Consider the following 122,500-nt stretch of genomic DNA (forward strand, 5'->3'; position numbering starts at 1 on the left):
TCATCAAAAAAGCAGAGGCATTACTTGACAACACATTGAAAATTGTGAATTTGGGGCTCGTAATAATTATGCTGGTAGGTTTGAAGAGTCTCAAGAACGGTTTAAAGATTTTACTTTATTTTATTTTCAATTTCCAAAAGAAAATAGGATCATATTCTGATTTAGGTTCTTATGATCCGTTGGCCCCCAACTTCATTGCTGTGTAAGATGATGGAAAGAGATGATTTATTGTTGGCTGTCATTCTTTCTGGAGAAGAACAATCTTCTTCCTCCATATTAAAGTGGCTTTCAGGCAAATCGATCAACCATAGATCACACCATAAGACTGTCTGCTGATGTTAATAAAGCATTCTGTAATAAGGAGTTTTTATATGTTGTATTTATAGACACTGAAAAACTCTTAACATACTTTAGCTTTAACTGATAGGTGCTGGAAATAAAGCTTGAAGTAGTTAGGTCACCGTGGTTTGAAATTTTGCAGTGCCAAAGGTATATTGCTTTGGTTAAGAAAGGGACCGCACAGAAAGCTAACAAATGCTAATACAATATTGAATATTCAGTACATACAAAAATCAAAAGAGCATTGCCCTGATTTGGAGTGATTTTTATCTGCTGGTGTCTCCAATAATTGTAATGGATCTGACATCCATAGACACAATAAATCTCCATTGAAATGAATGAAGATGCTTGTAAGAATGGGAGAGTTCTCATTCCAAACATAAAGTTACTTTCCTGTGTATGTGTATCTTCAAGTTGCCTTTTGACTTATGGCAACCTCATGGAATACTCAGAGGTAGTTCTGGCATTTTCCTCCTCTGAAATATAGCCTTCAGCCCCTGGTATTCATTGACAGTCTCCCATCCGAGAACTAACCATGGCTGACCTTGCTTAGTTTCCAAGATTAGACAGAATCTGGTGCCTTTAGATATTTAGGCCTCTAAAGTTCCTGACATGTTCTTTTGAGAAAGGGAAAAACAAGCTTAATTTTTTTAAGAAAGAAAAATATCCAGTTGGGCAATACCTTTATTAGGAAGCCATAGACCTGTGCAGATTCTCAACCGCTCCAGAATTCTTCTTTAAGCTAGGCCATATCAAGGACTGGAAAGAGGGTTCTCCTCCTATGTCCCACTTTTTTGGATCACCTAGCCTGGCAGAAGAGTTCTGGAGATTCCAAAAGCTTGCATACTTTTGTAGCATTTGGGGTGAACCTGATACCATGGGTTATTAAAAGGGGATCTAAGAGCTCCTCCAAAAGGCCCAGTAGTTCCAGTAAATGTTGGAAGAGTCTGTTTCAGCACCTTATAATGGTTGTCTCGCATCAAACTGTGCCCTAAATATACTAGGTTTTTGGCCTTTGTTGGTTGCTGGGTGTGAAGGGTGAAGGGAAGAACCACATTTAAAAAGGAGTCTTCTCCTTTTGTTGTTGTTGTTAGCTTCCCTTGAGGCAATCTCAACTTATGGTAACCCTATGGATGAGACATCTCCAGGAAGCTCTGTTCTCCGCTGCTCTGCTTAATTCCTGCAACTCCATAAAACCCATGACCTCCTTAATAGAGTCCATCCATCTGGCATGTGGCCTTCCTCTCTTTCTACTTCCCTCCACCTTTCCCAGCATTATTGTCTTTTCCAGTGAGTCCTTCCTTCTCATGATGTATCTGAAGTACAACAGCCTCAGTTTGGTCATCTTGGCTTCCAGGGAGATATCTGGCCCAACCTGCTCCAGGACTCATTTGTCTTGTTGGCTGTCCCTGGGATCCTTAGCACTCTTCTCCAGCACCACATCTCAAACAAATTGATTTTCTTCCTATCTTCTTTGATAACTGTCCAGCTCTCACATCCATACACGATAACAGGGAAAACAATGGCTTATATGATTCTAACTTTTGTGCTCAGTTGTACATCTTTGCTTTTTAGAATACAGTGTGCCCACGCCATGCGCAAGTGCATTTTACGCAGCTTCCAGCTTATGCAGAAGCCACTTGGGAGGAAAACAATGGTGCACGCGCCCATGACCGCTTTACCACATGCACGAACCCCATTATTTCCTATGGGGCTTGAGTACAGGCAGATTTTCCCTTATGCAGGGGGATCCTGAAGGAATCCCCCGCATAAGGAGAGGGCCCACTGTACTTTCCAGTTCTTTCATAGCCACCCTCCCCATTTGCAATCTTCTTCTGATTTCCTGACTGCAGTCTCCATTACTATCAATGTTTGATCCCAGGTATGGGGGTTCTTTTACTATTTCTATTTCATCCTTTTCTAGGTTGAACTTGTGAAGGTCCTCAGTGGTCATTATTTTGGTTTTCTTTATGTTCAACATTAAGCCTGCCTTGGCACTTTCTTCCTTGATCTTCTTAGCAGTTGTTCCAGGTCTGGGAGATTTTCTACTAATATTATAGTGTCATCCGCATATCTTAGATTGTTGATATTCCTTCCTCCTATTTTCACTCCTCCTTCTTCTGTGTCCAACCTGCTTTTCTTATAATATGCTCTGTTGAACAGACAGGGTGAAAGGTCTTGTCTGACCCCTTTGCCAATTGGGAACCATTCTGCTTTGCTTAGGTCCTGTAAATTCATACTTGTGACCTCCCTGGTTAAATTTATCCATCTAGCTTGTGGTCTTCCCCTCTTCAATATGACATCTTTCCAAATATTTAAGCATGACTATCATATCTCCTCTTAACCTTCTCTTCTCCAGGCTAAACATACCCAGTACAATACACTTTATTTCCATTTCACTCTGTGGCATGTGGAAATCATTCACATGTGTCAATGAGCATTCAGTTCGGTGCACATACATGGGTGAACTAGCCTGTGTTGCATGCACAAATGTGTGTCTTTCCTGAAATTTAAAAGATTGAGCTACTCATATGTGTAAATTTCTGTTAAGGCAGCCAGGCTGCTAGATTACTTATCAGTAACAGTGCTGAGTTATTTGACGTTGTGATGGTACTGAATTAGATTGCTAAAGTGCAACCTTTACAATCTGTCACTTTTCCAGATCTTTTAAGTGCCACTGATATCACCCTGGAAATTTCAATCACCAGAAAGGGCCTGGCTTTGGAAATTATTGATGTCCCTAATATGGTAATATGTCACAGCAACAATGACATTTTTGTATAGATCTCAGCTTGTGCGGGTATTAAAGGAAATGAAATGGGAGATAAAGCAGTCAAGAAGGCTTCCCAAAATAATTCAAAAGATCTAAATACTTCAAAGATTAGAACACACACACACACACACACTTCAGCCAAGAAACAACACACAGGGCTCCTAAGTGAAGTAAAATATGTGAAGGTTAAAAAGGGTAAAGAGATTTGCATTATAGTTCTATGTGACTGTATGACTTACAGTTCATTTCTTAGCCTATGGCCTTCTGCTCAGAAGTAAACCTCATGGAGTTTAATGGGGCATAATCCTAGGAAAGTGTGGACTTGGTTTTTGTATTATTCTCAATTTTACTGTGTTGATAAATGGGGAAAATATGCCTGATTAATGGCTGCAAAAGGTTAATCCATTATAATTACTTTGGAAAAAAAAAATCTCACCTGAAGAGCAAGATTGATTAAATACAAATGTGCTATTATTTGTCAACTGACAGATGGACATGGAACATTTTAAAAGATACGTAAACATTCCCTTTGAATTTCTCTTAGTAGTATCTTTGAGCTTACTTTACTGTTGCAAAGTGGACAGAGGCTGTGTATTACTTCCCCCGCCAATTGTACAAGGTATACTTCAGTTAACAAAGCAGATGTTTTTCTGGGCATAACTGCATTAACAAAAATCGGTACCAAAGGCAGAAACAAGCTTGTTTTCTACTGATCCAGAGATTAGGACCCGGAGCAATGGATGCAAGCTACAGGAAAAGAGATTCCACCTCAAAATTGAGAGAAACTTCCTGACAGTAAGGGCTGTTCGACAGTGGAACAAACTCCTTCCTCCGAGTGTGATGGAGTCTCCCTCCTTAGAGGTCTTTAAGCAGAGGCTGGATGGCCATCTGTCAATGCGGATGCTTTGACTGAGAGTTCCTGCATGGCAGAAAGGAGTTGGACTGGATGGCCCTTGCGGTCTCTTCCAACTCTATGATATTCTATGGAGGAGCTATTGTTAGCATTCCCTACACAACTCTCACTAAATAAGGGTTTCATATTTTCATATTTGATGCCTAGCATCAGGCATGTTTTATGAGAGATCACAATGCACAATGCTAGGATGTTACATGTGTGAGAAGGCAAACTGGAATGAAGTTTGCACATCTGATAACTTTAAAAACAGGATTGGTCTGAAAAATGCAGAAAGATGGAACGAAGAGTACTTGGGATCCATCTCCTTGGAAAATCATTCTCATGGGAGTTGCCTTTAAACATTGCTATCCTTCTGGAAGACAGCATGCTTTTAAGAGACATCAGCCTTTCAAATTTTGTTTTACCTTGCATATCCAAAGTCACCTTGTGGTTGTCTCCCTTTGCCAATTTTGTCCTGTCCAGTCTTATCAATCTTCATCATTTTAAATGGGGTATGAAAATAGCAGCTTGTAACTGCTTCCAACACTATCTGTGAGATTCCATCCTGATTATAATTCAACCAGAGTACATACAACTAAAATAATTATGTGTTTCCACCATTTTTTTAAAAGGATAAAGTGTATTTATTTAAAGCAGTGATTTCCAAAGTGGATGGTACTGCCGCCCTGGAGGCAGTGGAAAAAATGGATGGCACAGAGCCTTCTGTCCAAGTATTGATATGAAAGAAAGACAAGAAGAACCAGCAGCCTTTAGCACCATGGTGGGGATGAGGGTCGCATGAAACATCTTTTCAGGGTACCTTAAAACCACTGCGCAGCCCTGTTGATCACTTCATGGACTGTTATCAACCACTCTTCGCTTGCCAATGTGAGATCACTCCCATGGTGCCATTTTGGGACAAAGTGACTTACTGGAGTGAGGAGCTAGAACATGTGGCAGCAGAAGTGGCAGCAAAAGAGCTTTCAAATTTGTGACCCTGCTTGAACTTCATGAGCTTTGCCAGGACTTGGCTGGCAGGTCGGACAGGCTGAAAGAAAAGGCAGCAGAAGAAACAATCTTTGTGACTTCAATGTATGGGGATGGCAAATTTTTGAGGGAGAAGTATATAGAGTTGATTCTTTGAGTCTGTTGCCTTACTCAGATTGAGAATATTTCCTTGTGAATGAAAAAAATAGGAAGCCAGCTGCACCTAACTCAACCCTGGCAAAGGATTGAGAGTCCTTCCTCACCAGAGAGAAGCTTCTCTCTTTGCACCTGGTCACTTTGGGAGAGGCAACCAAGCAGCTGGTTGAAAAGTGACCGAAAAGTCTCTTGCTCATGCAGGGTTTTGTTTTGTTTTTTGGTTTTTTTTGCTGTTGACCCCTATTCCAACAGTACATATACAGATGCCTTGGTCTTAACCTGTGTACTGACAGACCTGTGCCACAACCACAACTGTGCTTAAGAGGTCCTATGGTCAGTGCATAGGACTAAGACACTGGAAAATCAAATACACATTGAGTCAAATGAGAAATCATCTACCAGGGACAGGGGGAGGTGGTGTATGTATGCTTCATTCATGCAATTTATAGATCTCCAGGGGAAGTGAAAACTTGACCTTTGACATTCTTGGTAATACAGACCAGTTACTAAAGCAATAACTAGATTGTTCATCCCTAGTGCTGAGACTTGTGTTCTTCTTTGTGCAAGTTTAAATCAAATGCCTGTCATTACTGTCACACCCATTCAGGCACCTGATCACTGTTGCAACAACAAAGCACTCCCTTTCTCATTTTGGAGTAGCTGAAGGCCAAAGATCAAAGCCAGACTAGCAATTACAAAGGTGATTTCCCCATCCCATTTTTGTTTCTGCCCTGAAATGAATTCACTGAACACCTTACATATGCCACAGGGTATCTGGACACAAGAAAATTAGGATCTAAATTAAAGAGGGTCAGAGGACTGAGGAACTAAAAGAGACTGTCTAAGATGATGTGAACATACGGTAAACACTTTTTGGACTAATCATTTAAGCCTAAATCAATCCCAGATGTTCCCATTTGCTGAAGGTACCTTATCACCATTCCTGACCAAAACATGTAGCTCAGTATTATAGAACCACCCTTCAAAACAGCAGATCGTCATCATCAACAGAGGCTCTGAGCTACAACCATAGTAGAATAAACTTCTAGTTGGGAAGGAAGACAAGTCCCAACTGTACAATGAAGACAATAGCTTTATGGTATTATATGGTGAAGGCATGCTATCGCTCTGATATCTCTACAATAACTTGTCACTTGTTCTGCTGTTTTCCAATAATCTATAATCTAGTCAGGTTGCCTTTTCTTGGTAGGACCTTCCTGTCCTCATTCTTGGAGGCAACATATCATGCCACAGTAAGAAATGTAAATTTTAATGCTGCAATGCTGGCATGCATATCACACACACACACACACACACACACACACACACACACACACATATATCAATATCAGAGCCTAGGTTGTTAAGATAGGAGATGGCCAGGTCTGCCTTATATGCCATACAAACTTTTTTCATTTGAAAATCAGTGCTGCACACTGAATTTATTGCAATAATTCATAGCATACCATCACCAGTAAGCAAGTTTTTGTAGAGCAGAAGTATCTGACCAGGACCTAACACTTGCCTCCTAAGTGCTAAAAAGTGTGTAACTTTTTAGCACAGTCACATTCTCCATAGTTGGCTTAAAATTGGCAACAGAGATCAAGAAGTATCCTTTGGAGTTGTTTTACCAAGCACTTCTAAAAGAGAAATGGAAAGATCATTTCAATTTAAAATACATCCTTAGACATTTCCTTTGCCTTCTACACCACTCTGTTACAGCAATAGTTGGTTCTCACAACGCTGAAAATGCTGTTAAAAAGTTTGTTGTTGTGTGTCTTCAAGTCATTTCTGACTTATGGCAACCCTAAAGGAAACCTCCCACTGGGTTTTCATGGGAAGATTTCTTCAGAGGGGGCTTGCCATTGCCTTAGGCTGAGAGTATGTGACTTACCCAGTGAATTTCTATGGCTGAGTGGGGATCTGAACCCTGGCCTTCCAGAATCCAGCACTCAAAACACTACACCATGCTTTCTCTATAAGAAAGTATATCTTAACATTAATGTGGTGCTAAACAATTGCTGTGTATTGCAGATCAGTCCAAGCTTCAACCTCAGCAAAAGGAAAATCCATTACTACCTGTCCCAGTATTTGCCAGTGCAATGAAAAACACCAATTACTTTACTGCCACGAAATGTTTGATGTCATCTTTACATTTCATTGTTAACAATACAAGGCATGAACATTTGAAAAAAGATGTTTACAGGCTCTTTCCAACAAATTTGATTATTAAGGACACAACAATTTTACATTCAAGGCTTCTGGAAAATGTAAGGGCCAATAAGTGCATTCTTTTTTTAAAAAAAAAAATCAAAACTTTGCTATTGCAGGCACTGTGTTTCAACAATATCCAGAACCAGGCCACTTTCTTGATGGCAGACAGAACAATCAAAGTGGACCAGGTACAGAAGCTGAACTAGATCCATCCACTCTTTGGCTTCCTTTCACTTTGGCAGATATTATTTGCCACCCCAATACAAGCTCTGGATAGTTTAAAACAACAATTCTTAAAAAGAATTCTTCTTTGTCCTCAGAATATGTTTCTCAGAATATCTCAAGTGTCCATGACAAAAATATTTCTTTGCATAAGCCCTGGGCGCAGATACTTAACCTCCTTGAAAAGGCAGCTTTAACTCAGTAGGCCTCACATTACTGTTGTAAGTAGATTTAACACTCAGTGATGGAGGGCTGGCCAGAAGCAGATGGGAGCCAACAGAGTACACAGCTAGGGAGATATGGGCTGCTGCTGATCTTCTCCAAACAGGCACCACAGAGGCCAATATGAGACTTAAAAACAAAAACAAAGAATAGAAAAAAACACACACAGTGTACTAAGTATCTCAGTACAGACTGGTCTTCTTCATGATCCGCAAGAACTCCTGCTCATTGACTTCCCCATCTCCATCCCTGTCAGCTTCATCAATCATTTCCTGCAAGATGAAAAGGAATCAAAGACAAAGCCGCATGACCTAAAGAAATAGATGCAGAAGCAAAGGAAAAACACACACTTTTCTCATTAACAAGAATCCCAAAAGCAGGAGTTTGGAAATGTTAATTTTTTGGATTGTAATTCCCAGCAGCTCCCAGCTGGTATGGCTAGACAAGAGAGCAACTTTTTCAGGCTCTGTACCCAAGTGGATGAATGTACACTTGTCTTTCAGACCCACCTAGCTCCCAGTGCTCACCCATCTGTATATTGGCATATGGTACATCTATCATATTGTTTCCTAGTTGCTAGCTTGGGGAAATTCTTATGGAGCTCTTTACAACTCATGCAGAATCTGGAATAATTTTATATTGACAAACTGGGGTATGGTAATAAAATGTATCATCCCAAACATTAAAAATGAAGTGTATTGCATCAGCCAAGATCTTTGTAGAATGTTATGGCTCCCCTCACTCCACTTTGCAACATATCCCTTTTTACAGGACTCTCCAAATGTTCTGGAATTCAATTTTCAGAAGGCCCAGCCAGCCTTGTCAATAGTAAGGGACTGTGGGAGATGTAGGCCAATCTGGAGAGGTAAAGATTTCTTACCTCTATTTTGTTCACAAGTTCACAGTCCATAACAAAAGCATTTGTCTTTTGTGTAATGTCTCTGGCTTTAAAAAAAAATAGCAACCTGACAAGTGAAAATTAGAGAGGTGACCCCCGCACTGAGAAAGCAGTTTAACTGGAAGCCATGACATAAAGGATAATCATAGATTTTTCATTTCTTGAGTTGTTACAGAACTAGATATAGAAGATTCAATGCATTTTTAACCACAGTAAGCTTTCAAAATCCTTAAATTCTATAGTTTAACCAGTGGCTCAAGCCTATGTGAACAGGCACACTTTCCAAACCTGCAATTCCTCATCTGTAAGAGTCTCCCCCAGTTCTTTGGCCACACGCTTGAGGTTTTTGAAAGAGATTTTGCCAGTCTCATCATCGTCAAACAGTTTGAAGGCTTTAAGAATCTCCTCTTTTGAATCTTTTTCAGCCTTACCAAAAAAGAAAGAAAGAAAGGATAACATTCACAGACAATTTGCAGTCAGATATTGTCAACAGGGTGAAATGAGAAATTTTTGTTTTTTCTATCCATGTAAGAAACACAACTTTAGTTCTTTATCAGAGTGCATGGCAAGTTGCAGAATTTCATAAACAAAAGAGATACTATCTTTTATGGCAAATTATCCCCTGACTGAATGGCTGGATTAAAGGGGTTGTCTATAAAAGTGTGCCTATGGCTAATCTGTAGACTGCCTCACAACTGGAAAAAAAAAAGTTCCTACTCCTGAAAGCAATGTGGAAGCCTGACATCTAGATTTACAACAGACACAGACCTCTTTAAACGTATACATTCTGCACATTCAATGCAAAAATTATAGTGAGGAAATCAAGATCTCTTTAATCCTTCCCAAAGACATTAGCAAAAGGCCAAGACGATGGCAGCTGCAACAGGCCTACTTACCATTTTCTGGGTCATTACACTTAAGAAATCCCCAAAGGTAATCTTTCCAGTTCCTTCTTTATCAATGTCTAAGATCATTTTCTTGATCTCATCTTTCTTAGGTTCAAACCCAAGGGCCCTCATGGCAACCTGCATACAACAAAAACAGGCTGAAATCTTAGCAGTAAAACAAATGGTAAACATCAGACATACAGTAAGACACAAAACCAATGCACTTGAGAGAAGTGGTCAGGCAACATTCTCATTAGCAGACTCTGAAATGTGTGAGTGTCAGGACAAGAGAAGGAGGTTTTATTGGTGTACTTGGAACAGACCTCCTAAAACCACAGCAAGCTCCATCTAAAAAGGGTGGGAAGGAGTGCACAAGTTTCCAACCCTTCTTCTGATCTTATATTGCTAACAAAAATTACTTTTCCATGAGACTGGAGACAATAAGGATCAACTAGTGATCTTTGATAACAGGAGCAAAACTAGTAACAGGCAGATTCCAGGGTAAGACATTCCTAACTTGGCAGATGGGGTCTTTATGTCTCATGTCTGATCAATAAGCTTAGACTCAGCTCTGCATGGGAAAGCAGATCAAATAAACAACTGCCTTGAAATAAACTAAAGCTCTACTAGAGCTTGGAAAGGCTACACCACACTGCCATGGCAGCCACTGTGAGTGTATGTCAGCGTATGACTCCCTGTAGCTTGAGGGGTTGCTTGGGCATTTTTTTCTACTCCTTTGGGTTTGGAGACGCTTCAAAACAAGGGTTGCAAGTGCTGTAGATATTCAATGTTTCACCTGTCTTTCTGTTAATGTTTGGTAAAAGGCCATCTAAACTTGCTATGAAGTTCCCTTTTCAGCAACGGATGGAGCGTACCCTTTAGTAGACTAGCTACTCCTCCTGTCTCAGAAACATTTGTCACAGGTAAGTCTCTTACTTGTGAAGGAGAGGAGCATCTCCCACTTTCAGGATAAAAAAGCTCCCTTTACAATATGATAGGTTAAACTTCAGAAGAAAAACTACAAATGATACTTTGCAATTATAACACTTACAGGAAGAACAATGTAAATTAACCACCTCCTTACCACAGTAAGGACATAGTTCTTTTGGTGCAATAAAAATAGTTCTTTTGGTGTGAATACGGAATCAAGTGTTACAGAATCCTTATTAAAGTTGCACAACTTTTCTCTGACTGGAAGAGCTCCATACGTTTGGTGGTCATCACCCAGAATGCAAATGTGATGACCACCAAAAACACCACAAGAGATACTCCAAACCAGTTTTTCTTGAAGGTTCAAGAAAAGACCTTTAAGGAGTAGATATACATTCCACAAGGGAAAATGGGGCATTGCAAGAGATTTTAGAGCTATGGCATCCTTTATAAACTCATTCATATGAAGGTGACAAGTAACAGAAACACATCCCAACTTTTGAAAGACAGAGGATACAGCTGCAAACTGATGTTTTAAAATGGTAGGTTTCGAGCCTTTCAAGCCTTTATCAAACCTTGATTGCAAAAAGGATAAAACAGTGTGGATGGTGGCATCCTTACAACATTTTTACTGCAGCAGTGACAGAAAACTTTGTACATCAGCTCACATACATTTAGATCTAAGGCTCCATAAACTGCCAGATTCATGTGAATCACCTTATCTTCATGGCTGTAGATGGCGCTAGACTGCCATCTCTGAAGCCATAAAAGCAGTAAGCTTAGGTAGCTTGTTAAACTTATCAAGTTACCTAGAAGTGGGATATCACCCAACATCTCTTTGGTCCATCTGATGGGGAAAAGGGGCACAGGCATAAAGGGATAGGTAGGGTTTTTTTTTGCTACAACTCCAAGAATCTTCCCAATGATAGCAGGGAGATTCTGGGATATTCAACCCATAAAGTAACTTTCACAAGCTTTGTCTGGAGCAATCGCTTTAGCTTTTATAGTGCCAGGGTTGTTCAGGAACTTCCAATGCAATTTTCTACTCAAAAGTAAACCCCACTGACTTCAATGGGACTTACTCCCAGGTAAGGGTGTAAGTCCTGCAGCTTGCCTTCAGCTCTTTCACATCGATGTTCCCGGTCCCATCGGTATCAAACAGATCAAAGGCCTCCCGAATCTCCTGTTTCTGCTCTTCAGTGAGCTCAGTTTTGGGGGCTGCTTTCTTCCTCTGAGCTGGAGCTCCCAATGACGGCTTTTTGTAGCTGGTGGCCTTAAAACATCAAAGACAGGAGGGGAAAGAATGTTAAAAGACAGCCTTCCTGAGCAGTTCCTTCCTGATTATTCTGAAGATGTTCCCCTTACTTTTCAATCCCACCCCCCCCCCCCTGATGCCTTGTAGAAAATGTCAGGGAGAGGGGAATATAGCTGTCTGATAGTACTAAGTTCTCTACAGACCTTTTACATTTTATAAACTTTTTATATGTAGAAATCTGTTTCTAAAAACCCTAATTGTTTCTTTCTTGCAGAGAAATATGGGTGCAAACATTTTTCGTTACAGAATAGTTCCATGTCAACATCATTGGCTAGAATGTTTTAAAAGGACTGGGTCTTGGAGGAAACCGATCTTTCCGGTTTTGCTTTCCACGGGAGAAATGTCTAAATAAGGATCAGGCAGCATTTCAGCAACAATGCTTCCTGGAGAAAGGGACAGCAAACAGCTGTGTCTGCTTTTTCATTGAGTTATAGTCCTTTGGGGTCTCTAAAGCTGTGGCATCTCTCAAATGCAGACAGCTATTGCAGAGCATGAGACAGTCCTTCAAAGCTACTGGATGGCTTTCAGCTGTAACAAAGGTCCAAAACACACTTCAGAAATAAGTGAGGCCGCTTTACCTGCCCTGGCGCAGTGCTAGAAAATCCTGGGAATTGTAGTTTACTGTGGCACCGGAGCTCTCTGACAGAGAAGGCTCAATGTCCCACAAAACTAGAATTCCCAGAATTCCCTAGTGCTCAGCCAGGGCAGTTAAAGCGGTCTCAAACTGGATTGTTTCTGCGGTGTGTTTTGGACCAATGTGACCTTTGTACAAAAGGCTATGAAGCCATCCTAGTACAGTATCCCTATTTCTGATGGAGAACCTCCTTGGAGAACGTTTGGAAGTTATCCATGCAACGATTAGTACCTGACAGTTTTAAACCACCATTATATTAAACTGGAATTTGGAAAAGCTACTTTTTAAACTACAGCCATTACAATCCTCCTGCCAGCTTGAGGACATGCTGCCTTACTTTGGAGAAAGGCAGTATGTAAATCAAAAACAAATAAACAAACTGACTCAGCATGGGACTGTGAGAGTGGAGACCATGTAAACCCAATGGATGATCCTGAGCAAGTCGCATTCTCTCAGCCTCAGGGAAGGCAATGGCAAACCCTCTCTGAAGAAATTTGCCAAGAAAACCCCATGATAGGTTCGGCTTAAGGTCTCCTTAAGTCGGAAACAACTTGAAGGCACACAACAGCAAAGTAGAGAGGAAGATAGACTCAATTAGGGAGACCATGGTCCTGAATCGACAACAGTTAAGCAGAGCATTGCCTTTTTCACTTGCTGCACTGCGTTCCTCGACCCGTCTCCCTAAATGTCTGCAGACTATCTCTTCTAGCTTCAAATCCTTTCTCCTTCTCTGAAGCATTTGGAACTGAAGTTTAATATAGTTTTAAATGTTTAGCTTTGTCGTATGTATTACCTGTTTGCTTGGTTTGTTTTAGTTTTGTACTATAATTGAATAATTCACTTAATTACTGAAGAGTTTCATACTTTGTGACTTTCAGATCGTATGCCATTGGCAGGTTTTAATGCTGAATTGACGATGTCTGTAAAGTGCCATGTACATGTTATGGTGCTATATACATAAACATTAATAACAGTAACAACAACAGTTTAGGGCAGGAGGGCTTGAACGTGTCTAATCTTCAGGGTTGCTATGAGCTGAGGTTGATGATGGGGCTGTTAACAACAACAACCAAGAGAGAAGGGCTCCATCTCAGCCTCCTCACTGTGCCTTCAAGTCCTTTCTGAGTTATGGAAACTAAGGGCCCAAACAGACAGGCCAAAATAAAGCTGCTTTGGGTCACTTTGGAGGTATGCTGTTTAAATGATGCATGAGGAGGCCAGAAGCCATGCTAAAGCCACTCTCCACTCCTAAGGACCGGAGTGCAGCTTTGGCGCAGCTTCTGGCCTCTTAAGATGCGTGTGTCATTTAAACAGCATACTTCCAAAGTGACCTGAAGCAGCTTTATTCTGCCCTGTCTGTAAGGGCCCTTGGGCAAACTGAGAGCCAGCATGGTGCAGTGGATTGAGTGTTGGACTATGACTCTGGAGACCAGGGTTCGAATCCCAGCTCAGCCATGAAACCCAATGGGTAACACTGAGCAAGGCACATACTCTCAGCCTTAGGGGAAGTCCATGACAAACCCTGTAGAACCATATAGAGCTGAGAGATACCACAAAGGCCATCTAGTCCAACCCCATTCTTCCATGCAGGAACTCTCCATCAAAGCATCCCCAACAAATGGCCATCCAGCCTCTGCTTGAAGATCTTCAAGATGGGAGACTCCACTATACTCTGAGGGAGTTTGTTCCACTCTTAACAGCCCTTACTCTCAGGAAGTTCCTCCTAATGTTCAGGTGGAATCTCTTTTCCTGGAGCTTGCATCCATTGCTCCGGGTCCTGTTCTCTGGAGCAGCAGAAAACAAGCTTGCTCCCTCCTCAATATGATATCCTTTCACATATTTAAACAGGGCTATCATATCACCTCTTAACCTTCTCTTCTCCAGGCTAAACATCCCCAGCTCCCTGAGTCGTTCCTCATAGGGTTTCATGGTTTCCAGACCCTTCACCATTTTAGTCGCCCTCCTTGGGACACATGACTCCAGTTTCTCAACATCCTTTTTAAATCGTGGTGCCCAGAACAGGACACAATATTCCAGGTGGGGCCTGACCAGAGCAGAATAGAGTGGCACTGTTACTTCCCTTGATCTAGACGCTATACTTCTATTGATGCAGCCTAAAATCGCATTGGCCTTTTTCGCTGCTGCATCGCACTGTTGACTCATGTTCAATTTGTGGTCTACTGGGACTCCCAGATCCCTTTCACACTCATAAGTCTCTTGTTCAGCCAGGTGCCGCCCATCCTATAGCTCTATATACCTGCCTTCAGACTGACCAGGAGCTCACAAGATGGACGCCTCATTTGCATAAATTAGCATATGCAAAACATACCCTCCCACCCAGACCCCTGGTTTCCTCCCCTTCCGAGAAAGGAAGGAAGGAAGGAAGGAAGGAAGGAAGGAAGGAAGGGTCCCTTATTGAACAGTAGCCCCGCAATGCCTCAGCCGCACTGACCATCCCAAAGCCGATCCACAACAAGCGTCCGACTCCAACCGTCACCACAGCAGCAACGGCCCCGCGCAAGAAAGAGCCTTCCCATTGGCTCCGCCGCCCCACGCGCCCCTCCTAGATGTAAGCCCTTTCGCCATTGGTCCGCGGAGCCCTCGCGCGCAGAGCGCACCCGGCGCCTATTGGGCGAAAAGCGACCCAAACGTTCTGTAGGCGTGGCCTCCTCAATCGGGTTGGATTGCTTCGCTAAAGGGCGGGAGAGCCAATGGCTGAGCGCGGCGAGGCTCGGCCGAGTATCAGCGGAGGGGGCGTGGCATTGGAGGGGCGTGACTTGGATAAAGCCGGGCGGGGATTGGCTGGAGAGGGGATAGCTCCGCCTCCCGAGTCTGGCAGTGTGGTTCAGTTGGAAGAGGCAGCCTCAGGAGAAGGAGCTCTTCTTGTGGCAGTGAGTTCCGCAGGATTGCGTTCTCTTGGGCAAATGAGTCCCTTCATTTAGGTTATTGTCTCCGTAATGTGTGTATTTGTCATCAGTGTGAATGTAGTGATTTATTGTTTATTTGGACTGTTTATACCCCACTCTTCAGGAACAAAGGCTCTATAGTCTTTAATATTTAAGATATATATACACACACACATACATATATATATATATATATATATAACATATATTTATTATATCTTAGGTCTTTCTATAAGTGGTAAAGTAAATAAAAAGTAAGTGTGTGTATATCTTACTGTAGGTATTACTATAGGTTTTATAAGTACTAAATAAATAATGTAATATAGGTGTGTATATATATTATATCTTACTACAGGTCTTACTATAAGTACTAAAGTAAATAAATAAAATAAAATAGGTGTATGTGTATACGTGTGTGTGTGTATATATATCGTACTTTGAGTCTTACTATATATCTTACTCTAAGTGCTAAAGTAAATAAATAAAATAACATAAGTGTGTGTGTGTTTTATATATATACATACACACACATATATATATACATATGTCTATGTTATATTTTACTGTAGGTCATCCTATATGTCTTACTACAAGCCTTACTATAAGTGCTAAAGTAAAGAAATAAAATACTACAAGTGTGTATGTATCTATATATCTATATGTTATATCTTATATCTTACTGTGGGTCATGCTATATATCTTACAACAGGATTTAATGTAAGTAAATAAATAACATAAGTGTGTGTGTGTGTGTGTGTATTACATAATATATATGTTATATCTTACTTATTTCTACCCCTCTCTTTAGCCACAAAGGCTCTCAGAGTGATTATATAGTCATATATATGTATGTATATATATGTGTGTGTGTGTGTGTGTGTATATTTTACACATAAGATCCTGCTTAGCTTCCAAGATCTGATGGGTTCTGGTGCCTTTAGACTATTTAAGGCCATCCCAAGACTGTCTAATGCCCATGTATTTTACTGGGGCCTCAAAGGCTTTTCTGTTTTACTCTCCACACCTGTCGACATGGCTTACTACTACTGTTTTTGTTGTTGTTGTTCTTGTGTGCCTGCAAGTGGTTTCCGATTTTAGGCGACAATCTCCCAGCGTTTCCTTGGCAAGATTTCTTCAGAGGGGATTTGCTTTTGACTTCCTCTGAAGCTGAGAAAGCATGACTTGCCTAAGGTTATCTACGAGTTTCCAAGCCTGGGCTAGAAAGTGGTAGACCTATGCTCAAACCACTACACTCTTTGCTTCACTACTACTAATAGTACAGAAAGTGTGTTTTAATCTTGAGAGAAGAAGAACAGATACATCGCTAAACTGTATGTGGAGAAAGCAGACTCCTAGACATGTATTAATTACAGTAGATGGTACTATTTATGGTTGAGGGAGTTGATGGACTCTCAGCTTACTTACTTCATGTATGTGTTTAAACCTAGGACAGAAAGAGTCAGAGTTGTGGTGTCTCCCTAACAAGCCTATGCCACACAGTCATCAGGATGGCCACCAGAGTGAGACAGGTAAGATGCTTTATTGATCTGGGTCTATTTATCTATTTACATCTTGAACAGATACTTGCCTCTTCCCTTCGGTTGCTTTTGTGTATTGTTATTTTGTTTGTTTATTTTATTTGTGTATTGCTTTTCTCCCAAATTGGGACCCAATGTGACTCCTAAAGAAAGGTCTGCACATGTCTATCTCTTATTACTCTTCTTCACAGGCCAGTAAGAAATGCACCGTAATAGGCGGCTCAGGGTTCTTGGGTCAGCACTTGGTGGAGCGCCTGCTGGAGAGAGGTTACACCGTCAATGTATTCGATATCCGCAAGGGCTTTGAAAACAACAAGGTCCAGTTTTTCCTGGGTGATCTCTGTCGCAAAGAGGTATGGGCCAGTTAATCTGTAGAGTGCGGAAACAGAAACATACTAGCTGGTTGCCACATCTTGTGAGTGATCATGTTGGCATACTGTATATATGCGACTATAAGTATATAAATCAAGGGCAGATTTTGGGGCCACAATTATAGATTTTGATATGACCCATGGATAAGTCGAAGGTAATACCTAGAGAGGCATGTAACAAAGATTTAAGCAAAGGAAAGCAATGCCAAAGAATGTACAAAATTTCAGCAGACATAACTGCTCACATTAAAAGTTGGATGGATGACAGAATAGAAGAGAATCAGTGCTTCCAGGACAGATTATGCTCTTGCTTTTCACCAGGGGATTTCCCCCCCTTTTTAATAAGAGTTAAAGTACAGGACTTACCTTGACCCATGAATTAGTCGATCCAGGTTTTTGGGGTCAATTTGTTGACTAAAATCTCTAGACGTACATATGAGTATATCCAGTAGTTCATTGCCATACTTAGTGCTTATTCACAGAACGTCAATTCTCTGCAGAAGCCATATGCATAAGAATAAAATTTATTCTTAGGGTTGATGAAGTAAAATCTTTTGTGTCTTTTGTTAGCAATGTGATTGGTGCTTTTGTAATGGCTGAGTAGTAAAGTAGCTTGAGAATCCTGTCTTACTGTTTCAGATTTTTTGTAAACTTTGATTTGTGTGTCTGTGTGTGTAACCTTCAAAAATGCATTAAAATGCAAACTCCTCAAAAGGAGGCACCCACATATCCTATTGGTCCTATTGATATGTTTCACGAGCCCAAAGTTGTTGCAAATGTGTACAAACTAAAACTATCCCTGTTTTTTAGCTTACCTCTTAGGGCTATGTTTGCAATACTTTATTTCACCTGAGCAGTCTGATCTTTTCCTCAGATCTATGTGAGGGGTTTCTCCTAGAGACCCTGCATCTAATCTATCCATCTCTTCTCTGCCCCATCCCCAGGATCTGCTTCCATCTTTGCAAGGGGTGATGTTGGTATTTCACTGTGCTTCCCCAGCACCTTCCAGCAACAACCGAGACCTGTTCTACAAAGTCAACTATCTGGGAACAAAAGCAGTAATTGAGGCTTGTAAAGAAGCCGGTGTCCAGGTAAGGGCAAAGCTAGAAATGGAGAGTATTTAACGAAGGCAAGAAAGTGCAGATAAATTCACGAAAGAGGTGTCCTTCATTATCTATCATCCATGATATGGCACTCAACTTTCATGTTCAGTGAGAATCTGCCTTTGGACAAGGGGAATGGGGATGGGCAGCGCAGGGGCTTTGGACCTCTGACTCTACAGTTGGACTTCCTAGGAGCATCTTGTGGGACACAAGATCCTGGACTGAAGCGGTCATGCCTTGAATTAGCCGGACTCTTATACATTTCCAATTATGTATGAATTATTTAATTATTCCTCCTCTCTTCTCAATAATGTTAAGCTGATGTACATGGTCCTCACTTTACCCACTAACCCCCTTTATTATCACAGCACCCCAGTGTAGTAGTTGGCTAGGAGACAGAGTATTGTCATGGTGGAATAGGGACTCAAACTTGGATTTTCTGTTTGTTCAAGTCCAGCATTCTACCTACTATTCCACAGTGGCTCTCCCTATCCTTTGGTAAAACTGCTGTTTTTCTTTCCTCTTTATCTTGTGGCAGAAACTAGTGTTGACCAGCAGCGCCAGTGTTGTCTTTGAAGGCACAGACATCAAGAATGGTACTGAAGACCTCCCGTATGCAAAGAAACCCATCGACTACTATACAAAAACAAAGATTTTGCAAGAGAAGGTCTGGTTGCTCTCCTTTGGCCACTGTTGGCCACTAATAGGATCTTAGGATTTCCCCCTCCTCAGTAATGTCTCCAAAGCCCCCTTTTCTTTAGAACTGAAGTTGCAGTGGTTTATTGGTTGGTATTATTTTGTTTAATTTATTGTTATTTTAACTAGTTATTGTGGTTTTAAATTAGATATGTTGTTTAATTACTTTTTAAGGGGGGAGGGAAATAAACTGTTTTTATGCTGTATGTTATTTTAATGCTGTAAACCGCCCGGATTGGTTCGCCACAGGGCGGTATATAAATAAAAATTTATTATTTATTATTATTATTATAATAGTATTGTGTCTACAATAGGTGGGCACAAAAAATAGAATGGGATCTGCCAGCAGATTGCTGAATGACGTAGACTTCTGGCTTTCTCCTGCCCCAAATATGACTGCTAGAGCTGTGGTTATGCAGATGTATATGTGTGTAGGTCACACATACAGGGATTTAGAAAGCCAGTTTGCTGTAGGCTTTGTATGCTGTAGTAGTTGGTGTTGTACTGGAACTTGGGAGGCCTGGGTTCTAGTCTAGTGAAAATTACTGGCTGATCAGTCATAACTCTTTCTGTTATATTGACCTATGTAACACGGTTGTTGTTGGGAAAGTAGAGCAGGAAGGAGGAGAGCCATGTTTGTCACTTTGAACTCACTGGTGGAAAGATGATGTATACATGATGTATAAATCTAACTACTAAAATAAACCCAACATTTTTGTGGTGGCAAACCTAAGACTGACAGAGTCAAGCCAGGTTTTTTTTTACTAGAATGCTAAACACAAGGGAGATTTTAGTAGGGTAGCCATTTACATGTGAACATATATTTAAACCACTCTTCTTCAAAATGATGATCTGAACAACACTCAATAAGAACCCAAATGGCCACATATTATAAAATATTAGAAATGTAACAACAGTTCAACCACAGAGATCAAGGTAGAGTACTCGGCTCTGTTACTCCCCATGTCTATTCACAATGGCCCTACAAGGTGGGATAGGCTGGGAGAAAGTGTCAAAAAAAACACACCATTAAGTTTCATGGTTCAGTAAGGACTAGGATCTGGATCTCTCAAATCACAGTCCAGTTGCAGAATACTGCATTGCACCTCTGAACATGTGATCAGCCCAGGATTAGGATTTCAGTACCAGAATGAAATTCATCATTGCTTTCACTCAGAAAGCTACTCCTGGCTCTCCTGCCCCCACCATTTCTTATTTCACCTAACTATTTGGAATGAAGGGAGGTTTTTTTTTAAAAAAATGTCTTAATTGTTCAATGGGAGTCCAAATCTCTTATCAATATCTACTGCAAGTCACCTAGAGAACTGCTAGTAGTATATCTTGATCTACCTCCTGGAAGGTCATGTCCCCCTTGAGTTGTAACATCCACTTGAGCCACTCACAATCACCACATCTTAGGACTGTTGTGAAGATAAAACATGGAGGTGAAGAGCTGTGTACACTGCAAGAATTATGGGATACAAATCTAAATAATCTATAACAATGTTATGTGGGATAGCCAAAAGTTTTGGAAAATCCACTCACTTATATCCAGCTTTTTTAAAACACACACGCACTCAGGGCAACATAGGGGATGAGGTAGTCTCCATTTTCACTAAATTACTGCCATGATTAGGATCTGAGATGTGGTCTGGAAAACATTAACAGTTGATGGGAAAATTGAATTTGGACCTCCTCAGTCTGAAGTCCAGTACTACCAATTACACAACATTGTTTTTCCCCTAAAATCCCAAAAGTGTGCGAAGGAATTTGGGGGGGGGGGGAGATTTTTTTTTCTGCTAGTGCCTGGATTGCTTTCCCAAGGCATTCTACAGACTTTTCCATTCTCTGTCTCATTCAGGAGGTGCTGAGTGCCAATGACCCAGAGAGGAACTTCTTCACTGTCGCTATTCGTCCCCATGGCATATTTGGGCCACGGGATCCCCAGATGGTGCCTATCCTTGTTCAGGCAGCCAAGAGTGGCAAGATGAAGTTCATCATCGGGTATGTAAAGTTGGTTGCCTTGAGGTTTGTGCAGAATTTTACTGAACAGGTGGCAGGCCATAGGTTTGTGTTCTCCAGATCACTGTTCCGCATGGCTATATCAGGTGTTTGTGCATGGCCCTTGATTAGCATGGGCCCCATGAAATGTAGATTGGCTTATCATGCTTGGCAGTCCTTATGGTACAACTTAGAACTTGGCTTATTCTGGAACTTGGTTCTTGAATGTTATTGTGGCTGTGAATCAGAAACTTTTTCTCTCTTCTTTTTCTGTAGTGATGGGAAGAACTTGGTGGATTTTACCTTTGTTGAAAATGTGGTCCATGGGCACATCCTGGCTGCAGAGCAACTTCAGAGAGATTCTCCCCTGTGTGGGAAGGTGAGCTTTCCTCCTTCTGTCACACACAACATAAGGCAATGAAGGCAGTCGGGTTCTTCTCTCATCTTTTATGCTGTGCCTCTCTCATCTTCTAATGTTTTCTCATTTGGTAATGTTTTTATAGCTTGAGAATGTTTATTTTTTTTTTCAGTTCAGCTCTCAGAATCCCTCATATTAGCTGATAGATTATTCTGTAAATTACCAGAAAAATAGTAACTTTTCTGTGGGTTTTGCAGTAATAATGTAGCACATGTGGGCCTCCAGAAATTTCTGGACCCCAATAGGCATCATCTTTCACCATTGACTTTTGATGGGCTATAGGGATTACAGTCTGACAACATCTGTAGGGCCACAAATTCACCACTGTCTTATAGACTTCAGTGGCCATAGCAGGCAGCTCAGTTATTTCATTAGTATCCCTCACTTTTTGTCTCTTGACTGTATTTTTTCCCTCATCCCACAGGCATTTCACATTACAAATGATGAGCCAATCCCCTTTTGGGAATTCATGTCTCGCATTCTGACCGGCCTGGGCTACGATGCTCCCAAATACCACATTCCCTACTGGCTAGCCTATTACTTGGCTTTCCTCTTGTCTCTGGTTCTGTTGCTGCTGAGCCCCTTCATCACAGTCAAGCCCACCTTCACCCCCATGCGGGTGGCACTTGCTGGGACATACCACTACTACAGCTGCCAGCAAGCTAAAAAGCACATGGGCTACAAGCCGCTAGTTAGCCTGCATGAAGCAGTGGCAAAGACTATTGAGAGCTACCCTCACCTCCGATGTTCTGCATAGCTATTGAAGACTCAAGAAAACCACAAGAAGCTCTGCCAGATTTGATTTTGGCTATCTGGTCTCTCACCGTTCGCTCTGGCCTCCATGACCAGAGTCTGAAACAACTGTGCCATAGCAGCCACTGCTGGTTGATGTACTGTGACCAGAAGCCTTGACATGGTGTTTGTCTTAGATTACCTGAATCTTATGCAGTTCCTTTAATTTAAATCCTGCAGCAGAGTCAGTTGCAGCATTCCAGCCCTGATTGGCTCTTTACCAGTTCCCATTCAAAGGGAGGTAAAAATGTGACTTACAGATGTTTCTTTGTGATCTAGCCTGATTGTTTCCTACAACTTCTGAATCTAAATACCAGATGGAAGTAGCATTGTGTTTTGATCTAAGATCCTACAAGGAAATAATGGACCATTTCGATGGGAGCTGGAACAGACTGATTTACTTTGATTGTAGCCAAGCATTTTTAAATTACACATTTCCACAGCCTTTCTAAAGAAATCCATAGTTCATTTGTTACCGAAGTGGAAAGACTAGTTCAACAATATTAAAACAACAACTCTGAATCCTTTTCTGGAAGTAACTCCTTGTAAGCTAGTATCTACTTCCAGGAAACCCTCAAATCTGGCATGAACATCAGTTATCAACTTGCCCAAATACAGACAGATGTTTTCTTTCTCAACAAATGCAAGCAACAGGATGTTATTCTTAAAGGCCTGTGTCTGTTGAATTGACATTCTCACATACCAATGGCATTTATGTGTCCCTGGTTTCCATCCCACTAAATGCATCTGAGGAAGTCGACTGAAGTCTACAAAAGCTCATGCTGCCAACTTCTTTCTTTCAGTTAGTCTCAAAGATGCTACAAGATCTCTCTACATATATAGTCAGCTATAAGTCAAAAATTTATGCCCAAAAATTGACCCTAAAATCCTGGGTCGGCTTGTATACGGGTCAGTACAGAAATATTCCCACAATTTACTTACAAGCTATGATACAGTTGCCCAGTCCCATTCCAATTTAAGACATACATGGAAAATATTTTCTGGCAGGGACGAGAGGATTGTGGGGGCCACACTCCAGCTATGGCTGAAGACTACAAGGTGGGGCCAAAATAATGCAGGTTCATAACACCTGGAAGGCTCTGGCTCAGATGGCACTGCCTCCCAGAGAAGGGCAGGGATGGGTGCAAAAGAAAGAAGGGGTTGACATAGGAAAAGAGAGATTCACCAGGGGATTAACAGACTAAATTCAGCAAGGACAGGGGAACAAGGGTGGTCAGAGGCAACAAGTGGCCCATGGGCTGGAATTTTTGCAAGGCTGATATTAGCAATTGGTATTTCTGACATTCCCATTTTCTTTGGAAGTTTTGTAGTACAAGAGTGTAGCCTCTTTAATCAAGGTCCACCCTTATTACATATGTACAGTACATGTACACTGATTTCTGGCCACTAATGGAACAATTTGAAAAAATGCCTGCAGAGATTTCCAAGAAGTGTTTCTCCAAATATTCCTAATGGCAGCCGGTTCTATATTAATATTAACATTAATAGTTCAAATGCAATTGGTAATTCTGAAATTCTTTCCTATTGCTGCGGCTGGTCACAGCCTTTTCTTTGGGGCTTTATGAGTATAGTATGAAAAAGTAGCATCTTTAACCAAGATCTGCTCTATTCTTGTGTTTTATAATATAAAAATTACATATGTACATGGCATTGATTTCTGTACACTTACGGAACAATTTGAAAATCTGCCTGCAAAGCTGCCTCAGGAGAAAATATGAACCTTAGCCTATGGCCATCTCATCTGATCCCAGCCTGTGCCTCATACCTTAAGAAGGAGAAGTATCATGAAAAAAGAAACAGCACGAGGAGGAAGGAGTTAGGAGAACTTGATTTATTTTCTTTGGAATCCCATTTTAAAGATCAATTTTGAAAATAAAAGACCATTGAAAATTGATTCTCCAAATTTGGTGCTAATCCTTTGAGTGTCCCATTGAATTCCCTGCAGAAGTGTTTTTCTCACACATTATATAGCACATTAATACAAAAAAAAAACCAAAACCCATCTCTAAGGATTCTTTATGGTCTGGTATGAAAGGAGGTCCATGGTGGGGGGGGGGGGGTGACACCATGAATTACCGCAGTGGGTGACACCAACTCTGGTGACGCCACATAAGTAAGAAAATCATACTATTTTAAACTAGCCTTTGAATGTCAACCATCTGATGGAGCAGAGTTTTGTGTTACCCCAAATTGTTAGAGGGGATAGGGAACCTGCCTTATTTGTTGGGACAGTAGCAATGGCATGCAACAATCTCCATTCTTTTTTTTTTGTTGTTGTTGCACTGACCTGTTGCATTTTGGCCAAGTTTATTTTTCCTTAGACCAGAGCGCCCTCTTGTGTCTCTCATTGACTCTTGCAGTTTGCTAATTCTTTCTTTCTAGAGATGGAATACAAAAATTCTCTTCCCTGCATTTAATTTTTTTTAAGTCTCAAGTTCTTTCCTTCCAGAATATGAAGAAACCTGAAAACTTTGGTAAATTCTTGTTTAAAAACTCAACTGCAATTCTCTATCTGTGCCAACCAATTGCATTAGATGCATTTCTTTCTAGCATGGTGAGGACCACAGCTGACTTAAATCTGCCTGCCAGGTGACTGTTAAAGAAACCCAGAACCTCTCAGAAAAAAGTGGTAGCATTACTAAATCCTCCAAACCGTTTGCCTTGATGGATGATTATTTCCACTTCTTATTGAATGTGATGGATGCCAATAGAGAATTTCATCTTGATTGGATTTTAATGGATATACCAATATTTTCCAATTCCATCATATTGGAGAGAGAACTTGGTTCTTAAAAGAAAAATCAGCAAAGGAAAAGGTAAAACTGGCAGATTTTTCTGCTCAAGGGAGGGAAGCCTGAAAACATCCAGGGATAGCTGTCTTAGCCATATAGCAAATCCAATAACATCAAAAACCCACCCAACAGTGACACCTTTATTGGCCAACCAAAATGCACAATATACATGTTGCAAGCTTTCGAAGCTCCACTGGCTTTTTTTATTAGGCAAGGTGTTAAAAACCATACAGGAGAGGGGGGAAATGAAGATGTTATTCGTAGACCTGCATTTTGCTGTTTCTCTTCTTAGGATGGTATGGAGGAGCATATCTTGCAGGCTTGCACATCCTCCTCAGCTTGTGGCTGCTGGAAGATTCTCAAAGCCTGTTTGCCTCCACAAATGCTCAGTCTGTATATTCCTCACTCCCAGTTCCTCCTACAGCCATGCAATGGTGCCAATGTCATTGCACAAGCTTGTCTGTGGTGCTGTTCTGCTTGCCAGTTACATGCAGAGACTGGCAAAACACCCTAAGCAAAGACGCTGTCTGTATAATATGATGAAACAACACGACTCTTCTTTGGGCTGTGTAAGGATGGGAAATTCTGTCATCTCTTGCTATCCCCATGACATAAGCATACAAACATCCTCCCTCAGGACTGGTATTAAAGAGCTGACGCTACACAGTTGTATATGATTTTATTTTAACTACCATGGTTCTGGCTGTTGGAATTCTAGTATATGCAGCTTGTTGTTCTTGTGTGCCTTCAAGTCATTTCCAACTTATGGTGACCCTAAGAGGGATCTATCATGAGATTTTCTTGCCGAGTTTCATCAGAGGGGGTTTGCCATTGCCATCTTCTGAGGTTGAGAGACTGTGACTTGCCCAAGGTCACCCAGTTGGCTTCCATGGCTGAGCTGGGATTTGAACCCTGGTCTCCTAGTCGAACGCTCAAACCACTGTGCCACGCTGCCTTTCATTTGCAGTTGAAGGAGAGAGATCCTTCAGAACTACAATTCCTAGGATTGCACAGGATACAGCCATAGCAGTTAAAGTAGAACCATGGTTGCAGTGTAGTGCGAAAGGCTCTTGAGTATTTTTAATTGGCTGGCTTCTCTAGTTAGTAGGAAGTCAAGTCTCTACTGCTGTTCTTGGTTTATGCACATTGAAATCAAACACAGAGATTCTGGCATGGAGTGCCTGCCCTCAGATGGGCTGGTAAACATGCCCAAATTTGTGGTGACTCCTGCCATCAAACTATGTTGGTAAAACTGGAAAAGCAAAAAAGCTTCTTAATCTGTGTCCACCCTGGCTTCATCCTTGGCTGCTGCCACACTGCAGAATCAATGCAGTTAACACCACTTTGACCGCCACGGCTCCATCCTATGCAATCCTGGCATTTGTAGGTTGTTGTGCTCTCAGACAGAGGAGGTCAAATATCTCACAAAACTAGAAATCCCAGAATTCCATAGCATTGAGTCATGGCAGTTACAGTGATGTCAAATTGCATTAGTTCTGCAGGGTAGGAGCAGCCCTAGTCTCTTTTTCTTGGCACATCCATTTGGAAAAACAGAATTTCAGTAATGTCCTTCAGTGACTTGGTGATCTGAAGCTGAGCTGATGTCTTTGACCTCTGTTTCCTGGGCAGGCCCAGCCTTGCCATTAGGCAGGATGAAGCAGCTGCCTCAGGCATTATATTTGGGGTGCCATGAAATTAATTAATTTAATTTATTGTGATTGTATTTGTACTGCCAGGGAATGGGAGAGGTCCTTTCGGAATTTTGTTTTTGCCTTGGGGCCCAAATAATGTGGCTGGCCTTGAATACCCCTGATTTTGACTTGGGAAGAAGCAGCAGAATGTATTGGGTCAACCTTGAGCCTGACTGCTGCTTTCTTTTCTAGATTTTGCTTTAAGAGACTGTAGTAGCTGTGGGAGATCTCATGTTCTTTCCACAAGAGAGGTCACCCTGAGATGCGCTTTGGAAAAAATCTCTCTCTAAGTCAAGAAAGACCTTGGTTAGCAATGCAGATCTGCCTTTCTCCAGCTGAGTGTGCTGGACTACGCTTCCCACTGCTCCCAATTTATGCTAGCTAAGGATGATGGGTTGTATAGTCCCAAATGATCTGGAAGATATCAAGGGTGGTGATGGAGGATGTAGACAACAGTGAGCTTGCCTTCTTCTCCTCTTTGTTTTTTCCTCTTCTGTCATGTGTTTAAATGGTAAGTCTGAGAGATAGTAAGAGACCCACATTGTGGTGGATCTCCTTCTTTGGAGGTTTTTAAATAGAAGCTAGATGGCCATCTGTGGGAGTATATGCTTTGTGCATGGCAGCAGGTTGGATTGGATGGTCCTTGGGTGTCTTCTAACTCTCAGATTCTATGATTCTAGGGAAGGGACTGGCATTCTACCTTTGTCACCCTTTGGCTGGAGAGCATGGTAAAAATGAATTAAACTCATAAGCCTAGTGTGTAGTTTTGACTACAGGTACAACTTCAGGTACAATTTCATGGGAGGAGAATATCTGATCACAGGTTCCAGCAAAGCGGCAGCCACCTGCTCCAACCGTGTTGCACCAGAATCATACTATAATTTGGGTGGAAGTTCTAAGAAGAGTTAGGAAGTAGCACTCTTTAAAATGGCAGACACAAACTCCAATACTGCTGTACTGTGAGAAGGTAAACTTAATTTTTTTGAGATGCTTATTTTATGATTTGAGATAGAGTGATCAAAATAAATTAAGCTAGGCCTTTATACACAGAAGAATAGTTAAAAACATTGCTTCTGAATTGAAGAGAATAAGATTTAATTGACAAAGGTTTAATACAAAGTGGACGAACATGAGAAGTCAATTGTAAATATGCATATCTAGAAAACAAAATTGTGTGATTATTTTGTATATTGCTGAAAAAATAACATTAAAAATAATAAAATAAAATGGTAGACACATCCTGGGCATAACAGAAGAGGTAAATCTGTTGGGTGTCTTCATATCATTTCCTAAGGAGAACCTGTTACTGGGTTTTCTTGGCAAGATTTGTTCAGAGGGGTTTTGCCTTTTTTTTTCTCCTGAGGCTGAGAAAGTGTGACATGCCTAAAGTCACCCAGTAGATTTCCACGCTTCCATTTGAATCCTAGTCTCCCAGCATCCTAAATCCAACTCTCAACCACGACACCATCCTGGCTTTCCAACAATGAATCTAATGGCACCTTCACGAATCATTATTGTTAATAGCAACAGTTAATCTAATAGCACCTTAAATATACCATAAGAAATAACAAGTAATAATAAATAAGGCATACATTTTCATGCGTCTGGACTGCACTCCGCAATGGTTGGTGCCATTATGCTCTTCTTCATTGCTTTTGCAGTGGGAGTCTAACATGACTATAGAAAAGTGTGAGAAAAAATGTCTGCATTCTATGGAACACACAAGCAAAATTTAAATTCTCTCAATAACTATAAGGAAATATTGTGTGCCGGAACCTGAAGTCCCTGATCCTGTGGATTGTTTTCCCCAATCAGTCTCAAAGGGCAAAGCGATTCATCATAGTACATTTTTGAGGTTCCATGCTCAAACAATAGCGGGGCGAGGGAAGGAGCATCAGAAGAATTTCATGTCGTGAGGGATTCCCTGCAGTCTTTTGCCATGAGTCAACATTGCTATAAAGCTCTATTCTGGGCACACCCTGGTGCAGAAAAGGGCAATGGGCAAGGTTTTGTTATTGTTGTGGAAAAATATGTAGTATCACTCTGTTGGTGGGAATTGGCACAAAATAGCACAATTATGATGCTCTCCATCTCTTTCTAAAAAATCAGGTTGTATGGGAAGTGACGTGTGAATCCTTGGCAAGAACACCATCTTTATGCCCTCAGGGAAGCCAGTTTTTGATTCACATTAAAAGAAATCAATGCATGCATTATAGGGCTTTTCCAGATGGGGCAAACATATTGGTAAGATTGCTGTATTAGTTGCAGTAGCTCTTGAGATGCTATTTCCTTTAAATAGCCAAACAACCTTTCTGTTGTCACAGAATAATTTCTGGTAATTCCCAGCACCAATTGCAGTATTTTATTCCCAGCTTCAGGCAGGTTTCTTTCTTATTCTAAGACTGAGTGCTTTCAAGTCATTTCTGACTTACAGCAAACCTAAGGTGAACCTATCATGGGATTTTCTTGGTAAGATTTGTTGGAGGGGGGGAGTTGCCATGGCCTTCCTCTTAAGCTGAGAGAGTGTGACTTGTCCAAGGTGACCCACTGGGTTTTTATGGCTGAGTGTGGCTTTGAACCCCGGTCTTCGGAGTCCTAGTCCAATGCTCACACCACTACACCATACTGGCTCACCAAGACATGCCACAAATACATGTTCTCGTTTCCTCCTTTTCAAAGTTACCTTGGAATTACAATGCTGTGACAAAGGAATCTTAGCAACTTTACGACACTGGACAGTCTGATAAGGGAAGAACTTCCAAGCCATCGGATATAATCAAATCCCATATAATAAAGGGTATCTGACAACCCTATGTGAAGATGTATCCATTTGCATGAGAGGGGGACTTCTAGAATCCTAGAGTTGGAAAGTGCCAGAAGGGCCATTCATTCCAACCCACTGCCATGCAGGAATACATAGTCAAAGCATTCTTGACAGTTGTCCATTCAACTTCTGTTTAAAGCCCTCCAAAGTTGGAGCCATCAGGTTTCTTACACTACTTTGTCTGCTGTGGTCTATGCTGACCTTCCTTCGAACATGATTGGTAAATTTCAGGCTCATTGGAGTCACTTCTTCCTCACACTCTCTTAGACTCTCTCCTTGGAGAGAAGGCATCTTACCTTTGTTCTTGGGAAACTGCAAACAAGAATAGTGCCCTGTAGTAGTCCACCTTTATTTGTTAGATCTTTCCTATCACAATGTATTTCCTATATTAAACATCTGCCTTCTGGCTTTTCCTGACTGAAGAGGCCAAGTACGATTGCATTCCAAGGTTCAGGTGTGCTTTTCAATATTGTTTCAATTACATTGTAGTTCAGTTTGCTAACACCTAGGATGGTTTTCAGAGTGGAGTATAGTCTTCTTAGTCTTATGTGCAACCGAATCAATTGCAAAGTTTGTTTTCCAGACTACGAAGATTCATATGCAACTTTAGGGGATGTTGCATAGAGGGTATTGACTTTTAATTCTGTCCTAACCTCATTTCCATATTTTCATGATGAGAAGTGTATTCTTTGAACACTTTCTTGTATGCTTGAAATTCTTCTTACTTCCTTGTATGGAATCCAACAATTAGTTTGGGTTTCAGTTTTGTTTCTAGAATTTGAAGATGGGCAAATGATTAAAAAGTAACTGGAAACTGCTACAAATCTTGGGCATACCTCAATTTTGCCAACATTATAATTATTCAGTCTCATTTCGTGCACTGCCAAGCCATAGGGCAGCAAATTTCACAAACTAACCGTGTACGCGGCCAAAGGATTAATCTCTTTCTAACAACTCTGTATTTTAGAGCCTTAACATTTGATTTGGTGCCCTGTGCTGTTGTTTTTGTAACAGTCAGTCTCCCACTGAGCAGAAGCCAGAAGGCTTTACTCCTTTCCCCAAACAAGGCGAATGATGCTGAAAGTTAAGATATTGGGTGTGGAAGTCAGTCCACCCATCTGATGAAAGGAAATCAAACTGGTTTTTCGTGAGCCTCTCCTCTGAACTTCTCTCCTCTTTAACTGCAAGTGGCAGGGAGAATGCAGTCCTCTTGCCAAGGCTGGTGTGAAGTGCAAGGTGTTTAGGCAAAGCCAGGGAACATTCTACTCTTCCATTAGGGCAGTGGTTGGCAAATTTTAACATGGATTTCCATGTGCCACTCCACTGCAAAACAATCTAGTTTGGAAATATTCTTTCAGAGTTTTCAGTGGCCCTATGGGACTTAAGAAATGGAACTTAAGAAAGGTTGCTTGTTCTTTTTGACACTAAGGTCAAGATTCAAAAGGGTTGCACATAGTGTAAGAGTTCCATGTGTGGAACTCTGCTGTGGCTTCTCTATCACTAGCCCCAGGACTCACTGTATTGCTGTGATAGTCAGCCCCAATGGCCATCCTATGCCTGGTTTAGAGTGGTGGGAATACCAATTTCTGCAACAACCAAAGAAATCCGTATGGAAGCGTAAGGTGGACTTACACATGTCAGTAACAGGAACCTAGTCAAATTCTATCATTCTAGAGAACAAACTCCTTAATGCTTGCTCTACCAAAGGCTGGTTTTACATGCATACATTTCCAAGTCTTTAGATTTAGAATTAGCTTGGGCCATTTCATTCTCTTGAACCTTTCAGCATCCATCTGCATTGTCCCAAGGTTATTGGGCAAACATCTTTTTCTCAGCAATACATTATAACTGGGTTAGGCTGATACAAACATTTTGATGTCTCTTTTGGACAACACATTCGGTGATGGTTTATTGCAGGGGTGGAAAATATGAGGACCACCAAATGTTATTGGACTGCAACTCCCATCAGTTTGGACCAGGATAGCCACTAGAGTAGCAGTGTAACTGCATCTGAGGGGCCATGTGTTCCCTATAACTGGTTTTATTGCTTTTAAATTGATATGTGTTTTTAATAGTCAAAGTACAAATGACTTAGTTTGGTCATTCTGGCCTCTAGGAAGAGTTCAGGCTTGGGCCAACACTACCTCCATAGGACGAACCATAGGATGCCTCCTTCCCAAAATGAGAAGTGACTGGAGGTAATGGGACTCAAGGTGGCTTACAATTCTTAAACAATAATACAGATTAAAAACTATGAAAACATTGGGGTGTGTGTGTTGTTTTTAAAAACAATAAACCTGTAGAATCAAAACTATTTAAAATTTCCTTTTAAAAACTCAACCACACATCACACACTGCAGTTAAAGTTACGTTTTCTGAAGGCTTCCTTCCAGGAGTGAATCTTCTTTATAGTTAAGAAAAACAAACCAATGATGGAGCACCTGTTCCACAGGACATGCCTTCTCTATTTCTGCGTTTAGAAAAGCAGACTAGATCCACGAAGGCTAAAGTGCGCCCACCCTTGCTATCACCATTACCTGTCTAAGCTGTTTGATTGTTTTGGACTCCATCAGTCCATTTATCCATCATGAGAAATACAAATACTCCATGTTAATGGGCCAACAAGCACCTCAATTGAAGAACCACACATGCTTTAAACAAAAAAACAAGGAAGGGGAGCATCCAACGAAGTCTGCAAAGAACAAAGAGATACATCTGAGGATGCTAAAAAAGATGGTCTTAACTTTCTAAAAAGCCCAACTTTGGGGAAAATAAAGGGCCTCTTTTTAGCATCCTGAGATGTCTATCCATTTTCGTTGTTGATATTATACAGGGTTATGTTGGAATAAACCCCACTATTAGGCAGGATTCAGCTTCTGAGTACGCATGCTTAGGACTGTGCTTCTTCTTAACTTTTCAGTATGCAAGATATACACTGGATTCTTGTGTGAGTGTCTTAAATCTCTCATTCTTTTGCAGAGTGATCCTGCAGTACTGAAAAGATGGGGAGAAAGCAACTTCAGGAGCTGGTTGTAGCTGTTTGGCTTCCTTGGGCACCGAACCTGACCCCCCATCTGGAATCCAGCAAAAACAAACCCACTGTGACTTGGTTTCTAAGGCTGCCTGTCAGTCCGGGTGTCCAGAGCGAGCGACACAGGGCAGAGAATGTGAAGAATGTGCCCAGGGAGAGGCACACTCCTTGCTGAAAGGCAGTGTGGGGTGAGGAAGGAGGGGGAGACACTTTTTCTCTCTGGGAGATGGAGAAACCTGTTTGATCCCCTGAAGGGCAAAACACACACCCACATTGTCATCGCCCTCCCATAGCAAGGCTGGGCCTTGGCAAAGGAAACAAGGCTGGGACACAACACTGCTTTGCCTACACATTGGCTGTGGCTGCTGAATGCACAAGACTAGTGTGGGGCAAGCCCTTGCCACTGTGAGTCCTGTTACGCACTTGGGGACATCTTTGTGGAAAGAAGTCTCACCTGAAGAGTCCATCTCAGACAAGAAGTAAGTACCACAGTCTGAAGGAGGAGAGGGAGCTCTCTTTTGCTGCTCTTCTCCTCCTTTGTTCTCTGGAAACAAAGACTTCCTTTAGGATATGCGGCAACACTTTGCTGTTCCCACAACCTACTTAAGAAAGCTGCTTTCCAGTGGACCCAACATCCCTAAGTGTTTCTGGACTTGGATCTGAAAGTTTTGGCCTGGTTTTAGACAATAGTTCCAGCATTGGCTGATCCATTGCTCTGTGACACAGTGGCATCTTTGTTTTCTGAAAGTCTTCCTGCTTTTCTTTGCTTTTATTTAACCTCAGTATGTTGATGCACTTGCTGCTTGCTGTTATTTTCTATCATTACTGCAAATGCACATTGATTTGTTTAGGTGCTATTATATCTCCATAATATTTACAATAGCCTTGCATAGTAGGCAAGTATTTCAAAATAATACTTTACATTTGGGAAAAGCAGTATCACAATTCATTTTCTTAAATGTGACATCTGTTCTCTAGCACAACGATGGGCAAAAAGTAGATACATACACTCCAACTGTCCCAGTTCGGCACAGTCAGTCCTTATTAATTGTTGGTTGTCCCACTTTTAAAGCTTCTTTTGAAATGTCCTAGTTTCTCACTCCTCTTCCCATACCCCCCTTTCTTCTCAGCTTACATCAGTCGCTGCAAACTGAGTTCAAATTGCAAAAGAAGTTTGCAGTCATTAACTCAGCAGGCGGCACAGGGAAGGACGGTGCAGAGTCTTGCCCTTCCCTGTAGACCTAGGTAAAGTTAAACTGCTTGTGTGTTCTTGCTCATTAATAACTTTCATCCTTTTGAGCACACTTGGATGTTGCTTGGCCACATATATCTGTGACATATTGGAGGGTATGTAGATAACAGATCTACTGGTATATCTACCTTGGGTGATTTTCAGCAGATCAAGGGTTTTAAAATAGCAAGTAACATTACAAGAAAAGATGAATGCCAAACCTGTTGATTCTAACCACTTACCTGCAAAATAGGAACATTGGCTGATTGCCTTGGCTCAGTCTTTGTGCAGTTCTGTTGACCAGTTTACATTTTCTATTATAATGTTTTGTTCTTAACCACGTTCAAGTCAATCTTGACTCATGGCAACACTATGGATAAGACTTCTCCAAGGCTCTCTATCCTCAATGTTCTGCTTAGGTCCTGTAAATTCATATGCGTGGCCTCCTTAATGGAGTCCATCCATCTTGCATGTGGTTTTCCTCTCTTTCTACATCTCTCTACCTTTCCTAGCATTATTGTCTTTTCTAATGAGTTGTTCCTTCTCATGATGTGGCTGAGGTAAGACAACCTCAACTTTTATCATATTGGCTTCCAGAAAGATTTCAGGCTTGATCTGTTCTAGGACCCGTTTGTTTGTGTTTTTAGCTGTCCATGGTATCCTCAGCACTCTTATCCTGCACCACATCTCCAATGAATTGATTTCCCTCTTATCTCCTTTCCTCACTATCCAGCTCTTGCATCCATAGATGGTGATGGGGATACAATGGTTTGCATGGTTCTACCTTTTGTGCTCATTTGTATATCTTTATATTTTAGGATCTTTTTTTAGTTCGTTCATGACTGCTCTCCCCATTCCTAATCTTTTTCTGATCTTTTGACTGCAGTCTCCATTTTGATCAATGTTTGATCCAAGTTAGGGGAACTCTTTAATGTTTTGATTTCCTCATCATCTAGGTTGAATTTGTGTAGATCCTCCATGATCGTTATTTTTTTATTTCTTTGAGTTGAGCAGTAAGCCTGGCTTTGCACTTTCTTCTTTGATCTTCCTTAGTAGTTGTTCCAGGTCTGTGATGTTTTCTGCTAGTATTATGATGTCTGCATATCTTAGATTGTTGATATTCCATCCTCCTATCTTCACTCCTCCTCCTTCTGTGTCTAAGCCTGCTTTTCATATGATATTTTCTGCATATGAGTTGAAAAGAAAGGGTGAAAGGATGCAGCCTTGCCTGAACCCTTTGCCAGTTGGAACCATTCTGTTTCTCCATATTCTGTTCTAACAGTAGCCTGTTGTCCTAAATACAGATTTTTCCCCAGGACTATCAGATGTGGTGGCACTCCCATGTCTTTAAGAGTGTTCTATAGCTTTTAATGATCTATGCAGTTAAAGGCTTTGCTATAGTCTATAAAGTACCTGCTGATTTTCTTTTGGAATTCCTTGGTGAGCTCCATTAGCCATCGTATGTTTTCAATGTGGTCCCTAGTGCCTCTTCCTTCTCTGGACCCCACTTGAGCCTCTGGAGTTTTTCTCTCCATCTATGGTTGGAGTACGTGTTGCAGCTACTGGGTAGCAATAGTAGTGGTGGGTGACACTAAGGTCACATGAACCGTAACTAACCCTTATTAGTACTGTACACAGGGAGGTAAAGGTGACCCCCTTTGTGACACCTGCTCAGCAAGAAAACCCTAGTATAAGACAATCCCAAGAAAAACAAAAGGCAGGGCCCAGAACACAAACGACGGCATAGAAAGGAACAACAGGGAAATAAAGATAGACGAGCCAAAGACATAAGAAAACTCAAAAGATGGGAAGTCAAGCAGCAGACATGTTCAGCAACACAAACACTGTCCAAAGTAACATATACATAGGTATATTATAGGGATGTGGAATGTGAGAAGCATGAGTTAGGGAAAACTAAAACTAAAAAAAGAAATGGAGCATGTAAACATTGCAATATTAGGAGTAAGCGAGCTAAAATGGACAGGAATGGGTGACTTCGACTCAGACAACTACACAGAGAAGAAAAGGCAAGAAGAAACAGGGTGGCCTTCATACTAAGGAGAGTCAAATAAAATACAAAATCAGATTGAATCATGTCAATAAGGTTCCACAGAAAACCTATAAATATCACCATAATCCAAGTATATGCGCCAACCACAGAGGCAAAAAAAGAAGAAATTGAGAGAGTCTATGAAGGAGTCCAGGATCTGATCTATATTTGAAAACCTGGGTGCAGAGTTATACTAGTTTGTTAGGAATGAGTCTAAATTTCATTTCAGTTTTTTGGTTTTTTTACATGTATTCACCAAAAATGTGCAAACTGCTTCAGGTTTGGCATTGAAAGAATGCTAGATAAAAACAAAACCAAATGCTGAATTTGAAAGGCCTGAGATGGGAAGGTGTGGGATTCAACATTTGTCCCCATTAAACCATAGCAGGTTGAAGGCCTGAAAGTCACCCCAAAAACTAACCCAGTTGTGATCTTACATCACTTCTGTTGTGATTTCAGAGTGATAATGTACACTTGAATAGTGTATGTATGTATATTTTCCTCCTTTGTGAGACTTGGTATCCCCCCCCCCCCATGCAACTGTGGTTGATGTTTAAAGTGTCACACTTAATGACATCACCGTGTGACATCACAAGGAATCATCTTCAGGTCTTGGACGTCGGGCTCAAAATCTCAGCACCTGGAATAATCCTGATTTGGCAACCCTAGTTTGAATCCCTGTGTAGCTGACCATACTGTAGTAATACTGAGTTAAATAGCCACTGCTTTTTCCAAAAGACTCCTTTTCTTTAACAGCTATGTGGCACACATGTTTTCTCTGTTATGGGAACAGATGTACCCACTGGATTTATGTAATGCAGATGTGGAAGAGTTTGGTTTAATTTTTTTAAACAAATGGATCAAAATTCCCTTTCAGGGTAGAAAGAACCTGAGATTGTTCTGTATTTAATTTCTGTGTTTTTTAAAAAATAACAAACTAACAGACCTGTTTGCCCATCTGTAGTTTAAGCAGCTCATCCTGCCATGCAGTGTGCAAATAACTCATTCTCTGCCTTGGCCATTATTTTTCCATTAGGCTGCTGCAGCTTCTTTACTTCAACGTTTGCATGTGTTTTCGATTCTGTACATGCTGTTATTTTCTTTGTTTCTTTCTTGAGCCAACGGCCAAAATGCTGTGGCACACTGAATGTTGTTCCGGTTTTATGGGTTTAATTACATAATCATCCACTGAAACCTGGAATTTTTCCTGCCAAGTTCTAATATATACTTTGCCCTTTTGAAGACACTGGTTATAAAGAGTTAGGAGTACCATCAGTATAAAATATTGCAGCCCTATCCTTGATGGAGGGATTTGTTCAGCAATACCCTTCCTTCCAGCTTGCCAAGTGCTCTCAACTGGATGATCTATGAAGCTCTGTATGTTTGCCAAATTGGCTTCAAGAACACAGGATAAGAATACCAAGTCTTAAGGGATCTTCATAGAGATTTCACCCAAATATTCCACTGGTGAAGTTCATGTGCACATAAGAAGTGTCCTCCTGGATCGGGCCAAAGACCAAACTCGGTCTTGGAGAATCAATGGCCTTCCATATTTTTTTGGACTCAAAACTGCCACCAGCATCAGCAGGCATGGTTAGGGTTGAAGGGAGATGTAACTCAATAATAACTAGTCCCTTACTGATATGGCCCAGCATCATGTTTCCCTCTGTACCAGTTTGAATCTCCTGGTATTGTCTGATTTTGGAAGTTCAGCAGAGTTGGGCCTGCTTAATATTGAGCTCACAAGGGAATACCAGAGATCTCCAAGTAGGGCAGGGACTTGGCCCATTTCCCAATCCTACCCAACCTGTAGATCCCTGGTATTCCAGATATTGTTAAACTTCATTTCTCTGCATTGCTCACCATTAGCTATACTGGCTAGGCCCTTAGGAATGACATCCCATTGTTTGCACATGTCGAGAAACAAGATATCTGTCTGTATCTGGGCAAGTTTCTTGAAGAGGTTGATAGATTCCCATTTCATTTGACTAAATTTGGTGCTTTCCATAGTGGTAAAATTTAAAGATATAGCCGTGTTAGTCTGTAGAATTAATATGTACAGTTGTCCCTCCTTATTCACGGGTTTTTTATCCATGGATTCAAGCATCCATGGCTTGAAAATATTTTTAAAAATGTATAAATTCCAAATAGCAAACTTTGATTTTGCCATTTTATATAAGGCTATGCCATTGTAGTTAATGGGACTTGAGCCTTGTATTTAGTCTACACATGTATAAGTAAGACAAAGAAAGAGAGGTCCAGGTTCATCCAGTGAGCTTCAGGGATAGATTTGCACATGTGTCTCCAAGCCTTAGTCCAGGGCTGTAACTACTACATACCTTATCTTGACGCTATACTGATGACTGACAAAGAAAGCCATCCTGGATTTATGCCTGCAGTACATCTGTTAAAATTTTGCCAGATCAAAAGAACAAACCAACCAGTCATGAGCCTAATCTCACAGCATCAGTCTCAAGGTTGTGGAAGTCAGTAGAACCAAAGACTAATTTGTTGTACGTTCTTAGTTGGGAGGAGTGCAAATTGACATTCAGCCATCCGTCATGCTGAATTCTCTCAGCAGATCTTTTTTGGGCTGCCCTTCTATTCCAGTAAGTATGATGTGAATGTTTGGGGACAGGAGGAACTGGTGACACAGGGCCCAGTTTTCCGCTTGACTGCAAAATCCTGTTATCTGTCAGACCCACACCCACCTCTGACTGTCCCTTATGACACATAGCATAGATGTAAATGTAATGGCATCATAGCAAAGGTTGCATTAAGGAGCAAGGAAACTGGCTTGCTTTATGATGCCCTCTGCAACTCCTAGCAAATCTCAACACTCCCCACCCAACACCATAACAAGACTCACAAGAATAGGTAAAGATGGCTCGCCAGAGGGAAGGGTGATTGTTTTCTTCATATGTACTATGGGAGTAAATGAAAATGTCAGCTTTTAAAAAGGCAAGTTTCTAGTCCTCGTGGTACTATATAAAATTAAGGTGAAAGCCAACTTGGGGGGTTCAAGGGGCATTTTGGCCCCTTCTTAGACCTAACTGCCTTCAACATGCCCTGCAATTGTCCCAGTTTGGCAGGGACAGATCCAGTTAATCCTTTGTCATGCCACTTTTCCAGCTGGTTTTTAAAAGTGGCGGTTTCTCTTTCCTCTTCCTGCGTTCCCATTCATCCTCGGCTTACTTCGATTAGTGCAAATCGAGTTCAAAGTGTCAAAATAGTTTGAACTCAGTTAACCCGGGAAGCAAGGAGAGGAAAAAATGAAAGGCCACAGCTACTCCCAGCTTGTGCGTTCTCCCTCATTAATATTATTTATTTATTTATTTATTTGGAGTATTTATACCTTCAGCCACAAAGGCTCTCAGAGTGGCTTACAAATTGTTAATATTTGTCATCGTAACCACACTTTAGTGTTGTTTGTCCACATGTGTCCTGGTTTTCTTCTCTGAAATTTTGGTGGGTATACTTCAACAGCCCTGATAATGTTCCCCAAGCTCCCATTTTATGTAAAATCAATATCTTTTTTTTTTTTTTGCAACCTTCATATTCCCTCCCCTTTATTTATTTATTTTGAGAAGAAAATGGCCCTCAAACAGTGGAGCATCACTCCTGGATCAGCAGTTTAACCTTTCCACTTCTTGAAGAACAGGCCAACTAAAGGATGGTGTGGCACACCAAATTTGGGTTGAGGGCTAAAATTGGCCCGCTGCACCTGCATTTCTTCCCATGAAGATCACAGGTGCAATCCAGGATATGTGTGGCCAAGCAACTTCAGAGTGTGGTTAGGATAGCCAAAGTTATTAATGAGGAAGAACACACAACCAGGGAGAGGCTGCAGCAGTTTGCTCTTGCCTGAGCCTACTGGGAAGGGCAAGATTCCATCCCTCCTCTCTTTTTTCCTTGCAGAATTAACCAAGGAGAGTATCACACTGACTAAAAACCTGACAGCTCCCCAATGGGATACAGTTGGGTTGCTGACGGGTTCTATCTGGTTTAATTCACTGACGATATTGCCCCTCCAAATTGGGACTATGGTTGCCAGAAGGAAAACTGGAGATGGTTCCTACACCTCTTATGGTAATGCAGAAGAGGGGATTTCAGCGCATGTTGCTCATTACCTGGTTGTATGACAAGCAACACCTGATGAAATTCCTCTTCTGCACAGTCATGCATGGTACAGGAGCCTTCTCTAGTTTTCCCTCTAGTAACCCTGATCAAGGCAGTTGGAAGGTATGTGTCCACTATGATCACGCAACCTGGGGCCTTTTCACACTACAGATTTATGGTGCTATTCATGGTTGTTCCAGTGAAATCATAAGACTATAATTATAGAGTGTGAAAGGCCTCTGTGAGTCATCCTCATGAAAGGCAGGACAATTTTGACAAGACTATCTTCCTCAAAGGCAGTAAGTAAGGATAAATCAGTTGTCCAGAGATAACATAATAGAAGATGTCCATCATTGTTGCATGCCTTCAAGTCATTTCTGACTTATGATGACCCTAAGGTGACAAAATTTGTTCAGAGAAGGTTTGCCTTCCTCTGAGGCTCAGAGAATCAGATTTGCCCAAGATGGAAATTCCTAGAGAGATGTTCTCTCAGGTAAAGAATGGTGGAGGGTTTTTTATTTGTGGTTTTTCCACATTCATAGGGGTCCTTTTCCAATCCCCAAACTAGCACAGCCATTGGAGGATTCTGGGAGTAACTTTCCAAATGCTAATGTGTGGTTGCTCCTCAATGAGCAATGCCAGCTTCTGTATTCTTCATCCTCTGCCCGCCTTCCCTTCCTCCACAAACTTCTCCCTCCTGCAACCTCTCCTTTGATCCTCCAGTTCCTGTAACCAGGTTGGGGTGCCAATGCCAATGTGGGTGGCACTGCTCTTAATTACCAGTTCTGCTAATGCCAGACCTTAGCTGTACCCAATACCTAACTGACTGGATCAGATAGGGGCATCGGTTATGGATATTAATAATTCATTTTCCTCCTAGAGAACTTTTCTTAATGTATTTATTTTAGCTCTATGAAACTATTTTGTTCAAATCTTCACCATAATCCAACAGATTTGTAACAAGTTTGCAATGCTATCTGATTCTTATTTAAATTGCAAAAGCCAGTGCCTGAGTCTGGATCTTCTGCATGCAAAATATATGGCAGGGGTGGCAAATTGGACTGGCCCAGGGTACACCCTTAAACACACCAAAAGACCAGGGAAGAATGATAATTCAGTGCCCTTCCAGGGTCTGTGTGATGTTCAGTAGTACTTAAAGTATCTGATGTGAGGGACTAGTAGGGTCACTATGTAGCTTTCTGGCAGATGCTGAGACTCAGACTAACCTTCCTTGCAGGGTTATGTTAAGGATAAAATGGAGATGAGGAGCTGGAGCATCACGTAAGCCACTTTGAGTTCATTGGAGGGAGGGGGGGAAAAGATGTGTATAAATAAAATAACAATAAAATGTCTGAGTGTGGTTGGGTGGGTTGTTACTATACCGGTAGTAGCTGCTGGACTTGATCACATTCCTCGCTGCCATTCCCTTCTCCTTTCATGTCATGCCTTTTTTTATATTGTAAGCCTGAGGACAGGGAACTGTCTTATTAACAATTTGTAAGTCACTCTGGCAGAAGAGTGGAGTATAAATACTCTGAATGAATGAATGAATGAATGAATGAATGAATGAATGAATGAATACTATTAGCCAGTCTGTAGCTGTTACTTTCTTGAACATGCTGTTATGACACAAGGATACTGCCACCAGTATTATGACTTTTTCAATTCAGTTTATGAAGCTCAGGTTTATGAAGCCCATAATTCTAAAGTAAAAAACATAACTTGGCAATAATGCAGCAATGCCAGAGTTGATGTGGCTCCAGGAAATCTGGTCCTGGGGAAGGCAGATTTCTCTTTGGCACATCAGGCAATGTCAGATGTTTGGGTGCCACCTTCCTGAACCCTTGGCTTTGAGTTACTGCTTGAACTGGCAATATTACCTTCTTCTGAGGTGCTGAGTTTGGATACTGCAGCATGAATTTGGGTTTGGATGTGTCAGTGCAACACATAATGAAGCTGCCACTATTATTGTGACTGTGAGCAATGGGAGATGTGGCAGGCGGTGTAGAGATGTAGAGATTTGCAAGCTGTTTCTCTTTCTGATACTGTGCCCGTTTTTCATTGCACACTTGTGAAGGCAGTGAAGAAGGCCCACCTTGCTGTCTCTGTTGTATTCTCAAATAGATAGCCAGCAGAACATTTCATAGTGGCGTGGTGATCACAAATAATGTGATGAATTTGTCAAGCATTTGGCAGAGAAGATCACTTACATCCACAGCTATTTTGACACCAAAGTGGAAATAAGTTCTGTTTAGGTATCTGATGCACCGTCTGATCCAGTGTTGTGGGAACAGTTTCCATTGGCGCAGCTGGAGAAAACAGAGAAGATGTTTCCAGCAACACGACCAACCACATAGACTCTTGATCTTTGTCCACTTATATCTTGGCCTTTACATTCAGAAATTGGGGAGAGAGCCACTTGTTGAACTGTAGCATAGTGAGGTTGCAATGAGGAGAAGGACCTTCTCTGTTGTGGAACACCTATCCATATGGAAAGGTCTCTCCACTGAGATTAGACTGTGTCCCCAGTATTGCCTCCTTAGGTTTATATAGCCATTTACCTGGTCATTTTCCTAACTGTTAACTCAATGATTTAGTCTTGAATTTTAATACACGGTTTTGAGGGATGTTAGTGTTGTTGTTGTTTTATTCTTTTAGCTTCAAGATTTATTGTATCTGAAGTATTATTATTATTATTATTATTATTATTATTATTATTATCTGCTTCAAAAATTAAGTGAAAAGATGTAGTAGTAGTTCCTCCTGATTCATGGGTGATCTGTTCCAGATCCCCCCGCCCCTCACGAATTAGAAAAAATGCAGATTTCAAAGGCCATTGGTTAAAATGGGCATGCACTCCTGCGTGTGGCGCTGTGCATGCACCTCGGGCAGGTGCGCCATTTTGTCCCTACTCACTTGCCATCCACAAAGGAGCGAGAGTGCGGACTCCAAGTCCATGGACAGGGAGGGACATGGGCATTTTGAAATAAATAAATGCTGTGACCAAAACACTTGATCAACCAATATCCTTCACAAAACCCAAAACCTCAAGACTGTAAGCAGCAGTGAATTGGCTGAACTAACAGCAAAGTGTGGCAAGTGGGGAAGTTGAGCAGAATTTAAATGCTATGAAGTACTGTAGTAGGCCACCCAGCGTTCCTATCTCCTGGAGGGTTGTATCTTAGCTCCTTCTGTAGGGTGACAACTTGCTCATGGCCAAAGAGGAGGAAATGCATCATCAGAAAACAGGACAGACATCTGCACATCATTTCAAAGTGCCAGTTTGTATTTATGAATGTTAATTTGGAAATAATTGCTGTAATTTTAGTAGAAATGTAACACATTTCACCACAGTGAGGAAGACTATGATAGATGATCTGCATGTTTGCTCAGTCCGCTGTCCAGGTGCTGCTAAGTGCTGACAGGCCTCTTTAAGACTCCTGGTCCTTCTTATGTTTCTTCCTCTTTAAACTGGACTTGTATAGACCTTACATTCCAGGTCTCTTGGACTGGTGAGCCCTTCAAATGTTGGAGAGTAGTATAGGAACCAATACCTGTTTTATGCAAATTGTTTCCCTCTTTTCTGAAGCTACATTTCATCTCTTTCTTTGTGATGCACAGGGACCTATCCTATCAGACCTGAATAAGCAATCAATGGTGAGAGGGATAGTGGTTGGAGAAGCAAAATACTGCCAGTTTCTGTCCATAATGTAGATACACCTTAAAGGCTTTATCATTCCATGCCTCTTGGAAAATTCCAATTTAAATTTTCCTCTCGCCTAGATATTATAAATTGGTAGGATTTTAAAATATACATTAGTGGTAATAGTGGTTTGGTTTGGAATGACTGATAATGGTGGTTTGTTTGGTTTAGTATTATTATAAATATATAAATAAAGACAACTACAATAGTATTATTACAAGCCGTTATAAATCAAAGTGTGGCAATGCTGGACGATGGGGGATAAATATATATATCAAGTGCATCATGCTAGTGATAAGTTGCCTCTACTACACCGTATCCACAGAGCTAGGTAAAATTACTTGTTTAGACTACATCTTCCATAACTCCCAAACAACATGAGGCATCATCTTTGGCACTCCATATCTTTCTTCCTTGAGACCACGTTATTTTTGCAGTCTTCAGCCTTGTTGGCCAAGGGATGGGCTTTCATTCAGGGAAGCATAAGACTGTTCCAACTACTGCTGAGCCTGCATTTGACATTTGGGCTTCTTCCGATCCTCTCTCCTTTAACTTATGCTGCTGTTCATTTGTTATGCATTGAGTTGGTGAATTATATACATGTACTTTAATACTGCCACCAGAACTTCAGCTGTTTTGCCTGGGGATGGATCTGGTATCAGAGGTAGGCAGTCAGGCCTGAATGCCCTTCTCTCCCAGTTGGGGGTCCCCTTAAAAGAACTTGAAGTGTAGGCAACAAGGGCCACACACAGCTAAAGGGTGAGTAGCCTTCCCTTACTCTCAGGTGAAGGGGAGCTCTGCAGTGGTTATCACCCACATATCATCCTTTTTCTGTGGTTCCAAGGTGTTCCTAGAAGGTGGGAAGGAACCGGGGGCACTGGTCAATAGCTGAGACAGCTAAAGCCAGGATCCTGGCCCATGAGAGGCCAGATTTCCACAGCTGTCCTGTTACTTTCCAACCTAAGATGTGGTTTCTATGCGTCAGTATTGAGTGATCCATTCCAGTCTCACTGCTGAGACCACAATTTCAAAACAGCCATGTGCACTGGCCTCCTTTGAACATACATTGCCCTCGGTCGCTATTCAGTATAGGGGCATAACGCAAACAGAAAGTATTAGAATAACACTTTTGGGGAGTAATTCTGTGTTTTCCTTTCTTCTATTATGAGGGGAAAACATAAGAATTACCCCCAAAAGTGTTATTCTAATCCTTTGTGCTTGCATTACACCCCTATACTGAACAACAACAGAGGGCAATGTATGCTCCAAAGAGGCCAATGCACATGGCTGTTACCTAGTAGTGCAACTGTATGTGTTTCCATCACTGTCTACTGAATAAGACCATTGTGCATTGTTTGTAAAAGTCACACCTCTCCCATTGCACAGGTGACACCTGGCTGTGCCACTAACAGGATGCTGCTTAATGTCAGAAAAGCAAACTAAGCTAGCAACCTTTTCAGCAAAACAAAGCTGAGAACTAGATCCATTGAAAGTCTGTCCTGGCTCTCCAAATAGGAATTAGACACTTTGAGACTGCCTTGTGTTAAGTGGTGAGGATAGGATCTCCGGACACTTGAATGTGGAGGCTTTTCACACTTCAATTGCCCTGAATTTGCTACTCCATATCTTTCTTCCTTGAAGCCACATTGTTTTTGCATTGTTACAGCAAATATAGATTTGCTACTTAAGTCTGAAAGCTTAAAAATGTTAGTATTGATATACATGTTGTACATTCAGACTTAATCAGCAGCTACCTCCATCCCTCATGTATTTGCACAAGGGCAAACTATGGCTGACATCACTGATCCCAATTCTTGGAATTTAGATTTTTTTTCACTTTAAACTGGTTTTAGACTGGACTGTCCTCCAAATGGAAGAAGGCTGGAAAATCTGCACCCTTCCCAAAGATGTTAGACTCTAATTCCCAGCAGCCTGATCATTGTTGAGAGATGATGTGAACTGCAAGGGTTACAGTTTTCTACCCCTCTAATAAAGAATGCCAGATAACTGAGTACTGTCCTTTGTAAAGTAGGATACTTGGTCGCCCTGTCTTTAAATCAAACTTATTAGCCTCCTTAATCTTTTTACCATTCACACAAATAGGGAGCGAATAGGGTTGGATTCCAGGTGCTGAAAGCAACTCCCATCATTCCTAAACATTGACCATGCTGTGGGGAGGGGCACATGGGAGAAGGAGTACTCCAACATTTTAAGAACCACATGTTCCCTACCTTTGGTTTAGAGCCCCACATTAGTTCTGTTAGGTTTTCACATGGAAAGGCTACATTGAGAAACATACGTTGCACGGTGAGTTTAAATGCTTTTGAGATTATAATAGCATGGTTGTAAGAAATTGTGTAAATTTGCAATATATACAGGAGATTTTTATATATAGTTCTTTCCCCATAATCTCTCTCTCTGACCTTACTTTGGCTGCTGGTTATGCACATCTCCTCATATATGTAGTTGTTAGAGCTATCTAACAGGCTATCACTAAAGAGAAACCCGCTCTAGGTGAGATGCTGAATTCAGCATATCTACCGCCTGCAGCTACTTGAGCTCCATTGTGCAGAGGAGGCCTCCTGATTCAGCAGCTTAAGAGAAATGTATTTTGCTATAAGGGGTGAGCAGTTTGCTGACTTTTTCCAGCTTTAACAGTCTTGCCAGAAGAAAAGACCAGCCCCCTCCAACGCACTGCCTCATAATAAGCAAGCAGTGCAACCTGATTTAGTGATGGTGAGATAAAACGGGTAATTCAAAAAGTTGGTGTTTGTTTTTTCCAACCACAGCTCCCAGAATCTGTTAAAGGACTTGACTTTTTGCAGACAAAGACAGAAGGAAATACAAATAGGTTTGCTGGAGATGCAGAAGATTGCTGGAGAGTGTGCTTTGGTTTTTTCCTTGGTCACCTGCAAGGTAGCAGATGTCCAGGGGCAGGTTGACCACTGAGACTTGGAAGAGATTTCTCCTAGTGGGCCAGCACTGGTGCTTTCTTGTCCTATTTAACAATGCACCATTCTAACATCATTCTGACTTTCTTCTGTTTGGGGCTTCTTTTCACAACAGTTCATCCCCATTCTATGCTTGGTCTTGGTTTGGGGTCCCTCTTACTTTTTTCCCACCTAAGTCTTGCAGATCTTGGGATTCCCTCAAGCTTGCTGACATCCCCTTCTTGTCTGTAGATGGTATTGTTTTTGCTATACAAGGGTCCATGGTGTGCAAATGAGCTTGTTGTTAGCATGTATAGAAGGAGTAATGAGCCACTTCCACTTGCTCTAAGGGCTTTGCAGCACAAGCCCCGTTCTTGCCACTGTGATTTAAGGGGTTTTTTTTTTAAATTAAAAATAGGAATAAAAAGAGGTATTCAGCCTACTTGAGAATAGCAAGGGGGAGAGGGGATGGGGTGAGAAAGGGATACTGACCCCACATTACTGCTAATAACTCAACTGCCTTGGCAGTGATGTTTCGTACCTAGGGACCAGTGGCATCACCCCAGGCAGTGACACCACTGTTAAGGATTAGCTCAAATGTGAGGTCATTGACAGGTCTTCCTCACCAATGAAAAGGGATGCCTTAACCACCCTTGGGGAATGCAGCAAGTACACATCAGAAGTGGTGCTGTGCAATAAGTACAGTCAGACCTCTGTATCCATGGCTTGCCATCTGCAGACGGCAAGTCCTGTTGTCCCCAATGGTCATGAGCGCATCTGGCCATGCCACCATTATGAAGAATAGTACTTGAGGTCCTGCATCTTTTTTTTTGTATCTGGGAGTGGGGTCAGTCCAGAACAGATGCCTGTGGATACGGAGGTCTGACTATATCACCAAAGCTGCTTAAAAGCCACATGTAATAATCTCATCAGCAAGTAATGTTATTTTTGGCTTCCGCCAATCCACCCCTTGACATATTGGTTCTGCCTTATATACATTTTTGTACTGGCTTGTTTCCTTATCACAATGCAATCTTCTCCACGGAAGATTTCACCGAAACTGCAACAAACTGGTGTTGGCAGATGTGTGATTAGGAAAGTGGTTTCTATTTCAAGCCTGTAAACTTCCCTGGATCCTCAGGTGTTTGTTTTAGCAAGGGCACTGATTATGCATGGTTCGGATCCCCACCCGGCTCTCTCAAATGCTCTAGTTCCCATAGCAGCAAACTAAAAAAATATTAGAAATGGAGTCTTTGGGCACACCCTCCTGTATATCAGAAGTGGAAACAGAGAAAGGTTTGTAACACCCCAGTACTCATAGCAAGGACTGTAGGACTTTACTAAGTCTACCTATACTAAGTGGCACAGAGAGCTGAACAGAAAGTTTTCAGAAAATAATATTGCATGAAATTCTTTAAGCATGGGTTCAACCAGCTCACTTTTTGGGACTACAACTCCCAAATTATTTTCTGAGCTCTGTATTTACTCTTAACAAAGCAAATGCCTCTGAAATATAGCAATTGGCCGGAGGTCAGCCAGTAAGCTTTGTGGCTGAAGTTAATTTGGATTTGAACTGTGGTCTCCTCACTCTCAGCTTGAGCTTCACAGTCGCTCCGTCAGCTCTACCTTCTTTCTGAAAAGGGTGTTTGTGCCTATAAAGTGTCAGAAAGAAACTGTCAAGAAAGGAAAGAAATTGGATTGCAACTACTTGGTGATTTATAGCTGGAAATATCCGAGTGCAGGGAGGAGCTGCTTGTTATTCCTCAAAATCATACCTAACAAGTGCCTCTGACATGCCCAGATTTGCATGAATTTGCAAAGCCAGAAATTCCAGTGCAGCCTGAGTGTCTGGGATGAGCTATTCCAAGTTCAAGTGAAAAAAACAAGCCTGTTGATGAGAGTCTTAGCCTTAATAGTGTACATCTTCAAGATGAAGAACCTTGCCATGGAATGGAGTGTCAGGACTAAAAAAGGTACTTTTTAGACCATTCTCAGAATCCTCCAAGACAGGAGGAAATGGTTTAACTGTTTAATCCCAATGTTTTAAATGCACCTTTAGAACATGGTAGCCCAGGTCCTTATGGCAGTAACTCATCTCTCCCCAGAGGAAATCTTGATGAATTGTGGTTATAATTGTTATAAGTGGAACCTGTAACAAGTTGCTGAAGTACAAAGAGTTTCTTGTTGGGATTCCATACGCTCCATCCCATCCCATTTCTCAGTTTTCTCGCGCCAAAATTAACATTCTTCATTAGTGTTGTGTGCCGTCAAGTAATTTGCAGTCTATGGCAAACCTAAGGCCATCATGGGGTTTTCTTGGCAAGATTGTCTCTTTCCAGAGAGCTGGATTCAATTCCCAGATTGGCCAAGAAAACCCAATGGGAAACCTTGAGCAAGTCACACACTCTCAGACTCAGTGGAAGGCAAATGCAAACCTCTTCTGAACAAGAAAACCCCATGATAGGTTCACCTTAGGTTTACCATAAGTCAGAAACAACTTGAAGGTGCAGACCAACAACACAACCGTCATACTTGTTTGTGTGTCATTGGCTATACTATTGTGCAAGGAGTAATTATTTCAGTTAGCACAGTGTGCGGTGAAAGAATTGCAATTGTTGCCAGGTGTCTTTTGTACTGTGCCAGAACTATAAACAACTGGCAAAGTGGCATAGATGCTGAACAATCAAACTCACTCTCATGTGGGAGATGTGAGATGAACTGAGAGAAGAAATGTGTAGCACAAGCTTTTGTAGACTCCACTCCATTAGATACATGCATGAATTAGTTGAATAGGGCTCACCCTTTAAAATCAACTAGTTGGCGTTGCTCAGAACCCATTCCTGCATCTCTTAGTCCAGTGAAATTCAAAATGATGGTCCATGGACCAGAGATGGTCTATTGGGTGCCAGCCCCAGCAGGTTTATAGGAAAGGAAAAAGCAATTGTATGTAAACAAAGGGCACAGATATGGAATTTCCAGCCCTCAATGGATTTTTTGCAGGAAGAGTCTATTGTTATTGTTAATGGTGTATTTTTGCAGTCCGCCAAGGTTTTCTTGAGTCTGCTCATGCCTCATTCTTATACAAGGGTATTTGTGCTGTTTTGAATATATAAGCAACAACACTTAGGAGATTACCACATGAATGATGCTCTAGTACTGTATTTGTGTAATTTCATTAATGTGATTACAACGGTAGCAATAACGCTATAAAAACACTTATTGCTGCATTACCTTTTAATAGCACAATAGTCCTTGCTTTGTGCCAAATGCTTCTGGTCTCGGTTTTGGAAAAACATATATTATCCCAGCCTCTACCCCCTTTTTTCTCCTGCTTTGTGCGTGCATTTTTGTTTTTGTTTCTCAAATCTCACAATGACAAGATCAGACCAATAATGGTGACATTCTTTGGGCAATTCATTTCTGATGTTTGAGGGTTCTAGAGTTCTCTGTTGCTGTTTTGGTTTTTAGAATTGGTGGCTCTGTAGATAGCAACATGCTCCAGCATCGGTGGCTTCTGTGAAAATCTTCTTCACTAAACTGGAAGCTTTGTGACATAACAGAAACAGGGAGAATGTTTCATGACACACCCACTTGCACAACGTCAACCTTGCAAACACACTACTATGGCTCTACTTAGCAATTTGCACTTGCACCATCGCGTTAATGCAAAATTGTGCAATAATAACAATAGGAAAATTGTCAGCAACAGAGGAGTGCCGACATCGTGCAAAAAGGGAAGGATTCCACTCCAGTTCTATCACTAGCAACTTGTGTGGTAATGTCCTCAGAGTTCAACTGAAGCTACAATATGGTGCAACGATAGGTTTTGACTACAAGAAATCAATGAAGCTTAAATAAGAACCCATGCAAATCAGCCCTCGTCCTGGCTCCTTCATATTAAAGGAGATCATCCATTGGCTATTCTGGCCCTAGACCCTATAAAACCTTAAATGTTTGTTTGCAATGCAGTGCAATTTAATATCTTTATCCTCCTCTTCCCATAAAAGCAAACAAAGTGGCTATTTAAAACAGGCCATACTTGGAACATTCAATAGACAATAAAACAATTTAATGACAACTACTAAATGGAGCAGTAGCAAAAACAAAAGGGAGAAAAAACAGGAGAAGCAGCATCAATGAACACAAGAAAACAAGGACTGAAGGACAGAATAGTTTTCATATGAAGACGAATAAGGTGGTACACGCCAGAGTTGTAGTGAGACAATTTTCATGAGAGGAGGGTTTGGGCATCAGTTAATATTAAGGAGATTTTTATAGATTATAATAGAAATAACCTCATGTAAAGGTAATTTAATTAGAAAGATGGTTGTGAAGCTCCAAAAAGCAAATTTACAGTATTTTTCCCATGCAAAATAGTTGTGCGAACTAAACAACAATGAATGTATGCATACTGTATATTTTGCAATAAATGGCTATTGTGAAAATCATTCTGCTGTAATGATTTGAAAAGTTAATAAAGTCTAATGCTCTGTGACTTCTCTGCAAACGTGTGGAGAAACTGATGAATCACTGAACACCAAAATAGTGTCAGGACATGGTTAAAGTTAAAAATGAATCTGCATATATACTTGTAGATGCATTCAAAATGAGACCTACAGCATAGAAAGAATACATACATGGAAAGGCTTATTTATACATGTGTAATGGTTTAGCAAGTTTATGAAGGGTTAGTGTTGGGGTTTTGCAGGATTTCTACTATATCCTTTCCTAAACCATACTTATAAATGCTCAGCTGAGGTTTTAAATTACTGTAATACTAGAAATTTGGGGATTGAAGAAAAATTGCATTGGGGGCAGAAACTCCTATTTGGGGATGTTGCCTTAATACTCCTCCTTGCTATACTCCTGGTATGTGCCATGTTAGCATCTCTCCGCAGAACTAACTCTAAGGCAAATTTGTCAAGGGGTTTTCTTGGCAACATTTGTTCAGAGGGCATTTGCTTTTGCCTTCCTCTGCGGCTGAGAGAGTGTGACTTACCCATGACCATGCAATGGGTTTCCATGGCTGAGAGGAGATTCAGAGCCTGGTCTACAGATTCATAGTCATAGCTCAAACCACAACACCACACTATGGTTTACACAACAACAATTACAACCAACAATATAAAGCCAATGGATCAAATCCAGTGGATAAAAGGAGACAGTATTTAAAAATTATATAAATGTGAAATAAATTCAAAGAGAAAAACAGTGCAGCGAAATGAAAAAGGTCTTTAATTCTCTCCAAAAGGATGTGTTTTGGGCATGGAAAAATTCAATGGAAGGGTCCTACATGATCCAGCAGTGATCCTAAGTGATCCTTTCTGAAAAGAAGAATTTTGATGGCACTTCTGCATTTATAACCTTGATTTTATTCTTTCCTCCCCAGTTACGTCACCTAGAGCAAAAAACCGGAAGCTGAAACACAAACAGACCAAGAGGAACCATGTTGTCCCTTAGTGCCGCAAAAGGTAAATGAAAACTTCCTGAGCATTTTTATCCAGTCCAAGCAAAGTTTTAAGTATTGACTTACAAAGCATACTTCACTTTGAACCGTGTAAAACTAGTTTGCTCTCAAGTCAGCAGAGGAGGAGAGAGGAGAGGAGTGCAACCTCTCCTGTTTCGGGTGTTGTTGTTGTTGTTGTTGTGTGCCTTCAAGATACACACGCAAACCATTTTAGAAGTTCACAGAGACTCCGAGATGGGGAAACAGATCTTGGAAGATTTGATTTGAAAATGTCTTTGTTTTATTTCCTACCTTTCTCCTGGCATGGGACCCAAGTGAATACCAATGAACACTAAAACCGTATTTGATACCAAAGCTAAAAAATGTATATTATCAGTTCTAGGAAAAATACTAAATTACAACACATTAAAACATAGTAAAAGAATCAAAGCATAATATGCCCCGGATAAAAGCCAAAGACTTGCCTAAATTCTTATTTAAATTCAAAAAGTCTTTGCTTGCTGTTAAGAATTTAACATTTGCCTAATGTTAAATGTTAAAAACTGGGAAATTAATTCAATGAATTCATTTAATTTGGCAAGTTATCATGCCAGCTTTGGGCCAGGCCTTGGGATTTACAAAGTTCACTGTTGAATCTCCTTCAAAAAGGGCTGCATCTGCACATCCACACTGCAGAAATAATCCAGACTGACACCACTTCAGTACCATGGAATTCTGGGAATTGTAGTTTTGTGGGACCTTTAGCCTTCTCTGCCAAAGAGCTATGGTACCACAGCAAACTACAGTTCGCAGAATTCCATGGCATTGAGACATGGCCATTAAAGTGGTGTCAGCTTGGATTATTTCTGCAGTGCAGGTGCAGCCAAGGTCTCTTTTTGTCATTTTGAAGTTGTCTTCCTGCAATGTAGAATTTTTCCCAACTGGACTAAAAAGCTCATAATGAGATTGTACAATTGAATCACTGCATTCTTTCTTCCTGCATAGTCGCAGTCAAGAAGCATGGTCTGCAAAGATCAGTGGAAGAGCACTGGTTTTCCGCACAGAAACCAGGGATCCCAGATGCAGTCTGTAGCATCTGCAGTTCTGATGATCAAGTATCAACAAGCCCACTCATCTCTGCACCCATCTTACATTAAGTGTATAATTAAAACAGGGTGGGTCAGAAGAATGAAGAGAGGGAAGGTAAATAGCAGAATGGGAAGAGTGGAGGTGGAGAAGCCAAGAGAGAGAAAAATAAGGGATAGTTTTAAGGAAAACCTTTCACATAAGTATCCAAGAACCTAGTGCTGTATAATACACCAAAGAATTGCAAAGATGTTAATTACTGTTCATCTCAAATAATATCATAATGTATGTTATATAATAGATATCAGTCCAGTATAGAATTATGGAAGAAGGTTAGTGAACAGAGTGCTCCCCGCAAATACTCCAAGTATTTTTCTTTCATCCATGCACCAAGTAGGGTGGGGTATACAACTGAGCACAAAACTTAGAATCATACAAGTCATTGTGTTCCCTATTGCCATGGATGGATATGAGAACTGGACAGTTAATAAAGAAGATAGGAGGAAAATCAATGCATTTGAGATGTGGTGCTGGAGAAGAGTGCTGAGGACCCCATGGACAGCAAAAAGGACAAACAAATGGGTCCTAGAGCAGATCAAGCTGGAAACCTCCCTGGAAGCCAAGATGACCAAACTGAGTCCAACTTACTTTGGACACATTGGAAAAGACAATAATGCTGGGAAAGGTGGAGGGATGCTAGATGGATGGGCTCTATTAAGGAGGTTATGGGTTTTATGGGGTTGCAGGAATTAAGCAGAGCAGTGGAGGACAGGGATCGTGGAGATGTCTCATCCAGAGGGTCGGCATGAGTTGAGATCGACTTGAGGGCAGTTAACAACAACAAATGGGGGACAGTCTTTTGATTTAAAAGGCCTTTCTGAAAGGGCACCCAAAATACTGCATAATCTTGTATATTATACCACATTATACATTAGAATCCAGTCTAAAACATAAACTGTCCAAATTTCTTTGTTGTACCTTCATTAGATGGTGTTATCCTACCCAGCGAGGAAGACCGGAAGAGGATCATCACTCAGATGAAAGTGCGGACAACACTGAAAGGGGATAAGAGCTGGATCCAGCAGAAATCCGACTCTGAAGATGAATGGAATCACAGCCCATTGTGAGTATAGACATCCACCTGCCCTTTCTGTGGGGTGTCTTAAATTGTGATTTCCATTTGTTTTCCTTGTACTTTGATTTTAATGTTACTTCAGTGCTACTTTTCAATACAATGGTGTGATATAGTGCCTGTGCCTGTGGTACATTGATTTAAGGTTTCGCTGAAGGCTTTACTTTTTTAGATAAGCATTTCCTGATTGATAAATTCCAGCCGCAGTTGTATCATTGCTTTGACATTTATTGCAACTTATGGCATTTTGTTGTTTTAATATACTTCACACTGCTATGAAATACTTGATACGGAGTGGTTTATAAATGCTATGAAGAAATAAAAACCTTGAAGATTTGTGACTTCATTCATGCTATAGTTTCTCCACAAACACAAGTTGTAACTATAAATGTAAATATCAAGTTTAGTTCAAAGCTGTTCTTTTGTTTGCTGTTCCAGAGAAAAACAAAAATTTTCTGGGGGGACGATCCAAAGTAGTTAACAAAATGGACCCCAAACTTTACTATGATCTGTGCTAGGATCATAGAATTGGAAGACACCACAAGGGCCATCCAATCCAACCCCCTGCCATGCAAGAATGCACAACCAAAGCACTCCCAACAGATGGCTATTGGTTTAAAAACCTCCAAAGAAGGAGTCTCCATCATTCTCCGAGGGAATGTGTTTCACTGTCAAACAGCTTTTACTGTCAGGAAATTATTCCTAATGCTTAGGTGGAATCTCTTTGCTTGTAGTTTGAATCCATGTTTTGGTACCATTAGATAATACACTACGGCTAAGATACTGTGTTAGGCTTTAGCTGCCCCCAGCAGATGTCAAGCCCCAAGATGGGCTGCTGTTGCTGCTTACTGGTGCGAGGGGAAGGGTGGAAGGAAAGCCAATTCTAGCTATGAAGTGGCAGCTGGACTCAGCTTGGAGGAAGGAGGAGAGGCAAGGATTGCATGCATGGATGGAGTGTACCCTCCTTTTCCTTCCCCTAGCAGCCCAGATCAGCCATTATCTTCATGATCTGAATTGCTTTCCCCCTTCCCCTTCCTACCAGTAAGAAGCAGAAGCCTCTCTCAAGGCTTTACAGCAGTCTCAGAGGAGAGCTAGAAAGATGCGGAGGTGCATGGGCAGGACACAACACAGGTTAATAGAATAATCCCCTGTGCCTCATCCAGGATGGGACAGATGGACACAAGAGCCAGACTTAAGCACATGTCACTGTCAAGATGCTGATTCAAATTTGTTCACTCTGTGATCAAGTAGCTACATTTCTGTAGCATGAGAGACAAACACTTTGAAATCTGTTCTGGATGTGTTTATGTAGTTCATGCTAGTTCTCATCAGATCGGATGCATTGAAGTGCATTAATTTTGTATTTTTAAAAAGTTTATAGTCTCTTAATATACTTAATAATTTTGTGATTTCAAACTTAACTGATCATCAACTTGGTTGGATCTTGCATGCCCTTTTTAAACTTAGACTTACATTCCTAAGGAGGAGAGAGGTGGAAGAGAGAAAAATATGTAAGAAATACTTAAGAGGTTATATTAATGTATATCCCTTCCTAATAGACATTCGCCACTGAGGACCACTGCCAGATCGCCTCCTGCACCAAGATCTGTGTCACCAAACCGCAGGTACTAATGTGGAATGAATTACATACATCCCACTGCCTTGGGATATGATATTAGAGAGCCAGCATGGTGTGCAGTAGTTTGAGTTTTGGCCTGTAACTCTGGAGACCAGGATTTGATTCCCTGTTTGGCCATGAAGCCAAACCTTGGGCAAATCACATGCTCTCAGCCTCAAGGGAAGACAATGGCAAAACTCCTCTGAACAAATCTTACCCAAAAAACCCATGATTGGTTGCCTTAGGGTCTCCTTGGGGGTCTTCTCAAGTCATAAATGACTTTAAGGCACAACAGCAACACTCACAGGGCAGGCTGGACAGCTGCAGAGAAGATCAGGCTGTTTTCCCCCTCTGCATGTGTTCTGTATTTTACAACTCCAATGAGATTTAATGTCACTTTCAGTTGTTATTTTGTGCCAAAATTGTCCCCGCCATTAAAAAACAAATTTGAGGGCTTGGCAGCTTAGGAGGCACTTCTGAGGACCTGGAAGGAGCAATCCACTGCGGCGTTTGGTTGGATTTGAGGTGAAAAGTTACTGGAAAATCTTGCTCCAAAGGTTTTTGAAAACAGCTAGGGAAGGCCTCTGGAGGCTTCTGTGGGCTTTCATGGGTTGCATTTTTGTGGCCTGCACTTTGTGCACCTCTGTCATATAGGGGATGTTGTATGACAGAGGCTCATTTACACTACACATTTATAGCTTTATAATTAAATGGCATAATTCTATGGCATTTACAAATCTTAGCCAGAGCGTTCTAGTGTTTCACCAAATAGCAAATCCCAGCAATCCATAGGATGGAACCATGGAATTTCAAGAGCAACCTACCCCACATATTTGACATCATGTATCTAAGCTGAGAGCAAATAGGAAAAGTTGGGTGCCATGGCAAAGAACATCATTGTCCTACTCTGGTGTTTTGGCCTTTTGGACAGCACTGTAGATATACTGAAGTAGATGGAAGAATGATCTAACATAGTACAAGCCTGTTCAGGGGAGGAAGCCAGAGCATGAAGAGGCTACTAACTTTTCCAAGAACCCTAGCTGAATGGTAGAATGCACACATTGTTGAATGTTCAGGGTCCATTCTAGTTCTCTAGCATTCTAGTTTCATCGTATTTGGGGTGTGCTTTTCCCTGCTCTGATGTTGCAATTTATTCTTGACTATATTTCTCTCCTGTTCTCCCAGAGTAACCTCTACAGAATCACCTTCCCAAGTAGATTCGAAGTCCTCATTGGCACAAACAAGTCCTTCAAAAAAGTAAGTGTGTCTTTTTTACTGCACCTCAAATTTACCCAGATCTAAGGTGTTGTTTTCTTTTGGTTGTTGTTGCTGTTGTTTGTTTGTTTTTTAGCTTTACATATCTCTTCTTAAATGTGCTTATGCGGCAATTCTCTGTAAAATGATGAAAGATACCAAAGGTCTCCAAAGTCAAACTTGGAAATGAAATTCAGATGTTTAGCAAGTTTGCTTCAAATTGAGATGGGAGCTTTACAAGCACCCACGTTTTTCTCTTGCTCACTTAACAAACAAGCAAGTTGGAGAAGAATTACTGGTTTCCCACACCTATTTTGAGCATCCTTCCACATTCCACAAAATCTGCTTTTGCCGTACCCATCTCCATCTCAAAACAGCTGTTCCCTTCCCTTTCTTTAAACCTGGAGTATGGAAGAGCAAAAGAGAGGAGAAAGAAAGATTTATGTTAGCTGTTGCCTTAAGTAATACATTAGCCGCTCTGATAGCCTTGGCTGAAGAGCGGGGTATAAATAAATTATTATTATTATTATTATTATTATTATTATTATTATTATTATTATTCTGGCACTGAGGGCCACAGGTAATAATCCTCTCAGGAACTCTTACAGTTGGTTGCTGGAACAGAAAGCAAAATTTCCCAGTAAAAATATATTGTTGTGAGCTATCCCTTTTGGAATCCAAAGTATTTTGGGGATGGCTTCATCTTGAATGAACCTGTTTTCTGTAGGAAAGACCTGCTGCTGGTAGAGATGCTTCTAGAACTGTTTGTTGACATGGGTCAACATAACTGCCTGCATTTTGGGATTCTCCTTGAAGAATCATGGAATCCTAGAGTTGGAAAGGACCTCAATGGACATCCAATCCAATCTAACACGCATAAAAATATAACTCCAGCATTTCTAAGAGATGGCCATCCAATCTTGGTTAAAACACTTCCAAAGAATAAGAATTCACCACATTGCTAGCAAGTCTATTCCAGTGTTGAACCAAGTTTTTCCTAATGTTTAAGTGAAAAAAATTATTCTTGTAATTTGAACCAAAAATGGGAGGTGGTTGTGGGAAATGTGAAGACGAACCCTTGTACTTCAAAATGTACCACTACAACAGTGTCTTTAGCAACTGGGAAGCCATCATGTATTCATCTTTCTAGAGTTCTCTGAATAAACCACAAATCCATCCTATAGAGATAACTGTATTGGATCAACCACAAGGCACAAAATACTAGCTTTGAAAGCTTCACTTGCTCCTTCATCTGGTAAAAGATAGATGAAGCAGCTGGTGAAATCTCTTAATCTAGCATGAAGTGTTTTGTGTCTTTTGACCCAATTAAGATAGCATTACAGAATGAATTTTGGATTTTGTTGTATGACTAACATTGAAACATGGATACATCTAGTTAACTATCTGATTATTATATTTCCCCATTTTGTAATAATGTATTTTTCTCCTTTGCTTAGGAGTTCTGCAGCACCTTCTGGATATCTTATCAGGTGAGTAAAAAGTGAAAAGGATACAGTGGGTTGTTGGTATCCATTGGATTTGGTTCCAGGCACCTCCACGGATAACAAAATCCATAGATGCTCACGTCCCATTAAATACAATGGTATAAGTGAAATTGTGTCTCTTATATAAAATGGCAAAATCAAGGTTTGTTTTTTGGAATTTATGTATTTTTTTGAATATTTATAAGTATATTTTTAATACTTTCAAGCCATGGATGGTTGAATCCATGGATACAGAGAACTGACTGTAGAGCATTCCCCAAAGGAACCTGTCCCATTAAAGAGTTTCAAGGGAGACACTCATAGTCTTGGCATGCTCAAAGGCATGTTTGGCAAGGACATGAGAGGTCTTCTCTGATGGCTGGTCCCAGGCGATGAAACTTCCTTCCTTTCATCTTCAGGCAAAATCCTTTATTTAGAAACTGAATGACTGTTGAGGAAAGAGTTTGTATTTAAAACAGCATCACCCACACATAAGGAGGAGGGCTTAGCAGGCTTGGGAGAACTCCAAGTTTTTCAGTCTGGAATTTTTGAATGTAAGAATGTAGACTCATCAGATGCTTCAATGATGCAGGCTTTGTTGTTCTCTATCTGATACGACTGTCCTTTTTTTTCTCAATCACCCAATATAAAAATTGAACGAACTACATAATATCATAGAGTTGGGAGGGGTCTCAGTGCAGGAACTCCAGCTGGAGCATCCCTAACAGGCTCTTTTTGAAGATGTCCAAAGGAGGAGACCCCATCACCTCTCCATTCAATTGATTCCACTGCTGAACCACTCTTAATGTCAAGATGTTCCTTTTAATGTTCAGTTGAAATCTACTCTCTGCTAACTTCAAACCATTAGACCTACTCCTACCCTCTGGGGCACCAGAGAACAAGCCTGCCCCTTCCTTTCTGTTACTGGGGCCCTTGAAGTAGTTAAAGAGTGCAAACATGTCAATGCTCAGTGTAGTCCTGAGCTGGATCAAATAATATATCTGCCACAAGCATTGTGTGTGTTCTTCCAAATGTTTAGGTGGAATTTCAGCAATGCAAGTTATATTTCTGTTGACTTGTTGTGACCCCATTAATTTCATAGGGTTTTCCTAGGCAAGCAATACTCAGAGATGGTTTGCCATTGTGTTCCTCTGAAATAGAGCCTCCAGCATCTGGTATCCATTAGAAGTCCCCCATCCAAATACTAACCAGTACTAACCAGGCCTGATCCTTCTTAGCTTCCAGGATCAGATGTGATCTGGTGTCTTCCTTTTTTTACTCTTCCTTCACTGGGGGATTAGTCCAACATACCTGGAGGGTAACAGGCTGGGGAAAGATGTTTCAGTGTATGTCCCCCACTCAAGCAGCATCATTAAGGTACAATCTTAAACAAAACTTAACTAGCTCAAAGTATTCTCATTAGCCATGGAATGCTGATTGACTGAGAAAGTGGAAAAGAAAGTGGGATGGGACAGTTGAGTAAAGTATCATAGCACTGCGTAGAAACACCCTACAAAGCAAGAATTCAAAAACATAGCTATGTTAGTCTGTAGAATCAGTATGTAGAGAGATCTTGTAGCACCTTTGAGACTAACAGAAGTAGACTTTAGTCTACAAAAGCTCTTTCAGATACTCTCAGAGCTGCTACAAGATCTCTCTACGTACTGATCCTACAATGCAGCATTTTGATGTTGGACACATTCATAGCATTCATACCTTGTTATGAAACCTTACACTGAAGATTACTTACCGTCTCTCTTTATTTTCAGGGGGGTTTTCACCAAGACCATTGATAAGTCTCCTGCTTCCAACACAACATCCAATGGCTCACCAAAAAGGTTTGTCTTATAGTTTTCTGGCATTGAGAAATGGTGGGTAGCTTTATCTAGGCAGTTTAAGCTCTATGTTGTAAAGATACCTGCGGCCAGGAATAAAATAGCCTAAAGACTGGTGTAGTGGTTTGGGTATTTGATTGGGAGTTGGGAAGACCAAGGTTCAAATTCCTGCTCAGCCATGGAAGCCCACTGCGTAATGTTTGGCAAGTCGTACTCTTATTCGAAAAGAAAGGGAATGGCAAACCTCCTCTGAATAAACCTTGCTTATAAAAATCATCAAGCTCCTAAGATAGGGTTAGCATAAGTCATAAGAACATTACTACAATTGCTACAATTAAAGATAGGGACCATTGCCAAAAAATTGAAGCATTGATACCAGAACCTGGAAATGTTACTTTATTGGATTCTTCTCTAGCAAATCCTACAGCAGCCTTGTGTGTCTGTCTATGAGTATGAGTGAACTGCAAAGCAAAGCAAAAAGGGGGGAGCAGATAGGCCTCCTTCACCCCTATTCCAATCATGTTTAAAATGCATAGATTTATAAGTTTTCCCCCCAAAAAATGGAGGAAGGTGAAAGGAGATAAAAAATACTTGGATGCATTTTGAAGGGATGGTTTCACACAACTCTAGAAGGTTCAAAATATTTTCGTTTACTTATGCAAGACTTACCTGAGCTGGTTGTTTCATTTCACATGGACATATTGTTAGTTTTGCATAAAAAGTTTGCTGAAACATGTTGAACTGCTCTTCTTTTTTTGTGATATAGGAGCCTATCCCTATCATTTCTATGTTATTTCTGCCTCTGGCAACAATTTTCTGTTGAAGAGCAGGAAAACATGTACGACATTAATTGAGGTATACTTGTAAGGTCATGAACACTAAGAAGCTGCTTGTAAAAATACCTGATAAATTGGAAGGCTGAAGAATTCCATCTGTCATGCAGCACCATGGAGAAGAATATTGCCGCTTCTGGATGTCTGCTTAGTTCTTATGCTGGGCACAGAGGAGGGATGGTTTACTCCTTTTTTTTCTCTTTCTTAGCTCACCTGCTAGTAGTTATGTTACTCACTTGCATGGAATTCCTGCTTTCCTATGTCCACCAGGCAAGTGTTTAAATACAAGGTTGTTTAAAATTAACTAATTACGTATTTCATTTCTCATGGAATGACTTGGTAGAATCTGGATGCACATATCCCCGTTATATACTGTCTAGGAATTTTTGTGTGTGTGTAAGTCAAATTGTTTCTGGCTTATGGCAACCCTAAGGTGGCCCTATCATGGGATTTTCTTGACAAATTTCTTCAGAGGGGAATTTGCCATTGCCATCCTCTGAGGCTGAGAGTGTGTGACTTGCCCAAGGCCATCCACTGGGTTTCCATGGCCAAATGGGGTATTCAGACTCTGGTCTCCCGAATCTTAGTCCAGTGCTCAAACCACTAATCCACCGTGGCTCTCTACACCACACTGGCTTTCTTGAGAAAATTAGCTTTAACAATTAAAACTGAGCATTTTGGAGGTTGAAGATGAGGACAGGTTGGAATATCCTTGAGGTTCTGATAGCTATGAATCCAAAGAATAAGCCTCTAAAACAGTGGTTCTCAACCTTCCTAATGCTGCAACCCTTTAATACAGTTCCTCATATTGTGGTGACCCCCAACCATAGAGGAGAGGTGACTCGGTTCCTAAGACCATCGGAAATATGTGTTTCCTGATGGTCTTAGGCCACCCCTGTGAAAGGGGTTGACCCCCAAAGGGGTCATGACCCACAGGTTGGGAATTGCTGCTCTAAAATATAGAGACTGGCAGTTCCATTTATGGACTACAAAAAGTTATGTAGTTGAAAAAAGTAACTTTCTCAAGTTCTGATGCATGGATAATCTCTCTGCACTTTCATTCTCTTATTATAGCAACCCTACAGGAAAAGCACTCCTGTTTCTTTAGCTCTCTGACTACCTCTGGCTGTGTTCTCTTTTCAGTGCCAAGAATACTACTAGCACACCCCGTTTCTCCCAAGGGTACAAAATGACAACCGATGAATACAAGAGATTGTGAGTACAGTATATTTAGGGTGCTCATTTAAGAGAATCAACCTGATTTACACTTACCATCCAGAATAATATGCAGATTGCAACATGTCTACTGGTTTCACTTTACCTCAAATTTTGTTATGCAGTTCCTGACCCCCATGAACATACAAAAATGTATGTTTTAGATAAAATGCATACAAAATTGCATATTTTTGGTTAATGTCAATATAAAAATGAATGTTTGGAGAAAACGCATACAGTGGGTGAGATCCTAGATCACAGTCATGGAGCATAAAACTCTTCCAGGCGTTATTCCTCTCCCTTGATCTCTCCATGTTTTTCATTTACCATCCTGCATCTATCACCAATACAAGAACAGGAAGATCAAAGTATAACAACAATATGTTCACCGAATAATAAAGTCTTCTTTGCAGGATAAAAACCTTTATTGCCCTGTTTCGGTAAGGTATGATTGCTCTGGTCTACATCTAAAGTGCTCCAGCTGATCTTTTAATGATCAGGAACAGAGATGTCACTCTTCACTGGTTTTCTTCTCAAAGCAAGCAACAAATGATTTTATCAATTTTCTTTCCACTGCAAGAAACTCTTCAGATATCACATATTTTTTGGAGCCTATTCGTAATATGGGACTTATTCTGCGCAAAATTCGCACATGGTTGCTTTACACTAAACCCAGCATTTTCCACATAGGAGACAGGATATACTGTGCAGAAAATGCTGCTTTCTTTGCATATCAACATGTGCATTCTCTGCAAAACACCCTACAGTGCTGCCCAATACTACTATCTAGTAGTAGTACTTGAACGCCTGACACATGCATGCTCACTGTGCCTTGTGTATATGTATTTTCTGTCTTTGGGAGAGGTAGGATTGCTGCAGGGAAGTGCAGCTTTTTTGGTTGCTTTTGATCTTAAAATATCCCTCTCCTTTCCGGACCGTGATCCAGAGCTCCCTACAACATTAAGCGGGAACTATCAGATCCAGGAGATGTGGAGCCATCCGTTTCCCCAGATGAACAAAAGAAAAGGTATTTTGTTATTAATTGTGCCACAGCACTCTGAATAGAGGCACTGGTACAGATGCTTCATGTTAAATTCTGCATTTAGTTTTGTTGTTATAGTATGCATAATTTTGATTTATGCTCCAGTTTTATTCAATGAGCTCAAAAGAACATACGTAGCTGTCCTTCCTTTCAACTGTATTATATCACTAACCCTGTGAGATAGGTCAGGCTGAGAGCTATTGGTCCAAATTTATGTAGTGAGTTTCATAGCTCAATGGGGATTAAATTTCCCACCCTCAGACCGACACTCCCAGACCACTACATTATACTACACTAAGTGTTTTAAGATAGTATAAGAGTTTTTTCCCCTCTCTTTTAAATAGTCACTGACTTCCAACTGTGGTTAGCTAGACTTGCTGTATTTGGGGGCCTTTCAGTTCATTCTGCTGGGCTGGACTTTGGGCTTTCACCCTGGTGAAAAGAGTCCTGCCCTGGTGGCACCACTCACCTGCCATATTTGACTGAAAATATACATGGTTGGTCATATTTGTTTTGCAAATTATTGAGTTCATGAAGAGTGTCAATAATAGGAACCTCTATTTTCTGAGGACAATAGAGCATCATGAGCAATATGCTCTGGTGCAGGGTCCATCTGCCTACGCAACTGGGGACAGATCTAAGATGTATCCAAATCTCAATCCAGTATCTCAGTTGGTGCCACATAATCTTTCCTGAGTTCTGGAAAGTGATACAGCTTCCAGCTGACATGACTGGATGTTCCTTCCAGATTCTGGGATATAAATCCCTGCTCCCAACTGCCATTAGCAATAAAGAAGAGGAGAAAACCCTAAGTGGTTTATGAAAGAATTGCAATGTATTATGTATGTTATACAATAATATGCAATAGAAATTAGCCCAGAATATAGAGCCAGCATGGGATAGTGGTTTGAGTGTTGGACTACAACTCTAGAGACCAGGGTTTGATTCCCTGCTTGGCCATGAAACCCAGTGGGTGACCTTTGGCTAGGCACATGCTCTCAGCCTCAGGGAAAAGTAATGACAGACCTCCCCCAAACAAAACTTGCCAGGAAAACCCCATGATAGGTTCACCATAAGTCAGGAAAGACTTGAAGGCACACAACAACAACAATAATCAATAGTGGGGCAGTTACTGAAGATAGTGCACACACACCAGAAGACGCCAAACACTTTTCTTTCCTATGGGTTCATGAGGGGGACCCTCCCTTTTGGCATACTTTTTTGCTGTTCTTCTAATCTTCAAGCCCAACTATCTGACCAAGCCTTAAGAAAATTCCCTCCCTCTCTGCTGTCTTCTCAAAGAAATCACACATCTAATTCTGCCTAACAATACAGTGATGTGACACATTTCTTCCAGTTTTAGCATATCATGTCCTTGGACAGGAAGCTTTCCTGTTTTACTTAATGTGGCAAAGGTAAATGCTCTCAAGTAATGAATTCTGAAGATCTAACCCATTAATTAGTTTCTTTAAACTCTTCTTTTAATTGGGTAATTTAGAAAGTTGGTGAAATCTCTAGAGATTTAGTAACTGAACAAGTTAGTCAACAGAATAATTCCAAGCTTTGGGCTGTAGGCAATGCATATTAACACCTTGCAAATTTAGAAACTAGTAGTATCACAAACCAATTGCCCTAGAACTTAGTTCTTTCCCTTTTTTCTCAGGACTGAAGCTGCAAGCAGTGTGCTCAGGCGAACCGCCAGCAAGGAGCGTTCCTATGTCCTTTCAGCTGCCAAGAAAAGCAATGGGTAAATTTGAAGGGAGGAAATTGGAGGGTGGGGGTAACAATGGAAACAAAAACCAAATGTTAGCAGAGGATTAAGGCCTAATATAAAGCCAGCCGGTAGTGTACAACACTGACATTGTGCTGAACCCAGTATGAAGCAAGAAGTGGAATAGAATAAGTAAGTGTCATTCTGTTGGAAAGAGTCCTCTATTTGAAGGGCTGTTCAGTCCAAATCCAGTTTAAAGAGAAAAGGGTTTAGGAAGGAGAACAAGGATCATGATTTTATCTAGGAGACTGAGCGAGTACATAAGTTCACCCGGCTGTAGTCTGTCTCAGTCTGTCTTTAATACCCTGTCTTTATGCTAACAGATGGCACTTAAAGTGGCTAACAGTGAGAAGATCAAATAAGAAGAAAGGCAATTAAACCTAAAAAGCTGATTAAAATAAAGCACTAACATAGTTATTTCTTCATAGGATCATAGAGTTTGAGGCCATCCAATCCAACCCTCTGCCATGCACACAATCAAAGCATTCCCAGCAGATGGCCATCCAGGCTCTGTTTGAAAACCTCCAAAGAAGAAGACTCCATCACTCTCCATGGGAGTGCGTTCCACCATCAAACAGCTCTTACTGTCAGGAGGTTCTTCATAATGTTTAGTGGAATCTCTTTGCTTGTAGTTTGACTCCATTGCTTTGTGTCAAGGAGTTTATCACATGGGGTTTATCCTGTGCAGAAATGGGATTTAAAATGGAAAAATCCCACAAAAGCGGGATCGTTTTCACACAGCGTCACAGGCTTTGAGCATTGATCCAGCACTAACCCACACAGAAAGTGGACAAAATTGCCTACTTTTTACTTTCTGGATTCTCTTGAAAGTAAAAAGCAGCCGATTTTGTTCACTTTCTGTGTGGGTTATTTTCGCGTTAATGCTCAGTGCCCTCGATGAGTTTGAAAATGATCTTGCTTTTGCGGGATTTTTCTGGGATTTAAATCCCATTTCTGCATGGGATTTGGGCATGTAGCCTCCTGTGTGATAAATTCCCTAGCACCTGGAGCAGGAAAAAAACAAGCTTGCTGCATCCTCAATATGACACCCATTCAAATATTTAAACATCCATGCCATCCCTTAACCTTCTCTTCCCCAGGCTAAACATACCCAGCTCCCTATAGTATTTATTTCCCATGGAGCAACTGAGATAGGATGTATATCTATTTAAATTAGATGTTTTTGACTTCACTTCCTACAATCACTAATTGTTGGTTATGCTGGCTGATACTTCTGGGTATTGAAGTCTAAAATATCTAAAGGATCAAAGGTTGGGACTACTGCTGTAAGTAAGAGCTTCACCAAGTACTCAAGTATCCATAGTGTTACTAATGTGTACCACACAAAAATGGGAAGGGAAACAGGATTTTGTGGTGGGTGGTGATAGTGTTTCCATCTGCAACTTCTGCTCACTGCCTTATTAATAATGCTCCAGCAATGTTAAGCTTGTCATGCATATGCATTTTGTGTGTGTCTGCAGAAATCTACCACAAGAGGCACCATCCTTCATGGCCAAGAGGTGAGTAATGAGATGACTCCAGTTCTCCAGAAATTATGCTGAAATAACACAAATCCAGGGCTTAAGACCTTCTTTCTCCTGGATTCCTTGCTGAAAGTCAGGGTGGATATTTTCAATTGTTTTAGACTGCAAAGAAGGCACAGATGTTAGTGCAAAGATATTAGTTAAAACTGAACATTGACAGTTAAGCTACAAGAGTTAAACCAGTTTGTAAATATTTTCAAAAAAAGGTTTAAACTTGCAGAAAATGTGCAAATATCACCAAGAGTAATATTAATAATACTAACAGCAACAAAAACTATTATTATTATAATTATTATTATTCAGAGACATAGCCATGTTAGTCTGGAAGATCAGTATGCAAAGGGATCTTGTAGCTCCTTTGAGACTATCAGAGCTAATGACATTGTAGCATAAGCATTCGTAGACTTGGCCTACTTCTGTATGTCATGCAAAGAAAAGCAAATTGTTAATTATTACTTTTTTCCCCTGTGAGAGTGGAGAGGTGCTTATAGGATTGTGTGCCTCAGATGCTCAAAATAACATAGGTTGGCCCTGGTCATTGTACTCCATTGACCTACGTATGGGTGTGCTGAAGGATGATGTTGGTCAACATCTGCTGCTTCACTTCATTGAAATGTGCTGGACTTATCCTAGTGCAGTGATAACAAAGCTTTCCGATTATATAATTGCATGGGTCAGGCTAGTATTAAGCAGGGATCTCATTTCCTGATCCCAGACCCCTGCAGTCGACATCTTATCCTAATACATTGGATATTGCCCTTTGTACTGCTTCTCTTTGAAGTGTATGCCTATGCACTCACTGTCATGTTGAGTTTGTTGCTGTAAAGTTGGAGTTGGCTCTGCCATGGGGTAAGCTGCAGCAGCCATCCCAGGCATCTGATTTGGGTTGCCAAAAAAGTCTAGCAAACAGAGAAAAATAAGAGAAAAGCATGTAGAACCACGTTAAACATCGTATTCTAGAAGTTAAGTGGATAGAAAGGGAGAGACAACGGACTTCACATGTTGGCTTATTTCCTTCCTGAAAGGACTGATGCAGAAGATGACACTGGCCCACGCTCCAGAAGTCAGACCGTGCCGGCCTCAGCGTGGTTCAGTAGCCGTGGGAAGAGGTAACACGTTTATTTAAAAGATTTTAATCTACTTTCTACAGTGTGCTGCCTTCAGAAGCCAGCTTCCAAGGTTATAATCCTTCCCCTGTACAATTACAAGATTACGAAACATGAACATGCAATTACAATTTAATAGATAGCAACAGCCATAGAAGCAGAAGCAGCTAAATGCCAAATGAAGATTGTAATTTATAGGGGTGGTGGTGGGTTTTTTGGGTTATGTGACCATGTTCTAGAAGAGTTTACTCTTGACATTTTGCCGGCAACTGTGGCAGAGAACTGAAGATGCCAGCCACAGACGCTGACAAAACATCAAGAATAAACTCTTCTAGAACATGGCCACATAACCCGAAAAACTCATAAAAAACTATGGATGCTGGCCATGAAAGCCTTTGATGTCACATTGTAATTTGTGTTTCTTCAGTCGGTTTTTTTTTAAAGTCAGTCGTGGTAAGGCTTATGGAGCAAAGAACCTCCCCAAGCAGAGAATCTCAGTGTGGTAGGGTTAAGACTGAGAAAGCCTTGTCCCTGGTAAACAGATTCGCAGTCACTGGACCTCTAGATATTATGGACCTCAGCTCCTGGAAGGCCCAGCCAATATAGCCAGTGGTCAGGGATTCTGGAAACTGAAGCTAACAACATCTAGAAAACCAACAGGTGAGAACCTCTTTCCTGGTATTTTCCAGTTTTGGCTCTCACTGATGCACCAAAGAGTAGGGACTCTTATGTAATGTTGGGCAGCTCAGAAAGACATAGGCTGTCCTTCAGATAATGTAAGGGAAGGGACAATTATGATGATGGTTTCACTCACAAATCAAATTATTACTATGTATTTATCCCTGTAAAGCACATACAGAGTGAGTGTGGTGTAATGCTTTGCCTTTGAGCATTGGACTATAACTCTAGAGACCAGGGTTCAGATCCCTGCTCAGCCATAGAAATCCACTGGGCGACCTTAGGCAAGTCACACTCCCTCGGCCTCAGAGAGAAGGACTGGCAAAAATCCCTCTGAACAAATCTTGTCAAGAAAACCTCACAATAGGCTTGCCTTAAGGTTGCCATAAGTCGGAAACAATTTGAAGGCCACCAACGACGGCGACAACATAAAGCACTATATAAAAATTATGAAGCAGTACAGTATCTAGCTCAGATGTTCCTAATATAATAGATATGATACAAAGGAGAAGAAAGTGGGAAGGGAAGAAGAGAACAAGTAAATTCAAGTAACCAGTTGCTGGAGTTATACAATTCAAGTTTCAATAGTTTATATTTGTATTCTGATGACAGCAAAATATGGAGTTTCTTTCCCTCTCGTTTCTACTAGAGTCCCCCAAGGAGCCCCAAAATTTGCTTCAGACAGTTTCTCCGCCCTCCAGAGCTAGGATCCAGCCTTGTTGTATCCTGGCCACAATCTTAGCAACACCATCTGCCTACCAGATTCCTTTTCATTTATAGATTTTCCTTGCACCCTGTGCTGGAAGTGCAGGACTATGTTTTTAAATGTTTAATTTGCTTAAAATGATGGTACTGTTGCTCCATTTCAGGCACTGAAATGTTTTGCACTGGCCCTAATGAAGTGATCCTGAGGCTTTTCAATTGTACAATTGTGTGGGACAGATTAACATCAAGCAGGGGTCTCTTTTCCCATCCCCAGACCCCAATGAACAGAACTTTTCTTAATGCATTGTGTATTGTGCAGGGAAGCAGGTGATGCTTTGAAAAAGCAGTGAGTCTTTGCTGAATTGACACAATTCTGTTGAACTAGAGCTTACAAGAGTTAAATCTGGGGGCTACAACTCCCAGAATCCCCTGGCCAGCATGGTCAGTTGCCCAGCAATTTTTAAAAAAGTTTATCAGCCCTTCCGAGTGCCATGTTGCTGAGTAATTATCCTGTCTTTTGACTTTCCTTTGCAGTATCAATGTGGGGAGCAGAAGTCAAGCATCCAAGCCTACTGAACCCTCATCCACATTCAACCACTTTGGTTCCACAGAGAGCAGGTAGACTGCATGATGAATGCCTTTGATTTACCAAGGAGTGCCATTCTCAGCTCATGGCAAGGCGGAGCAAGGGGAGATGTCTTTCAGGCACTATGAGCTTTTCCCTTCTCAAAAGTCCATTCAATTGGCATGAGAAAGACCTGCCAACTGGGCACCACCAGATGGGCTGGCAAGGGTGATGGGACAGAAAAGCCCTCTGCCAAAGGTGAAAAGAAAAGATTTAACCCTTCTTGTTTGCATTGTGTCCAAATATACTTTAAAATATCATTATTGTTTTTCTTTCATCTTTTTCCAGTACCAAACCAGATCAAGAGAAGCATAAACTGATTTCCTTGGAGGAGTCTACTTCTCCTTCAAAGGGAAGGTAAAGTCTGGGTGAAACTCATTACATCATTACTTGTGATGTACAAGCAGACAGACAGGTTGTACAGTTCTCGATCTTATTTCTGCTTCCGTTGCCAATGTGTTTGGTGGAAGGAATGTGAAACAATCTAGGGTACTGTTCTAAAAAAAATATCTCCTATTGCACAAGAAAACTGGTACCAAGGAAATGCTTCTCCCTGATCTATCCAGCAAAATGCATTACTTTGCATGGCTGTACAGTGCATTACAGAAAGTGATGACACACCCTTACAAAGACTTTGACTGAAGAGATTGACGAAGACATAAATTGGCATTGCCTGTGGAGCGAGATGGCACTGTGGACCAAACCAGCATTGGCAAAACTGCTGTAATGAGAAAAGTCATTACAAAAGTTGATGAAGAAAAAGCCATTTTTGATAGGTGCCAATGACCCCTCTATCTGTGGTGCAAAAGGAGTGCCAGATGCAGCTCAAAATGCTTGCGCAACATAGATAGATCCAATCCAGCTAGATGTGTCTTTATGGCTGTATTCACTGATGGAGCAGTCAAGTAGTTGTTTTCAATAATATGCAGGTTGAGTTTCCATTATCTGGAATTGTGAAATCCAAAATATTCCAAAAATTAAAACATTTTTCATAGATGGCTGAGTTAGTGGCCCCTTTGCTTTTTGTTGCTTCAGTGTGCACAAACTTTGTTTCATGCAAACAATACAATAAAAATATTGCATGAAATTACTTTCAGGCTATATGTATAAGAGGTATATGAAACATAAATGAAGTTTGTGTTTAGACTTGGATCCGATCTCCTAACATATCTCATGATGTACATATATGCAAACACGGGTATTCCAAAATCAATCCATAAAAATCTGAAATCCAAAACACCTCTGGTACCAAGCATTTTGGATAAGGGAGACTCATTTTATTTTGATTTTCTATTGTTTTCTTTTTTTCTTGTCTGTTTGAGAACTAACATTGTTACTGAGCAAAGCAAACTGCACAAACACCTGTTCTACTGCACATGTTCTTTTCCTAGTGCACAAAGTGTAACTAGCTCCATATTAGAATAATGGTCCGAGCAATCAGTACTTTCCAACTTCCTTTATGCTTATTTTCACAGTGAAAGGTATGATAGAACATCCCAGACTGTGCCAAGTGCTGAAACGCAAAGCACCACTTTTTCTGAGACCAGGTAAAATTCCTTCGGTAGTTCTGCCTCATAGTGTCCACTTTTTTAGTATGTACCTACAACCAGAACAGAACTTTGTGCCAACACAGACCAGAACACAATTGTTTGCGGTTCTCAACATTTTGTGTTGCAATATGTAATTTTTAAAAACTGCACAGAACCGTATGTTTATTAGAAGGATAGGCACACAAAAATGTATATCAGGGGGAAATATATACTTGCAAACCATTATACTGGGGTGAATACTTATAAATCTGCACAAAGTGCAAAATGTATGTATGTCTATATGTACATCTGGAGAAATATGTATGAAATGCATGTGAATCTTCATTAGATTTCTTTTTGGGATGGCCAAATTTGTAAATGAATGCAGAAAGACTCCAAAGCAAACTTATAATCAGAAAATTAGAAATGGAGCAAAAGTGAAATTGACATGTTCCCACAGTCCAGCTGTAAAGTGCTTCATATCTACACTGTTTCACACCAGCACCAGAAGAAATAAACTCTCATTGCCATCCATATTACTTTTCAATGAGTACTCCCATACATAGGTACTAGGAAGTAAAACCCAGTGAATTCACCGGGATTTCTTCCTAGAAACTGTGTTCAAGATTGCATCGATGACGCTGATGCTGGGGCAGGGGACACACATTTCCACAACTTTCTTCAGTTTGATGCCTTACAGACGTGTTGGACTAAACTCTCAGTTGGTGAAGGAATGGTAAAATCTACCTTTGTCATACGCTGGGTGTAATGTTTGTGGCAAATTCCCTGAAGGCACCAGATCCCATCTGATCTTATAAGCACCTGTATAGGGGCCCACCAAAGAATAAAAGGTGAAACAGGATACATTTCAAAGAAAGGCAATGTCAAACCACTTGTGAATATTCTTTGCCTAAGAAAACCCTATGGAATGGTTTGGGTCACCATAAGTCAATGGTAACTTGAAGGCACAATGTTTGTGGCAGATCTGTTCCTTGAGCCCAGCTAGATTTGTTACAATATTCTAGACTAAAAACATTATCACATGCAGCTTTGAAACCACTTCTAAAGTTTGAAAATAGCGCCTTTGGCGATACTTACTGCACACCGTCATCTCCATTTCGTGCATTTTTGTCCCAGTGTGGTTAAAATGCATCTTGTCATTGAGAGGTAACCCCCAACATATGGCTTTCCCAGTATATATCTATATCTATAGATATAGATATATTACACACACCCTGAAAAGCATAGGGCAGGTAGTCAGGGTTAGGAAGGAGTGTGGAGGAATGTGGAAAAGAACATGAAGCCCCTATTTCAACTATTGACATATGAGAGGGCATGCTTCAAAACAAGTATATGTCCATTTCACCCTTACTGGTGCAATTGCAGTGAGAAAGGGGCTTGTGTGATAAACTCTTTAGTGTAGGTAGCCCATCCCAGGTTTTCTATCAAGTGTCTGGCCTGGGACCTTGGACAGAAAAGGAACTAAGAACAATAAAGGCTGTATCCTTTAAGAATCTGGTGATCTACATTATTTCTTTCATGAACTCCAAGCTCTAAGTACAATTTTGGTGTCCAAGTAAAAATTTCCTTTACCTATAAGTAAATACATTAAAAATCCAGAATGGCTTTCTAACTATGCATGTATGCATCATGTACTGAGATAACAGGAAAACAGTGGTCCAAAAAAGAACAAATCCAAAAGGTACAGATTGTTGTTGCTGGTTATTAATCTGATGTCCTTTTGCTACCCACAGCTGGGAAACAATCAAGCCTAAAGATGCAATTGGAAATCAAATTTCGCAAATTCCTCACATTGTCATCTCCCCAGAGGCAAGCCCAAAGAAGTAAGAATCAATTCTCCATGTGTACTTCTGTGTTCCAACACAACTACCACCTTTGATCACCCACAGCGGCATAATATTTTTCATGGGTCAAGTGAGAGGGCACAAAAATGTATGAAAGTCTTTGAGAGCTCCAGATTTCTTCTTCAGGCAAGCTGTTATAAAAAGTGTTGATCACATGGGAGGAATTTCTCTTAATTGCAAATGAAAAGAAAGTGGGGCCAGAACGCATTCACATGAATTCACTAGTTCAGCTAATTTACATTAATTCAAATTGCATTCGAACTGGCTTCCCATTGCTCAAAAATATCTTGCCGTTGCCTGAAATTGTGTGTGGCAGTCTATCACGCAATAATGTTAAACCCCATGATTGTGTTCAGCTTACTTCCAATTTCCCTTGTCTGATAACATCCATGGTGTCCTTGGATGGAATGGAATGGCTGTAAACACTCAATGAAGCTCTGTCAATTGATGCAGTATATTTTGGGCTCACTTGGAGTAGCCATTAGGAATGCTGGAAATATGAAAAAGAGAAAGGTGGGACTCATGGGTGATAGATTTTTATGGGGCATTTGATAATTTTTCACGAGTTAGAGTAAAAGAATGGCAGGATTTTCATTAATGGAGGAATGCGTACTCTGGCAGCAGGATGAGTAGTGATGGTGGCTTTGACTTCCTCTGTTGCTATGTGCATTCAAGTCATTTCTGACTTATGGTAACCCTAACACTGGGTTTTCTGGGGCTGAAAATGTGTGACTCGCCCAAGCTCACCCAATGGGTTTCCAGGACCAAGCAGGGAATTAAACCCTGATCTACAGAGTCATAGTCCAGTGCTCAAACCGCTATACCACGATGGCTTTGTCTACTTCCTCACACCTTAAAATTTTCCATCAGTTGTGACATCTCTCTACAATCATTCTGAGACTTCTGAGTACAAAAAGCTAGCTAAAACGGTAGTAGTTTTCTCCTCCTATCGTGATGGGCAATGGCAAAACTACCTCTTTTACATAAAATACAGAAGAAAAATGATGCTCTTGAAATAATTGCCCATTATGACCCCTCGAAACCAACCTATCATTACGTCTGAAGGTAATGTCCATATCATTTTGTCTATTTTCAACAAGTCTATGAGGAGGGTTAGGCTGAGAGTGGACATGATTGCTCTGGGGTCATTTACTAAGCTTTATGATAAGAATGAATTTCAAATGAAGGCTTCCCACTGCTACTTTGACACTCTTAATTACAATATAACACCACAGTTCTTCTGTTTATTACCTTTTTAACCCCATCTTTCCTCACCATTTGGGTCTCATACAATAACTCAACTAATTTGGAAGAACGTCTGAGTCAAGATCTCCCAGTGAGCTTCTCAGTGGCTTTAGTATTCTATTAGAAAAGTTTTGTTTCTGCCTTTTCCTTCTGAGTTGTGAGCCACTCTGGGCTCCTGTGAGGAAGGGGTGATTGAGTTTAAATCAAAACAAAACATGGGAGTGTAACTGAGTTTGCAAATGTTTCTGGGAAGGTAACGCTTAGGATATGGGATGTGATCCTTCCTGCAGCACAAAAGCTCTCACTGGACATTTTCTTGACAGATCTGCAATGGATCACAGAGAGAGAGACTCCACCAGAGAATTCAAATACCAGAGTCCAAGTTCGCAAGTCACAGAACGCTCTGAGCACCAGCCATTCACAGCTAAGTAAGGATGAAGAAAAGCAAAAGCAACCATCTTGGTCCAAAACTGACAGCTGAGCAGATTTATCAGCATGAACTAAAAATAGTGGTGGGAGGGTCACCACTGCTGTGGGGGAAATTCAGTAATGAAAGCAGCAGAAAATGGGTTTTTTTGGGGGGCAAATTGGGCATTGGACATGCAACTGAGAGACCATGTGCCATTCTCACCCCACTTGTTAGAGATCCCTGAAAGAGATCCCATTTATTCTACAGTCAGCTTCTGTTTTTGTGGGGGATCCATTCTGGACCACCACCACCCGAAAATGGAGACTCACCGATATTCAAGCCCCATAGGCTTGAATGGGGTGCATGCCCGCAAGTGCACACAAGGTGAACGCCGCAGGGGCATGCCCCATTGAAATTTATGGAGGTCTCCGTGAATATTCAAGACCATGGGTCTGAAATCTTCGAGAATGGAAGGGCAACTGTAGTTCCAAATGCATTACGATATAAAATCCAACCGTTACTTTGAACTGTTTTCAGCCTTCAGTGGTTCTTTGTTAGGAAGATAATTAAAACAAAATATGGCAATTGTTTTTGTATTAATTAAACTGTTGATTTTAATTTTATGTGGGTCACAGACCTATGGAAATACAAAGGAGTAAATACAAAACCACAGCCATGTTCACGGTGACATGGAAGGATATGAACATTTCTGGGTGCTGATACAAAGACTAAAAATAACAGTAATGGATTTATAGTTTATTATGCACAGTCAATACTGTGGAAGGACTGGGGGACCTAGAAAGCAAGCAAATTCAGGCACTAGTTCATCTAACATATAACTCTGTCTCTGATAGGACTCAATCTTTGACAAGGGATCAGAAAGATGCTCTCTCAGGACCAAGATACAATGTGCCATCTCACTTTGACAGTGATGAGGATGTCCACTCCAAAAGGTAAGGACCAGAAAGGGAAAGTCGTCCCTTGTTCTCTTCAACAGCTTGATTTCCACAATGTCAGGAACATGTTCCACCCCTCTTACAGAAAGAGCCCAGTTTCATGCAAAGACTGCATACTTTCAGAGATGAAAATAGTACTAGAATATGCTGTGACTGCTGCTGAACTGTCAAAGAATAGGAAGCCAAGGTTTCCATATGCAATATGGTTGCAAAAGCTAATAAAGAACCAAACAACTGAGGAGGAACAGACAGAAGGTCAATCTAGTCAAGCATTCTGTTTCCATAATGGCCAACTACTTTCTCGGTGGGTCAACCAGATGTCCAGCAAGAAATTAGTGTAAACCATGCCCTCTGACCCAGGAATGGCCCTAAGCAATTACTCATTAGCAACAGTGGTGTCTCTCCACCCAAGTTGCTTCTCTTGAGCTTCAAGCTCTATCTTGTTGGAGGACAGATTTGTGTATCCCAACTAGCCTGTTCTGTGCCTCCTAAACTAGTCTTCTGCCTTCAGATGTGATGGAGGACCCTCTCCCATTATTAGCATTGAAGTAGAGCTCAATTGCCTATCTAGTCACTTTTAGAAGGAAGCACCATTGGCCTGGCCTTGCTCCTGCTTGCTCTTCAAGAAATGGTACTGATAGTGTAGGTAATGTGTAGCTGTCATAAGTCATGACTAGCAACTATTGGTTGCTTTATTGTCTGTGTATTGACCTACCCTCTGAATAGTATTTGTTTGTTACTATTGTTGAAAGTGACACCATCCCAATGCTAGATATTAAATGCAGACATTAGGTCAATAGGGCTTTTTGTTTGCATCATCCTATGTCAGTCAGCAAATATCTTCCAAGAGGGGAAAAAATAGTGAGAATGGCCTCTGGAAAATTCATCAGCTTTCTTGTCATGAATCTGTGATGAACATTACATTCATTGATCATGTATTCATAAATTCATAAATCTAAATTATTTAATTGACAATACTGTTGTCTGCATGTTTACATTTGAGTTAATTGCTACTCTTGTTTCAGCCTTGTCAGTGATAATAATTACTGGATTCATAATCAGTATAGAGGCAGGGAAGATATATAGGCAGTTTAATGGCTGGGAAAAGATTTAGGATGCTGACTGAGAATGGTCTCTTCTGTTGTTGCAGGTCTTTTTCTGGGTTTGAGAGGAAAACCACACATGAGATGGCAGATGAAAGCCCAAGTGACACAGAATACAAAAAAGTAGAGGCTCACCTGGCAAAGTAAGAATGCAAAAGCAAAAAGAGAGAGAGAGAGAGAGAGAGAGAGAGAAGGATCCCATCTTGTCTGCTCATATAGTTTGTACAAGGTCTCAGACAGGGGACTTCTCAACAATTTTTGCACCAGTTAAATCTTGCTTTTATTAAATATTGACCCTTTGTTGCTCAGTTGTCTCTAGATATTATTGCACAAACTCAAGAACATTTTTTCACACTCGGCTTAACACTAACTCTTGCTTCATCTTGCTTACTTAGATAGAAATACATAGGACTGAAGAATATTTGGCATGAATGTAAAATATTGGGAAACTTCAAAACACTCATTTATCCTTTCTGCAGTCTTATAAGGTGCACCAACATTATTCCCCTATTGCAAATTGTGGGATTAAGGAGCCTGTGAGCACAGCGGCTTGCTTAAAACTGCCACATAGTGATGTGGACTGAAAATTGAAATGGGTATCATGGAAAGCTTGCTCCTTCCAAATTTGAGCATCACCTTTGTCATTGTTATCAAGAGACCATCATTGTAATCAGGAAAACATACAGTGTTCTGTATGGAAGGTAGAATACCAATGTGGTCCTGACCACAGTCTAGACTGATTTAGAGTGTGGTCAAGACCACATCGGTATTCTACCTTTCATACAAGACAGTTGCTGGTTACAATGATGGTGTCTAGATGACAATGACAAAGATGATGCTCAGAACTGGAAGGAGCAAGTTTCCCATGCTTTTGGCTGGGGATGATGGGGACGTTGTAGCCCAACACTAAAGAGAGGCCAGAAGACTCATCTATATGGGCCCACTTTTCTGTCATCCTTTGAACAGGTCTGGCTCGTGGTCCAGTGAAAGCAGTCTTAGTACCAGTGGAACTCAACCCGAACTCTCAAGAGCTGCTAGAAGAGATGAATCAGAGCTAGACACTGCCAGGTGAGTAGTGGAATCAACAACATTTACTCGACTGGTGGGATAGATCTGGAGTAAAGCACATTTTTGCACATAGAGAACCTTTGGAAGCCTTCCCTTGACTAGCATAAATGCAGCAAATTGCAGCAGAGATCATGGGAATGATAGTCTCGTTTCTGACAGGGAAAGCAACTTGATCAAGTTGTCTACAGCACCCACTGTAGTCTCTCCTGCCTATAGTAAGTGATTAGGTCTAGGCTGACTGAACCACTAGGCAGCAGATACCAAGGGGAGCAATATCAGACTTCTGGTCATTCTTCGTCTACATCCAGCCATTTATTGGCATATGGAGCCCCATGGCCTGTTACTTTCAAGGGGTGGTGGTGGTGGACACTGAGTTTTGATGTAAGATTAAAGTACCAGCCCATTTCACTCCTATAGAAAGAAGTGGGCAATAGGAATCATCTTGTTGTCTCAGACTCTTGGCTATCTTGGCTGAACGGGACCTTTGCACAAGGACTTGGGAATGCAGTTTTAGGTTGAAGGCAAACAGGGCTCTTCAAGTAAGGAAGACCAGCTGAGCCTCTGTAGTTGTTCAGTCTGCTGTCCATATACTAATAGTTGGTGGGCAACTACTATTCTCCTTTCTCTTTTATTTAAAGTATTGTTTTCCTGCTCCTAAAAAAAAGTCTTTTGAGTCAGCTTAGATACAGTCAGTATGAAGTAATCCATAGTTTGTAGTTAAACTGGACTTGGGTCAGACAAACAGAGGACTCACTGAAATAGAGTACTCTTCTTTGACTTCCTTTAAATGGAAGTGTGCCTTCTGTAAAGTGTAAAGTGATGCAGAAAGTAAGATTCAGCTATCAGTCTGTCTGAGTTCTATATGTGGAAATGAACAGTGGGGATGGCATCTAGACCTTGGTTTCAGGCACCAGAATGATTTAAACCTGCCCTTCCAGAACCCTTAGTGACACAGAAAGTGACAGGCAGATACTTTAAACTGATTTGTATATACTCTTCCTTTCTTTGTCAGGTCCAGCTCTCTTTCTACAGAGAGTGGTGATGCTACTCCAGAGAGCCATCAAGGAGAGAATGGGTCAGATGTAGACACAGCAAGGTAAGAAAGCCTGGAAGACTGCATTTTGCAGTTCCACCTTCCAAGCTAAAGCCTGCTAAAAAGCTGATGGGAGTGCATACTACTGATGTTGATGAGAATGCATTCTCTGAAGATGCCGGCCACAGATGCTGGCGAAACATCAGGAATAAACTCTTCTCGAACATGGCCACATAGCCTGGAAAACCCACAAAAAACTATGGATGCTGGCCATGGAAGCCTTCGACTTCACATTTTTATAAACTGTTTCCTCCTCTCTTTACTTTGCATCTGTTTAAATTTGTCTGCAGGCTTCTTGTGCTGGCAAGAAAACTGGCATGTTTACTATTATGTGGAATGACACTAGTTGATATCTAGAACCTTAGAAATCCAATTTCTCTTGATCAGTACTACTTCTGGAATATTTAGTTTGTGACTCCCTATAGCCCATCAGCAATATGACTAATTTTTAACAGTATTTTCTTGCTTTATAGTTGCATTAATTGTTGAACTATAATCCTAAGATTTTTTTATTGTTCTCAGTCCCCTTTTATTTTTGCATCATTGAGTATTGTGACAAATAGGACTCCATCCTATCCATTGACAATGAGTTAATGGGAATGCTGAGGAGGATGTGTCCTTATAAAAACCTGTTCTTTGCAGAGTGACAATAAGTATTCTGTTATTAGAACAATTGTGTATGTGCTGTGTCTTATTATAAATAATACTCTCTTTTGATATAAAATTTAACTAGCATTTTGGTAGTTCATTGAGTTATATTATGGAGAGTTGTGCCAAAGCCCTAGTTAGGATTGGATTGGAGCTTGGAAAGATTATTTTGGGGGCATTGGCCATGCTGCTGGGGGATTCTGGAAACCATAGTGATATATCCGGATTGGATATATCATGTCTATGGTGACTTATTTACTTCTCTATGCTGTTTTGTGGGTTCATTGATCTTCTACTTAGTTCTCAAAGGTGGATGCTGTGGGCTCTTAAATCTCCCCAAACAGTTTCTTCAGCTTCCAGATATACAAACGTACATTCTTCTGATCTGAATTCATTTCAAATAGCCAAATATTCCTATGTAGCATCTTGGCTCAAGGAAACACTCTTACTGAGCATGCTCTAGGCAATGCATCTCATTTGAAATTTTGGCTATTTGTTTTCATTCCTATTGATATTGCCTTTCATATACTTCCTTTCTTATACATGGCTTCAATTCACTTAAAGTTAGTTCTGATTGCTACATTGAAAACAATACGACTTGAATGGGTTTTCATTGACCTTTCCCACTTTTTCCTATAAGACTTAGCTGGATTGGGGCCATTTTTAATGTTTTACATCCCTCCTTTCTGGAACCTATCCTTTCCTTTTTTTGATCTGGCATTGGTCAGATACATTATCCTTTATCAGCTTTCTATTTTAATCCTAAATCCATTTTATTTGGGTGCAAGACCCATTGATGTCTATGGAATTTGCCCCTAAGTATAATGCTTCAGCCTTTGTTGGCTTGACTCTTGTTCCTCTTTTAGCATTATGATAGTTTGCAATTCAACAAACTATTTTTCTCTATAAACCCAACCATATGATGTGGGTTTTTCTCTTCAGCTTCTTTACTCTGGGGAAAATATATATCTTTATCTACTATTATTTATTAATACAGTCAGCCCTCCACATCTGCAAATTTCACTTCTGCAGATTTGATTATTTGCGGATTTGATTAATATGTTCTGTCTAGGAATCCCTAGGTCCTCCAGAGAAATTCTGTTGGAAATTGACCATAGAGTTGTGCTGGAAGACCTAGAGATTGCTAGAGAAAACATTTCTCTAGGCATTTGTAGGTCCTTCAGCATGATTTTGTGGTCAGCTTCTGGCAGATGTTGACCATAGAGTTGTGCTGGAGGACTTAGAGATTCCTAGAAAGGTGTTCTCTCAGGTTCAAAAAAGTATTGTTTTTTATTTGGGGGTGTTCCATTTTCATGGGGCTCCTGTGCCCCTAACCCCAGCAAATGTGGAGGGCCAACTGTACATGCCAAGTCTTCCAAACCAGCTTTAGTTTTGGACATGGTCAATATAATTATTCTCCATAACAAACATGGTGCTACTGAATTTGTTTCCTGCATTACAAGGAAAACAAACTCTCCATGTGCGTGGATTAACTACTCATGTTAATCTTATTAAATAGCTAGCGCAGTTGTTCTCAGAGAGATTTTATTATATGACTACTAGAATTTCTTTTAGACTCTCCAGAGGGGTTGCTTATGGGATGCCAGAGGCAAGTCATAGGATGCCAACCTATCTGGGCAGCCCAGTTTACAACCCCTATGAGAGTGGCCGCAGCAGGACATTGTCATTTCTGGATCGCCGAGCTAAAAATACCTTCAGAGCATCAGAAAGTAGTCGTGGGATGTCATCATACCTGATCAACCAACCATACAACAGGAGCATGAACTATGGAATAACATCACACCCAAACAACCAGGCTTCCAGCACTGGAAGGTACAGTGACCAAAAGATGCAGCAAGAAATCTCTAGGAAACGGGGCGGCCATGAGTCCAGCTTAACAAAGGACGGTCCTCTGAAAGGCTGCCAGAGGGAAAATCTTTATTTGAAGGCATTCTCTGCCTTAAGGGCTTTCCATTTTAAATCTGGTTTAAAAATAAAGAACCCCAGTCTTTGAAGTACAGTCCACATCCATTTTGCCGCACTTACATTTCTAATCTGAATTTACTGATCATCATCATCTATCAGGCTTATTATAACTCTTGCCCAATTGTTCTTCTTGTCCCACACTTCTGGATCATTGGCTGATCTTTCTGTGAATATCACCTCCCACATATAATCTTTGAACAGTAACAGTTCTAGATTGAATTTTCCATAGGGGTAGTACTCACCATTCAACTACAGAAAAATTGAAATTTGAACTATGAGATCAGGGTTTATTTTTTCCCTTTCCCTTTGCTGCTCAGCATAAAACATTTAATGCCTACACACTTTTGGCCCCCATCTAAGTCTTGTGTATCCAAACGTCTTCCATATTACCACTGCAAGGCTGTCATCAAAGAATGCCCTCAGAGCACATGTAGAAACTGTATGAACTCATATGTGTTGTGACTATATTTGCCTTCAAGATTCTTTGGACCTCTGCAGCAGTTTGTTTTAGGCAGGCCCAATTATACATATCTATAGACTTGTTATCTAAGGGGAAGTTGTGTGGAATGCACAAGAATGAAAATATACACAATGTGGATTATCATACAGGGGTGGGACATCCTTGTCCCATCTCTGTCCTGTCCTTCCCACATGAGTGCGAAGATTATTACATGAAGTCGTCATTATTGCATCCATGACACTTTCTTATTGCACAATCGCAATAAGATTTTCAGATGACGTCACACTTATCCCTTCCTTCTCCTGCTCTTGAAGTGGCATGGCTCCATCAGTTTGTATTAACAGAAATTCACATTAATACATGACAGGGCCACGGATGGGACAAGGACTGGATAAGTGCAGACGTGATAAGGACAGGGTAAGGATGGGAACGATTCCTCCTTACCCAGTGTGATAATCTCCAATTGGAAAGCAACACATATTATGGTAAAGCTTCATAAATAGTTCATGTGGACAACACAAATAATTAGTTAATAAAGGAAGGAAGGAAGCCAAGAGTTCTAGTATACAATGGGTTCATCTTAAAAGGAATGTTGTTGTTGTTGTTATTCATAGAATCATAGAGTTGGAGGAGACCACAAGGGCCATCATGGAGTGGTGCTTTGTGCATGGGACTACAACTCTGGGGACTAGGGTTCGAAACTCCACTGGGCCATGGAAACCCACTGAGTGACCTTGGGCAAGTCCCACTCTCAGATGAAGGCAAAGGCAAACTCCCTCTGAATAAATTCTGCCTTTCTGTTAGGGTTGCCATAAGAAGCAACGTGAAGGCACAAAAGAACAAATAAGGACTACATTTTATCTGTGAAACAAACTCACAACGCTCCAGTGAACAGGCAGGAAATTCTGCAAACCACCAGCTAGCCTGCAGCACGTACAAGCATGCATAGAAACCTGTACACATAGCACACACAGTATTTTAACTCCAGTATCAAATAGGAGCCTGTAACACTTTCACAGTTAACTTTACACTTGGCATACTCACAACTAAAGTGGAGAATGTTAGCTGGAGAAAGGATCCGCTTTTCTCTGCAATAAAATATGGCAGCTTGAAAGCTGGGAAAATTCATTATCTTTGCAAAGTGAGTCTCTAGGTTACTCAGAACTCATGGTATAAACTAGGTAGTGCATAGAGTACACAAAACCACAGTATATGGGAGGAACCTTTGAAATACTCAAATGGAGTATACACAGTTGATTCAAAAAATCCCATTCCTCTGCTTTAAAGATTTATTATTTTACTTTATTTCTGGGATTTATATCCTGCCTTTCTTCCAAAATGGGATTCGAGGTGGCTTACAATAATTTCAAAAGATAAAACTGAGGCATTAATTGCAACTGTGAAAATATAATTAAATAATCCTAATATTAAAATGTACGTTAAAAGCAGCATAGTTTAAAACCATTCTAGAAACAATAAGATGTCATGTCATCTGTTTCTCACTCTTTTGTTAAAACTGATCTGTTTGCTAATAATATCTTTTACTTCCTAGCAGGACCTACTACCCATTCAGAGATGGCCCAGGGACCGATTCCTCAAGAAGCCATAGGGTACCTTTCTACAAGGACAATTGTGATACAGACAACAGAAGGTAAAGACAGAGTTGTAAACTGCTGTGTGTATGTGTATAATTCACTCATATGCTACTGCCACAAAGATCAGCATCTAAGGCAAAGGTTAAAAATATGCTCCTTTTTTTCTACATGCAGAAGCTGGCTGGACTCGAAGTCAGCATGGCCCATCTCACCTGAGGATAGCAAGCTAGGTTAGAAATGTCAGAAGGCAGCATGCAACAAATGCCACTTTGTCATCAGAAAGAAGGAAATGGGCACAGGGAGTTTGGGAGGAGCAGCTCAGGGAATCTGCCGCTGCTGCCCAGCCATATCTGTCATCTAAGGCAACTGCCTTGCTCTACCTAATGGTAGGGCTGGCCCTGCTTCCAAAGATTAACCTTCAAACAGTGTTTGGCCCAAGGTGTGTTTAAGGTGCCCATTCTAGCTCTTGCAGGTGGCACTAAATTTCTAAACAGTTATTTGTTTATTTGTATCGTGTTTTTCAATATCCCCAAATGCATAATGAGAAGAAGAAACAAGAACCTCACAACATATCAAGTGAAACATAGTACTGACAATCCTAATGGTAAAATAAGTAAATACAAAATAAGAATTTCAGTTCAATTTTGGATAGAATGATACAGATTAACTGCCTCCACCCAATAGCTTAAAGCCAACAGGAAAGGCAAGGAGGGTAGCCAGAAGGGATGTTATGCTACATGCAGAGAACAATCTCAGTCTTGTTGTTGTTGTTGTTGTGTGCCTTCAAGTCATTCCTGACTTACGGCAACCCTAAGACAAACCTATCATGGGACTTTCTTGGCAAGGTTTGTTCAGTGGAGGTTTCTCATGGCCTTCCCCTGAGGTTGAGAGTGTGTGACTTGGCCAAGGTCACCCAGTGGGTTTCATGGCCAAGATGGGAACCAAACTCTGGTCTCCAGAGTCATAGTCCAATGCTGAAACCACTATCCCATGCTGGCTCTCACATCTATCTACTCAGGATACAAATAATATCCAGAGGATAGGTTATCCAAGGAGAAACTACAATGTTAGATTAGGAATCTTAGCCTAGCCTAGTGCAGGAGGTTTGCTACGTGGAGGAAGAATTCAGCCTGAAGTCCAAGATTGGACAGTCATAGGAACCTACATGATTTGTCTGTATGTTTGGTTCATTCTGTACCTGTTTATTGAGACTTGAATGGCTACTCAGCAAACAGGGAATGCACAACTACAGGGGGGCAATCTCACATGGCAAGAATGACATACAACTCAAATGTCTCCTCCTTAATGGTGCCGTCCCTTCACTGCATTTCCTCCCTCTTACTAGGAATGTGCTGGGTTCAGACAAGAAAGCCACAGATGCTTCCTGCCAATTTAAGAGCCCTTCTGGGTATGACTCAGACCCCGCCACTTCAAGGTAAAGAGTGGAGGATGGCAGAGGTTGGGGTAGACCATGATGCATGACCCAGTTGCCATCACAGCCAGTATGGGGCTGTTGATATTCAGCCTTAACATTTATACTAAAAAGCATGAAACAGCTGACATATTTCCACACCCTCAGTCTATGCTCTCGGCAACCCTGTGAGATTGATTAATATGAGAAGGATGCTGAGTTCCCCAGCTAGGGTCCACAGGCACATCTAGACACATGTACATATTGTCCTCCCCATTATGCTAACCCCTAAAAAATTTGGCACCATTTTGTTGGGGAAAGAGACATGTGAAGAGAATCATCCTGGAGCAGGACAACTGTGCTCGAAGCTGTTTTTCCAGCTGCTGGGTGCATGATTTAAATGAGCAAGATGGTGCATGGGGATGAGAATCCTCTTGCACAATTGCACTCAAAGAATCCTAAGAGTTGGAAGAGACCACAAGGGCAACGCAGTCCAACCCCTTGCCATGCAGGAACACACCCTCTGTTTAAAGACCTCCAAAGGAGACTCCACCACTCTCCGAGGGAGTGTGTTCCACTGTCAAGCAGCCTTTACTGTCAGGAAGTTCTTCCTAATGTTGAGGCAGAATCTCTTTTCCTTTAGTTGCTCTGGGCCCTAGTCTCTGCAGCAGCAGAAAACAAGCTTGTTCCATTCTCAATATGACATCCCTTCAAATATTTAAACAGGGCTGTCATGTCCACTCTCAACTGTCTCTTCTCCAAGCTAAACATACCGAGCTCCCTAAGTCCTTCCTCATAGGGCATGGTTTCCAGGCCCTTCACCATGTTGGTCACCCTCCTCTGGAAACGCTCCAGCTTGTCCACAACCTTTTTGAATTGTGGTGCCCAGAACTGGACACAGGATTCCAGGTGAGGCCTGACCAAAGCAAAATCCAGTGGCATTATTACTTCCCTTGATCTACACACTATATTTCTATTGATGCAGCCTAGAATCAAATTGGGTTTTTTTAGTTGTTGCATCATACAGCTAAACTTACTCCTGACAACTATCAGTAGTATGGTTTAGCTAAGAAAGATAGAACACAGAGAAAGTCAACCCCTACCCCAACCCTAGTCTTCCGCAATTAAACAACACATCCAAACTTCTGCATCTCAAGTTGTTTAGATAGTATGCATGTACGTATGTATGGAGTGCAAATGGTTATGTGTTCAGCTGTACATGCCTATATCCCCTATCCCCTACTTTTAGTATTACATTGCATTGACCTTCTCCACACTGTCTTCTCTGAGACCAATGTTCCTTTCTATTTGTCCATAGCAAAGGCCTCCTCTTTGTAAAAGAGTCAGTCAACAGCACGGAGTTATCCTCCTCACCACGTTATAACAGGTAATGGGATGCAATATGGAAGAGACGGGTCAATGTGTGACGATCCCTGCTGTGCATAAACAGGTTTTATGTATTGATTAGTCCATGGACTAGGCCTGGGGGGGTCCATCCCCCCACCTCTGAAGCCAGGCTTCCTTGTGCCAGTTTGCACATTGTGATACCCAAAATGGCTGCAAAACTGGAGTAGGCTCTCAAGGTATCTCTCCAGACCTCTTGGCATAGAAATGGTGGAGAAATGCATGGATACAGGAAAGAAGATGTAAAACAGGTGGGAAAACCTTGAGTTGTTTGGGACTGCAACTCTCACAGTCCCCTACCATTGGCCTTGCTGGGTGGAAGTCATGGGAGATGTAGCCCAAAACATCTGGATGGCCAATACCTCCCCTTCCCTGATGTAAAGACTTGTTCAGGAGACCTAACATCTGGGGGAAGCCCTAAGATAAGAAGAACCCTGAGCGAGATGTGCCCTCCTTGTCCTCCACTCCATGGTCAGCTTTGCAGGGTCCTCCAAGGGAATATGGGGCCTGGGGCAAGTTTAATGTTGGGAGGCCTCTTGCTGTAATATATAAGGAGCCACATATGCGTCTACAAAGCTGAGGACCACATGGGAGGATTATTGGATGCATGGTCTACATGTGAGAAATCTTGCCTGCAGCTAATTAAGCAGAATGATTATTTCGTTTTTCTTACTTTAAGAAAAGGGAATAGCAATCAGAGCTAATGGTATGAAGGCCTAATGGTAACATCAGAAATGTTGGGGGATTTCAAATAGTTTCCCCCGTTTTTTCCACCAAGGGAAAAAAGTTAAAAATTGGGGGGGAAATGGTTTATGGAATATTTTCTTTTAGAATGATAAATAAAATGTTTCGGACAAAGTGTTCATATATTTACCTCCCTCCTCCAAATTATTTCTAAAAGCTACCTAACAGGAAAACTTCTATGTACAACTGTCTTTAAAATCCATGGTCTCAGCTTCCTTTTCTCATGCCTTTTTATGGGAATGAATGTTTATGTCTTCTTGATAATATGGAGGACTGGAGGAGAAAAAAAACAATTTTCTCTGTTTTACTAATGTTAATGGTTTTTGTTGTTTCTTGTTTTAATACACTGGCAAAACAAAGAGGTTCCATACTGTTCAGGATCCTTTCTTAATGTTATTAACTTTATTTAAACCTTGTCTCTTCTCCAAAACTGGGACTCAAGGTGGCTTGCAAATTAAAATGAGTACTACATAGCTAAAACCATTTTAAAATTCAACATTAAAATAAGATTAAAATATCACATTGTGATAAAAAAATTAAAAGTAAAACAATACAATTAAAATATCCTCTGAAAAGTCCTTTTTATCATGGTGCCTGGGGCAGTTGTAGTTTATTTGCAGCAAAAAAGAAGGCCGCCGAAAAGTTTTCATTTGCAATCATTGTCTGAATAAACTGTTATTTCTTCTTGTGATGAAAACTGAACAACAACCAAGAATCCTCATGAGCTTTTCAGGGGCTCTTGAATGCAGTAATCTAGTTGTCTTTTCCCTCTTCCTTTGCTAGTCGCAGCATGGTTGACTTATCTGAACTGGAGAAACTAAGCTACAGCACTTCCAGCTATCTGAATAGCAGCCACCCAAAAAGGTAGGGGACTATGTCATTTTGCTCCTGATTCAGGTTCATATGGGAAACCTTCCCGTCTAGAAAACAAATAAGATTGAAGAAGATCATTATTGCACAAGAAATCTATCCCCTTGAACAGAACTACAAGTGTCTTGAGTGTTTTATCTATATATTGATAGCACTGGAATCAGATTTAATAACTGGGATATAGATTTGTACCGAGCCAACGTGGCATAGGACGTTATCAGACAAGGGGAATTGGAAGTATAATCCAATGGCAATCCGAATGCAATCATGGGGTTTAACGTTATTGCGTGATAGACTTCCACACGCAATTTCGGGCAATGGGAAGTCAGTCCGAACGCAATCATGCGGTTTCACGTTATTGCATGAGAGGTGATCACACGCAATTTCGGGCAATGGCAAGCTATTTTCGGGCAATGGTATGTCAGTTTGAACACAATTCTCATTCATGTAAATTCGCTGAACTAGCGAATTCACGTGAATGCGTTCTGGCCCCACTTTCTTTTCAATCGAAATTAAGAGAAATTCCTCCCGTGTGATAAACTCCATTGTGGTTTCAGTGTTGGACTGCAACTCTGGAGACCAGGGTTCGATTCCCTGCTCAGCCATGAAACCCACTGGGTGGCCTTGAGAAAGTCACATTCTCTCAGCCTCAGGGGATGGCAATGACAAACCGTCTCTAAACAAATCTTGCCAAGAAGATCCCATGATAGGCCTTATGGTCACCATGTCAGAAATGACTTGAAGGCACCACCACAACAACAAATACAGGTCACCACACCATGTGGCTTATGGGCTACAACAAGCCATTGGTTCTATCCTGCAAGGAAGTTCGATTTTTTCATCTTTATTTGAAATATTTATATCCCATTCTTCATCCAAAAAAGTTCCCAGTACTATTTGCAGATCCATAAAAACAAGACATCTCTGTCCTCAGGCTTACAGTCTAGAAAGATAGGATGCAAAGGGGGAAAGCGGGGTAGGAGAAAGAGAACAAGAAAGCTCTGGCACCGATACTTAATGGCATATGGTTCTTGTAATGACCATATGTAATGCAGATGTAATGGCTATAAAGCAGCCAGATGTGTACCAGACTCTGTCTTTGGGCTTCCATTAAAAACAAAACAAAACAAAACAAAAAGCAAGTTGAACCTGCCAGCCTGGAGTTTGCATGGCATTTGCACTGTGTAACCTTTATAAGACATTCTGTACAGCTGGCCCTCTGTATCCATGGCTTCTGCATCCAAGGCATGAAGATATATAGATATATATGTTCCAAAAAGCAAGCTTGATTTTGCCATTTTATGTAGAGGGCACCATTTTACAGTACTACACTATTGTATATAATGGGACTTGAACATCCATGGATGTTGATATCCATAGATGGTCCTGGAGCCTCAGCAGACACCAAGCACCCACTGTACTTGAATGGCCATTTTTCAGGACATACATGGATTCTTCAGCTCTCTCTCTCTCTCTCTTTCTGTTGTGTGCCTTCAATTCATTTCTGACTTATGGCGACCTTAAGGTGAATCTGTCACAGGGTTTTCTTGGCAAGATTTGTTCAGAGAGAGCACGCCCAAGACTTCCTCTGAGGTTGAGAGAGTGTGATGTGCCTAAGGTCACCAAGTGGGTTTCAATGTTTGAGCAGGAATTTGAACCCTGGTCTCCAGAGTCATAGTCCAACATTCACACTTGATCTCAGGTATGCACACATTAAATCATTCTATACCTTGTACAAGAAGCCAGCTGGAACTGTGGCAACATTTGCTGCTGGGTCCTTGATGGAGACCCTGCTTGCTTGACTCATGGCTTCCTTTCTTTTTCTTACAGGCCCTCTGAAGACATGTGCACTTACTGTGGCCGTGAAATTCGCAACTGTGCTAAGATAACCATTGACAAACTCAAAATCTGCTGCCACGAATACTGTTTCCGGGTAAGGAAATGACTAAGCAAGAGAAAGCTAGGAGAGAAAATGAGACGAAAGCCTTGTGCATAAGAAGAGCCCTTGGGCTAGTCTAGCAGTTTGTCTCTACTGTGTGCAACCAAATATATGAATTACACCCTCTTACTCTTTTACTAGGACCAATCTGCCCGCCTGAGTACAAAATAATCAACATTATTAACAATCAACAGTCAATATGATTTTATGTTGAACAAGTGTATGTATGTTTGTGGGAGAAGCAGCATGTAGAGAACCTGTCATGTGGGGAACATAGTGTAATGTAGAAAAGGGTTAATGTTACAATTAAATTTGAAATGTATCTATTACAATACAAAAGATCAAATGGATTGTGTGTGATTGTGGTATATATGTTGTGGGGGAGAGTGGCCCATGTTGTCACAGTGTACTGGGCCCACAAGAAGTTGAAGTTTGGTTCCCCTATCTCCAGAAATGTGTCAACAAATATTGTACAGTCGCCCTCCATATCTGTGGATTCTTTATCCACGAATAAAACTATCCAAGAGTTGAAAAAATTCCCAAAACACATACATTCCAAAAAGCAAACCTTAATTTTGCTATTTTATATAACAGACACCGTTGTACTATTCCATTGTATTGAATGGGTCTTGAGCATCCATTCCTGGAATGAAATCCCAAAGGAGACCAAGGACCCACTGTATTTCTTTTTTCCGTCTTAACCCTGTTGTGTGTATGTGTGTGCATGCCACAGCCATTTCGGACGTAATAAAACCGTAGCTTGACTCTTACTGTCTTTCCACAGTGTGGAATTTGCCACAAGCCAATGGGAGACCTCCTGGATAAAATCTTCATTCACCGGGACATTGTCCATTGTGATAAATGCTATGAGAAGCTCTTCTAGGTGAGTGGAGGTTTTTTTCTGGAAGGAAATAAAATGTAGTAGAGAAAAGAGTAGGGAAAGGAGTTGAGGAAAGCAAAGTTCACCAAAGCAGCCTTCTTCTCCAATTAAGTTTTGTCAACAAGAGCATGTTGAAGTTGCATTTCAAATGTAACACAACAAGTGTTAACAACATTCCTGGTTTGGGCATAATGAGAAAGTCATGCTTCTTATTTTTCAAAATTAGTTGTAAAGTTTATTTTTAGAGGAATTTGGATAGATTTTTTAATGTCATTTTTCGTTAAACTATTTGAAGGATACTTAAATGGTTAGTGAAAAGCATACATGTTGCCAGGATGGGTGGCCTTGGAAATAATAGAAGAGCATGTCAATGGCAAAATGTAATGGTACAGATTGCTAGAGGCTGTGCTTGAAGACAGGCATCTCTCACCTTGCACTATCCAGATGGGTTGGGCTACAAATTCCATCATCTTCAACCAGCAGTAAGATTGTGAGATTGGTGTACATCTGGAAAGTGCCAGGTTTGGAAAGGCAACTTAGACTCCGCAAAGAACATATGTGAAGCAGCCAGCAAGAAAATATGGCACTTGCAGACAACACTGTGAACAAAGTATTATTCAAAGACATTGGGGTTTATCTCACTGGAAAAAGAAGCGGGATGTTAGAGCTATACTCCTGCCAATATCCAGTAAATATCGCACAATAATGCAATGCTTTTCACACGATGTTGCATGACATCATCATTATTGTTTGATTGTCCCATGAATAAAGCAGCGCTATTTTGTCACTTTATTCACTGGATAACTATGGTTATATTGTCGCCATATGTATGTTATGAGTGTGTAGGTATGCTAGGTGACATAGGTATGTGTATGTATCCGTATCTCCCTACGGATCGAAGCGGGTTACAACAAAAGAAATAAAAATACATAGCACGATATAATAATCAATACATATGTGCTTTTACTTTATAATTGTCTTATTTATGTATGTGCTTTTCCTTTATAATTGTCTTTATTTTGGATAAAGATTTGTAATAATAAGAAAAGAAAGGTTGGTAAATTCTTCTCAGTGACGAATTTTGATCTGTCCCTAGGCTTGCATTATCCTTGTGGCGGTCCATTCTTGCCCATCTCAACTCTCCAATTTTCTCCTAGGACTTCCTGATTTGGAAGAACAGAAAGAAGCTCGCTTGCAGCCTTGCAGCCAGTGATGCTCCCAGTGCCTTCGGACCCAGAAAACGTCCTGCCTCCTCTCAAGTTACTTCTTTTCTGCCATCATTTCCCAGGGAAAGTGATTTGCAGCCATCCATGGTGCAGTCACACCATTGTAATGTATTTCGCCCTCTCTTCTTGCATTAGTTTGTAAGGAGTACCACTTTACCTGCTGCAACTCACGGTAATCCAGCCCTGTTCTCTTTGGACTTTATCACACCTGAGGAATTTCTCTTAACTTCGAATGAAAAGAAAGTGGGGCCAGAACGCATTCACGTGAATTTGCTAATTCAGCGAATTTACGTGACTTCAAATTGCGTTCAAACTGGCTTCCCATTGCCTGAAAATAGCTTGCCATTGCCCAAAATTGCATGTGATCACCTCTCACACAATAACATAAACCCCATGATTGCGTTCGGACTGGCTTCCCATTGCCCGAAATTGCGTGTGGCAGTCTATCACACAATAACGTGAAACCCCATGATTGCGTTTGGATTGCCATTGGATTATACTTCCAGTTTCCCTTGTCTGATAATGTTCTTTGTCTAAAAGCTAATTTCTAGATCAACACCCCTGTCCCCAGGTCTTCCTTTTTTGACAGTAATGGGGGATGTTAAATGAACCCCATCCTCCTTGCAAGGGATACACACAGACAATATCCTTTGATGGCAACCCTTATAAACGGCTATGTTCTGGCCACCTTTCCCAACCCAGCATCCTCTATAGAAGTTTTGGACTGCAGCTCCCATCAACATTATTGGAAGAGTACATCATTAGGATGACCTGATCCCTTTGTAAAATTGAATGAATGAAGCAAAGTGAGCGTGCAAGTCAAGGCTTAAAACAGAGGCAACCTCCGCATTTTTTTGCAACTCTCCAATGTTTAACTCAGGTCACAGGGACTTGACTCTTGTCAGACTGTTGAGGAGGCAGGTGAGATCCTGACCATTTAAACATACATACATACATATATATATATATATATATATATATATATTTCAAGTTATATATTTTAGACAAAGAAACCTTTAGTACTCAGCTTCAAGACAAAGGGGAAAAAATTAATGTTTCAGTTTGAAATGATTATACAGTGGTCCCTTGGTATCCGCTGGGGTTTGGTTCCAAGATCCCATGGATACCGGAATACATAGATGCTCCAATCCCATTAAATACAATAGCACAGTAAAATGGCGTTTCTTATAATCAATGGCAAAATTACAGTCAGCCCTTCTTATACACGGATATTTTATACACGGATTCAAGCATCCATGGTTGGAAAATGTTCCAAAAAAGGTATAAATTTCAAATATCAAACCTTGATTTTCCATTTTTATAAGGGACACTATTTTGTTATGTCATTATATTCAATGGGACTTGAGCATCCACGGACTTTCCTATCCATGGGGGGGATCTTGGAACCAAACCCCAGTGGATAACAAGGGTCCACTGTATATAAAATAGCAGGCCTATGTACTTGGGAAAGGCTTTTTGTTAATCATTGATCAATGTTGACTTTCAAGGCTGACCTCCCTTGCGCAGACTTTCACCTTTCCAGGTCTGAAAGCCAGTACTTTACCTTTAGCGCATTTACCATACAAACAACATTTCCAGAAGCAAACTGAACCTATTGCTTTATCCCTTCATTGCCACATACCTTTGCAAACTGCTTTAGGAAAAGAGGAATGCTCCTTCTTCCTCTCTCTCTTTCATTTTTGGTCCATGTTTTTGCTGATCTCTTTTCACTGAAACAAATGCTTCAGCTCATATCCGGTTCCAAATAAAAATCGTTGATTCAATATATCTCTGTGATGTAGTTCATGGTATTTCTAAAACCAAAGACTGAAAGACATGCAAGAAGTTCATATTGTAGCATAGAACGGAGTATCATTTTTCCACAAAGAAGAGGGATTTAAATAAATAAATAATACCGCTATTTTAAAAGGTGGCAGCTATGGAAGGTGCCAAGGGCCTTGTTCCCACTGCGTTTTAAACCGGTTTGCAAACAGGTTCGAATTGGTTTAAATGACTCTGGTTCGCACTGTAACCGAATTGCTGAAGCGGTTTGGAGAGGGGGGTCCCATAGACCCATTTAACCAGTGTCTTTTTTGACGCTGTTTCCCCCCCGCATCTTTTTTACCAAACTCATTCAAGGCAAGTGTGAACCAGATGAGGGTTGGATTCGATTTCACGAATCGGATTTAGGCGCTGCTTCCATGCAAGTGTGAACCAGACACGGATCGGAATCGATTTATGATGACGCCAGACGAGCTTTTTCTGTGGCACCGTGAAGCGGAAATGGTAACCTGTGTCTGATAACGCTTCTACCTCCCACAATCTCTGGGACCAGCGCCAAGCGGAAGTACGTAAATGCGATTCCAGTGATGGACAGATTAAAGAATAATAATAGCATGCTGGGAATGAAGCAATTTAAAGCGATGTATTAGTCAATGCGAACCACAAGCGGGTTATCTATCTCAGCAAACGGTTCAAAGAGAATGGATTCATACGTCGGTGCGAACCACAAGTGGGTTATTTTAATGCCAGAAAATGCGATCAGGGCAAATCTAGTGTGAACCAGGCTCCGATGTCGGATCGATCCATCGATTCGGATTATAGACCAACCCAATTGTAAGTGGGAACGCAGCCCCTCAGTTGCAGTCCTTGGGTTCCTAACCCTGGCCTTGCCTTTTTACCCTTGAGAGCCCTTCCTAGACCTGATACTGAAATGAAAATGGAGGACATCATGACCCAAGGCAATGCAAATCCATGCTCAAAATGGAGGACACTTTTGGAATTCCTCCTGGACAGGGAAGTTGAAATGGAGGACATGTCCTGGAAAAGGAGGGCCGAGCCGGGAGCACCCTGCAGCTCCCCAATCCTTCGCACGCCGCAAAGGAGGCACCACAGAAATGTAGGACTTCTCTGAAAGATGTAGGACAACTCCCCCCCCCCCCAAAAAAGGAGAAGCTATAAACCCCAGGAATATAAATCCATCCTTCTTCGTCCTCTTCAAAAGGGAAGGCATTTTTGGGACCCCTCCTGAAGAAAAGGCTAAAATGTAGGACGGCGTCCTGGAAAAGGAGGACTTTGATACTTGCAGCAATTCGTTTCCAGACCTTCCTCCCTAAGACTTTGGCCACGCCCCCTCTCCTCCAGGCCACGCCCGCAGGCCACGCCCTTCTCTTCCCTGCTGCTCACCTAGTCCGCTTGGGCATCTACTGCGCATGCGTACAGGAGAGGGAGCGAGCGAGAGGACAAGCGCGCTCTTCGGCAGTCAGGCAGGGGCGTGGTTTGTTTGCTTTGCTTTCCCCTCCCTCTTTCTGATTCGCCAATCCCTTCCCAATCCCCCCTCCCCTTTATGCAAATATAACAGTAGCGGCAGCCAATGAGACGGCGGAGTTGGCTCGCGCGCCGCCGCCGCCGCCGCCGCCGCCGCGCGGACACAAAACAGCGGCAGCCGAACAAAACGACTGAGAGACAGAGAGACACACACTCACAGAAGCGAGATAGAGAGAGCGCATGCGCGGGGACGAGGCAGGTATGGAGAAAAATGGGGGGCCCGAAACGTGCGCGCGCTTCAGGAAAGAGGCGGGGAAGCGGGAGCGCGCGCGGGGTCTGTGGAGGAGAGAATAAGGGCGGCCAACGGTCCTGAGGCGCCTCTTGTCTCCTCCAAGCGCTCCCCACCATCCCTTCGCCGCCCTCAGCCACAGAAAGCCCGGCTCTGCTCCTCCTTCCTCGGCCATTGGGGTCTTTTATCCAAAATGGAGCAGGTGAGGATGGAAGACCCCCTCCCCTCCCCCTCACACTCTTCCTTCCTTCCTTCCTTCCCCTCCCTCAATGCTTCACCTTTCGACCCTTTTGCATGGGCTGTGTGTGTTGTGTTGTGTTGTCTGTGTGGGGAGAGACCTCCCCCCAATTTGCTGTCCTTTCTGCCTTTATTCCTCTCTCTTTGCAGAAAGACGGAGGGGGGGGGTTCCTGGGGCCTGCCCCCTTTTTGGGGGAAATGGGGCATTAAGAGGAGGCACTCAGGGAAGGATACAATAAAACCAATGGCACTGCTGGCCCATAAGGAAACCATACTGGCCCATAGAAAAGCATTGGGAATATTGGCCCATAGGGAAGGATTGGGAATATTGGCCCATAGGGAAGCATTGGGAATATTGGCCCATAGGGAAGCATTGGGAATATTGGCCCATAGGGAAGCATTGGGAATATTGGCCCATAGGGAAGCATTGGGAATATTGGCCCATAGGGAAGCATTGGGAATATTGGCCCATAGGGAAGCATTGGGAATATTTGCCTATAGGGAAGCATTGGGAATATTGGCCCATAGGGAAGCATTGGGAATATTGGCCCATAGGGAAGCATTGGGAATATTGGCCCATAGGGAAGCATTGGGAATATTGGCCCATAGGGAAGCATTGGGAATATTGGCCCATAGGGAAGCATTGGGAATATTGGCCCATAGGGAAGCATTGGGAATATTGGCCCATAGGGAAGGATTGGGAATATTGGCCCATAGGGAAGCATTGGGAATATTGGCCCATAGGGAAGCATTGGGAATATTGGCCCATAGGGAAGCATTGGGAATATTTGCCTATAGGGAAGCATTGGGAATATTGGCCCATAGGGAAGCATTGGGAATATTGGCCCATAGGGAAGGATTGGGAATATTGGCCCATAGGGAAGCATTGGGAATATTGGCCCATAGGGAAGCATTGGGAATATTGGCCTATAGGGAAGCATTGGGAATATTGGCCCATAGGGAAGCATTGGGAATATTGGCCCATAGGGAAGCATTGGGAATATTGGCCCATAGGGAAGCATTGGGAATATTGGCCCATAGGGAAGCATTGGGAATATTGGCCCATAGGGAAGCATTGGGAATATTTGCCTATAGGGAAGCATTGGGAATATTGGCCCATAGGGAAGCATTGGGAATATTGGCCCATAGGGAAGCATTGGGAATATTGGCCCATAGGGAAGCATTGGGAATATTGGCCCATAGGGAAGCATTGGGAATATTGGCCCATAGGGAAGCATTGGGAATATTTGCCTATAGGGAAGCATTGGGAATATTGGCCCATAGGGAAGCATTGGGAATATTGGCCCATAGGGAAGCATTGGGAATATTGGCCCATAGGGAAGCATTGGGAATATTGGCCCATAGGGAAGCATTGGGAATATTGGCCCATAGGGAAGCATTGGGAATATTGGCCCATAGGGAAGCATTGGGAATATTGGCCCATAGGGAAGCATTGGGAATATTGGCCCATAGGGAAGCATTGGGAATATTGGCCCATAGGGAAGCATTGGGAATATTTGCCCATAGGGAAGCATTGGGAATATTTGCCTATAGGGAAGCATTGGGAATATTGGCCCATAGGGAAGCATTGGGAATATTGGCCCATAGGGAAGCATTGGGAATATTGGCCCATAGGGAAGCATTGGGAATATTGGCCCATAGGGAAGCATTGGGAATATTGGCCCATAGGGAAGCATTGGGAATATTGGCCCATAGGGAAGCATTGGGAATATTGGCCCATAGGGAAGCATTGGGAATATTGGCCCATAGGGAAGCATTGGGAATATTGGCCCATAGGGAAGCATTGGGAATATTGGCCCATAGGGAAGCATTGGGAATATTGGCCCATAGGGAAGCATTGGGAATATTGGCCCATAGGGAAGCATTGGGAATATTGGCCCATTGAGAAGCATTGGGGAATAATGGCCCATAGGGACGCATTGGGAATACTGGCCCTTAGGGAAGCATTGGGAATATTGGCCTATAGGGAAGCATTGGGAATATTGGCCCATAGGGAAGCATTGGGAATATTTGCCTATAGGGAAGCATTGGGAATATTGGCCCATAGGGAAGCATTGGGAATATTGGCCCATAGGGAAGCATTGGGAATATTGGCCCATAGGGAAGCATTGGGAATATTGGCCCATAGGGAAGCATTGGGAATATTGGCCCATAGGGAAGCATTGGGAATATTGGCCCATAGGGAAGCATTGGGAATATTGGCCCATAGGGAAGCATTGGGAATATTGGCCCATAGGGAAGCATTGGGAATATTGGCCCATAGGGAAGCATTGGGAATATTGGCCCATAGGGAAGCATTGGGAATATTGGCCCATAGGGAAGCATTGGGAATATTGGCCCATAGGGAAGCATTGGGAATATTGGCCCATAGGGAAGCATTGGGAATATTGGCCCATAGGGAAGCATTGGGAATATTGGCCCATAGGGAAGCATTGGGAATATTGGCCCATTGAGAAGCATTGGGGAATAATGGCCCATAGGGAAGCATTGGGAATATTGGCCCTTAGGGAAGCATTGGGAATATTGGCCCATTGAGAAGCATTGGGGAATAATGGCCCATAGGGACGCATTGGGAATACTGGCCCTTAGGGAAGCATTGGGAATATTGGCCCTTAGGGAAGCATTGGGAATATTGGCCCATAGGGAAGCATTGGGAATATTTGCCTATAGGGAAGCATTGGGAATATTTGCCCATAAGGAAGCATTGGGAATATTGGCCCATAGGGAAGCATTGGGAATATTGGCCCATAGGGAAGCATTGGGAATATTGGCCCATAGGGAAGCATTGGGAATATTGGCCCATAGAGAAGCATTGGGAATATTTGCCCATAAGGAAGCATTGGGAATATTGGCCCATAGGGAAGCATTGGGAATATTGGCCCATAGGGAAGAATTGGGAATATTGGCCCATAAGGAAGAATTGGGAATATTGGCCCATAGGGAAGCATTGGGAATATTGTCCCATAGGGAAGCATTGGGAATATTGGCCCATAGGGAAGCATTGGGAATATTGGCCCATAGGGAAGCATTGGGAATATTGGCCCATAGGGAAGCATTGGGAATATTGGCCCATTGAGAAGCATTGGGGAATAATGGCCCATAGGGAAGCATTGGGAATATTGGCCCTTAGGGAAGCATTGGGAATATTGGCCTATAGGGAAGCATTGGGAATATTGGCCCATTGAGAAGCATTGGGGAATAATGGCCCATAGGGACGCATTGGGAATACTGGCCCTTAGGGAAGCATTGGGAATATTGGCCCATAGGGAAGCATTGGGAATATTTGCCTATAGGGAAGCATTGGGAATACTGGCCCATAGGGAAGCATTGGGAATATTGGCCCATAGAGAAGCATTGGGAATATTTGCCCATAAGGAAGCATTGGGAATATTGGCCCATAGGGAAGCATTGGGAATATTGGCCCATAGGGAATCATTGGGAATATTGGCCCATAGGGAAGCACTGAGAATATTTGCCCATAGAGAAGCATTGGGAATATTGGCCCATAGGGAAGCATTGAGAATATTTGCCCATAGGGAAGCATTGGGAATATTTGCCCATAGGGAAGCATTGGGAATATTTTCCCATAGGGAAACATTGGGAATATTGGCCCATAGGGAAGCATTGGGAATATTGGCCCATAGGGAAGCATTGGGAATATTTGCCCATAGGGAAACATTGGGAATATTTGCCCATAGGGAAGCATTGGGAATATTTGCCCATAGGGAAACATTGGGAATATTTGCCCATAGGGAAGCATTGGGAATATTTGCCCATAGGGAAGCATTGGGAATATTTTCCCATAGGGAAACATTGGGAATATTGGCCCATAGGGAAGCATTGGGAATATTTTCCCATAGGGAAGCATTGGGAATATTTTCCCATAGGGAAACATTGGGAATATTTTCCCATAGGGAAGCATTGGGAATATTGGCCCATAGGGAAGCATTGGGAATATTTGCCCATAGGGAAGCATTGGGAATATTTTCCCATAGGGAAGCATTGGGAATATTTGCCCATAGGGAAGCATTGGGAATATTTGCCCATAGGGAAGCATTGGGAATATTGGCCCATAGGGAAGCATTGGGAATATTGGCCCATAGGGAAGCATTGGGAATATTGGCCCATAGGGAAGCATTGGGAATATTGGCCCATAGGGAAGCATTGGGAATATTTTCCCATAGGGAAGCATTGGGAATATTTTCCCATAGGGAAACATTGGGAATATTTGCCCATAGGGAAACATTGGGAATATTGGCCCATAGGGAAGCATTGGGAATATTGGCCCATAGAGAAGCATTGGGAATATTGGCCCATAGAGAAGCATTGGGAATATTTACCCATAGGGAAGCATTGGGGAATTGTTGCCCATACAGAATAATAGACAAATATTTGCCCATATGGTATCATTGGGGATTACTGTCCCATATGGAATTATTGGGAAATACTTGACCATAGAGAGACCATACTTCCTCATAGAAAATCATTGGAGTATACATTGGGGAATCATTGGATAAGTAGTTCCCAACGATTCTCTATAGGCAAGTACTCCCCCGTTATTCTCAATGGGCCAGTATTCTCCAGTGATTCCCTATGGACAAATACAGTTTCCCTATGGGCAAGTACTGTCCTTTGTTTTAGTGCGTCCCATTCAGGGAGTGCCGCCATACATCTTGCTGGTGGCCCTCCCTCAAAAAGACTGCTGAGGACCAAGGGGGGCTTGGAGGTCTCTCATTCACAGGGTATCCATGAGTCGAAAGCTGTCGTACTTTGTCCACATCATGAGACGCATGACTCATTGGAAAAGACAATATGGTTGGCCTCCACATTTGCAGCTTTGACTTTTGCGGCTTTGATTATTTCCAGTTTTGGTTAATATGTTCTGCCTGGGAATCTCTAGGTCCTCCAGCGCAACTCTGCTGGAAGTTGACCATAGAGTTGTGCTGGAGAACCTAGAAGTTCCTAGAGAAAACACTACTTTAGGCATTTGTAGCATGATTCTATGCTCAACTTCTGGCAGATGTTGACCATAGAGTTGCACTGGAGGACCTGCAGATTCCTAGAGGGGTGTTCTCTCAGTTACAAAGAATAGTGGTTTTTCATTTGCGGTTTTTCCACATTTTCACCCTTATTAACCCCAGTGAAGGTGGAGGGACCACTGCAATGCTAATAGAGATGGAGAGAAGCAGAAAGAGAGGAAGACCACAAGCTAGATGGATAGACTTGATCAAGGAATGAATTTGCAGGACCTGAGCAGAGCAATGGATCTTGGAGATGTCTCATCCATGGAGTTGCCATGACTTGAGGTTGACTTGAAGGCAATGAACAAACAACAACATCCATCTGGAGTATGGTCTCCCTCTTTTCCTATCACTCTCCACTTCACCAAGCGTTGTAGTCTTTTCTAGTGAGTCCTTTCTTCCACTGTCTGGCCAAAATACAACAATTTAGTCATCTTTGCTTTCAGGGAGAGTTCAGATCTATTCTAGGACCCATCCATTGGTCTTTTCAGTGGTTAGAAAATCCCTCATTTTTTTGAGGGCGTTGGGCAAAGCACTTGCCTCTCTCCCAATGAAGGGGGCCTCCTTTGGATGGTGACTATTCGGGTGTCTGCTCCATCTCTTGCTTCTAGTGTAACCCCTTATTTGCATTTTGGGGGGGGTGGGGTTGCATGGGTGATGGTTCTCCTCCTCTGGGTTTCTTCAAGCTGCTTTGTTGGTCCATGAGGACATCCATTCAGACCAGGCGGCTGCTGTTGTGACTGGTTCTCTCTTGACAGATGGGCTGGTAAGGGCTTGTCTGTTCAGAAGAATGGAGAAAGGTGCAAGCAGGGTTTAAGTAGATCTTAAGGGGCAGAAATTGATGGGGCAGAAATGAATACCAGTTTCTGCTTGATTGCTGCTTCCTGCTTAAAGCAGAACTAAAGGCTTAAAACTGAAGAGAAGTAAATCTACTTCAAGTGATCTCTCTCTTTTTTTTTCCTCTTCAGGACTGATATACAGTTGGTAGAAACGGAGACCCTATTAGGATTGTCCTGTTTTGTTTTTAATGTATGACAGAACCCACTTTTGCTTTTTTTGCTGAGACAGAAATCATAGGAAGAGATTTAAATGCACTGGGAAAAGCTTGGCATAGTGTTGCTCTTTGGAAAGTTCCCTGATGCATTTTGAGTGTTTTGGATCTTTCTTTCAAGAGAAGAGAACAGGTTGTGTTTCAGATGGCAGAGATGGAAGAAAATGAACTTGCTATATTTTGTAGAGCTTCTGATACCTGGCATTTGATGTGAATGGTTTAATATTTCATGGTTTGATGATAGATGCTGCCTTATACAGTAGTCATCAGATGGTAGGCTAAACCTCTTGTGATGGCAGTCAGTGACTGGGCATTTGTATTTGAAGGCCTGTTCTAAACACTGATTTTCTTAAGTATGTGTTTTCAGTCATAAGTGGCTGTTTTCTTCTCTTCTTCTTTCTAATGAAAGTTATATTTAACATCATGTTCAGTGCTCCTTACATTAGAGTGAATTCAGTTCTGGAGTAGTGGTTTTTATTTAAAGTAAGCATGAGCTTCCCCACTCCAGATGACATACATAAATTGAGATTATACTGATAGTTTTAAAACAGAACCTTTAGGAGCTTAGCTCTTTGATTTCTCAAGACTTGTAAACTTGAGCAGCACAGCATGGAAAATATGTTTATCTTAAGTTAATAACAGCCTTACTAGTTGAAAGGCCATTTAATATAGTAATAATGGCAAAGAGTGACTTTGTTGTTCTGCATTTCCTCATGCATTCCTCTTTGTATCACAGCATGTGTAATTAGGAATGATGGTAATGAGTATGAGTGTGTGCTGCATGGCATCATTCTTATGCGTGCCTGTATACTTATGCTCTCTGTTTAAAGTTTATTGACAGAGGTGGTTCCATACACACCCTTCTTTGTGTCAACATAACCATTCTGTTTGTAGATGAGAACTTAACTTCAGACCAGTCAAAAAGATTTTGTGTACGTATAACTAGTTTTCCAAAAATACAATGTATTGTATAAGAGATTTTGTTCAGTGGTTTATGACAAGGAACATTCTAAATGTTTTCCAGCGGCTGCAGGGGAAGAGAGTCGCAATGTTTTTGTTACAAGCTTCCATGTATATAATGTGAATATCTGGGGAGGTAGCAACATCATTTTCCATATTTTTTCATATGCTCGGTGTTCCTTTCTTCAAGTTGAGCACATAGAACCAAACTGTCAATTCAGTACAAGGAATTCAAAGATGTAGCTGCATTAGTCTATAGAGTCAGTATGCAGAGAGATCTGTATGCAGAGAGACTAACAGTCTCAATACAAGGAAATTACCTCCTTAAAATCATATTGCAGCTGCTCTAGTATGTTGGCTGCTCTAGTACAGGATCTATTGGCAAAGACAGATCCTGTACTGACTTTTTGTAGTGGAGACAGAGATACATCATTTTTCTATTATTATTATTATTATTATTATTATTATTATTATTATTATTATATTTTCCCGCCTCTCCCAGGTCTGGAGTTTGCTGCAAAATTCTTGCACACCAGAAATTGAGCTGCTGGTTATTTAGAAATTCTTCAAAGTTTTATTTGAAAGATCAATTCAACTTCAGTTATCTTGGAATCTTTAACTAGGCAGATTTTGCCTGCAGCTATTGCCAGTTAGACCAGAAATATTTGACAAATGAGCATTGGTCTTATCATTTGCAAATTGGCTTCATGGAACTAAACTAAAGCTGTCTTCCTGCAGTTATTTCCACGTGAAGGCAGCAGGATTACAGAGCATCTGGTATATACAAATTATTAGTATGTGCTTACATGCTGGATGCAGATTAGTTGCCTTTTTTGTAGCACTGATCATGTCCGCTGTTTGTACTGGGAACATGTAGTTTATGTCTATGTAAACAGTTCAGATACTATCCTTGCAGATGAACTGCTTTCAGATTCCCTGACTTTATGCTTCTTGTTTCCCTTAAGTTTTGAGGAGAACAGGTATATTAAGTTTAGATGTGTACGCTACTTTTGGTGTTGTTGTTAAAAAACATATTTTCATACCTTTCTTTAGCAAGACTCTTCAGGGGTTCCATGAAGATGGTTGTTCCTGGGAGTGCCCCTATAATCCAGCCAGATCACAGTCTTGGAAATGAACTGGGCCGAGTTTCGACTGAGAACTCTGTGATGGGTCCAGATGTAGAACCAGTGGCTGACCGGGTGGGCCCTGAGCTGGAAGAGGTCCGAAAACTGCAAGAACTTGTAAGGAGGCTTGAGCTCCAGAATCAGCAGTTGAGAACTAGAAGTCTCCGAAGTGTGCCGGAGGCGAATGTGTTGAGCCAAGCTGGCGCTGGAGTGGATAATTGCAATTCCAGGCTCAATGGGATGGAAATTAATAATGGTATCAACACACTGATGGATAAGCAGGAACTACAGATAGTGGCAGACCTGCATTCGGCACTAAGTAAAATGAGGTCAGAAGCAGAAGTGTGTGGTGAGTTCTTGAAAAATGACGTAGATGCAGTGGTGCAGCATAGCTGTGCCAGTGGTTCTGAGAGAGAACCTTCCAAGACTGACTTTGCAAGCAATGTGGAAATGCAGTTTAGTGATGCTGACACAAATGACTTTTCCAATTGGGATTGTGACAGCACAGTGCTGGTAGAGGGCTTCGCCACCGAAGGTGTTGAGCCAGTTTTGAGAATGAGTGAAGGGAGTGCAAATGTAGACAACCTCTTGAAGAAGACAACTCTGGATGAAGTGGAAGTATTAGAACTTGAGAGTGGCAGTGTTGAAGATGATAGCTGGTATGTACTTGGTTAAATTCTGGGTAATTCAAAAAGATTCTTACTAAGAGGGCAACAGATTATAGCATTAATTTTTGTTAGGTTAAAAATCAAGATCTTAATCCTTGTCCAAACAGAGTAAGCCAAAGTTTGTCACAGTTAGCAACTTTTCGCAAGTGTAAAATCAGAGCAAAAGGCAGACACTTTGACTGTCATTCAAAATTGCTCTGAAAGCAGACAGATCAAATTGGGCAAGAGGGAAACATTCATAAAGACATAAACAAAAATTGAGTCCCACTGGCCATCAGAGAACAGTTGTATAGTGAGGATATACATAGGTATAGTACGTTGTATTTTATTGTGAAGGAGGAAGAGACTACACCAGGCTCTGCTGCGAATGATTAAAAAAGACACAAGCTGAGCCTGGAAACCTTTCAGAGAAGTGTTGGCAGGACATTCTGTTTGGGGAGCCAGGAGTGCTTTACACATGAGTGACAGACTTGATGCAGGTATTGATGGCTGTTTCTTTAATGTATAGTCCTGTTACTACATGATTACGTGGCACTTAAATATTTTAAATGTACAGATAATAAAACAAAGGCCTAAATCCCAGTTAGAATGAGTTGACTCACTGAGTCAATGGGAACTTGTTAAATCAACACTTAGGTAAATTCAGCTGATTTAATAGTTAATAGTTGGAACTAACATTTTGATTTTGGTCAATTTGTGTGACTTGATCTTAAGCTACTACTCCTGGTAACATATAATTTTAAAAATGAATTGAAGTATCTGAGGGCAAGAGAGAGGTAATTTTGTAAACCTCTTTTGTTTTTTGTATGGAATATAATTGCTGGGAAAAGATGTATATTTGTAATCTCTTGTGAAATAATTATTTTGAGAACTGATGTATGTTAAAAAAATTATTGTGCCATTGAAATAATTAAGAAATTACTTAGAACTATCCATGTCTATTAGCAATGCAGAAGTGGTTAATGACATTGAGGCGGTTGTTGATTGCATATTAATATTGCAGTTACCTAATACTGAAAGGTGGTATTTTATCCTTCAGGGAGTTATGAGACTTCCTTATTCTCTATTGAAGCAATGTCATATCACCCACTGCTTACCAGTAAAATGCCTGGTTAAATGTAGGTGCTAGGATATTCTATTGCCATAGCTCATTGTTCCTCACTATCAAGGATTTTGTTTCTATGTGTATGTGTGTGCGTGAGAGAGAGAGAGAAACTAATGAGAATTCAAGGTTGAAAGGTAACTTCATAAAAATGAGGTACTTAAATCATTGTGGTAAAACCACTTCATTATACTGTGGTTCAAAAGACACTTTAGGGGTGAGGCAGATGGCCAGAAAGGAGTGACAAGAAGCCGCTTCAGCCACGATTGGGCTGGTCCTTTGCACTGGATCAGAAAGGGTCCATTTTAATCCGGCTCCTGTGCAGCATGGGTTAGGACCTGCGGTGGTGGCCCACTTTGAGAGCAGGCTGCGGTCACTGCTGTCTCAGCCCCATCGCGGCCAGAGGGGCCTCTGCTCCTTTCCAGCTGTCTGCCTCACCCTTGTGTCAAATATTTCATAAGAGAATGTTTTGAGTACTGCTTGATTGGAGTAAAAACAATAGAAATGTGTTTATTGTTTAGCAACAGATTAGCAAAACTCTGTAAGCCTTAAATGAATAATATACATGTTTTCCCATTCAGAAGCAGATGGATGAATTTAAAGAGTTTTTTTTAAAGTTTCCCTTCAGCTAAATCATGAAGTACTTTTTTCTTTCTTTCTCTAAAGTGCCAATAGTAGAGGACTGAACATTGAAATTTAGAAATTCCCATAACTTTTTCCTCCCCTTCTTATCTATAGATGCATTTTCTCTCTTGCATGTGCAGTCCGTCTGAAGAATTTACAGTCTTCATAATCTGAAGCAAGCTTTAAGCACTTCTTAAAATGAACCGTTTGTTATTTTACTGAAACACATTTTCCACATCTCTTATCTGTTCTAACCATAAGCTGCTTGACGTGACGAAAGTTACAGTTATATCATTCTTCGTTGTAGCACCATCATTTACTGGGTCTTAACAGACCTCCCCAAGTTCATATAGTACTGTGGATAAGAAATGGCTTGGTGGGCCTACTTGTTTCATATATAGTGCAATGAATGTAGCACATTTAGTTATTGCTGAATTATTAATCAGCTTACAAAGTGTGCAGGCTGAAATGTGTTTTATTTGCTGATCTGACATCTTAAACCTCCCATCATTCTGCTTAAGGCTGTATGTCTCTCCAAGAAAGCCATCAACCAGCGAAAAGGAATCGCCCCTGAAATGGTGTAGGCAGGTGTTGGACAATCCCAGTCCAGAGACAGAGGCAGCTTGCCGTACCCTGATCGGCAGACTTGACCAAGGTAGGTGAGCTGTATATGGAAACGTATTAGAATATAATATGTCTACAAGTGGCCTTGTGTCGCCACTGAGAAAGAAGAACAGAATCCCATCATTTAGCTTAACATCTTTTAACTTAATAAACACACTTTACAGGTTGGCTTAGCCAAAATACAGTACTTAGGAACAGAAGTGTTTTGGGTGTTAGAATATTTGCATATACGCAATGCGGTAGCTTGTAAATAGGATTGAAGTCTAAACACGACATTCATCTATACTTATACATATTGTTATATACAATATTTTTGATAATCTTATGCATGAAACAAAGTTTGTGTACATTGAACCATCATAAAGCAAAGATGTCACTATTTCAGCCATTCATGCAGATGATTTTGGATTTTACATTTTCCAGATAAGGGAGACTCATCTTATTTTAAATTTGAGTTGAACAGTTTAGCCTTTCCCAGTCTAAATACTGAAATCTCGGATTAGCTGTGTTTAGCTGAATACTGAATTCTTGGAACTAAATGAATGTAAATTAATACTGTACTAAAAACCTGCAACAGAATGTGTTTAAGTCAGTCATGATATCCTGATCTTTTGCTTTGCTCTTTAGCATTTTCTTGCTGGAATTTAAAGCAGATTGCATTAGTACTAATGGCTGGAGAGGAAGCCATAGCGATAATCTTCCTAAGTTTGCTTAAGACAAGATGGTTTACTTGATCCTTGGGCTGAAGATGGCTGTTTTCACAATGATACTAGGGAAACAACTTTAGTAATCTCACACAACATGTGAATGCTTTTAAAACGCTGTCCTGAAATCACAAGAGAATCTTTTTCTTTTTTGATATTGCAGTTTCACCAGACAGTTCTTCTAAAAAAAAGCCACATGTTAAATGGCATTTCATAATTTAGATGACATTTTATAATTATTGCAAATAAATCCACTGTTACAGATAGAGCAACAGCCTGTTAACACATAGAAATAGTTTATCATTGGAAAAATAAGAATAGTAAATAAAAGGAAGGTCAGACTTATACAATATGAAGCATCAGTGTTCTTATACAGAGAGAAAGCAAGAGATCCTTTTATTGTTTTCCCCATCATTCGTAATAACTGCAGATGCATAAGTTAGCCTTTATTATAATTGTTATGCCATCCTTCAGTTGAAAAAACTCTTAAGAGTGTCATCAAATAACATCAAATATTTAAAATGCAAGAAAGTTAAAGGTGCTGAAGCTCTAATTTATATTCTGTTCCATCCCAGTAAATAAAATTCCTTTAAATTAATAACTCAATGTATTTCTCTACACATTATTAGATCCAGGACTTGTCTTTTATCGATGCTGAGAGAAGGTGCTTCTGTCAGATTTCTGGAGATCCACCCAGGGTCTCCAGCTCTCTTAATATTTTCATGCAGACAGTGGGGAGAAGGGCAGAGAGGTTTACTGCTAGACCATTTGTACATCTTGTAGGACCTATGGGACTCATTGAAAGAAAGAAGTTGGCAGCATGAGCTTTCGTAGGCTTCAGTCTACTTCCTCAGATGCATTTAGTCTAAATTCATCTAAGGAAGTAGACTTAAGTCTACGAAAGGTCATGCTGCCAACATCTTTCAGTTAGTCTCAAAGGTGCTACAAGATCTCTCTACATACTGATTCTACAGAATAACACAGCTATATCTTTGAATTCTACCATTTGTACAACTGTAAATCTGGAGCTAATCTAGAATTGGCATTTGAAAGATCTATAGTTGGTTCTGAACTTGATGGAATTCAGAAAAGCAAAGTTTTGTATGTATTGAAACAAACATTTTAGCTGTTTTCATATGTTAATTCCTTAATTTGTGTATGAGAGTGTGTTCAGGCATTCATCAGTAGCTTTCATATGATGCAGAAAATCAAAGAAATTGAAGGAGGCACGAAGAGTAAAAATGCATTTCGAAGTTGGTGTCATGCCACAGGGGCAGTATGCTTGGCAGACTCCTGCTCTTAGATCGTGTAATAAGACAAAAACAAATTGTATATTCCACAATGGTGACTTACATCATTGTGTGTTGGCTGTGTTAACAATATTTATTTAAGCATACTTCATTAGATATTTTTACATGCTCTCACCCACCCTCAATCCCTTTGGTTTCCTGTTTGTTCATAATAAAACTTGGAAATGTTTCCCCTGCCCCCCAACTTTTTCCACAGCCCTTTCCTCCCATCATGGCACAGCACTGTGGTTAGCCTAAATAAAGCCAGCTGTAGAATACAGGGTAGGCTCTTGTGGTTAGAGAGTGGAGAGAAAGACACATCTTTCCAAAGCCTAGTTTTGTCACTTGGCATCATATCAAACTGTTCAGAGAGGCATGCATGCGGTATAATTCCCTGCTGCTTGTGGCCAAATGTTAATCTCATTGTTTTCAAAATGGCTTTAAATATATACTGGGTAAAAAAGAATAACTTAATCTTCCAATAGCTTAGTCTTGAGTTATTAGGAGGAGAACGGGGGAAACAAAGGAGCTGAAATATTTTTATACTGTTTATGCTACTGTTTTCCATTTTATGGTTGAGTTGGTCTCTGTAGAAGACATTTACTTAGCTTTCAAAGAATCTAAGTGACCATTATGTATGAGGGACAGTTCTGAATTGAGGGATTTTAAGGACAAGATGATTCAAACTAGAGCTTGATTGTTCTGTGTATTAACACCACTCTTCTTTAAACTCTCTGTATGAACTTCTCTTTGATCTCAGGTATGGCTAATGATATAAATCTTTTCTTTGATATTAATGTCTTTGTGCCAAGCACCTTGAGAATATTCTTTCTGGTTTCTGCCATTTGTTGCATGGCCTCCAAAACTGCATTATGACAGTATCTAAATGGAACATTGTGAGGAGGACTATATCTTTTGGCCTTTACCCATTCTGCATGGAAAATCACTCCCAAGAGACCACTATACCTGTATCTGGCCCCACTTTCTGCTCTCTCATATGGAATGCCCTTTTGTATTTTATAGCATGGCCATAAATGCTGTGACATAGTAGTGGGGACCAAAGCTCTTCTTGCTGGCTAGGATAGGCTGGCTGCTTTACTAGTGTAAATGTAAATGGTACAGTAGCTGCACTGAATGGAGATTGACAGTTCTTTCTCAGAACTGCTCAAGAGGAAAATTTATGAGTCATGTGTGAGTTTACAGTTCCAGAATTCTAGGTGTGCGAGATGGGACATCTTGGATCCCTTCTATGGGGAGAGTGACCGTTCTTCTGCCTGGATGGCTTTTCTTCTCATCTGCCTGGGATTCAGTGTTTTGGTATAACCTTTTAAATTGTCCTGAGTGTACCAGCATTGTAAAAGATGAGTATTGCAAAATCAGACAGCAGCAGTCACCTTGTTAACAATCTCAAGCTTGCAGTATTAACTGAGGGAGAGAACTTTAATTAAGTAACTGATAATTGTCTTTCTTTGTTCTAACCCCTAATTGTTTCGTATCAAAACTCGGGGGTGAGTATGTCTGATATGTTACACATGCAAATACAGTTTGACCTTTTCTGTCTCCTCCCCTCACTATCAGTGTTTAAAGAAGTAATGTTTCATGGCTTTCTTGTATTTCCCTCTAGCCAGTAGGTGGAAATCCCTGTATTGCAGTCCGTTGGCCTCTCCAAGTGTGCATAACTTGAATACAGACACAGGGTCCTGTAGCAGTGCACTAAACTCTCCTGGGCACTACAAATCAACTAACAAATCGCTACTAACTTGTGGCAGCACAGGTATGGCATGGCAGTGGGGACTTTCAAAGAATGCATGAGGGGTTGGGGGCTGATTTGGCATCTTCAGCTGTGTATGTTTTCTTTCCCTTTGCCTAGTGTTTCTGGAAAGTGTCTTGTTTAGTTCTGGTTGCCTGTTTGTGCTAATTCTAAAAGCTCCTAATTATTTCTACAGAGGTTTCATTCCAAGGGCATTTGACTAGGACAGTATCCGGCTGGAGCCTCTTGTTTAAATAAGGCTTTCCTCTGATAATTTGCCCCCATGCTTTGTGTTTATGTAAAGACTTGCTACTCTAACTTGCATGTGTGAAAGCTCTTCTGTGTTTCACGAGGATTCGATTGGCATGTGCAGGCATGGGATGATAAACATGTGACAGTTTGGCCCACATAGACTCTGAAAACACATTAACAATCATGGTTTCTCTAGAGTGGCGAATAGTACGCATTGGAGGCAAGACTACAACCAGACCACTTTCTTCATCCTTGTCCTTGAGATAAATCCTCTTAACACATGCTTGGAATAATCCCTCATTTGATGTTGCTGCGCTATTGGTTTTTCAAGTTCAGAACTTGTGTTCAGTTTCAGTATTTAAAAGCTAATGAATTACTCTGTGCTTGATGGTCCAAATCAGATCCAAAATAAGAGACTGTCAGTATATTTCTGTGATATTTGGGGTGGAAAGGAGACAGGTATCTGGGGCATTTATCCACCAGATAAACAAGTACACATAAGTCTTGATTTACATTAGGATTGTGTTCCTGGACTTGTGATTTAAATTGATACTGATATTAATGGGGGAGCCAATTCCATAAGGCCAGTAAGTGTTCCAGTGGACCTGGGTATTCAATCTGTCATCAATTTGAAAGAAGTCTAAATCATATGAAACATTAGAGCTTACCCTTTCCAGTCTAGAGAAACCCTTCCAGTCAATAAGACACCAGTTGATCACATCCTACCTAAGCAAGCAGAGGAAGGCCCTTCCAGCTGTACTAAAAGCCCTAAGGTTCCAGTTTTTTCATGCCCCTCATCCTCCAAGGCAAGATTCCAACACCCTTCCCCCCCCCCCCCAAAGATTCCTTCTAAGAAGGCAAAGTAAATCCTTTCCTTCCAGAAGCACCAAGACTGCACTTGCTTTCTCCTATGCACTGAGGATGAGACTTTCATTTATTTCTGTATTCCCGGAGAAACAGTGTGCAGTAAATTTCAAATGCTGTAAATTGGCACAAGACAAATGAGGCTGCTGTTGGAACAGAATACATAGAAACAGAATTGTTTCCACTCAGCAAAGGGGTAAGGCAAGGTTGCATACTATCACCCCTTTTATTCAACCTGTATGCAGAAAATACTGTTTGCACAACAGACTTAGAGTCAGAGGCATGTGGAGTAAAGATCAGAGGAAGGAATGTAGGATACTCAGATGACACAATACTACGAGCAGAAACCAACAAAGACCTGGAACAATTACTGAAGTAGGTCAAGGAGGAAAGTGCCAAGATATTCTTAATGCTAAATGTTAAGAAAGCAAAAATAATGACCAGGGAAGAGCTACGAGAATTTATCCTAGATAACGAGAAAACTGAAATAGTTAAAGAGTTCCCATACTTTGGATTAAATATAGATCAGAACAGACTGCAGTCAAGAAATCAGAAGGAGACTAGAAATGAGAAGGGCAGCTATGAAAGAACTAGACAAGATCATAAAATGCATAGATATAACTCTGAACACTAAATTGAGAATAGTCTAAGCCATTGTATTCCCCATCACTATGTACAGATGTGAGAGTTGGAAAGTGAAAAGGGCTGATAAAAGGAAAATCACTCATTTGAGATGTGCTGGAGAAGAGTGCTGAAGATATTGTGGATGGCCACGAAGACAAACAAATGGGTCCTTGAACAGATTAAGCCAGAATTCTCCCTGGAAGCCGGGATGACCAAATTGAGAAGGAATGAATCATTAGAAGAAACAATGATCCTGGTGAAGCTAGAGGGCAGTAGAAAGAGAGGAAGACCACATGCCAGATGGTTAGACTCAATCAGGAAGATCATGGGCCTGAGCCTACAGGACCTGAGTAGAGCAGACAAGGACAGGAACATCCACAGGGTCACCATGAGTCAAAGTCTACAACAATGATAAAATTGAGACGTGTCTATAGTCCTGTTGATGCTAGTGGACTTCACCTCTTGAGACAACCATTGGAATACACACACACACACACACACACACACACACACACATACATATGGAAGGAATGGATGGGTGGAAGTTGTAACACTGAAATTTTTTTTTAGGGGAACTTCGCATTGAATTTTGGGATTGGGAGCTAGTGACTTTTCTCTTTCCGCTGAAATGCAGAAAAAATAGCAGAAGATCTGTCCTCGTGTTTTTTTTTTTTTAAAAAATTATGTTTTGGGTATACATATGGACTGTCATAACTTCATACTGGTTGTGTGGGGAAATTGTTAAAAAGAGTCTTCCAGGGTAGTGAACAAGCTGGAGATATATTCTCAAGGCAAGTCCCTGATTTTCTAATATTATTGAAACCACTCAAGTTCCATTTGGTGAGCAGGCTATGAAGGTATGTGTGTATGCAAGATGTGAGTTAAGGATTCCTGATACAGGATCCGAACAGACAGGCCAAAATAAAGCTGCTTCAGGTCACTTTGGAGGTATGCTGTTTAAGTGACACATGGATTTTAAGAGGCCAGAAGCTGTGCCAAAGCTGCGCTCTAGTCTTTAGAACTGGAGTGTGGTTTTGGCGCAGCTTCTGGCCTCTTAGGATGCATGCAGCATTTAAACAGCATACCTCCAAAGTGACCCAAAGCAGCTTTATTTTGGTCTGTCTGTTCGGGCCCATACTCTTCTGCAGTTTTTAACAGTATCTTACCTTGCTTGCTATACCTGTGGTTCATAGTTTTGTTATTTACTTACTTTTGGACATTTTGACTTTACCTGAATCCTTTGAAGGTTGCAGACCTCTACAGCATAAAGTAAGGTGGTCTCTGTTTTATACTCAATTGCATGAATGGTTTTAAAGCAAATTGTAGTGGGTTAATGACTGAAGCCTGGTATAATGGGATATTATGGCCATAACTTCTTGCTTCCTCGCTGCATTCCAGATCTGCATTGAAAGTCTGGATCTGCATTTGCAAATAATAAGGATTGGACTTCTGGTTCAAAGTGGAATGAGGAAAGGGTTAAAGCTTCCCAAACCATATGATGGCATAATTGTTCATTACAGGAATGGCATCTTGTCTAGTTAGTCTCTGTGTTGCCTTAGTAATTTTAATTACTTTCTGTGAAATAAGCATGATAACTACTCTCTGTGTTTAGTCTGTAGGAATTAAGAGTTAGGATCAGTTAGGATCTGAATGCACATCCTGCCACTTGAATCCTGCCATATAATTAGCTTTGGTTCCTGATCGTTAAGTAAGCTACTTCCTTGAAAATGTTCCAGGACATGGTAAATAGCAACTCAACTGGTTACCTAATGGAAATCATTACTTCTAATGGATAATCAGGTGAGGCACTGGACACACAGTAGGTTATATTTTAGGCCCATATGCCCCACAAAATGTGTTGGAGAAGATCAGGTAGGATAAAGTACCTCACTAAAGGTTAATAACTCATTGTTAGTGAGCCCTTGGTGGGGTGAGGGAAAACCTGTTCTTTTGTCCAGTTTGTTCCAATTAATTTAATATATAACCACTTGTTCACTATGAAATATGGCCAAAATTGGCACTCAGAAAATTTCTTGGAGGAAGTTGAGTTGTAGTCTAAATCCCTGCTATGTCTGAATTTGAAAAGATCAGGCGGACTTCATGGCTTGGTTTTCCCCTCTCCTGCTATTTTCCTACAGGTTACTTGGGCATGCATTCAGCACTGAGCTCTCAGTCTTCCGTTGACAGTGAACTCAGCACCTCAGATGACTCCATCTCAATGGGCTACAAACTACAAGACTTGACCGATGTGCAGGTTATGGCCCGCTTACAGGAAGAAAGTATGTAGTATAAGTTTACTTTCTCTTCTGCATTTTTCAAACTATCAAATAAGCCTTCTCCCACTCTAAATAGCACAGTAGTATGTATTGCCAACTTGTGAGATTGCAGATAGATGTCTCTGGTGAATAAATTACAGTAGAGTCTCGATTATCCGACTCTCGGTAATCCAACATTCCGGATTATCCGACGTTGGATAGGTCAGCGGGCGTAGCTTGGAGCCCTTGCCACGCCCCCAGCCAGAAAGGGCTCCAAGCAAAAAAAATTTGCAATTTGTATTTTTATAATGATTGGAAGGCTTTTCATGGTGATTGGAAGGCTTTTCCTATGACCCTCCGGATTATCCAACATTTTCGGCTATGCGACCTATGAGACCGCCAGTTTATGTCGGATAATCGAGACTCTACTGTACATCAGTCTCATCTAGTGACATAAAAAGGATATAAAGTATTACTGTTCCATAATTGCAAGAGTGATGAAGAGATGTGACATATGATGTCGGATGTTTAATGTTATTTCTACCTCCCATTTTAATTCTGTTTTACTTCCCATGGTAACTATCTTACACATTACTGTTCGATTGTGTAAACACTTTATTCTTACCTGTTTATTTGTATATCTTTTAGTACATACTGTATATTTTTAGATTTGTATAGTCTGTATATAAGCTGTGCATGTTTAGGCTATTCATATGTATCTATATTGTATTGTGGTTTATTGCACTTAATGCATTATAATAACATTTTATATATGTGTGTGTGTGGCATTGTTGTATTACTATGTTTTGAGTATTTTGAAACGGCCCGCAGGCTATTCAGTAAACTTGTTTATTACTGTTCCACTTATTATCTCACACTTGGAAAGCTTGCACTTGAACTTCACTAAGCTGATTCTGAAACAAGAATAGACATTATCAGTTCAGCTTAAAGCCTCCTGGTGTGTGGCAGGAGTGGGGAAAGGGTAGCCTGTGGGCCCCAAGGCCATTTGATGTCACCTAGGCTTCCTCAAAGTTGAGGGGGAAGGCTATGCTAAAAATGACACCTCCCAGGACTTATTTTCAGGTCCAAAGGAGACCTTTCTTTAACCAGGAAGCAAAAGGGACGTTGCCTTCTGATTTACTTCAGGATTAAATAAAGGGTCCTGGGCCTAAAATAGCACCAGGAGTCTTAAATGTGGTGGAATTGTCACCCCAAATCCCTTAGAGCAGTGGGACTCATGTCTCCCTCCAGATATCTTAAGGCTGCAGGTCCCAGTAGCCTGTATAACCAACAAGGAGGAGTGCTGGGAGTAACATCTGGTCTGACTTGCCCAGGCTAGTTTTAGAGCCAGCAGCTAGATCAGGCAAAAAAAGTCTATTTAGCTTCCTATCAGGGAAAAGGAGGAGGATGTTTCTACCTATCTCCTGCCAGTGAGGAAGGCAGTGAGAATGACTTACAATAGAAGTGCTGCTTCTGATTGTTGCAGCTTTGCTTGTTGGTAGAAGAGAGGGGTGGTAATGCAATCCTCCTCATGCCCCAGTTGTAAGCTGAACAGGTCTCCTTTGCCCAATCTGGCTGTTAGCTCTTAAGGTAGGCTGGGATGGCATTTATGTGGTTTTACAGTAACACTACATAATCTTACTGACTACAGAGCTGTCATGCCTCTGTAACAGCAATACTGAATGCTTGCTATTATATTTGTTTCAAATTGGTTTTATTCAGCCCTGTAACCTCATAATATAGATAGTATATTAATATTATAACATTTAAAGTATACAACAATAACTGTGCTGTTGCTCCCATGTTGTCATAGCAGCAATATGTGGTTGTTTTTCTATCTGGTGTAACCAATGATGGGTCATCATGTCACAGGAAAATGTCACTTAAGATTTTTTGGGTAGGAACTTGATTCACATGTGCTTTGTGGTTGGTAATATTTTAGGTCTTCGTCAGGATTGTGCCTCCAGCTCAGCCTCCGTTTCCCGCCGCAGTTCCAGTGCCTCTTTGCATTCCTTGCGCAGAGGCACTTACAGTGACCAGGATTTTGACACATACAGTTTGGAAGATGAGGATGACGACTGCTCCTTTTCCTATCACAGCAATCACAGATACTCACCATCCCCACTCAGCTCACCACGGTGCCAGTCCCCATCCACAAACACAGACTATGGCAGAGCAACGGGCTCCCAAATCCGTCCTCCTCGGAGAACATTACAGAGTCCTATGCAAGATAGGCTGAAATATTCTGGGAATGAAGGTATTTGATACTATTGCTGAACTCTACCAATTTTTAGAATGTCTCACTTCAGCAATTAAGTGAAGCAGTTGGATTCTTCACTGACCTTGCATTTTCTTCACAGAGGAGTTGCGGCACAGCATGCCTAATTTGGCTAGAACAGGTCTGCGCTCTTTGGAATCAGTAAGGAATAGTCGCAGCTTGGAGTCAGATCTGCAGGTTCCCAGTAGACTCTCTAGAATGCAGCAGCCATCTGCCAGTAAGTTCCATAAAACTAAAAATATTTCAATTAGTGCCCCCTTCTCAACAAATCAAGTGATAGAGATACCAGTGGTTGAAAGTTTGGGTGATCTTCCAAGAGGTATACTATGACTTGTTTTTCAAGCAAGTGCATGTCCACTGAAATGGCTGGTTGACAGTTGCTCCGCTATCCATTCGTGCTTCTAGATAAGGAGGTAGCAGCAATAGCCAGTGCCTAGGCCTTAGTGTTCCTTCCCAGAAGTAGACTTAGCTCCTTCATGCTTCAACTTTCAATGCTGCATTTTGAGCTGTTGTTGTTCTAGAAATGAATGGCTGCATTTCCTATGGCCCTTCATTTGTTCCTGCTTATCCGATGAGTTAGGGACTACAGCACTGCCAGAAATAGGATTAGGTAGAAAAGCAGAACCGATGTGATGGGCATGAGAAAATTATGGTGTCTTGCTTGGGATTGTCTATGCTGCTTGCAAGGTCTCTCATTTGGCTTGGAGCCTTTTTCCCCTTCTAAGCTTGCTTTACAAGCACTTTCATAGAATCAGAGAGGTGGAAGAGACCGCAAGGGCCATCCAGTCCAACCCCCTGCCATGTAGGAAATCACAAAGCATCCCCGACAGTCCCAAGCAAGCCTTCATAGGTAAGAAGAACTGATGAATGAGTGGACCCCTTGTTGGGTTAATGGAACTTCTCCTTAATTAGCAAATGTCGAAAGAGCAAGTCACCAAATAATGGGGCATCAAAAAGGCAGGGGCTTCCTGTACTGTATTGTAATGTATTAATATTTTACTTGTGATTTTGTATGTTCCTGTTCATTTGGTCAGAAAAGCAGGCATATATATTTTATATGTACAATCTTACTGATTCACTGTTTCTTCTCTGTTGTTCCACTTAAAGGTTTGGCCCCAAGTAAGCTCCGCTTTTCCTCCAGTACTGGGCAGTCCCACTTAACAGTAAGACAACCAATGAAAGCAGCTTCTTGTGCCAACTCTCTCCTAACACCACGGCAGCCAGTTAGAGCACCTGGGTATGCCAGTCCTGCTGGGAGAGTCCGAAAATTACCCTCTTCTACACTTAATCCAAGTTCTACAAGTGGTAGTTCCATGGCCAGAAACAATAGTATGGCGGGAGGAGCAAAACATTCCCTGCCTAAAGGTAGAATATCAATTGGGGGACCATCTTCTCTGAAGAGCAAGTTGACCCAGCCAGCCAAGAGGTAAGAGCTAAAAGCATGCCTGTGATTAGCAAAAAGACTAAGAATTGAGCAGTATTTGGCTGCAATGGCAGTCCTGGCTTCCAGCATGATGATATCATTCAAGCCAGAGCTCTACACTTTTCTTTACCCTTGCAACATAAAGAGCTCCAAATCTAGATCTTACTATCAGGAAAAACATAATGTATTTGGCCCTAATTTGCAAGAAGTTCTGAGCATCAGTCAGATAGAAAAAGCAAGCCTCTGTCTCCCATGTCCACCCCATACAGAGGGTTATCTTCTGTTAATATCAGCTTGGGTCTCAATGAATATCATGGTCTGCATCCCAGACACATCTTTGGTCACCTGAATTCTATACCAGCCATGGAAAGGATATTCAGGGGGGCTATTGCAGCAGAACATTGAGGTCTGGTGGGTTAGGTTGAACTAAATAGCAGGAGAATACTAAGCACTGCAACAACCCAAGACATATGTAGGTCTAAGGATGCAGGCCACTGAGTTTTCTTCTTGATATAATTTCAGGTTGAATCACTATTCCACTTTGATATGGGGCACTGCAAATCACATATTTGAAAACAACCTCATGAGGCTACTGTCCAATTACATTTTCAGTTAGTCCAGAGTATTGCTTCATACCTGTTATGTGTATCTTGTGGGTGTAGAGGAAAAGCGTATATACTTGTATGGAAACGTACTTATGTATGTTGGCTGTATATCCATGTCCTGAGAAACTTTTGACAGTTATAGCTTCTGAATATATAGACATGCAGTAAAATACAGGTGTTACCAATATTTATTTTCTTATACCTTGGTAAAAAGTAAATTACGAAGTGGCTCTCAGAATGTTTTACATAGACTTGGTAGTTCATTTAATATGGCAAAATATTCAATTTCCTGATGCAGTCTAGCAATGGATATTACATGTTCTCTGATAATATAGTTTGGATTTTATTCCGTTAAATATGTTTGTCTAAAGTATTCCGTTTGTTTTCCAACAGATTTCCAAAGGCAAGTGTTGTTTCTGTTGATGACTCTTGGAAAGATGGGTGTTACTGAGCCAGCCGGAAGACGCTGCTAAACAGCAAACTGTTGGTAGGTTGATAGTTGGAAAAGAGCCCAGCTGGCTGGGCTGGAGATTTTAAAAACTCCACTCCTGTATCACCACCACATCCGGCCAAGGACAATCCTTTTCTGAACTGGGACCATCTCTTGCTGTTGCTTATCTTGATGGACTTTTGTTCCTGCTGCTCTTGCCATGAGCCCGGGTGACATCTTTTATACTTGCTATACAGGTCACTGTCTGCCTAATGTCCACACCTAAATATATGATGCTCACAAGAAAGGGGGAAAGGCATGGGAGAGAGTTCCTGCGGTGCTGAAAAATCGGGTCATTGACTGTTTTGTTTTCAAAAGAGTTTGGAGAAGCAAACAATTAAAAATGACTCGTTCCAATGTCACCTGGAACACCTAGCTTTTCTAGGATACTCAGAGGATTTTTATTTGTTCTGAAAAGGTGTATAGTTTTTTTTAACCGTAAAAAGAAAATGATTTATAACTATTAGTACACTTGAAATTTGTCACCTGTTACAGAATATCTTAAGCTTATAAGCAGCATCACCAACTTCTCTAAGACTCTGGTATGTAGAGCTGCAGTGAAGTCACATTGTACCCATTTGCTTTGGTTTTGGGGGCGGGGATGGAGACATTTTTGGTATGGGTTGTGATATCACTTCTGGAATTGTACATAACAATTAATTTTTCTCTTCCTAAACTTCTCCACTTGATGGTAGATGCTAAAATCCTGGTTTTGGCTTTTGTACCAGTCTTTTCTAATGTCCTCTTTCAATGAAGGAACCTCATTTTTAAATTAAATCTGCTGCTGCTGGAGCTTGCTAAATGCAAGAGCATAGTCATACCTTGGAATACGAACTGGCCTTGCCAGCCCTACTTCTTGTTAACCAATGTGACTTGATATTGTAGTTAATAAATTTGAAGGGGCTAATAATACATTGTCTTCAATAGAAAAATTATTTCCTGATGCTTTTTTGCCACAAGGGTCTGCATATATGGTGGAGCTGTGTGATTAAAGAAGAAATGATTTTCCCCTGCACTAGTTTTCCTCTTATATTGAGGTAGAGTTCATTTCTATGGGAAGATGGAAGTAAAGCAAAAGCCATACTTAAGTATACGCTGATGGAAACTATTTTAGGAAGAGGGTGGGCAGGGGTATGCATATACTTTTCAAACAATAAAGCAACATTAGCAAACACAGTTCAGTTTCAATAGAGAATGTAGCAGTGTCAATGCTGTAATGAAAGAATATACTGAACTAAATTAAGCCCTGCCCATAATTAGTTACTTGACTCAGATACTGTCAGTGCAATGTGACATTTAAATGTCCTTGCTGACTGTTGGCGTAAGAATTTCCACTTTGATCAAGGAATGTTAATGACAGTTAATTGAAACAGATTGTCTTAATTAGTAATGACATCCATTATATAAAATGTTGAACAAACACAAAAGTTGGCTTTGGGGATTTTCATTATTATTTTGAGCTGTGGTTGGTTGTATTTGTGGATGTAGAATCCATGGATATAGAGGGCTGACTATATCTACTTTGACATCGCTGCACTAGATAGTATGGAAAATCAGAAGCCAGAACTCAAGTGGCCAACAGCCAAAACAGAGCGGTTCCTGATGCTGCTGCAGCAGTGGACAAAAAGAAGTAATGGTTTCAGCTAGAAGCTCCTTAAATAGGACTACTTGTGAAAGTGCTAACATAACATTCAGACTTTACATATACTTAAAAGCTGAGGTACTGGGAAATCCTGTTACTGAATTGCAAATATGGGACACTGGCAAGAGTGTCCTCATGCACATTAGCTACTTTGCTAGCTCCCCTACATAGTAATGTAACAGAAGCTGTTTACTGGATATGGGCATTATGAAACTCCCGAAATGTAATTCTCACACACAGGATTCCAGCCAACAACTGTAAAACACTGGTGCAAATAAAAGTCAATATAATCTGATGAATGGACAACCATGCTTGTGAAGATGACTGTTCTAGCCTAAAAGACAAACTGCATAGCAGATGGATTTAAGTCAAGCAGTTTTGCAAGTCATCCTAGAGATCTTTCAGTGTGCGATTATGAGCAAAAACAGGCTTTTAGGTGGGATACAGACGGGCAGGGGAAGACGTCTTGGAGGTGTATTCTGCTGAATACGGAGCCTCCAGACCGCCCGCCCCGGGGGCGTGGCTCAGGAGATGGGGCTTCCACATGGGGGGCAGTGAAGACGCCTCACCTGGGGCCGTTTCTGACCCGCAGTTTCCAAACCGCCGCCTCTGAGGACGCTGCAAAGAGAGAGGCAGCTTCCTCACGGGCGGCCAAAAACGGGGCTTTTTTTTTCCTTTGCCGGCTGGCGGATGCGCAGCTGCAGCGCTAAGCAGCGGCGGCAGAAAGCCTATGGGCACATTTAAAGTGCCCAAGCCCCTTTAAAACTTTTCCCCCCGCTCTGCCCAAGAACAATGGTGGTCTCCTGCCAGCTGGTGATCAGCTGGTGTTGGCATCCTTGTCC

General features: G+C 41.2%; 4 protein-coding genes across 16 annotated transcripts; 3 read left to right on the forward strand and 1 right to left on the reverse strand.

Annotated features, from left to right (window-relative positions):
- Positions 1-7,282: 7,282 nt before the first annotated feature.
- Positions 7,283-15,021, reverse strand: CETN2 (centrin 2). Its single transcript, XM_089536556.1, has 5 exons — positions 14,925-15,021; positions 11,638-11,796; positions 9,603-9,731; positions 8,995-9,132; positions 7,283-8,080 (listed from the first exon to the last, which is right to left on the reverse strand). Exons 1-5 carry the CDS (start codon positions 14,925-14,927, stop codon positions 7,991-7,993), a joined length of 519 nt encoding a protein of 172 aa, XP_089392682.1. The 5' UTR covers positions 14,928-15,021; the 3' UTR covers positions 7,283-7,990.
- A 305-nt stretch (positions 15,022-15,326) lies between these two features.
- LOC149308847 (sterol-4-alpha-carboxylate 3-dehydrogenase, decarboxylating-like) lies at positions 15,327-24,006 on the forward strand. Of its 3 annotated transcripts, none has more exons than XM_089536552.1 (8): positions 15,327-15,363; positions 16,827-16,907; positions 17,108-17,269; positions 18,232-18,378; positions 18,929-19,057; positions 20,948-21,090; positions 21,364-21,466; positions 21,930-24,006. In XM_089536552.1, the coding sequence occupies exons 2-8, from the start codon at positions 16,887-16,889 to the stop codon at positions 22,260-22,262; spliced, it is 1,038 nt and encodes a 345-aa protein (XP_089392678.1). In that variant the 5' UTR covers positions 15,327-15,363; positions 16,827-16,886; the 3' UTR covers positions 22,263-24,006. The 3 variants fall into 3 exon arrangements, with proteins under 3 accessions (XP_089392678.1, XP_089392679.1, XP_089392680.1); XM_089536553.1 differs by having other exon boundaries at positions 15,330-15,414; XM_089536554.1 differs by lacking the exon at positions 15,327-15,363 and adding an exon at positions 15,386-15,414 and having other exon boundaries at positions 16,832-16,907.
- A 9,039-nt stretch (positions 24,007-33,045) lies between these two features.
- ZNF185 (zinc finger protein 185 with LIM domain) lies at positions 33,046-94,146 on the forward strand. Of its 6 annotated transcripts, XM_089536562.1 has the most exons (29): positions 33,046-33,135; positions 52,079-52,160; positions 54,209-54,344; positions 55,913-55,978; positions 57,157-57,228; positions 58,683-58,715; positions 60,479-60,547; positions 62,521-62,592; positions 63,539-63,619; positions 65,298-65,381; positions 66,887-66,925; positions 67,975-68,058; positions 69,973-70,056; positions 70,352-70,420; positions 71,539-71,610; positions 73,347-73,436; positions 75,026-75,130; positions 75,966-76,064; positions 77,218-77,313; positions 78,137-78,238; positions 79,251-79,334; positions 81,543-81,812; positions 83,978-84,076; positions 85,366-85,455; positions 86,750-86,818; positions 88,363-88,443; positions 90,280-90,382; positions 91,173-91,271; positions 92,426-94,146. In XM_089536562.1, exons 2-28 carry the CDS (start codon positions 52,136-52,138, stop codon positions 91,269-91,271), a joined length of 2,373 nt encoding a protein of 790 aa, XP_089392688.1. In that variant the 5' UTR covers positions 33,046-33,135; positions 52,079-52,135; the 3' UTR covers positions 92,426-94,146. The 6 variants fall into 6 exon arrangements, with proteins under 6 accessions (XP_089392688.1, XP_089392683.1, XP_089392685.1 ...); XM_089536557.1 differs by lacking the exon at positions 81,543-81,812; XM_089536559.1 differs by lacking the exon at positions 81,543-81,812 and having other exon boundaries at positions 83,981-84,076.
- Positions 94,147-95,921: 1,775 nt separating this feature from the next.
- Positions 95,922-121,031, forward strand: LOC149308849 (SLAIN motif-containing protein-like). Of its 6 annotated transcripts, XM_089536565.1 has the most exons (10): positions 95,931-96,252; positions 103,211-103,312; positions 104,394-105,123; positions 107,380-107,513; positions 111,100-111,249; positions 115,104-115,244; positions 117,163-117,477; positions 117,581-117,715; positions 118,606-118,924; positions 119,920-121,031. In XM_089536565.1, the coding sequence occupies exons 3-10, from the start codon at positions 104,414-104,416 to the stop codon at positions 119,975-119,977; spliced, it is 1,962 nt and encodes a 653-aa protein (XP_089392691.1). In that variant the 5' UTR covers positions 95,931-96,252; positions 103,211-103,312; positions 104,394-104,413; the 3' UTR covers positions 119,978-121,031. The 6 variants fall into 6 exon arrangements, with proteins under 6 accessions (XP_089392689.1, XP_089392694.1, XP_089392691.1 ...); XM_089536563.1 differs by lacking the exon at positions 103,211-103,312 and having other exon boundaries at positions 95,922-96,020; XM_089536564.1 differs by lacking the exon at positions 103,211-103,312.
- Positions 121,032-122,500: the final 1,469 nt, after the last annotated feature.

Source organism: Sceloporus occidentalis, unplaced genomic scaffold (assembly GCF_023333645.1).
Source record: "Sceloporus occidentalis isolate IW3139 unplaced genomic scaffold, rSceOcc1.0.p SCAF_8, whole genome shotgun sequence".
Lineage (NCBI taxonomy): Eukaryota > Metazoa > Chordata > Lepidosauria > Squamata > Phrynosomatidae > Sceloporus > Sceloporus occidentalis.

Bases quoted from the DNA above. Each gene is read 5' to 3' on its own strand.
- CETN2 (XM_089536556.1), bottom strand. The intron at 9,732-11,637 runs GCAAGCTGCAGG...TGTTGTATGCAG, and splicing joins TCGATGTGAAAGAGCTGAAG to GTTGCCATGAGGGCCCTTGG. The intron at 8,081-8,994 runs GTTTGGAAAGTG...TTCATCTTGCAG, and splicing joins TTACAGATGAGGAATTGCAG to GAAATGATTGATGAAGCTGA.
- LOC149308847 (XM_089536552.1), top strand. From the start codon at position 16,887: ATGGCCACCAGAGTGAGACAG. The intron at 18,379-18,928 runs GTAAGGGCAAAG...ATCTTGTGGCAG, and splicing joins GTAAAGAAGCCGGTGTCCAG to AAACTAGTGTTGACCAGCAG. The intron at 21,467-21,929 runs GTGAGCTTTCCT...CTCATCCCACAG, and splicing joins ATTCTCCCCTGTGTGGGAAG to GCATTTCACATTACAAATGA.
- ZNF185 (XM_089536562.1), top strand. From the start codon at position 52,136: ATGTTGTCCCTTAGTGCCGCAAAAG. The intron at 70,057-70,351 runs GTAGACTGCATG...ATCTTTTTCCAG, and splicing joins TTTGGTTCCACAGAGAGCAG to TACCAAACCAGATCAAGAGA. The intron at 77,314-78,136 runs GTAAGAATGCAA...TCCTTTGAACAG, and splicing joins GTAGAGGCTCACCTGGCAAA to GTCTGGCTCGTGGTCCAGTG.
- LOC149308849 (XM_089536563.1), top strand. The intron at 117,716-118,605 runs GTAAGTTCCATA...TTCCACTTAAAG, and splicing joins AATGCAGCAGCCATCTGCCA to GTTTGGCCCCAAGTAAGCTC. The intron at 118,925-119,919 runs GTAAGAGCTAAA...GTTTTCCAACAG, and splicing joins TTGACCCAGCCAGCCAAGAG to ATTTCCAAAGGCAAGTGTTG.